Consider the following 140,049-nt stretch of genomic DNA (forward strand, 5'->3'; position numbering starts at 1 on the left):
GCCTGCAGGACTCTGAGTCAGGCCTGTTTAAAAAGCACCCATGGGTATGAAGAGCGGCGGAGACGTATCAGCGAGATGTTCAATTTACATAACGCACGAGGCAAGAGGCGCCACAGGAGCAGGAGGGAGGAATCAGTTGGAGCTCATCAGATGATCATTGACCCGCTCGACTGTGACTGGTGATTGTAACAGTCAGCTGATAGTGCCGAGCGCTTCACTGATGTGATGGTTCCCGATGCCTTCTGGGAAATTACCTCCTCTTTTGCATCCCTCCTGGAGGATAAGGGACACTTCAGCCGGGCGGGCGCGACAACAAGGTCCTCTGTTTGAAGCAGCGGGCCTCGCACTGAGTCGCACTCGGCGTGGTACGCACACGCTCTTGGCTCTTTTCTAAGTGGCCGCAGATGTGTCGGAGGTCCCGGTGAAAAGCACAGACCACTTCAAATCAGCGGAGATAGTTTCCATGAAGAAGAAAGAGGCACTCAAACACGAGAAGATTTATTCTGTGTCCAACCTGACTTTGTCTTCCTGTTTTTCTCTCCTGGCTCGCAGCAGAAGAAGACCTGTCGGGGGATAATTAGCCGCCTTGGGATGGAAAGACATGCTTTACTGCTTCCTCACAAATAATACAACCACTCTGTAAAGAAAAATGTGACCTGGCCATGGAGGTTGTGTTCCCCGTCAGACACACTGTGATGATAAACATCAGCAGGCCTGCTTTGGACGACTCTACATAAAGAGTGTGTTTGTTGTTCCCTCGTGTGTTCTTCTCTGAAATCCCTAAAGCAGTCTCTCTCTGGACCTCCAGCTGCAGCCTTCAGGACGTTACACAGAGATGTTTCAGTCCCACAGCATCACTGAAGCCTGTTACATCATAGTTGCCGGGCCTGACTGCATCTTAAGTGTTGCAGGATTAATGGATATCAGTGGGACAAGAAAGCCAAAGATTGTTTGATCTACAGCTGCACTTTTACAGGTAATGTGTTCTCATAAAGTGCAGAAAAGATAGTGTTTGCAGATTTTAGGCTGATTTAAAGCAGCAAGAGATCCTGAAGTTACTGATATATGTCAAAGAACCTTAAGGTCCTAAAACCACAGAATAATTGCTCTTTTTTCTCTGAAAGCAGTAACAACATCAGATCAACCTGTTAAAAGATGATGTCTCATGTGACCACTTGGACATAAAGCTGTGAAGAAGATATCCTGAAACAAAACCGGATGATGTAACGATTCACAAGTTATTGACACACAGTACTGTAGGGAGAAGCTGTGGTTAGCATTAGCATTTAATGTCACAAATGTGCCAGAATTACTTCACGATCAATATTAACAGATTAGTCTAAAATCAGTAGGGATGTGTACGATATACTCATAAGTATCGCGATATCACAATACAAGGTTTGCAGTTCAATCTATTGCGATAACTTGAGATACGATAAGCGAGACAATATATTGCGATTTTTAAAAAATCTAATTTCATGAAAATGTTCCCGGTACATAGAACACACCATCATCTGCATACATCCATCATCTATACCGCTTATCATGTTCAGGGTCGCGGGGGAGCTAGAGCCTATCCCAGCTGTCATTGGGTGAGAGGCGGGGTTACACCTGGACTGATTACCAGTCAGTCACAGGGCTGAGACAGACAACCTTTCACGCTCACACCTACGAGTTGTTTTAGAGTCGTCAGTGAACCTAACGAGCATGTCTGTGGGCTGTCGGAGGGAACCGTCGAGCATGCAAACCCCACACAGAGACGTAGAGGCCCACTATGTTTTAGGGAAGATATTTATTCAATACTCAAAACTGTATCAATATTTTCAAACACCCCTAATTTTGGACGTCATGCTGTTGAAAATGATCCCAAAAGCACTTAATGTGTAACAATCCGCAGCTGAAAATAGTCCCCATTAAATGCACTTGTACCCCTTTTTAAAAACTAAAATGCCCAAATATTTGAAGTAGCTACTTAACCTTTTTTTAAATGTGGAGCTTCGTGTTTGTGACAAGTTTTTAACCTTTTAATCCTCTTTTGGAACTGTTGGGTTTTGGTGGGAAGTTTTTTTAAACAAAGATTAAGTTGTTTCCTGTTTTCTTTTATTTGAAATAGTTGAAGTTGCAGCTGGATGTAAACTTTCTAGTTCTTGTCCCGCTCTGTTCAGAGTTTCAGTTAAAGGTAAAGGGAGGGCCCGCGGGGTCAGAGAGTTAAAGTTATGAATAGAAACGTTTTGTCTCGTGGACACACATCCTTCTTCTTCCTCCACAAAGAGATCCTGTGTCCTCTACCTCTGTCGCTCTCTCTCCTTCCCTCGCAGACAAACCCATTCAAGACTCGGTGATTAATTATTTACCCGGGCAATGAAATGCCAAAGCCTAGAAACACACCACCAGGAGAGAAAAGGTCACACACACACACACACACACACAAAGAAACACACAACAGTGATGGATGGCAATAACATCTTTATCGGCGCTTCAGGCAGACACAGTTTTCATCCCGGTGTCGAAACACCGGCGAGACCAAGGGCAAAGCGAAAAGTTGACTGATGAGCTGAAATCTCCAAGAGAAGCCCTCATTTAAAAACCACTCACATGTCAGAGGTGCCGAACCGTCCGATCGATGGCCGTCTCTGTCAAAGTGTGTGTGTGTGTGTGTGTGTGTGTGTGTGTTGTTCTGTCCGTGGAGCCGACTGTAACCTTTCCTTGACGAGCGCTTCGGACGCCGATGGGAAAATGTCACCAAACGCGCATGTTTTCAGAGAAGTTCTGTCGAAGGTTTGTGTGATAAAAGTTTAATCGCTCTCTTAATGTGTCGTCCACAGGTCAGACACACAGCAGGCCAGATGGGGTGCCAGTGCTGCAGGATGATAAAGAGGTGAGAACGTGTGTCCGAGTCTGCACTGCAGCCGTTTCCTCCTCCTGTTGTTTGAGAGTTTAAGATTCTGAGATGTATTTTCTTCTTGTTTTTGCTTTACTCATTGTGTTGTTTAGTCTGTAAATGATCTGCACATTTAAAAATCCTTTTAACGTTTCCTGCTTGTGATCGGCAGCAGCGTTAGATACAGTGGATTGTTTCAGTGTGTGAAACATCTCTGCTGTTTATATCTTTATTTCTGGTGAAGTATGAGATACTGAAAAGCAAAAGAAGGCAGGTTAAGTACGGATACTATCTCAAGACGTTTAGCAGCGAGACATTCTACCCAAATGCAACACGGAGATAGCGTTGGAAGCAGAGCCGCGTTGACGGCTGTCGCCTTTGTACATGAACGCACGATTTAACCGCTAAGCTAACCTGACGCCCCCAGACTGTCCTGTTAACAAGTTTGAACTTTTACCCTGCTTTTTATCAAACCAGTGACACATTTTGTAATTTGTTAAAAGCTCTAGCTTAAAGCAAACTTCCTCATCCTGGTCAGCCTCTGCTGCACTCTGTGTTTGAACTTAGCAAATGTTAGCATGCAAACATGCTAAACTTAGAAGGTAACCGTTATAGACTGAAAGACTGCTGTGTTTTTGTGACATTGTGTGACTTCCATGTAGACAAACGGGACAACACGAGAATGCTTTTTGAAATCTGCAAACTTTAGGAATACAGCTGAATCCATGTGACGCCTGCTGCTAACTTACCGTGTTGCTTCGCTAACGTCTTTTATAAACTAAATCTATCCAATGACATCTTTCCACCCTGGGACACGCTGAAACTATCTTCGGCTGCTAAGCATTTCCAACATTAACAAAAATAACTTTAAACACTCGACAGCAGGTACAGCTAGCTTAGCTAACGCCTCCGTTTTCAGATGCTTAATGTGCAGCGTTTTTGCTAATCGCAGATTGAAATCCAAAAAACGCCATTTGTCCTTTACCTTGTTTGCGTGGCATTAAATTGTTTGTAAGTGAAGGAAGGGTTTATTTATCAGAATGTTAGCGTTGTCATTGAGAGCATGTTAGCATGCTGATGTTAGCGATTTGCTCTGGTTGTCTCACACAGAACTCTGTTTGTTTTCCTCATCGGTTTCTTTAAGCCTCTGATCATCGTGTAAAACTCCTCAGTAACAACCTCTCACAGCAGATTTTATCTGCAGCTCCACGCTGCCACTTCTGATGCTTCCTTACCCACATAACGATTTCTTGTCTTGTTTCATGCAGATAGTGAGAGGTCCATTTATAACACGTCTGCACTCACAGCCTCACGTGGGCTCTTTGTACAAACCGGCGGTCAATATGCCGATAGCCATCACCCTTGGTTACTGTATTTCTTTGCCGGACGGCCTTTCATTAAAAGCCGACACGGCGTTGTTGTCGGGGCTCGACATCGCTGCTGTTTGAGGTGAGAGGAGACCGGACCGGGCGGGAAACCAGATTTTGATTGCAGATTAATGAAAGGGCACGCTGTGACTCGCATACCAGAGAGTCGTAATCCCCCCCGCCTCACCTTTTTCTTTTTTTTCTTTCCCATGTCAGACACACATGTGAATGCTTGTGACACGCACTCACACACACACATACCTCCCTAATTGTCTGGAGTGTCACATTTCTGGGCTTAGTGGTGTTTAGGGTTTGGCAGGGTGGGTGTGTAGGTTACTGGGTCAACGGAGCGGACTCAGTATCAGCACGGCGGACACTCGACTATTCGACTTTATTTGAAATTTCTTTTGATCTTTTTGCAAAGCTTTTTTTGTATTATTTTATTATATATTTAAAGAGACTCTGGCTTATGATCAAAAATCATTCTGAAGATCTGTTCATGAGCTTGTAGTGTCACAGAAGGGCGGGAATCAATTTCCCTTCTTTTCTTTTTTTAAATAAATATATATTAACAATAAACAGTGGTGCAGTATGCTTCAGACACACTGGAGGTAATGCAGAAGTCCCATTTAAATATCATACAACTGTTAGTTCCGACCAAGTAATCTGATTGGATAAGAGGCATTCCATGAGTGCTGATATAGAGTATAACAGCACTGGGCCTCAGCCGGGTGTTCTGACTGATCGTTAACATCACAGCAGAACGTGTGTGTCTACATTGATCAAGCTGGTGCCTCTGACTCACACAGCAGACTCTTGTTTCACTTGTTGATGATGAATTAAAACAAACAGATAAATGTACATGATGAAAAAACAGCTTGTTGAGCTAGTTGAATCGGTGGAGCGATTATTTATTTATTTTTTTACTATGATTTGCCGCTTGAGTAACTTAAAAGTGATATAAAGCACTCCAGGCTGTGACGTTATACTGAATATCAGCACGGCTGTGCTGATATTCAGTATAACGTCACTCCCTCTTGTGTGATATTGCTTACATTTAACCAAACAGAATCTTAAATATTTCCTTTTCAATTAATGGGAAATAAAATATTCCATTTTCTTTCACCACTTTTTTGTGGTGAAATCACTTCACTTCAGAGCACAATGTAGAACACACAGGCAGCTCTGCACCCTGCATTATAATTCAAACCAATATCAGCTGCTTAAACCTGTGTGGCTCGCAGAGAGTTGGTATGGTGGTCACACTCTGCAGAGGTGACTAATAGTCGGTCGCGAAGGAATCTTAATCACTACTGGACGTAAACAGCATCTTGTCTGGTGCAGCGTGGCAGCTTAAACACATGCAAAGTCTGTCCTTACAAAAAGAGAACACTCTTACATAAGCTGAATCCAAATGAGCGAGGGAATCCCGACAGAGGAGGTGAAGCAGGGAGTTACATGCAAAATAGTGTTTTGGTAATAAAATCAGAGCTCAACACTGCAGAGGCTGTGTGACAGGAGGTCTGAGGAGGTCTGACACTCATCTGGTTTTATTCAATGTGGCCACAATTTTAGACATTTCCCTCCTTTTGTGTGTTTAGTCTCCGTCGCTTCGCTGAAATAGTGAAAGATTGGAGCTACCACTCTGAGCCCGCTCCGGCAGAATCGCTTCCTGATAGAAAAGGCGGCCTCCCGTCGCTGGAGGTTTCATTTTGTCCACCTTTATGAATCAGCGCCCTTCTTTTTTTTTTTGTCAAACACCTCCTCGTCTGTGTCTGGCTTTTCTGAAAGCTCAAATTTCACCTTGGCAGCGGGGACACAGCGGCGGCGCTGCCCGGGAGTGAGAGAAATGGAAAACATTCATTTTCTCAGCTTTCCACGGCGCAGGGAGACGGAGGGAGGGATGCAGGGCGAGAGAGAGGTGCTTAAAGTCAGAGGGTGAGCGTGTGTGTGTGTGTGTGTGTGTGTGTGTTAGACTGGGACTATAAATGTGTAGGCGGGTGCTGTTTGTGTATGTCTGCCTCGGAGAATAAATCAACACATGTGAAAGTTATCTGCTTAAGTCTGAGCGGTGTGAAGTGAAGCCAGAGGAAAACAGAAACAAGAGAGGAGGACAAGTTGAAGAAGGAGTGAGACGATGGATGGAGAAAGCTCGAGGGAAGACGCTCAAATCAAGGAGAAGTCAAGTGCAAAGGGATGGTAGATTAGCGACTACATTACAGCAGCGCTGAGAGGAAGACAAGAGGAGGAGGTGGTGGAGGAGGTTTGTGTGGAGGCTCCCGGAGAGGTGCGAGACAGAGGCAGCTCTGTCGGGGGTTACGAGTCTCGCAGGGTGGAGGAGAAAACAAATGAAAGGGAAGAAGAGCGAGTGATACAAACACGGCGCTCCCGCAGCAGGTGATGTCTGACAGCCTGTTACTCTGCCTGCAAAATAAAGGCCCCCCTGCCAACGCTCCTAATACACGTCAGGTGTGAGAGAGGGTTTGATCTGCTTTCAAAGTGGGGTATCAGACGCTCATTAGGGGGTATTTAAGGTGTGGAGCTTTAAATGAGCGCTGATTAGTCTGAGGCCTTTATCGACCTCCACCGGCCTAAGCAGGAAGTGGAATCTGCGACCTGTAATTTACACAATAAGAGACGACATCTAATGAAGAGTTACGCCACATCGATGCTTAATAACGCATCAGTGGTTCTTCATCTGAGAATTAGAGCTGGTGTGATTCAGGGGGAATCGTCTGCTGTCACTCATCTTAATGAGCTGAGCTGTGTGGCGTAACTAGGGCTCATTATTTACAGTTTTTACATCAACAACATGTGAATAAATTTGTGTTTATTATCAGTTATTGTTTTTTCTGCTGAGACTCGGGCTCACAATCAGCTGCGCGTTTGTTTCTCTCCTCTGTGGTTATGAATGAATATATCTCTGAGCGCTGTGTCACCTGCGTGTCTCTTCACAGCGGGAAACTGCTGAGAACATAAAGTTCATTTTCATGCTTATTCGCTGTTTATCTGAAGCTTAGCTGGTACATTTGTACCACTGTGCGTCACATATTGAGCTAAAGGCGGGAGACAGTTAGCCTAGCTTAGCGCAAAGGCTGTAAACAGGGGCAACAGCTAGCTTAGCTCAATCCGCAGTTCATAAATACATTATTAACTTAAGACAGACCCAGGCTAGCTGTTTCTCCCTGTTAACTGTCTTTCAGCTAAGCTAGGCTAACTGCTCCTGGCAACAGTTCTTCACCTAACATATTCTAATTGGTATCTTACTTCTTCTTAACGGTGGTATTTATAAAGGTCATAGTTCAGTATGTTCTCCTGAAACTTCAGCCTTCATTCTGTGTCTGCAGTAGTTAAAAATTTATGTCATAACATTTAGTTTTTACAATGCGTGACAGCCATCAATAATTAGCTTCCTTTGCTTTGACAGCAATCCAAACCAGTTTAAGAGTTAGCCGCCATGCTAGCTGCTCTGTGATTCTGTTTATAGCGAAGCTGAGAGTCAAATGCTAACATCAACTAGCATGCTTCTTTCAGCCGGTGGCTATGTTTAGCATGTTAGCATGCTATAGTTTGCTGATTAGCACTAATCAGACACTCAGACATATCAGGCAGAAGAAATGTCTTTGGTTAGCAGTTTCTCTCTTTGGGATTTTGAATATGTTTCAAATTTCATGGCAATCCAACTGTTTTTGAGATGTCAGTCAAGGACCCAACTAACACCAGTCGTAGAGCTACATCGCTAATGTCTCACATTTAACTATCAATAACAATGCAGCGTATAATGACTTTAAAGACTAATCAAGTCTGTCTCCTTCACAGCTACATCTACGACCCCTCGGTGGCGGTGGATGGGAGGAAGTCTGACTCCGCAGGCAGCTCGCTCTACCATCCTCACCGCCTCTCAGGCGGAGGCCCCGGCGGCGACCAGGCCAAACAGAAACACGGCATCCACAACCTGGGCTACAGCAAGTCCAGCGACAGCACGCTGAAGCTGGAGGCGGACAACAACCACGTCAACCACCGGCTGCACGCCGCTCCTTCATCTGCTAAGGACAGACAGGGGAGCGCTCCAGCTCCGGAGGTGTACATCATCCAACCAGATCCAAGATGGATGATGCAGGACAGAGGCCCGAGCCAGGTGCCCGTGTACCCCAACATGCAGGAGTACGAGAAGCAGAGGAACTACGGTGAGCAGGGACACCGTCAGACAAGGAACGGGTGGGACAGCTCCATCATGATTGACAGCGAAATCACGTCAGCGGACGACATCGATGAAGGCGTAGGAGGGACGCCGGAATACCCGTGTGACACGGGGGACGAGGGCAGCGTCCTCTCAGTGGACATCCACACCAGCACCACCAGCCTGTCCTCGGCGGACACCAGGGACGAGCGCAGGCGGCCAAAGACTCTGGACTTTTCCACAGTGGAGAGCGGGATCTCTGTGATGAAGAGCGAGGACGAGGAGGATGCGGTGGACAGCATTACGGACTCGATGGTGGCCGAGGCTCTGGCTGCGTTGGAGGCCGCGACTGCCGGGGAGGAGTGCGAGTGACAGACAGCGTTCAAAACCACCATGAAACTTTCCCACGCCTCTGAATAAAACCTTTTGTGTTTTAAATCAAAGGACGCGGAACTAATGAAGGAAAACTGTTTACAAAACCAAATGTCAGATCACACTGACAGACGATAACGTGTGCCTTGTGAAGGAGGCAACTTTCCCAAAGCTGCAACGTTTCAAAGAAGCAGCAAATGACGAGACTGTGTAGACTGTGAATATCACCCGCAGCCATATTAGCTCTTCTGAATCATGATATCTAACACTCCACAGTCCCAAACGGCCTACATGTGCTCACTCACTGCTTTGCCATGTGCACACTGCCCGTGTACAGGTGTGAATCAAAACCAACATGTTGCTTTAATCACCCCCTTTGCCTCATTTTGGAGCTAAGCTATGCTAATTGCTAGCATAGAGTCGCTATTTCCTTGCCATAGCTTGCCCAAGGGATTTGCGCTTGTTTCAATAAGATGAAAGGTCAAAGCATATTTTTTAATGCTTTTTGTCGTCTCTTGTTATTTATATTTTCTTCATTCACATGTTTTATTGTGAAAGGAAAGTGGACATTGCTAAAGTCTCGAGCAGGAGCAAGGATGAGGAAGCGGTCCGTAGTTGTAGCTTATTGTGTCATCACTTTAATCAGAATTGTTTTCACCCTCACACACATGTAATTTAATGCACATCACTGTGAGACGATTTGTTCTGCTGCTGCGGCGTATCAGAAGATCTAAGCACCCTTGAACTCTTGAGCAGATTACCAAAGGATAACATAGAAAATAGACACGTCTACATTTCAGCTTTGTTTCTTAGTTTCTGCAGTTTTTCAACCTTAGCTGAACTTTGAGCTCCAGCAAAGGTCAAATCAGTGGTGAATAAACCACACGGGCCATCCAATCATCCTACTAGCTCGTGTTTCTCTGTGTTTTATAGGTCAGGCTTTGAGTTTCTGATGTTGCCTGTGACATTAGTTCAATCTGCAGCTTGCTCACGTGCCTAATAATGAACTAATTGAGGCTGAACGATGCAGAGGGAAATACAGATGTGGCTTTTTGAATGAGTGTTTCAATGCTAAATAAGCTGTTTTTTGCTCAATGAAGTTGCCCTCCTTTTCACTCATTGTTTGCCTGCCAAATCATTTCTACTCGATATATATATTTGTATTGTAAAATAAAGGAATGTTCTTTCAAACATGAAAACTCTGAGGTACTTTGTGTGTAATTATTTCATCCGACGTGTCTCGCAAAGAGGTGTATACTGTAAAATACTGACTTAGCTAGTTAGCTATTGTTAGCTAGGGAGAAAAATACTGACTGTTAGCTAGTTAGCTATTGTTAGGGTGAAAAATACTGACAGTTAGCTATTGTTAGCTAGGGAGAAAAATACTGACTGTTAGCTTGTCAGCTAGGGAGAAAAATACTGACTGTTAGCTAGTTAGCTATTGTTAGCTAGGGAGAAAAATACTGACTGTTAGCTAGTTCACTATTGTTAGGGAGAAAAATACTGACTGTAAGCTAGTTAGCTATTGTTAGTTAGGGAGAAAAATACTCATAGCTAGTTTGCTATTGTTAGGGAGAAAAATACTGACTGTTAGCCAGTTAGCTATTGTTAGCTAGGGAGAAAAATACTGACTGTTAGCTAGTTAGCTATTGTTAGCTAGGGAGAAAAATACTGACTGTTAGCTTGTTAGCTATTGTTAGTTAGGGAGAAAAATACTGACTGTTAGCCAGTTAGCTATTGTTAGGGAGAAAAATACTCATAGCTAGTTCGCTATTGTTAGCTAGGGACAAAAATACTGTTAGCTAGTTCACTGTTGTTAGGGAGAAAAATACTGACTGTTAGCTAGTTAGCTATTGTTCGGGAGAAAAATACTGACTGTTAGCTAGTTAGCTATTGTTCGGGAGAAAAATACTGACTGTTAGCTAGTTAGCTACTGTTACTTAGGGAGAAAAGTACTCATAGCTAGTTCGCTATTGTTAGGGAGAAAAATACTGACTGTTAGCTAGTTCGCTATTGTAAGCTAGGGAGAAAAATACTGACTGTTAGCTAGTTAGCTATTGTTAGGGAGAAAAATACTCATCGCAAGTTCGCTATTGTTAGGGAGAAAAATACTGACTGTTAGCTAGTTCGCTATTGTTAGCTAGGGAGAAAAATACTGACTGTTAACTAGTTCACTATTGTTAGCTAGGGAGAAAAATACTCATCGCTAGTTCGCTATTGTTAGCTAGGGAGAAAAATACTCATCGCTAGTTCACTATTGTTAGGGAGAAAAATACTGACTGTTAGCTAGTTAGCTAGTTCAGGAGAAAAATACTGACTGTTTGACCTTGTTAGAGATCCTGCAGGATGTCAGTTGCTTGTTTACGAGCGCTTCCTTCCTCCCTCTTTATAAAGCAGTGCCATCACTGTGGGACTTTGCTGTTTAAACCTCGCCATCGCAGCAGTGAGAGCCTCGGTGGGCCGTGTAGCAGGGCCCCGGAGCCTCAGCTAATGAACACCTCAGGGCTTTTTACTTGAGCCAGGAAGAGACACACACACACACACACACACACACACACACACAGCACAGAGCACCTTGGAAACGTCCACAACAGCCATGGTTGAAAAAAAATCCTGATGTTCTGAGTGACTTGTACTTCTCATGGCAGAAGAGGCTGTTCAGAGTGTCAATCCTCGAGTGTCTCTGAGCACAGGAGGTGGAGCAGACGATACCAGAATAGTACTTTCTTTGGACATTAAACTATTCATCACGCCCGCCCCCTTCTATCTTTGTATCCATCTTCTTCCCCTTTACTCTTCCTGGTAATTTCTCACCATGGTGCTCTCAATTACAGTGTGCTATTTTTAGGCCTCAAACTTGGTTCTTCTTTTTTGGTTGTACTTTGTTTTTCCAGACTTGGCAGGGTCGAGAGTTTTTCCACAAGAGTTAAAGGTTTCATTTACTAATTTATTCAATGAGAATATGTGTTGTTTTTACCTACGAAACAAGAGTAGTAGCTCTGCTTTTTAAGTTGTGTGAACAGGCGCTAATTTAGGAAGCTGTATGTAGGAAGAATATCTGTCTTACTGAGCAAAAACATGCTGTAAAATCATCATGCTTAAATGTAAAATCACAATGAAAGTATTCCGTTCTAAGCAAGATCACTTGAAATAGATATCGGGTTGGTTTACTTTCTTTGTTTAGCTCAAAAGTTAAGCTAGCTTTTAGCTTTGCTATGTCTCAACTCAGGGGCTGCATCCTACGTAGCCTGCGTCATTCGTATCCTGTGTAGACCGTTAAAGCCAAACTGAAATCTCTGGTCTTTCGATGATTGCAGACCCTGTCTCCTAGCAACAAGTAGCTAGCTGGCTGAGTAGCAAACATAACGTCTATTACTTTAAAGATAATTGGCTAATTAACTAGCTTGATCGCTAGCTATTCAATTGAGTTGGGGGAAAAAACAACCTCTTAAGAGTCCACCATCTTGTTTGAGGACGCACCCGATGGATCCTGTCCGGGAAAAGGAGGACACATCTGAAGGAGCCTTCAAAATGGGACATCCTTCGACAGCGTCGCTGTGACACTCGATATACGTCCCCTGGATCGGGACACTGTGTTCATTCAAGGTACAAATACTTACAACTCTTTTGAGGTTTGTAATTTGAACAAAACAATTTCAGAATAAAATACACAGATTTAGGAAAGTCATTGTCTTACTGAGATTTTTATTTTCATTAAAATGTAAATCTCAAAATGCCTGCCCTGGTAGATCAAGCACTTTGATGTTAGTTTGTAATGCTTAAAATACATTTGCACAATTAGCAGAGTCACTATTAAGTCATTAAAGTCACTCACTTGTACCGCACAGCTGCTAGATTCAACACGATGATACCTCACAAAATTATAGACAACTTTCTGTCACATAGTGGGTCAGACGACCAGCCTGAAGGCAGACTCAGGCCAAAATGATGTGGTTGAGTGGTTTGAGTGAATGGTTTGTGTCTCTGAAGGGCTCTGTTGTGTTTATATTTGTATTCCCCCCATGATGGATGAGATAACTTCTGGATGAAGCGTGTGGCTGTTTAGTCAGCAGGTGAAATCACAAGCTGGAGAACAAACAGGCTTCTTTATCTGCACTGACTTCTAAAAAAACTGATGTAAGCCAGTTTACAGAATTAGCCGTCTGCTCTAAGAAGTTCTGAATGGAGGTGTGAAGAAATAAGTCACACCTGCAACAGAACATTTCCATATATCTGATGACAATAGGATCTTGTGAGTCGTCGCTGCCGCATCAAACCAGTGACTCATCTTTTCATCAGAGCGCCATTTCACGCTGAAAGAACCGAGCTCGGCTCGTGCGTCACCAGATTCCTTTGATCCTTTCACTCATTCCGAGGATTCACAGTTAGATCGTTTATTGATGGAAAGACAGCTGGGATTTATTTTGGGACAAATGCAGGGCATGAATTTGTAATGTAAGTGTTGAGATAAGCACTTAATCTGTTGTGTCATTTAAGTTTCAAACTTAAAACTTAATGAACTTCTCAAAGATCATGTTTGTGCGCAGTTGCATTGTTTGGCTTTATAATGTGTTTTAACTCTTAATTAAGTTTCAAAAGGACCAAAAATATAAATTCCAGATAAAACTATAATAAAAAAACTTTTGTCACTAAGCTGCACTCTGGATATTTGATCAAAAAGCTTTCAGTGAGCAGGCCCTCATCAGGGCAAATGTTTGTCAAAGAACGGTCTCAGGGCTTATAATGACATCAAATAGAGCACACCTGTTCCCTATAATACAAGTACACATGGGAATTGTAGTTCTCAAACACTTACCCATAGACATAAGTTTATGAATACAGCAATACAGAAAGCAGTCAGTGTATCAAAATAGTAGAAATACAAATAAGACGTTGATGTCTTTGGAGCCTTTAATATATTTAAACCCTGGAGACAATTGTGGTGAACTACATTTCCCAGAGATACTTGCAGGAACTTGCACAGGTGCTCTGTATTTGGTGTCAGTAACATTCCTCTTTGTCAAACATTTTTCCTGATGACCAACCTTTGCTTTGCTTATATGTACCCGGTCCATCATGCAGTTCTGCTGCCTTAAATATGAAGTTGTGCACCAAATGTGTATTCATCCACTGCTGAAAGTAGTCCCTCAACAGATGTGCTATTTACTGCTTTTTAAGAAACGTTTATTTAAAGGGGTCGTATCTTTAGAATGCATATTGTCATAGTTTGCATGGGCTTCACATTTTTGGGTGTTTATTGTTCACAGTGAAAAAGTGAAAACTGCATAATTCTGTTTTTCCAGAATCGCGTTTAAAAAGGTCGCCTCTGAAACGGGCCGTTCAGAACAGCTGCAGGTTTCTACATAGAACTGTGCTGTCGCTGAAACCGACCAATCGTCATTCACCGTCATTCACCTCAGGCTGCCTTCTTGCACTCGCTTGTTGTCAAGATTTCAACTCACCACCCCGGTACCTCCTGGCGATTCTGGCTCGTACACGTAAGGCCGAATAACCGATCCCAGAGCAGCCATGTGTTCTACAACTTTGGGTTGACAGTGCAGTGCGGCCACTCCCCTACCTAAGGTCGCACACGTGAGGGAGGGGCAACACGGTCACTCCGAATACTGTCAGCCAATCGTGGCTAAGGTCCGACCTTGTTCGGCTTGTTCGTTTCAGGAGGAAGGAGAGGCTCGGAAAAATAATTTTACATTTCTGGACTTCAAGAAGAACCGTTGCAAATTAAATTGGCCTTCTTGTTTGCAGGATATGTAAACATGTATATTTTGACCTTTGACCTTCGCCATAAAAACATGTATTACCACTCTTATCCTTCCATTATTTTATTTATTTGAAAGCTGGAAAATATATATTTTTTAAAAAGGTAGAGCTTAAAAAAAAAATGGTTCCCTTTGACGCTAACCCCCCTTTAAGCCTAAAATAGAGTTCTCCTTTGACCACCTTGTCTTCCATTATCTACCTCCCTGCTACTCTTTACTGTCGCTGTCATCCCGGTGACTCGCTTTAATCAATTCACCTCAGCACGCCTTGAGATAACAGCACAAAAGCAGTTTAGCAACAAGCTAATTTGTGCTACGACCTGCTGTGTGCTGAATGTAGATGGAGTGTGTGCCGGCGAATGAAGAGCCCTTGTGTGTCAGATTCCTCTGTGTTGTTTTTATTAGGTCCATTAGGCAGCCGGGTGTACAGTCCCCGAGGTGTGTGCGCTCGGTTAACGTGTTTGTTTTTCTCAGGGCTTTGTTGCCGTTAATGATGTCACCGTTAATTGAGGCACACAAATTCACTTCCTCGTCTCAGAGGAAAGAAGAGGGCTGCATTTAAAGAGGGAAATATCCACCTAGCATCATTTTATTCTACATATTCTGGTCACTTTTATACAAAATCAAATCTGAAGCAAGAAAGTGCCACAGAGACTAAACACAACTGGGATGTTTTTTCCTCCTGTTTTCTGGATCTGTTAATACTACACAGGCTGGATTTCAGGGTCAGCAGCAATGCTAACCTTTTAAATGTTTGTTGATGTTACCTCCAACAGTCCAGAAACTTGTTAATTATCTACGTTTAGTGGTTTCTTTCACCTTCTTTCAGCCCAAAATTACTGAAAGTTACCGAATCAAACAAAAGTTACTGTTAAAGTCCACTTTATACTGCTAGTGATGAAGAAGCTAACATTCAAACGTTTGCTAGCTTAAAAAAGGCATTGCAGTGGACTTCACTGGCAGTTCTGAAAAGTAAAGGCAACATGGAAGTGCTTTAAACTTTCTAATAGCCAGCAGTCAACCTCCAATGTTTGCAAAAAAGGTTAGATTCTATAGAAGTCTATGAGAAAATAATTCTACTTCTCACTTGATTTTTAGCCACGGTTGCCATTTTGCGAATGGGTTTATGCTCTCAATCTCTCATTTCAGCGTGATGTTAATACTGTTAACGTCAGTGCCCTTCTGAGCACAGTAAAATACTTTGTTCCACATTATTTTGTACTGCAAGTCAATTTTCTAGCTAGTAGGCTACTAGCTTGGCTGATAATGGCAGCCTGAAAATTGCTTCGCCAAGCATTCGTTTGTACTAAAAGATATTCTAAGGACAAAGCCCATCCATTTTTTTGTGAGTACATTTTGTTCAAAGCATGTTTTTAGCTAGCCAAGATAAGTATCATACTTAATATCAAAGCTACCTTGATTTATGGAAGGCCTTGCTAGTGCTAGCTTAGCTGACAACAGCCTTGAAATTGCCTTGTCCAGCATTCATTTGTACTGAAAGACATTCTCAGGAAATCAAGGCTCATCAATATTTCTGAGTACATTTTGTTTTAAGCATATTTTTGCTACCACAATTAGCATCCCAATTAATATCCCAATTACCGCTAATTACGTTAGCTAATAGATTAGCGTTTGCTAACCCTTTGCTCTTCTCCAGCTCCGCCCTCTCGAACAAACGTGTTCACTTCTGGCTCCAAAAAAGGAAAATGGCGACGGACAAAACGAAGTGAAACTAAAGAGGTTTAGTCCAGTTTACACGTTTAACATACGCTGGTCGTCATATCAAAACAAGAGAGGCTGTTGTGGCAAAAATATGATTTTAAACTGAGGGAGGGAGGGTGCATTTTATTGTCTATGAGTTGATCTTTTAATTTAAAGAAGAATAAATGTTTCTACTTTCAGAAATAAGTTCGCGCTGCTCCAGCTGTGATAAAGATAATGTGTAAGCCATTTTCCAGTAACCGCTTCCTCCTCGCTGTCTGTGTTTGAGTTAAAGAAAGGTGGGCAGTGAGCCATTGCAGAAGGTCACTGGACCTGAATTTTGTTCAACTGCGGTTAAACATTGACTAAACCCCCTCCTACCGGTCCCAAATGTTTCCCTAAAAAAAAATTCACCACCACCACCTCCGCCCCCTGAGCCCGAGCGCCGTCCTCTTGGCCGATAGCCAGAGACACAGATAAGATGTAGGGCACTTAGCCTGGCAGCATGGGAGCAGTGTCGCCTGGAGGCCTGAATAATTCAGTTCCTGAGATAAATTTACAGCTTATGAAGTCCTGCAAAAGAGACAGAACAGAGCTTTATATTTGCTACACCAAATATTATGTGCATTCTTAATTAGCTAGTGGAATTTAAAGTCGTGTATTTTCAGGAAACTGACGACACCCTGCGCATGTTTTTGTCCCAGTAAGAGCTAAAGCAAATATACGTGCGGCTGGAGTCAATATTTGTGCGGCGAACTCGTGTCCTGCACATCTATCGGACAGGTTTAACACCCTGAAGTTATCCCGTGTGTGTGTGTGTGTGTGTGTGTGTGTGTGTGTGTGTGTGTGTGTGTGTGTGTGAAGCCGACAGCCATGGGTGGGGTGCTGTCGGGGTTTCTTTCCACTGCATGTAAACGTTCCCCCGTCAACACTTTGAAAGTCAATCCTCCCTCCGGCGCTGTCAGGTGACCCCGGCGGCAGCCACGTGTCACTCAGAGGCCTTGTTTAATCACGTCCTTGTTGTTGTTCACAGTAGTTAGGCATCAGGTTTGTAATTCAGGGCCCTATCCTTTTTTACAAACCGTGTCCATGAAGCCGATAAGACTCAGAAGGTCAACAGGAGACAAAAAGTCAAGAGTTGTTAATCCTCGGTGTTGCCTCTCTCCATCTCCGCCTCATCTCCATTATCTGGAAAATAATACGATAGAGAGCCCGGGGTCGTCGGGACTGCCTCCTTCAGATGAATAAGACAAATCATCTTTTCATTACGGGGAGGCGGCGCAGAGATGAGAGGAGGAAATGAGAAAAAACAGAGAATGAAGACGGATGAGGGAGGAGAGGGTGAGCCTGCAGGTCACTGTAACGCACTCACTGTGTACACTGTACTATTAAAGAGCAGCTCCACTCGTGTTTTAAGACATATAAAATGCTTTGCTTGAAATAATCTGCATAGTACCCGCCGATCATGCACATTTCCAACCGCCCGCTCCGTCGCAAAAACAAAACACGACTCTGCAATCGTTTAGGGGCAACTTGTTGAAACTTAGCTAGCTTGAAATGTAGTCATTAGCAGCAGTAAAGTAGTTTGCAAAAATGACGAGGACGAGGAGGAAGTGGTTGCCATAGGTTGCACATAATGATATGCATAGCGTCGCCCCGTCCATTAACAGGATTGGCTCCTTAGGTTTGTGACGTCTCAAACCTGCCGATCTGAAAACGTGTTGTTCAGCCTGTCCTTGGTACACTGCAGTTTAAAAGCAGACAGGCCCAGCCGTGGAGATGACTGCTGATGTTGTCCCTGATGTGTCTTGTAGCACATGAAGAACACCACATGGAGATGTTTACAAGGTTAAACACTTTTTAAATAACAATCTGGTTTGATACGTGTTAGTCATCTTTATTTCTTTCATTACACAACAATAAAAACACAGCAAACTGTCCCAGATTATTACTTACAAAACAATGTTTTTAAAAAACAAACGAGGCACAACGAGATGACATTCACAAGTTGACACAAAACATGTCAAAAACGATACATTTTGACCCCGAAGATCAAAGGAAATAATATATATTTGGCTTATTCTCAGAAGGGTCCGTCTCACGTGAGAGAGATTAAAAACGTTCAGAATAACAGCAGCAGAGGCAGAGACATGCTGACTTTTAGTTCACCGTAAAAGCTCTCAAACCACTGGAGCCTACATTTCCCATAATGCACAGTGTGTATTATTTCACATAATTCCCAAACCTTTAAAGGCCTTTGGAATCTTAAACTCCATAACTCACTTGATGTTGCGCTTTAAGTTTATCGTATGGCTTAAGAGTGGTGGAGACCAAAACGGAGGTAAAAGACTCCGTTTGACTCCCGGATGCGTAAATAGGTCACTTTGAAAGCTGGAAAATATGCAAATGTTATGTTTACAGGCACAGAAGGGCAACAAAAGAGTAATGAATGAGATTATCAGATTTAGTAATGCCTCTAAGACACATGGGAAATGAAAGAAGAAGGACCTAGCAGAGCTGGAGAAGAAGAAACACTGAGTGAGCAGCTTGTCTTTGAATATCGGAGCTAATTTGTTTTTGTCCCAGAATGCTTCACTCTCCTCCTCACAAGAGGTCACATTTGAAGACACGCTGAGCCGTTCGATCGTCCTGAAGACGAGGCACGTTTCGACTTACAGGACACTCTTTCCGACCACTTCCTGGTTTACTTCCTGGTTCTGCCATCAGGTTGTTCCTGCTTCCTGTTTGGGAACGACAACCTAATATTTAATCTCAGACTGGCTCGACTGGTTTCCTGGATGTCGCTTGATAATTATCTGGCAGATGAAACCACATACGAAATCATATGTACACACAACATGGTTCAGCAGCGTCAGCCCTGCTTTCACGCCACGAGCAAGGCACTATAGTACATGTATAACAGGAGGAAAGGGAGTGTTGTCCTCCTTGTGTTGTAAATAACTGGCCGGTGTGACTCCGCGCGTCTCTCCTGCCTCTGTCGCCCTCATCAGCAGCAGCACTGTGGGCTCCCGTGGAGCTGGAATACGGAGACTCTTCTTGTCCTCCGTTGCTGATGTTTAAAAGTTCTTGTTTGGGTTTTTAATGAATGTCCACGTGCTGTTGTCTTTGTCCTCTTTTAGGAAACCTGCAGAATGAGGAATATAAATGTTGAAAACAAACGATAAAGAAGGGGAGAACACACGTGGAAGTGATGAAAATGTGACAGCGTACCTTGATGTCTATCGTTTCTCTTTGTCCTGGTCGTCAGTCTGCTCCGGCTGGGGAGGAAATAATCTTGATTCAATCCAGGATATAATCATTATTCGCTCTTCCATGCTACAGGGTTTGTTTGCTCAGGTGGAAGGCGTTGTTATACCTCATACGGTTAATGTGAGGGAGCTAAAAGACAACGTGTGAGCTGACTGTGAAATTACACAAACACGGATGTTTAATGTTTTCTAAAGCTGGAAAAAGATCCCTTGTATGCGTTTCCTCGTATGAATCATGACTGAAATGTTTCTCCGCCCTAAACAAACTCGGTTGTGACGTCGGTTCGGTCGAATCCAAACAGACTCTGATCTCTCAAATTACCGAGCCGGATTTTCAGATCTGGTTCGGACTTTTAGCAAACAGGAAGAGTGAACAAACTGACTGAATAAGGACTCAGCGCTAAATGCATCAAAGCCAGAACACATGCATTGATTACTGTGCATGAACACTTATTTATATCCAGGTTTCCGGCAGGAAGACACCGATGAAGACGTTACACACCTGCTGGGACTCAGACGTGGTCCGGCTCTTTGGCTCCGCCTCCGTAGGAGACGCGGGAACGCTGCCGTTGGAGTCCGATATTAGCAGAGTCCGCCGATCTCGTGTCGGTTTTTCAATCTTTGTCACCCTGAACCTGAGAGGGAACAGAACAGATAAATAAAGAGAGGAAACGTGTGAAGTGTTTCTGCAGCTCAAATGAGGCAGATTCAGGTCATTACAACAAAATGAAAAACACACAAAGTTCAAAGGTTATAACTTTTTAAAAAGGGACCCGGTGGGAATATTTTTCTAGGTCAGAATGAAACAGAACAAGTCTGGACATGTTTGTTGCTGATAGTTTGTAAACAGTGTCTTAAAAAAACAGAGAAATGGTCCTTTAATGAATGCAGTCGTGACTCAGTGGGTACCTCTCACCCAAACTTTACACCTCTCTCTTCCACCCCTGCACACACACACACACACACTCACACTCACATAATCCAGCAGCTTTAATTAAATGAGCAAATGAATATTGGTATCCAGGTCATGCTGACCCCGTGCGTACGGCTTGTAAATGGAAAACCGCCTCTCTGCATCCAAATGGGCTCGCAGCGGGACGTTAAGGGTGAGGAGGGCGATCGCTGCGTGACGGAGACGAGGCTGCGCACGATCCGGAGAGATGTTGCTTTAAAGATCGGGGGAAGCGTTAGCCTTCCTAAATATATTTGTAAATTAAAGTTTTCAATGCTAGAAGTGGGTCTGTGCTGGAGTCCGAGTGGTTTAACATGTGCTCGAGGGATTCACAGGAGGAATAAAATCCTTTTCTTCACATTAAAAGCGTTTAAATGGCCAAATAAGAGGAGGCTTTTATTTTGAAGAGGTTTTATAGTAAAGCAAAGTTCATTGAGAGAAAAATTATAATACACAAAATTTAAATTCCAACATTTCTGATCAACAAAAGACAAACAAACGACCAAAAAAATTACTGTGAAAGAGCCGAGAAATCCCACACCCTGCGAAAGTCTCATCAAGTACAAATCATACTGTTTTGGACTTTTTGGTTCTTTCACGGAGGTTTTGATGTGACAAACTAGAATGTTTAAACTTTCTGGTAATTGTTTTGCACAAAAAGCTAAACTTTTTTTGTTCTTTTAGGAAGAAGAAACGTCTCTAAAGTTAGAACTTCGTGAAGGAATCAGGCGGCTTCATCCAGTTTTTAAAGGACTCACTGTTTCAGTTTTCTTCTGTTTGAAATGAATCAGTTTACATATCAAATGTAACAGATAATTAGGTAAATAAACTGAAGAAAAAGACTTAAACACGCATTGATTTCAAACTCCATAACTCTTATTTTTGATGATATCCTGCTGCGTACATGTATCGTACATTTTAAGGTTGGTGGAGACCAAAACCGAGCCAACAGAAAAGTTTGTATTCAACCTTTCACGACTCCACGTGAGGCTGGGTGTGAAACTGGGTCACTTAATAAACTGAAAATGTGGAAATGAATCCATCTCAATACGTTTGCTAATGTTTTACAGTTAAGGAGGAAATAGGCCGAATTATGAGGAAATCATGAAGTGACTTATTGTCTCTTTGTGACTGCTCGGGCAATAAAACCTGATAGATATGCAAATGTTGCACTTTTAAATTATTTGCTTGCCGTTTTCTGCCCTCGCAGGGACAAACGTTTACTATGAAGAGTCGATTAACAGCACAATCCTGATGAAACACTGTGTCCCTTTACACGGCTGGGTGTGGGCTGCACGGTTTGGACAAATAAACGCTTCAGGAGAAGGTCGCACGTGCAGGAAAGCGGTACTTTTGTTGTCTTTTGAAATAATCTTGAAATAAAACATGTTTTTTATCTTTACTGAAATGAAACATGTCACACTTACACTGTGACATTCACGCCGTCAGCTGTCAAGTTTGCCCAACAAAAATTAGGAGAAGCCACAGAACTTTATGGATCTCTTAATTCATGGTGGGAATCGCAGGGTAACTCGTGATATGATAGGTGGTCCGCAACAACAAGAATATCACGATTAACTTCTTCGGCCAATTAATTTCCATTCACATCACCCTCATTCATGTCATGAGCTCCACCGAAGGAGTCATGAAGTGTAAAATCGCAGGGAAATCTGCCAGCCAGGACGACGATATATTCCCTTAACGATGTCTTTTTCCACCCCTACTCTTAATTCCAAGAGAGGACGACGAGAGCGACAAAAGCAGAAAACGGTAAAACTTTCTGTAACGCCCGGCCCGCACTAAAAGGTTTCTAAAATCTTACCAGGTGTTGAAAATGTGAGAGAGCCCCCACACAACGATATGTAATCATAGATTAGGCTGAGTGATTTATTTGAAGTACTATTATTTGGTGTCAATAAACATTTTACTATCTTTGCTATGCAAGAGTTTTATCTGCAGGTTCAGTGCACTGACTCAAATAAAATCTGAGCTACTAATAGAAGATTTACAGTAATTTAAAAAAAGCGATAAAAGGACAGGTAAAGGTAAAACAGGCAGGTTGGAAGTCGGCGTCCAGCGTTGGTGGAAAGCTGTTAGGTATCACACGGCCTGTGTGTGTGAGAAAGTCGCCCGTTTGTGTAATTTTTAACAGAAATCGTTCAAAACACGAGATAACCACTGAAGCATCTTTTTTCCCAGGGTTCACCCTGACTGTTCACCTGTGTGATTTCCCGGTCGCTGGCTTGGTGTCAAAGTTCACGGAAGGCTTCGCCTGTGTAATTAAATGTGTCCGTTTCGGATATTTAAAGTTAATGTTTACCTCTGTGCCTTGATTCAAAGACATTTTATCTTCCTGTTTCTCGCCTCACACACACACACACACACACACACACACGCTCACACACACCTGCCCACCTGCCCACAGCCAGGACCGTGACCTCCCCATGGTGGCTGCGCCGCTGCTCCGCCTTGCGCGCAGACGGCCGCCTCATCAGCGGCCATTTCTTCTGGCTGCAGCGCGTGCAGATGTTCTTCTGGCCGGCCGGGCCGCCGATGGTGTGCAGGTGGTTGCAGGTGTGCTTGGCGGCGCCCGGCGGCGCACCGGGCGATACGGGAGTCATCGGAGGGGTCGGGGTGCCGGGGGAGGTCGGGGTGAGCGGAGGACTGAAGATGAAGAAAACAAAGTAAGAAGAAAGAAAGATGGACGACTGTACACCCTCGTGTTTCTGTCATTACACGGTTATTAATATATTATAACTTGCTTATTACACAGTTATAATAAATAAAACAGATTTTTTTCTACATTTTTTACAGTATTTTTCTTTGAAGTGTGTTTACGGTGACTCATTCCTTTTTGAGAGGAAGTGTGTGTGAATGTTTTATGACCCTGGAGAGCAGCTCTTTGCAGTGTTTACACACGAAGGTGGAGTAAACAGTGCTTCAGCCCCCTGACATCAACATTTAATATACAGTGAGTGTGTGTGTGTGTGTGTGTGTGTGTGTGTGTGTGTGTGTGTGTGTGTGTGTGTCAAGGGACAAACAGCATTAATGAGTTCGAGCACGTCTCTTTGATGTGTGTCAGCAGAAGGCATGTATGCAGTAAGTGTCCATAAGTATGTGGACACCTCATGCCACACTGTGTGCAGTGAGGTGCTGCATGAACATCCCGCCCTCTCCTGGGGAGGCTGTTTATGACACTGTGGAGGGCATGAGGCTGACTGCAGACAGACTCCAGCAAGAATACTTTATAACAAGAAAGTGACGAAATGGTCCCCAACACAAGCTCCCTAATAACCTGCAACCCTGCACCTAGCCTTCCATTTCAAACCAGTGTTCACACGTCCCAATATAGCACCGAGACAATCCAGTGGTATCGATTCTGAACAGTACCCAGCCCTGAAAACTTCCCCTTACTGAAACTAAAAGCCAATTTTGACCTCAAAGCTCCAGGAAGTATGAAACCACGGGAATCAGACTCAAGCAGACGAGGAACTAACGGTCCCTCTCGTGCGTTCCTGTTTGCAGTTTAACTGAAGAACTACAGATGAGGGAAATTAAACCTGTGACAGTATTAACAAGGCGATCTCCATACACAAGGAAACAACAACTAAATCTAGTTGGTGACATATATATAATGTTACAGTGTTTCAGATCTGTAGGTCAAAGTATGTCGGAGTAATCCCCCGGCTCCTCAGCTCCGTCTGCAGGATGCCGTGAACACCAGGTTTCACACAGTTTTTTCTACAGCAGGCTGAGGAGAGCTGGCCAATCAGAAGGGGCGGGGTTTCTTAAAGTGACAGAGCTGACTGGGTCGTTTCAGGCAGAGGCTGTATGAGGGCCTGCACAGAGCACCAGTGTGAGAAAACAAAGAGTTTTTTAACTGTAAATTATGCTAAGCTACTCCACAGGTTTCAGACTGCCTCAGCGCTGTAATGAAGCTCCGTCCTCATGCCGCCTTTGCCGTTCTACATCCGGCGTTGCGGAAGGTATAAACAAACAGCGTGTGCTTTAAACACACACCTGCGGCGCAACAGTTTACACAGACGCTGTTTCGCTTCTGTTACTACCTCCGATGCCCGCTCAGAGACAGAACGACTTTGCTCAACCGTTCCGCCTCCGTGCGTTCTACATAGAAGACGAAACGCCTTGAACTGCCGGTGTAAAAGGGGCTACAGAGTGAAACATGAAGCTTGAGATTACCATTATACCCCCCCTTTAACATTAAAATGTTTTGGTTTGTGTTTGACCAATCAGTGACGTTTGGTTCTACAATCTCCACAAAATCATTGTGAATTTATAACCCAGGAGCTGGGCCTTGGAAATTTGGGGCCACTGGTTCCTGGTTCCTTCAGGCAGTACTCAGGGTCCAGATGTTCTCTAAAAGTTCTTGCAGTGGAAATGTCATTTTTCGTGCTTTTCAAATAAAGACGGACACAAAATGATGCAAAATTATTCATAATCCAGTTTGTTTTTTTTAACGAAATTCAACAGAATGTGCTTTATGCTGATGTACAGCGTGAGGACGCCTGACGAGCAGAGGCATCTGGACCCACAGGAGGGAAACGGGCATGGCAAAGGGGAGATGAAGTGATGTGAACAGAGCGTCTTGTGGAAAGAGGAGGGACGGGAGGAGAGGAGGAGTACTGACGTGGAGAGCAGCACTGAGGCGAGCTAAGTACCAAATCTGGAGGGGGAGATAGCGAGGCCTGGCCACACTACAGTCACTCTCCATCCCGCTCTCCTTTTTTTTCGCCTCCCTCTCTTTCTTTCCTGTCTCTCTGTCTGTCTCCCCCCTTTAAGTGTCCCATAAATTACCCCCGCTGATACCCCTCTTCCCCCCGTTCCACCTTCTCTAAGTGATCCACTGGCAGACTGCCCGACCTGGCTGGAACGACAGAGAGAGAGAGGGAGGGAGAGAGGGAGTACTACAGAGAGCCCATTCAACTAAACGTACAAAAAAAGAAGTGAAGAAAAAGTGGAGAGAAATATGTGAAAAAAGAGGTTTGGAAATAACTTGATAAAGCAAAACACATGAAAGTGACGCTGGGGAAATGTGCGCATGTTTCTGCTGATTCTTCAGGACGCCCAGTGTGACTGAGCAGAAAACCTCAAACCCTAATCCTTGGTGCACTCCTGCCGTTTATCCACAAAAGGGAACATTTCTCCCCCATTTATCTCCCCTCCTTTTCCTCCCTGAACAACACATAGCGAGGACAAGAGAGATGACAGCAGGAGAGAGAGGAGAAAACATACGCGGCTAACTCGATTTGCTCGCACTCGTCTTCTGTCACAAACATCTCCTCCTCCAATCCGTCTGTCTGTCCGACTCGCTCGGCTCTTACGTCACAGCAAAGCCCAGTGAAGACGGCTAATCTTAGCTTGAACCACCAGCGACAGTTCTTATGAAGCGAGGTCGATTCAAAATAAGAGTGACCCACTGAAATGTATGTTGAGGCCTTCAGGTTTTATGCTAGCAAAAGATCATAACTGGGGCAACAGGAAAACTTAACCGCTTAAACTTGATGGTAAAGTTTGGGTCAAACACCGGGGAAGGGGAAGACAAAAGTAGCCTCTCATTTCTAACTATAAACATTGTGGTTAGATATAGTCGTCTGAAATGACAACAGAGCTGTAGCTAGCTAGCTTATTAAGCTAGTTTTAGCTCCTGTAGTTGGGTGAAACTTTTTATGTAGCATTTTAAAATGGAACAAAAAAACATAACAGGGTGTTTCTTTTAAAGACAAAAACTATCTTCAGGGCACATTGAGACTAAAGCTAGCAGGTCCCAGCGAACAAATTAAGCAGGTGTTAGCTCACAGAGTTAGCTGAAAGGTTGTCCCCAACTGACTTATTTTGTACATTTGTCAGTAATATACAGGACAACATGCTACAAGAGACCACAATCCATAACTTGATCATAAACATATGAACTTTCTTTAGGGCACATTGCTTAAAGAGTGTGGCTAAAGCTGACAGGTTAGGCGAGCTAATTAAGCTAGTGTTAGCACTTGGAGCTGGTTGAAAGGTTGTCCCTAGCTGCCTTTTTTTACATTAAAAGTCAAAACAAAAAGTGTAGGAATACTGTACTAGTGTCAATCAATTACAAACATATCAACTTTCTTCAGAGCACATTGCTTAAAGAGTGAGGCTTAAGCTAACGGGTCCCAGCAAGCAAAATAAGCTAGTGTTAGCTCCTGGAGCTGGTTGACCGTTTAACTTTTTATGTAGCATTTAAAAAAACAAAAAACAGGGTCTTAATTATAATATATAGACTTTCTTTAGGGAACATTGCTTAAAGAGTGAGGCTAGAGCTAATCCAAGCTAGTCCCAGCGAGCTAATTAAGCACGTGTTAGCTCACAGAGTCAGCTGAAAGGTTCTGACTTCTTTTGTACATTGTACATTTGTCAGCAATATACAGGACAACATGCTACAAGAGACCACAATCCATAACTTAATCATAAACTTATCAACTTTCTTCAGGGCACATTGCTTAAAGAGTGAGGCTAAAGCTAACGAGTCCCAGCAAGCGAATTAAGCTAGTGTTAGCACTTGGAGCTGGTTGAAAGGTTGTCCCTAGCTGCCTTTTTTTACATTAAAAGTCAAAACAAAAAGTGTAGGAATACTGTACTAGTGTCAATCAATTACAAACATATCAACTTTCTTCAGAGCACATTGCTTAAAGAGTGAGGCTAAAGCTAACGAGTCCCAGCAAGCGAATTAAGCTAGTGTTAGCTCCTGGAGCTGGTTGAAAGGTTGTCCCTAGCTGCCTTTTATTTCAAAACAATACAAAAAGTGTACTTCTAGTCAGCAATATACAGGAACATGAGGTTTAAGTCTCTTTCTATGTATATAATCCTGTGTGGCTACTTAACTAACATTATTCTATTATAATTTCATGTGTGTTTCAGTGTTTAATTCAGTCCACACGTTGTTTTAATAGCTGGCAAACAATAAATAGGGACATATAAACAATATAGTAATTATTAATAACAATATCATTTCAATGAATTTCAGAGTAAAGTTTAGAAATTCTCAAAAGTTCGGGAGAGACATCAGAAACTTTTATACTGAGAGTTAGAAGCTGCATGTTTGGGATTTTGGGGTTTTTTATTTTCTTTAATGCGAGCAGCCACATTATACATTAGAATAAAGACACTGTTTCTTCCCACACTCCCCTTTAAGTCAAGTCCTAGTTACTCTTTATTCTGGCTAAGAAGCCAATCTAAAAACATGCTAATAACTGTGCTCAATATGTCTGAATAATCCCACCACGCAGTCATATAGGGCACAGTGGCTTTTCCAACAGTCCCCGGCTGCTCGCCCTCGATCAGATCTGCCAATCTGGAGAAGTATCAGAAGAGAAATGTGGCCTGATTGTCCTCACTGTTTATTTCCTGCTTTGGCTACTCTCATTTCAATCTGTAGTGACACCAACGAGCTTTAATGGAGGCTTATGGCGCCATCTGGTGGTCGGGAGGAGTACACTCACCAGTCAGAGTCGATGCTGTTTTCATGAATCATGGCTTTCAGGGCGTCTGAGTTTGCTGAAAGGGAAGAGAGAGAGAAAGTTAGAGACTTTTACAGATAAAGGAGCGGAGAGAGGGAGAGAGATAAACGAAGTGTTGGGAATTAGCGACGGGGACGCTTCAGTGACTTCAAAAGCAGAGCGCTTATTGGAAGATAGCTGCGACGGATTAACTCCTTACACATGCAACCACGGCACACAACAACCTCGCAGGGAGACGCTGAAGCAAAATAAATGTCGTTAGCTCCAGAATATGACTCCGAAAACTTAAAGGTCATCAATTCTGCACGGGTAGATGAAGTCAGACATCAACACTGAGACGTAGATTTGCATAATTTGCTCCCAGAGACACATTTCCCCGAGGCTTGGCCGTGATGCATTCACTGACTTCCACATGAGCAAGCGGATAAAGGACTTAGTGCATATTTTAGGGGGAAAAAGGGGAGACACGGATATGACTCATGTAGCATATTTTTGTTTAACCATAAGGAACAAGGATGTCTGACTCAACCTTTGACCTCCTTGTCTTCCCGTATCCCCCTTGTATCATCATCAGGCACCGCAGGCGGGTTAAGAAGAACCTCCCTGATGACTGTTGCTTATTTGGTAGTTTGGGAGTATAATGAACTCGTGTTCGCTTAGTCATTTGTAAAAGTCTACTCTGAGAAATTTGGCACGGGCTGAATAAATGTAAGACTCTCAGTTTTCTGAGCCGTACCTGAACTCATCTTTTTCATTTTTGGTTGGTTTACACGACAGATATGTGTATGTCTAGCTTTTCTCACTGGTCTGAAGTCAGAAGCTTTCACTGTTAGAAAAGTTGACGTCAGTTTAGCATCTTTTCAACCACATCAACATGAGATCAGCTGAGACTTAAAGCTCCTGTGAGTTTTTAGCTGGTTATGAAACAGACTGAAATTAACGCTGAAGCCTCAAAATGAGCTACAACAGCAAAAAAGACGCCTAACACTGCTGGGTGGGCGTCAGACGAGGCGGTTAACGTCGAGCTGCCAAATCAGCCTTTCATCAAGATTCACAGCGAGTGACATGTTTGCGTGTTCAAAGAAAGCAGGATGATATGTTTTGTTAAAGAACACTTCTACATGTACGGGACAAAATCAACAAAGAAATAAGAGGTACCACTTTGTCCACAGGGGGCGCCAACATCGACACAAAGTTCCTCACAGCAGCTTTAAAGTTCTAAACTATTTTTTTTGTCTTCTTGCTTACTTTGTCCAAAAAAACAACTTAGAAAACTTAAAGATTTAATTACATAATATGTATTTTCTGCTGCTACGAGTCTCACGATTAAAACAACAACAAAAGACGTAGTTTGATGACGTGAAGAAGCCGCGTGGAATCATGGGAGTTGTGGTCTTCATTGTGAAACAACCAGCACTGCCGGTGAAAATCTATGCCCACTTACTTCAGCAGGAATCATGTTCAAAGAGCAGGTGATGTATTAAAGTGTTCACATTGTTATGCGTTACGTCGCTTTATTCTTACCAAAAAATAAGCTGCAAGTAAAGTTAGCGAACTGAAACAGCTCTGAGGAACAAGTCAGCAAAATGTATAAATGTGTGCGTCTAGTTGTTTTAGGACATTTAAGTGTGGAAATGTTATTTGTTAAAGCTCCTGTGAGGAACTTTTAGTCTGTGTTGATTCTGGCGCCCCCTGTGGACAAAGCCGTACCTTGTATCTCTTTGCTGATTTTGTCCTGTTCGTGCTTTAGTGGTGTTTTTTAACAAAAAATCTCATCCTGCTTTCTTCAACAGTCACATGTCTCACTCACTTGTAGATATATTATACTTGTAGTATAATGTTTGGCCAGGAAAATGTAAACAAAGGCAGCGTGCAGTTAATCTCTTCGTCTGACACCTACCCCCCCCACCGACAGGTTCAGACATTAAAAATAACTATATAGAAATAATCAATCTTGTCTCTGATGGTCTGGTTTGTTTTTGTAGCTCATATAGAGACATCAGAATTAATTTCAGTCTGTTTCATCACCAGTGAAAAACTCCTCACAGGAGCTTTAAACACCTCTTTTAAAAGAACATCGATTTGTTATAGGCAAACAAATGTAGATCACATGACACCGCAAACATGTCGCCACGCAGCTACAATAAAACTCCACTCCAGGAAAATATGAACAGTTGTTTTGGTGTCGTAATGTGCTACTACAGTCTTTAAAAAACAAAATACAATATGGTCTGAAGACCTTTTACACACCTTTATAACTTCAGACACAGGCAGATCCTCCACCTGATGTTTAATCTCTTTCAAAGCAGCAGGAGAGATGTTTGTTTTAGAACACGTCTGACTGTGTGTTACCGTGAAACGATCTGCAGAGGGCAGTGTTTGCTCATTCATAATACACACTGCTGCCACTCGTAGCTGGCACGCAGCTGTTTACATGTATTTATACACAAACTCATCACTTCCTGTGTTCCACTTCATTGTTTCTATAAAAACAGGAAGCATCTTTTTCTGCCAGTAAATAGAGGTTTTATATAGTTTGCTGCTGACACAGACCGTTGTGTTTCTGTACGGAGGTCTTATTTAGAGTAAGGAGTCCTGCTGCACGCCATGTCAGCAGACCGACCCTGTGAGGATGACTCACAGCTGAGGGACTCCAACTCTGCAAATACTGCTGCTCCCGAGTGTAGAATGAGTCATCGCAGAGTTCACCTCTTCAGGGAGACATGAAGGCAGCGCGGTGCTGCGTTCAAGTGTCACATGTTAAGACATCCGGAGATAAGGAGGGTCTACGGATCAATAGTTAGTTCAACAGGTTTCATTTGTCAAGATAAGTCCTCCACAAAGTAAAGTTAGAGAGTAAGAAGGCAAAAAAAAGTCAACTGACGCCACACAACTGTTTTTGTCGGGAAACAATCCATCCATCCATAATCTGTACTGCAGGCGGGCTGGAGTCTATCCCAGCTGTGATTGGGCGAGAGGCGGGGTCACACCCGGGACTGATCATCAGTCAGTCACAGTGCTGACACACAACGTTTCACGCTCGCACCCACACCTACTTTAGTTACCGATGAACCTAACATCTTTGGACGAAGTGGAGGAGGAGGAAGTGCAAAAATGCCGCTCGATTATTCCTCAAACACTCTTCGAACTATTCCAAATTCTATTGTTGCACAACATGTCCACAAGAGGGCACCACAACACAACGAGAGACAGACTTACTTGCAAAGATATTTAAACATAAACAAGTCTTTTCACACCTCCCAAAATAAACACAAATAATTAGGTTACAGCAGAACGGATGCTCAGCGCTCCGACCGAGCTGTGATATTTATTTAAACATAAGCATGCCTTTTAATAGATCAACATGCCAACACCTGTCTGTTGTTGTAGTAACTCGTCTGAGCTTAAGTTCATTATGTTTAAAGTGAAGTTGTGTGCATTCAAAGACGCTCCGTAACCAAGAGAGGAAGCCGGAGTAGGTGGGGGGAAGCCACGCATGCACAGAGACGACATACTCCACACAGAAAGGCGCCCTGTGTCTGAACCGGGATTCAGACCAGGAACCTTCTGGCTGTGCGCCGCCAGCGCTAACCACTCACATTTGTGTCATGACTAAGGCTAGAAAACTTTTATTTATTTAAATGTTGTTTTGCAAAGTTAAATCAAAGTTAAATCAAACCAAACTAAGAGGTCATTTATTTACAACATGGTGAGTGACTCTGTCAAAGTCTTCACCTGTTCTTCATCTGGATGTTTCCTCCTGATCGCTGAGAGTGCGACAGGAGACGAGTGAAAAGAGAGAGGGGGGGGACGACACCAAGCAAACAGCAGAGTTTGTCCCAGCAGCAGCAGCGAGGACTCTCAGCTTCTTCTCTGTGTTCGGTCGTAACTAAAGTGGCTGACGGCCACAAGCTGAGCTTGAGTCAGGGTTTTCTGTCCTTGTGCCTCTTAAAATAAATGAGACGCAGAGCCCAGTTTTTCCTAAACAGCTGACGTGGAGAACAGCAAACATTACAGAAGTATAACTTCATCTCTGACGACCTCTTTCCTCGTCTCAGGATAATGTCTGTGCTACACTCTCCCTCCTCTCTCCCTCTTCTTCACCGACAATTTACAGAACACAAGTTAAACTATTAACTTCCTTAATTAACCCCGGATCATCCTGAACCACAGACCTGCCGTGTTTCACTCAAAGGAATCAGATCAAAGAAAAACTTTGAATGATTTCTGTCGCGTTCTGTATCACGGCCGACGTCACAGACGGCGAGGAAACACTCGACACTTTGTCCTGGAGGTGAACTTCCTCCGAATCCTCGTTCCTGCACTCACACACACCTCCGCTGCGACACATAAACCAACACACACTTCCTTCCTGAACAGCCTGCACACTAACACTGTACCTGTCAACACCATAAAGGAGTGCCAGATGGAGAGCTGCCGAACACATGTTGAAATATATTTACAGTTTCATGATAAAAAACAGCTTCTTAGAAACAACAAACACAAACAGGAAGTAGTCATCAGTTATGTTCAGGTCTGTATTTGAGGGTTAGTACGTCTGAGACTCACCTTCGTTCTTCATGATGTAGTGGACGATCTGTCCCACCGTGTCGTTGTTGTCGCTGAAGGTGTCGTTCAGGTCTGAAACACAAACAGGAAACACTTCTGTTACTGCTTTACAAAGTCCTCACGTGTTCTGAGCGGTACGCTTCTGCAGAAAATAATACATGTTACGACAAAGACAAAAATACTTCAACTCTAAACAGAAGAGTGCCAGCAAACACCAACAGGGAAACAGGGAAAGCAAACTACGGATAGCCTTAAGGGCCAAAAATGCTAAACATGCAATCAATAAATCTAATTTAACTTCTAAAGGTGACAACTCCATGACAGTTTGACTGTTTACCTGCGGCAGGAAGTTTAATATGATAAGAGTTACATTTGTTCAGCCCATCACCTGAGAATATATTGATGTTAATACATTCTGATATGAGGTTAGAGAAAGTCCCGGATATTGGCTTTCAGAATAGATAAAGATTCAATTTTTTTTGGGTTGGAGTCTTAAAGGATAACTTTGGGATTTTTCAGCCTAGACCCTATTTTATGTGTGTGTGTGTGTGTAAGTGACTCGTGGAGACAACAATTATTGAAATCGATCCAGTATTCAGGGAGCACCGGCCGGCAGCCGCGACATGAGATACAATGTAACTGTTTGTCTGTAACCAAGTCTCGCTCACGGAGAAGTCTCGCGCTGAAATCCCGCGTGAGGCCGTAGTTGTTGCAGGAAGGAGAGAGGAGTGAGAGAAGACGAAGACGAAGAGGGAGAAGTGCCGTTTGTTGTGTTGGAGTACAGAAAGCGTCGCTCAGTGCTTTCTAAAAGACTGTCATGGCTGAAGATCCTCTCGCCCTCTTCGTCTTCTCTCACTCCTCTCTCCTTCTTCCTACAACAACTATGGCCTCGCGCGAGACTTCTCCGTGGTCGAGACTTGGTTACAGAGAGCGTAAGGTAAAGTAGCATGGCTGCCACAGTGTTGTCAGACACTTATTGTAACGATCTGAGCAGCAGAAACAAGCGCCTTTAGTGGCTGTATATCGGCGTATGCGCGGTGCCCCGTTTAGTTACATTGTATCTCATGTCGTGGCTGCCGGCCGGTGCTCCTCCCTGAATACTGGACTGATTGTCGTCTCCACTAGTCACTTACACACAAACACATATAGGGTCCAGGTTGAAAGATCCTGAAGTTATCCTTTAAAGAAAAACAATTAGCTAAAAGATGCTAAAACCGACGTGAGGGGCGACGGAGAACTGTGATGTTTGCTGATAACTGCAGCAGCTTTAAAGGCTCGTTCACATCTGCCAGCGGTCAACATATAAAGCTTTATATACTTCTTCTTAACAGGTGATTAATATGCGCACAGATCCACGTTAATGAGCTTTAAAACTGAGAAAACACAAGAGCTGGATATGACCCCTCACACACTGCACACGCCCTTATGAGGCACTTCCTACAGCTTCCTGTTGATCGCTTTCTCAATTCCCTCCATTATTTTGGATGAATACAACATCCTTTCAGCTTTCTAGGACGTCGTGATGTGGACGACGTAAAAGGCAGCTGCTCCCCACTTATATAAGTCCAGAAGAAAAGAGGAAACCTGATCATTGCGTAACAAGAGAGGCACGGATGGACCGAACGAGCGAGCGCGCGAGAACACACAAGCAATGTTTTATTTTCTGTCTGCTCTTTTGTTTCCACATGTGAGAGAGAAAGGGTTGGGCCTTCACGGAGACAGGCAGGGGGAAAAACCCCAACGCGCTCAGGAGGACGCAGGGAGCTCAAACTGTGTTTATTCAACTGCTCTTAACAAATGAGTTAATAACGGAGGGGCTTTGGTGAACGTGGGAAACAGCAGAGACACTTCCCACGCCTGATGCCAGATATTTCTCGTCCACACGCGACAATGACTCTGGAGGAGGGAAACAACCAAACGCTCATAGCCATCAGGCATGACCTGCAGTTATCATGAGCAGCCAGGGGAAATGAAAGTGGAGTTACACGTTACATAACGCACCGCTGGTTGAGTCAGAACATGAGTGTGAATGAGAAACGTCCTCCTCGTTTCTACTGGTCGACACTCCTTGAAAAGACGGAGACGATGGAGGAGTACAGCCAAGATAAGGCCGTGAAGACTCATTCGATTCATCAGATTTTTACTCCTTCGGGACGCGGCGACACCAAGCTCATCAGGCTCAGGAATGTGGTGCGAGTGTGTGAGCACTGGAGGGCAGGTGGGAGCAGTGAGGGAGGTTACCGCGTGATGGTCGACCTTGAAGTGGAGAACGGTGTGCACACTGTTTAGAAACAACTCCAGACAAAGTGTCGTCTTCTGCATGTCCAGAACCACAGTGTGACTAACAGCAGAGAGTTCGGCCTGATAGTGAACGTTTGTTAATGTTTAACGTCGCTGGAATTTCTTTAAATCATGTGCTGCTGAGGCGGAGAGGGAGGCGAGGTGGAGCGGCTCTAATCCTTCACATTCTCATTTAACGACGTTCCACCTCAGGGTGGGTGCAGGCTCGTCTCAGGACAGCAACATGTGATCGGGGATATTGTTTGTGATCAACATGTTTTATTTTAAAGCTCCTGTGAGCAGTTTGTCGCTGGTTATGAAGGTAGTTTAGATGACTCTAAATCAGTTGGTCCCAAGCCCCGGGCCGCGGTGCAGGCCTCGGGTCGTGCGACATGAAGGCAGCTACGGTCGGCCTCATCACGTTTAAAGAACGTTACCCAATCAGTGCTGACATACACTTCTACTGCACGCACGTCACAGGAAGCTCATGTCCTTCAAAATAAATGCGAAGTCTCCTGCTGTTGTTGGAAAACTACGAGTGCCACTGGCAGCCTGGAACTGGATTGTAGTTGCAATCATTATTCTTACCCGGCCTCTTCTCCAACACAAAACAAGTTCTGACAGTGAAGCTTCTGAAGGATGCGTTCGCTGCCCAGAGCGTTAAATCGGGCAAGTTGGGCGAGCTTATCTAAAGAAGAAAGCATCATAAAATAAAATGATAAATACATTATACATTATACTTTGGAATTAAACATTCCAAACATACACGGATTTGTGGCGTGGGCTGTGCGCAGTGTGCAAACACACAGGGCCTTGCTGCACTTCAGAAGTTGCCCAATTCAGCTGGAAAACCGCTGACCTGGCAACCCTGGACGTGACATGAAACTTTGTTTGATCATAAAGCCCGATGCTCGTCCACAGCTCATCAGTGAAATATGTGAACTACACAGCAGACCGACATGTGACCACGCGTGGAGGCGGAGTTTATACTGCGCGCGGAGATACGGACAGCTCGCGACGTTACTGAGACAGGTACAGAGCACAGACTGTATAAAAAGATGGCCGACATGACAGCTCCCTACAAGTGAAGCCAAACCCTCTCTATCGCCCCCTGCTGACTGGCTGCAGTGTAGGTCATAAGCCCCGCCTCCTCCATGTTAACAGATGGGACATGAGTCAAACATGGTTTCTGTCATTATAGTTCTTATCCTGCTGATTTACATCCAAGTGTTCATTTTTCTTTATGAAGGTTGTTCACGGAGACACGGGCGACATGTCGTTGCCTTTACACGCACAAGGTGTAACAAAGCACGAAACAACGACGGCGACGCTTAACGTAGCGTTACTGTTTTTAATCTCACGTGATTACAGCGATAATAAACTCCAGTGTACGTACTGCATGTTCCCTTTGTTTAGTTATGGCAGGAAGTGATGACAGAAGTGGGTTTAAACCAGTGTTGCTCAACTGGCCTCGAGCCTCAGGATCCATCACCACCTCCTTAATGACGAATCACGGCCCGCATTTCTCAACCACTCACATTTACTTCATAGAAAATGGAAACCTGAGGCGGCTACCTGACCAGCAGGTAACAGCGTGAGGAAAATATTCCCTTTATGATTCATGTGATTAGCAGCCTTTTGTCCACAGGAATAAACTAAAGGAGTGCGACATAAAGGCAGCTACGGTTTAAACGTTACCCAATCAGTGCTGACATACACTTCTACTGCACGCACGTCACAGGAAGCTCATGTCCTTCAAAATAAAAGCACACATCCCACTGAAAACAGCTCCGCGACCCGCTTTTGAGAACTACAGCTTTAAACTCATCAAAGTCTCCTGCTGTCGTTGGGAAAACTACGAGTGCCACTGGCAGCCGACCTGGCCTCTTCTCCAACACAAAACAAGTCCTGACAGTGAAGCTCCTGAAGGATGCGTTTGGGCATGGGCATGTTGGGCGAGCTTATCTTTGAAAACTAAAGAAAAAAACATGAATACATATATTGATATATGTTTAGGATGAACGTGACGTCCTCCTCTCTGCTCTCTAATCTCTCCTCAGATTAACGTAAGCCTGGCTGAGTAATCGTGCCGGGTGTGTTCACGACACGACAGATGTAATAAACACATGAAGCTGGCTGTAACACAATGACACACTTTTTGAAGTCGCCTCCCTCGTCCTCACCTCCACCCAGCTCCGGGTCCTTCTCCTCCTCGTCCACGCACTCCTCCTCCTCTCCATCCTGCGACTCGGTGGTGCACCGGTAGCCCTTCCTCTTCAGCACGTGGCAGATGACGACCCCGAGCAGGCCCAGGAGGAAGAACACGGGCACCAGGACGAACGCGGTGTAGTCGGGGTGGTTGCTGCTGCCGCCGCCGCCTCCTCCACCTTTAATTGTAGTCGAACCTGTCGGAGGAGAAGGAGAGAATAAGACATGAAAGGCTTTTACTTTGAAGGTTGGACAGGAAACAAAACAGCAGATTGGCATTTTAACGCCCTTTGATGGAAACCTGATCTCCACAGCGAGCAGCTGAGGGGATTAAACACCCTCAGCTGCAGCATGACGGAGAGTTCATGTCCCTTCCTGCTGGAGGCTCCGCCCTCTGCACCTGAGGACTCGTTTGGCGTAATGAGCTCGAGCAGAGAGAGAAGGAGGCTCTACAAGGTGACTTGTTTTTCACAGCGGCTGATGGAAACTAAAAGAGCACAAACACCATCAATTTTACGAGTCGAGCTGCTTCTCCCACTCCCGTCTGCCAACCCGCCCACGCGCCGGACTTTGGACCCATCAGGGTGCCACAAGGCTCAGGGAGAGGGTGCTCCGAGCAGCTCCTGAGCCCGGCGCGCTGAATCTCTTCATTTGTTCCACACTGATTAATCAGCAGATTATATCCATGGTGGAGAGGTGTCACGTTGAGTCTACGGTCAGCAAAGGAAGGAAATTAAAACAATCAGTCAAGAAGATCCGGAGGAGACGTTCAGGGGGATCTCGGCACCAGAGTCGACCCCACATTTTCAGAGAGAAACGACATGGGCTCTGATAATGGATCAATATATCTATGCAAAGGTGCTCACATCGCTGCTTTGCTAAACAAACTACATCATTAAAGAATGCAGTATAAGTCCGACACAATGACCGCATATAAAGACGGACGTCTCCATCTGCTCTCATTGTGACAAACAACGTTATGTAGCTGATGACTCTCTTCTTCTTCTTCTTCTTCTTCTTCTTCTTCTTCTTCTTCTTCTTCTTCTTCTTCTTCTTGTTTTTGAAGTGCATTACCGCCACCTTCTGCTTCGGAGTCCGGCCGCAAGTGTGCTCGGGTACGGATCGAAATTATTCAAGTGTAACTGCACAATTTAGAAAAAAGTGGACAAGGGGCTGAGAGGGGGGGTGGGCGTGTCCTACAGCTCAGTGACGGCGCCTCCTCTGGCCAGAGAAAAATGGAGAGCGAGTCACAAGGCACATATATCACAGAGAGCTCTTTGAGGTGGAGGACTTCTCCCCTCCAGAGTCCCCTGAAGAGCGCTTCAGAGTGGTGGAGGACTGCAGTGGTCCCGAGCCCTATCAGTTCGAGCCGTTGGCTCCAGCCCCGCTAACGTCTGAAGCCGGAGCTTTCGGCGCTGTTCTGATTCTGAAGAGAGAATGGGCGCAGTCTCTGAGTAACATAACGCAGCAGTTTTTCTTGACAATACAGGACAGCACTGACACACTGACGCCGAGTACTGACACATTTAACCCCAGTTGTATTGCTCCGTTATTCAGTGATGCAGGGTTCACGATGAAGTGCCTCAAGCCCCGTTTACACTGCCACTTCAGGCGGGATTATTACACCTCTGTTATGTACACCACCTGTCATACCGCACAGCTCATCCGACCAACATCAAGGTTCAAACAGAAATACACGCCTAGGTTTATGTACACAAACGGAGTGATGGGCTACAGGAACATTTGGTCATTTTAATCCATTTCCAGGTGTTTCCAGGAGGCGTGGGAACCCTGGTGACGTTAGCTGGAAGGCTAATGTGCAATGTGCTAGCATAAATAGAGTTAACTCCAGTAAATGCTGCGTCTCCATCTGGATTTCACAATGGGACTCAGAGACTCTTTCATAAAATACTGACGTGATTAATCAATTATGAAAAATACTTTTGGCCGTGTTGCCCGGAGACCGATCAGGCCAAAGGTCAAAGTGCAGACTGTGACCTGTCGTCGGTTACAGGCGAGAGCTCCCCTGGCTCCTGCAGTTTGAGACCACGTGAGACATTCCAGCACGACACACAAGAGGGCTTTTGTCTGCTTCCTGTTCGCACCAGAGTGTGTGTGTGTGTGTGCGAGAGAGACACACACACATATACAGAGTGAGATAACAGTGTCAATGAGTCTCAATCAAACCGAATCACATGCCACTTTGTAACCAGAGCCGTGTGTGTGTAGAGTATGTGTGTCTGCATACCTAACATGAGCCTCCTGATGCATACAGGCATCTGTGCCGGGCCTTTGTCTCAGCGCTGCGGCGCACCGGACTGAAAACACACTGATAGAGACCATTGTCTGCGCGCTGAGCATCCTGACCCGCTGCTGCTGCACATACAGAGACGACCACGCTGGCACCGGCCCATCAGGACTCTCGAGTCGTGATGGGCCTGTTAGACCATTGTATGAGAGGCGGTGAAAGAGAGGAGGATTTTGGAGATGAGTCATAAATCTCTTAGCAACCACAGCTGGTACAAAGATCCTCAGAGAGGCACAAACATGTGTGACACATGCACATCGCAGGTACAGATTCAAATCAAGCTGGATCATTCTTATTAAAGATTCAACGGCACTTTGAAGGAACTGAAAACTAAAATCTTATCCGAGTCTGCAAACAACCGTGACCGCCACCCAACGTTTAATAATCATCATGTTTACATATGTACATGATAAAACCACAGAGAGGCAGCGAATCTTCTGATGGCGTTAGTCGGACATTCGCATGTTTGCTTGACTGACAATCTAACTTTGGCAGTAAATTTGGTCAGAACTCGCACGCACATTCACTCATTAAGTATTGAAAATATATATATTTTTATATTATATGCGGCTGTTCAATCAGTGCTGTACACAGCTGAAGAAATCAATTCTTCAGTGGGTGCAATATTGAGCAAGAAAGCTACGGTCGTGCTTCACGGCGCAATTTCAATATAATACAACATGATCGTAAGCGCAGCAAACGTGATAAATAAATAAAATATTACATGCACATCCGCATGCAAACATCTGATCTGGGAGGAGGAGCCTGGGATGCATGGACCAGGCATTCACACCAAGGTCGCAGCAGCGAGCAGTCAGCGTCACTCGGAAAGATTGGCGTCAATTTGTTCGCAATTTCAGGCAAAAAACAACAACATTTCAGCCATTTGGAGATCATTTAGATTTCGGGGGGACTACTTGTTACAAGCACTGGCACTAGAGGTGGGACAGAATACTGATATCGTAATATATCGTCATCTCAACTGATGTTGAGCCAAATATCGGTATATACATTTTTTTAACAATGCAGCGCTCTCAACGGATCTCCCTGCCAATTTGAGTCACCGCATCATTGTTTATCTCAATTTGTGTCAAAATGTGTGAAGCTGACGCCCGACTGCAGTGTTTCCTGTTCATAATATGATTGTATTGCAATATATCAATTATCGTGATATTATCGTTATTGTGGGCCACGTATCGCGTATCGTCTTAACAGTCCTAAACAGCTGGTGCTTACAGACACAGGACTGATAGCGAATAGGGGTGGGACAAAATATCGATATGGCGATATATCGTCATCCTGACTTGTGCAAGACAGATATCGTTAGGCTGACGCCAAATATCGACAATTTAATTTACAGATATACGGCGCTCGAAACAGATTTTGGTTCTCCACGTCACGACGTCGTGACTCCTCGCGGTGATGCTTGTGACATGAATGAGGGCGAACGAAATGAACTGGCCAAGAAGTTTATCAGATATCGTGATATATCATGATATGACATCAAATATCGCAAAATCACTGTATCGTGATATTATCGTTACCGTGGGTCACGTATTGTATCGTATCGTGAGTTACCCTGCGATCCCCACCCCTAATAGCTAATACGCTCATTTCAATAGATATCGTGTCGTAGATATTGTATCGTAGATATTGTATCGTACATATCATATCGTACATATCGTATCGTATATATCGTATCGTAGATATCGTAGATATCGTATCGTAGATATTGTATCATGTGTCGACTGCACACAAGCAGCTTACGCATCGTTCAGCTGCATTTCTTCTGCCGCACGCTCGTCTCCGATAAGTACGGCTGAATTTGTAAGTCGGTAAAAATAAAATGTGTGCTCGTCCAGAACGTCCCCGACACTCGCGTGCTGTTTGCAGCTCGTGTGCGATTCAAAGGAAAGACGAACAATCAATCAAGTTGCCAAACTGAAGCCGCCAAGTATGTCAGATGATTTGCAGCTGCACTGAGCCGCTCCCCGGAGACAACCAGAACATCTGAAGGAAATTTTCACACCACATATCTAACCAGCGAGGAATTTGCTTGTTGTGTTAAATAAATCAACTCCTCGGGGGTCGTATTGAAAACAGTGTTGACAAATGAAAGTAAAAGATCCACTTAGAATGAAACACACTTTGGGAGGGGGACATGAAACTGATTCTGGGCATGCATGATCCGGTGATTCTCTGGAGATTTAAGGATGAGGAAACAAACACTATCTGGGTCAAACTGCCCTTAGAGGAGACACATCCCGTTTGCAGGATTGCAGCAGGTAAACACCGAACACGACCCTGAAAGACCCTTTCTGTCTGCAGCGTCAAATCCTTCAGCTGAAGCGTCCGCTGGCGCCGAGCCCGGGCTGAATAGGTCAGCGTTGCTATTGTAGTCGTTTAATTTCCTGCGGTTTTATGGGGATTTACTCGGCCAGTCGTGTCTGCTTGAAGGTTATCGACGCCTCGGCCTTAACGGACTCTATCACGGGATGATGTGAGATCGATGGCTGGAGAAAAACACACGAGGGAGAGTGATGTGTGATCGAAAACATCAAGAAGTCCTCGAGACTTCTTTTCCCTACTCTCGACCCTAACACGGAATTACAGGGAACTATTTAAGCATTATTAAAGGCAAAGTCCAACTAAAGACTGATAGCGTGTGTTACTCCTGCTTTCTCCAGCAACCATTTCCTCTTATCGGCCCTAAGAACGATGCCAAAGGGCAGCTCAGAAAAGAGGATGTTCCTGCCTGCTGATATCAGCAGAAAACCTCAGACGACGAAATCACTTCAAAGTTTTTCAAAACAGGAAATCAGAAACGGCTGAAAACTTTCACTCTTTTGTCATCGAGTGTCTGACCTGTCTTCTCCATTCATTCAGTAATCTGATCCTCGACTAGTAACTGCATTACTCTCCTAGACAGACTCGTCTGAGGAAGCAGAGAGAGGATGTGGGAACTGTCCGACGTCTCCTCGCTGACCGCCGTTTGGCGAGTCGATAACCTCTCCTTCCCTTTTCTGCGATGACGACTGTCTCCACATTGATCTTTAAGGACAACACCAAGAAAATCAATCTGTCTTTTCTTGTCATTGTGAAAGTCCAAAGACATCAATCTATGTGAGAGTCGCTTTTACATTTGTGATTGTCAAGAGGGCCGTCCACCGTCCAACACCTGGGCCCAAAGTGAAAACAACTGTCCCTACGCTCATCTTATTTGCCCTTCTATACTGAATATAGAGTATCATATCATTTTCATATGTTACAGTCCGTTTAATAAAGAAGAACTCCTGTCATGTATCACTGTGATGCATTATTAGGAACTTGTGCAATTTGGGTTGTGGTAACTGTTTGCTAATTTATTAACATGTTGTTTATTGTTATTTTGAAATACTGCTGCTATGGAGACGGCTAGGATAACATTGCATCATCACATGTCATATCATAATTGATCCTGTTGTATTGTATCGTATCATACTGACCATATTGTATCATATCGTGCCTTCGCCCTGTATCGTATCATATTGTGTTGTGTCGTATTGACCATATTAGGGATGGGGACGAATACTCAAGTACTCGTTGACGTCATTATTCGAGTAACGTTACACTACTCGCGCACCTGCGTGTCTTGTTTCCGACTAAAGTAGTTAAACTCAGCCGTGAGCAGGAAAAGTCGTGTCTGGAAGTACTCTGATAAAAAAGGCAATGATGACGTGCTGTGTGAGATATGTGGTGCTACACTTGTAGATCATAGAAATACTACTTCGATGCTTCACCACACGCACTTAAAGCACTTAAAGGAGAAGCCAGCAGAGACAGACAACAGGCAGCCTCGCATCACATCATAGCCCTGTTAGCACACGTCGCTGTGATGATACCAGAGCAGAGAAGCTTAGCCTGCTAATAACGAACATGGTGACTGCAGATATGCTCCCACTGAGTGCTGTGGAAGGAGAAGGCTTCATGAGCTGATGGCGTTTGTTGAGCCAAGAGTACACGCCACCATCATGCTGGACAGCAGCTACAGGAGTGGACAACATGTGAGTTACGTGTGAAGCAGCACAGAACAGAAGTCCACACAGTCCGCTACCGCTGTGACGTTTGACTGCGGACTGTTGGTACAGCGTTAATTGAAGTTGAAGCTGTTCAGGTCGTTCAATGCTTTTGAAATTGCACTTGCTTTCCATTGTTGGCAATTTATTTACATTAATGTAAACGTGTAATAGTAATGTTGTCTTACAGGCATATAGCCGACTGTTGCAGACGTGGTTTTTTTGTCAACGGTAAAAAATATATATATAATTTGCGAGCACTCGATTACTCGTTCATAAGGTCGTTAGATTACTTGAATATTAAGATTACTGGAAATGCCCAGCCCTACACCATATTGTTCCGTGCCTTGTTGTGTTGTATCGTATCATATTCTACTGTATCATAACGTATCGTATTGTATCATATCAAGTGGTGTTGTATTACATTGCGCTGTATCGCACTGAACATATGGTGTCATGCCTTGTCATGTTGCATCCTAACGTATCGCACCATACTTAGTGGTTCATATTGCACTTATCGCACCATATCGTATTGTATCGCATCAAACCATGTCATATTGTATTGCATCACATTGTGTCGTGTCATGTCTAAAGCTAAAATGTGAATTACCGTGGCGTCTGTGCAGTTGTGTGTATTGACTTTGTCAACGGAAGGATGAACGAAGCCATAAATGTTTTGTTTTCTCTTTTAATTTTCTGATCAATTATAAAAGTTCTTAACAAGAGTAGTGTTTTTCTTAAGTTATGTATAAGAAATTAAAATGTTCCTGACGTATTTGGTGACTGGTGTGGAGAAATTATCTAAATTAGGGATAGACTGATTATCGGCGCCGATATTCGGCATTTTGAAGCATATCGGCATCGATACGATTTTTTTTTTTTAATCCGACGGCCGATAAGAGATCAATTCAAAACTGGGTTATTTTGGCTCTGATGCATATGCTTAAAGGCATTTAAACAAAGTTAAGTGTTGGAGTTTGTATTATTCAAAATTTTGACTCCAATATTTTCACTTTTACTGCAAATGAATATCAGCTTCAAATATCGGTTATCGGCCTCCTTGACTACTAATAATCGGTATCGGTATCGGCCCTGAAAAAACCATATCGGTCTATCTCTAATCTAAATCATTCTCGACACTTTTCTACACTGCGTGAAAAACAGTTGTCAAATAAACCACATAGCTGTCACACAATATATGTCCTTAACTGTTGAACCAACACCACATAAAGATAAGAATCTGTGGCCTGCAGCTCAACGCTGACTGATAATGTGTTAAAAGGCTCTCTGCATGTGGCTCACTCATTTCCTCATATTCAGGAAATCGTGTGTAGACATAAAAGCTAATCTGAGACCAAGTTACTTAAACTAACCACATTTCAGCTCACTATACGTCGAGATGAAACCTTGCAATCACTGCTCGCTGCAACCTGCAGACATGCCAAGGTGTCAGACAGCAGGTTATGATATCTGCAGGGTTATATAGCAGGCGCACTTGTTGTGTTGCTCAACTGCATTCTGCGTGTTGCTTAAAGATCAGTGAGCAGAAAATTCTCATTTTGCAGCCAGTGAGGCGTCCCAAGAGCTGTGGTTTGTTCATTACAAATTGTGATTATTATTTATAAATGTTTCATGTTTCCATAAAATAAGGAAAAATTGCTCAACGAAGAAAAGCAGCAACGTAAAATCAGTAAATTAGAGGATGTTTGACATTTAAGCTTTAAAAAAATGACTCAATTTCTCTTCTAATTTTAAATCATGAATCAATTAATCATGACTGTTTCAGCTCTCGCCCCGCGAGTCAAGAATAGCTCCCTAATTACCGGGATACAGCAGAAAAGGGATCTTCCCACTGTGGCAACTTTAATAATGTAGCTCCACATGAGTAAGGGCACATCTCCAGAGGCTTCACCTGTTATGTAATCTCATCCATACCTGCGTGAGTTGGAGCAACAACTGTTCAGCTGTCATGCCAGGATGTATCTGGAAAATTGTTTAAAGTCGGACACATTTCTAACCAACTGTAAATGTCTGCTTTGAAGAATTCAATATGTTTGTGATCAAAAGACTCCCAAAACTCCCACTCTTTCATATGTCTTTAAACTACTCATCTTCAGTTAAGCATTCAGTCCTTGAGAGAAGACAGTGTGGAGAATTTTACAAAAAAAAGTTACACAAAAGTAAAAAAATAAATACATTTGCGACCAAACTATTTTTGTGACCCTCCACATTCAACTCGGGACCTCTCATGGTGTCCCGACCCCTATGTTGGGAACCACCAACTTGATACACATCCACATTACTTTAATGTATTCTCCCAAGTGGATGTGCTGCATGACGAGCTCTAATTAAATGAGCATGAGGACTCGGCCTTTTGCAAGCCACAGACTCCTAAAGACGCTGCATGGAAAATGGAAACAGGCCCAGCGTTCTGAAAGGGTATGAATGAAGAAAGTGAAGCAACGTTGGGTGAAAGTAAAAGAAGCACTGACTAAGTTTTTCTCAAAGCAGAGACACGCACAGTAACACTCTTCTCTCCTTGTACTTTCTAAATATGCGGACGCTCGAGAGACGTTCAGCCTGACAATAAGGGTGGGAATCTCAAGAAGCAGAACGATACAATATTATCGCGATACTTTGATCATGATTATTGATATTTTGAACATTTTGCCATATGGATAATTGCGATAACACATATTGAAACTTATTACTTTTTTTAATTGCAAACTATGTCCACAAAGGAATTGTGTCTGGGATAAAATTTCGGGCCTTTTTTTTCCCCACCAAAATAGGATCTTCATGCAGACAGACGTTACATCCTTTACGCCATAAATGTTGCACGTATCCAACAAACTGAACGTGAATGATCGTCTTTATAGTCCAACCCAACTTAATGCAATGGCGTGTACACTTTGCAAAAGTACTAGGGGTGGGAATCACCAGGCAACCTGCAATACGATATGCCGATAATTTAGTCCCAATATGATATTATCGCGATAATTTAGTCACAATACGATATCATTGCGATAATTTAGTCACATATTATCGCGATCAATTAGTCACAATACGATAACATTGCGATAAAATTTGTGGTTGTGCGATAACCTACTTTGCGAACTATCACCATATTAAACTGAAAATTTTGTCCTCAGTGGAAATTTTTCTTTTTTATCTGACAAAGAAAAGGACTTCCCCCTCCCGCTGACCTCACCAGAAAGAAATTGCCATCTAGTGACTGAAAAATGTATGTATGTATGCATGTTCAGGTAAACACAAGAACATATTTTGTCCGACATCAGTATTACTTCACCTAAGCAGGTAGTGTATTTCTGTATTTCTGCCACTGAAACACACATTGAAACCAGACTTGTGCCTCAAGTATGACAGTTACAACTTACAGTGTCATACTGTGTATTTTTGGCTGCTTCATACAGACCTTCAATTATACAGTATATATAGGCTACACATTATAAACCCTCACAGAAAAGTAAACTAGTGGCGAGTACATTTAGTCTGAGAGGCAACTAAGGTCAAGAGATGTGTTGAGGTGTTTGAGTTAAGTTTATCACGTTTAACACAGATGAATAAGTAATAAAAGAGCTTTATAAAGAGGGCTTCTAATCCTTTTATCGATGCTTCCTGTGTGTTTCTGCTTTCTACAATTGTGGCTGCGTATCTTATTTAGAGATTTTCCACAGTAAATCTGCCGTCTCGTGCTTCAACTTCATGCCAGCTTATCAAACGTTAGAACATTAACAGTAAATGTTGCATTAATACCGTGGTTCCACTATGATTGAATAAACTCCGGCTGTTTTAAATGAGGGCAAACTTTTCTAGGTAGTTGGTGAGATAAAAAGCAAATTATTCTAAATGTGCAGCGCTGCTGCACCTCTTCCTATCCACTCTACAGATATTCAAAAGAAAAATAAAAACTTACTCGTGACGACGGTTGAATCAGCCATTGACGGACGGGTCCGCTGCTGGCGGTTGGGTCCGGGGGTGATGTATCTGACAGGCGGCCGTTGAACTACTGTAAACGGTCAACATCAACCGTGGTCAAACTAAACTAAAAGGAGGGACTTCTTGCGAACATCAATGCATTTCCTAATTCTTAAAAACTGGATACGCCCTTATCTTAAAGTGGTACTCCCTCCGACAGAGAGCAGAACACAGGAGGCGGACCAAGATGGTACACTGACTGCTACATCCGCCTTCAGTGACGGTTCAGAAAAACGCCGGTTTCAGCCAGAAGTAAAGTCATATACTCAAATAACTTACCTAAAGTTGTTAGTTACTTGTTCATTCATTAATTAAATGTCTATTTTGTAAGACATCTCTTTTTGGGAGGTAAAAATAAGACTTAATTGATCTCCAAGAACAGAATTTCCAAGCTAACAGAATACTAAAGGTGCTTTTCGACAGCAGGAAGCAAGTTACTTTTACTGGTTCTCCGTACGTCATTAGCCTCATTTGCATAATCTTCCCGGGACTTTCGGCCGCTGTGGAAACGCAGACAACAATGGGCCACAGGAATTCAGTTCCTTGGAGAGAAAAGCACCTTTACATGACGTGTTTCCGAGTTAAACAGGACGTGCAGGCGGGACATATCATTAGAAGAATTTGATTTGATCGTTGAGAAGTGAGCGTAGACAGACGTTCTCCACAGTGCAGTAGCTAGCTAACCGACCGACCGTTCGTGGTGCTCTGCGGCTAAATGTTGCAGATTGATTGGTTGAAATTGGTTGGTCCTAGCTTACGTAGGCACACGTGTAGATGCACAATATTACCAGGGATGTGATCTAAAAGGATTTAAAGTACATTTTTAATTTCACCTCGACTTTAACTGAAAGACACTTAATGAGACATGCTAGCTTCATGCAACAGTTAGCTAATTGCTCCTCTAAAAAAGCCTGGTTATTCAAAAAGAGCATTGAAACATATTATTCCCGATACTGACAGCATTTTGTAGTCACTTTGACTTCTTTCACTGTGTTTTAAGAGAGAGCTCTTTCGAGCACTAATCAATTTTCTTGATATTCCTCTTGAAACTGGTTTTGCACAAACATGCTACCTGCTGTCGCTAACACTAACAGCTCTTACGTTTGCCTCTTTCTCTGCAGTCAAACAGTCTTGAGGTCGTGAAGAATTTGAACAGCTATAGGGAGAAACAGCAGGAGAATGTTTAATATTTTGGGCCTCCTTACAATAAATATTTTCTGTTGCTATATCTTTTCATTGCTGTACGTTGTAAATATCACATTTTGTAAGTGCATGTGCGGTGCAAACTCATAAAGAGCATTACATGTTTGTTGACACTGACAAGCTTGAAGGGGATGGTGAAAAAGCAGCACAAGTCTGCACGAAAACATGATGCTTATTCAGTGAAGTCGTCATGAAAAAGGCAAACCATGAGCAGTGGACAAAAACAAGTACAGCTGAGGGGAAACCCTGCAACTCCAAAGCAAGATGCTGCCTCTCAGGTTACAGCTGTACACAGGGGACTTGCCTTTTTATCATAACTGGAACCTACCAACTGCTTAGCTAACGACAGGGTGAGCTAGACTGATATAAAACTTTCAAAATGTGCAGGATAAAGTAAAAATATCAGATACAGAATTATCTTTTTCTTCCATACAATTAGAGTTTATTTTGTGTACTCACACATAACTATGATGCACATGCTTTAGGTGAAAGTTATTTCACATTGCCCTGTCAATCAAACCTTGGAGGAACTAACGATGCACACCTGTTTTCAATTATTGGCAGATAGTCAGAGCTTAAGAGACGAGAAGGTCACAGTTAGAGCAATATTCATACGATAGCACAGGACATATCTACTTATACACAAATTAAACAAGCTTTGGAACACCTGGAAATCATTCTTAAAGATAACCTCTAATTTAATTTTACATTTATCTAGTTTCAGTTGTGATTTCTCTCCTGATTATTTTAGATCTGTCGTGCCTGAGTCATTTCCCTTTTGTGCTGTCACTGTTAAGAAATGCTGCCCTCTAGTGTACACATTTGTGCAGCTTATATTTAAATCTCCTGATATACATTCCTCACACTACTTGCATTAGAACTAGTTTGTGCCATTTTAATATGCAATTATAATGATCCTGCACACTCATTTTCATGCACCAACAGTGTGCATAAAACCACATCTTTCTTAGCCAAAGTGGCAGGTTCTTCATCTTTTACTGAGGCATTCTTTATTTCGATTCCTGTTTAAAAACTGCTGAAATGTGATGACTATATTGGTCTTTTTGCACAAATAACGTTGTTGCAATGTTCATTAAGGGCTATTAACTACACCTGACCTCTATAAACACTATCTATTGCTCAGATCATTCAGATTAAACGACACCTATATGTGTTAACGTGACACACATTCAATATTGAATGTAGAATTAGTCAGATGTATGCCTGCACTGACAGCAAGTGCCTAATATGTCAAATAACGTACATTTAAACTGGTAAACAAGTCAATGCAGTAAACTGTTCTGGGAATCTGCAACAAGATGTGGACACAAGCACCTGCCGGTAGCTGGTGCCAAACGCTCACAACAGACTATTGGCCGGATGGCAGTGTGCAGCTCAACCAATGAGAAATCTGCGAATCCAAACTAATAACCAACCACTCAGATGAAAACACATTTAAAGCGGCCGGAGCGTAAATATGTCACTCTAGTGCAAACATAGTCAGAAAGGGCTTTCCAAATCAGCACAACAGGATTGGTTGTTTTGTTTTTTAATTTTGCTCCACAGAGTCATTCGGGGTCAGCATTTTGCAGCTCCACACAGCTGCACGAAAACCGAATGGGTCTTTCCAGCAAACAAGCTCAGGCAAGCCAAGTGCAATAACCAGCCAATGGCAGAGAGACCCAGTGACTGGAGAAGAAAGTGGAACATTGAAAAACTCTCCCCTGTTTAAAACAGGGTGCCAAAAGTGGTACTGCGACGCACCAGCTATCATGCCCTGTTTCTTTTCAAATTTACTTATTACTATATTACATTTGCACCTATATTTATTATACATTTAAACTATTCTTTATCAACTGTACATCAGTTTGCCAGCTACCGTACATATATAATAAATATACGTTCTATATTGTTTATTATGTTATAAGTATAACCACAAATGGATTTACAATTAGTCTCAAACGGTGATATTTGATTAAATACTGTGATATTTTGTAAAAGTCCTTAAAACCTCATTTTTGTTGCGTTGTCCTCGTCAATGTGTATTCTGACACAATTAACGGACTCCAAATAAAGATTACTGTGTTATTATCGTAGTGCTGTTCATTTACTCACTGGCATGCGCCCTACATCTGTACTGTTTACAGCCGATTCAACAACCACCCCGTCTGCAACGTGCCTTCAGAGAGGACAAGAAGATCGTGTGACGTCACCATGTGGGAGCACGTTGAAATGTGCATGCATGGGACTTGGCGCAGCCGTAAGTACGAGGCAAACGCGCAGCAGAAATAGCCCTGTGTTGTTCGGTTCGGTGGTAAATGGATGACTCGACAATACTTTTGTCCGATTTCTTGTCTTCTTCAAAATACTACAGCAAAATTTAGAGAAGAAATTAGAATACAAATGTTGAAAGCAAAACTTTGCTCGGAACTTTAATGATATTATTATAGAAATAAGTTGTAATAAAACAACTACTAATACTACAGCTGATTATTACTATCAGCAGCAGGAACAGCAACGTATTTATTTTCAATTTATATACATCTTTGAAACTGTTGCCATATTGCTAAAAAGAACTAACACAAAAAGAGCTTACACTTCAACAATTTAAGAAACAGCCAACTCTAAATGTTATTGCGACGCTATTACGTTTATTACAGTCAATCCAACTAGGCCACATCAAGTGTGGGCACGGGCTACGCCCTCTCATGTTCCAGTATGTTTGGAAAAGAACTCAAGACCAGACACACTGCAACGTGACTACCAAGCCCCGTGCAGTTAGCCCCGCCACTGTCAGCCAATCAGAACGAGAGGGGCTGTATTTGGGCGGGGACATTACTCCATTCTGTCCAATCACGGTCTATGTCCCAACATTACTTGACAGACCATGTACTTTCACGTGTATCCCTGCGTGTTAACTACTGTTGGGGGAGAACAGAATAGTACGGACAACAGATACAGACCGTCTAGCGAAGACAGTCGACGCTACCGGAATTTATGCTGGTTTTTTCAGATTTTTTCTCACAATATCGTGGAATATCAACGCTGTTGTTATCGCGAAGCATATTGAAGGTAAGAGTTTGGGGATTTGGGGGCTTTTGTCGTGTTGTCGAACTTACTTCGGGCTAACAGAACAGCGCTGCACGACCTCTATAAATCTCTTTTTATTGAACTGCCTCTTATTATAGCCATTATGTTTAACGTTTATATTACTCTAAGCATTTTGAGGTGTGAATTAAGGATTCATTCCTTTGTTTAAAGGTGAAAATTGTGCTCTGTTTTAACCCTTTAGGTATCGGTTTGTGCTAACGGGCATATCACAGTAATAACACATTTGCACAGGTTCTGTAAGAAGACAATAACGACGACAACTAGCTACACAAACATTTCTAGACACTTTTTCCCCCTGAACTTTCTACGTGATTTTATCAGTTTAAGTTAAAGAGCGAACCTGATTGTGGACGTTGCACACTGTAGAAGCAGGGCTGCAACATGCGGGTTAGGTTCATCGTGTACTATACGTGAGATATGCTTCAAATGATAAGAAACATGTTCAGATTTACAAATTGCTGTGGCTGACCATCAAATTTATCGTCGTCATCATCATAACGATTTGAATAATAATTCACATTGAAACACTATTTGCATTAGGTTGGTAAGCGCCATTTGATGAAGGCCCCAACCCACTGCCCATATATGTTTAATTATAAGATTTTTCATTCACTCTGACTTTGGTTGTTGTACTTACACCAGTTAAAACTGCTTCCTACAGATTTTTACAAAATGCATTGCTCAAGCCAATCAAATGATGTCCCGTGATTGACAACTGTTGCATCCACCTATGCCTGTGCATGTGCAGCTGCTTCCTTCTGAACATCACTTAGCCATGCTGCATCCCAGAATTCCTGTGGTCCTAGATGAGCTATACTTGTGTGTGTGTGTGAGCCTTTGTTGGTGCATTGACAGAAGACAATTTGAACACATTTATTTTCCACACCTAGCAGGTGGCAAGCAAGAAGTGACATGCTTGTCCCATGTGTTCTACAACATGTCAGAAGGAGATTAAAATAAGAAAGCCTTCATCTACTGCGCTATTTGGTGATAAATGCCAGAGAGGCTTGTGGGTAGGCAACATGGAGATGACTCTTCCAGTTTATGCGGAGGCAAATCAAACTTGTCAGTTTTGACACTGATAGTGCCAGAAGAGGTGAGATTACATGCGCTGGCAGAGGTGGTGCAAACCTCATGATCATATGTATTCGGGGCAAGGCAGGAGAAGTAAACATCAATATTTTTAATCCAAGTGAAACTAAAATGAGTGGTTGACCTGATGGATTGGACAGAAGAGCAGTGAAACAATGCTACTTATTGTCTGTGCCCTCATTTTCCACGAACAGAAACCTAGTGCTTCCTGATTCTTTCCACGTTTTGTTGCACTAAAATGGTGAAAATCAAAAGCAGGAGAGATTTGGGGAGAAAAGTTTGGTAGTAGAGGGAGAGTATGCGTCCTCCATTTTCTCATAATAAAACCATCATGGCTACTGAAGTTAACCCAGGCTGGAAATAACTCACCAAGGCTCTTAAACATGCCTGAGGTGGCAGGGGTCCAGTTCTTTTTGTTGATGATGATTGTCCTGCAATTAAAGCCAGGTTTGGCTACACATTCACAGCAGTCTCACCCTCATGTGGTGTTGACTTTGTCATCGAAACTCAATTAGTTTGTTTTCTTTGTCCATAATTTACATCTGTACACGTTGTTCAGCAAAGCTATGTGATCACTTCTGTAGATAATTGTCTTTAATGGAATATTTCATGATTAAGGGATTTTATTTTGCTAGCAGGCTAAACAGGCAACATTGTTTATTAAACCTTAATTATATTCAGTGGATGCTACTTAATATGTTTCATTATTCCCAAGGCTGGAGGGGCTTAGCATCCTCTTAAGTAGGGGATGTTAATTGCAGCAACAATTCTAATATAAAGTAAGTCTGGGTTGTGAATTGAGGCCGATCTGTTTTTGCGTCATACCACATTTCTTGGCGGTCTTTATAAAGTTTTCATAAAAACATTTTGTCCCCGTAAACTTGATACAGTAAATATTTAAACAGGGGAACGCAGCCAGGACCAAACAGAGGGATCAAACAAAAGCACGAACAGAAAGACGCTGTTGTATTTGACAGAAGGGAAAGAGTCATAAAAACAAACTACAAACTAATGCAGACCTATTTAACTTTTTTATGACATTATTATAATAACTGTATTCAACACCAGTTGGGATCATTTCTGCATTCTAAGATGAAGCTCGATTAATTTAGTTACTGTTAACTTTGCAATAACTCAGGCTTAAAAATGGTACTTAAAATTTTAAATTGTGTTGTAGGAAGACTTTGTATGTCATGGAAGTTCAGTATAGGCGGAAAAAATCAATAAAGGGAAATATATTTAGGCATGTGCGTACATGCTTGTTATCAATAAATTAATAACTTACTAGATGTTATGTAATTGTTAGTACTTGACTGAAATATGTACATGGTGTGAAGAACTTCCTCCCAACAAAACTCATGCATAGCGCGTGTGTCATTGTGTCCTAATTGTACATCGTGTACACTCCGCGCACGCTCCCATTGGCTCTGGTCCCGGATCAGCTCGCTCTCCTCCCCACTGCTTCTATTTTGAGAAGGACGAACCTTGAGGCTGATCTGAGAACAGCGTCTAAGCAGACTCTCTATGATTTAGAGCGCTGTCGCAGGCAGCCCCGCCTCTGCATGAGAGTGCGTGCTCTCATTGGTCTGGCGCGTCGACCAATCAGCGGCCAGCAAGGCTCGCAGAAAGCACAGCCGCGGACACGTGCAGTATGTACACAGGCGATTGAGGCGGTACCGAGCGAGCTGCTGTGCCTTTGCTGTCAAACACCGGACAATGACACGACCAGCAGTGGACGTTTATTCTACGGATGCTCGAAGCGATCGAGACGGATAAAAACGGTACTACTTTTCTTTTATTGAAGTGCTTTCTGAGAATGAACATGTCGTGCTGATGCGGGGTGTTGTGATGCAGGGGTGTGACAAGCGGGGAAGTGTACACATGGTCACGCACGGAGCCACGCCACATTTCCCCGCACCCTGTTCTCTGCAGTAAGGAAGTGTTTCATGTTATCTCGGGTTCTTTCCAGGTGACTGTGTTCCAAGAGAACAAGGAGTGTCATCTCTGTGATATTGTGTCTGTGGGTTATAGTGTGTGAAACTATGACTGTACATACTGTAGCTGTGCTTGAGCCTGTCTGCGCTATAACAGGACAGTGTAGCGGCCTGACGGAGATAAAAATAGGCATTGAATTGTCTTTGATTAAGAGTCAAGTCGGAGCTTATTTGAAAGGACAACTTGTTCGTTTTGGCACTTATATAGACGAAGCATACGTTTGTTTATATTATATAGCCAATTGTTTTCAAGATAAAGAAAACTGTTTAAAATATCACTAAAATGTGTCTGTAGATATTTATACACCATCGTAGAGGATCACTGAGAAATAAGCAACATGTAAGGAGATTAAACCAATGAAACATGCTCTTATTAATTGACTTTAATTTCAGCTTTAACTGCAACCTCCGTGTTCTTTCTGCATTCATCAACCAAATCTAGTTTTCTTTGGTGTCAAGCGACCAGAAACACTTTGTTTACCGTCCACTTTTAGAAAATTATCAGTTTCTCCACTGGTGTGCTTTTGTTTCCCACAGAGAGGCCTGATTGTTCCTTCTAAAAACAGCTTTGTGTTTTGAACTGTTGTTTTTAGCAATCTCATATTGATGTTGTAGATGTTACTGTTTCAGATCGCATTGACCTTGCATAATCTTTAACATTTTTTTGTCTCTTGCGCTCCAAACATTGACTGAAATACAAGAGTGAAAATAAGCAAATTCACACAAGCATAAAAAGTTTTAAAAAACGACGTAAACTTCTGCGTGCAAAAATAATATGCTGAGATTTATTGTAGCCTTGTAAGACTTCTATCACCACTTGGTGATGACTAACTGCTTAAGTTATGACTACTGGATCTCAAAATACACTGCATCGGCAAATGATTAATCTGTGCAATAACAGGGTTGTAAAAATACTAAATTCTACTATTGGTATTTAATTAATAGTTTACATGATAAGATTCGGTTTTTGTGCATTCTATAGGCAGAAGTTACTTCCTTTACTCGGACTGTACAGAAAGTAGTGCATTAGAAAGATTACATGTTATGCATATGATGGTTCTTTACAACATTAAATTATCACGACATTTAGATTTTTAAAAAAAGGCAATATATCGCCTTATTACATTATCGCGATACATCGTGGTATATTGAACAATAACCCCTGTATCGTGATACGTATCGCATCGCCAAATTCTTGCGAAGACACAGCCCTACCTGCTGGTGCGTAGATCATTGTTAATCTGTGGTTTAGGATTGGAATGAAACAGGAATAGAATATGACGTGTATCCTGATCTGGAGATTTTAAAAATGGCGGTCCTTTTCTTACTTTGTGCAACATGTGAGCATCTGAGAGCAAAAGCAGTCGGTCATAGAAGGCGACATGTAATCCTAGAGTCTGACTCATGCTTGCTAAATTAAAGCGCGCTCAAAAAGTACAACCCATGTCTGACCATCAGCAACCGTTCCCCATGTTGTTTCCCACGCTGACATGGACCCCACCTTGCATAATCTGAGCCGGGTCTCACTGAGTTCATTTCCTGTGAATAATTGGAGCGGGTGGGCGGCGGAGTGGCTCATTGGCCGGCGCGGTTACCTCACAGCCATGGGTCCAAACCTGCGCTGGCCTGCTCAGGCACGGCCGTGTGGACTTTACATGTCGGCCGCATGTTTGTGTGAGGCGTCCCTCCCACAGTCCGCAGACGTGTGTGAGGCGGACTGGAAAATGCATGTAGGTGTGAATCTGAAGGCGGTATGTTAGCTTGAATACTGAATTTAGGGGCCCGCTACAGTTAGCTTAGCAAGTGGGCGGCACATCCAGGTATTCTAGTAGCCTGAGCACGGATCCCCACCGCCACCTCCACCCACCGCCGTGTGTCTTCGCCATCACCCGTGGAAGTATGCATGGATGCCAGCCGGCCTCGACGCCCACTCTCGCCCTGCTTGCATATTTCCATATCATAATGACTCCGGCCCCCCCTGCTCGGCCCCGTCCGGCCAAAACACACACACACAGCTCGTCATGTGCGAGCGTGCATCATCCATCTGAGCAAACATAATGCTGATTAGCATTTCGTGGATGCCAAAGAGGCTGTTTGGATGCATTTATCGAGGCAGCGCCGGCATCAGGTGTTTGTTTCACTTGTTCTCCTGTAATTAGCTGTTATCCTCTTGTCAGAGCTAAAGAGCGGTCACGACCAGACGTACTGCGTCAGAAAAGGCCCACATATGTCTGAGCCTTTCAGCGCAGGGAACTTAATTAAAAATGTCCTGAAGACATGCCCCTGAATGCATCACCGCACACCCGAGGGCGGCAGGTAAAGGGGGTTGTGGGGCAGCCAGGTGTATAAACTTAAAGGATTGACGACTCTGGTTGCGTCTGCAGGGATTAAAGGATTACGGGGCGTCTCTCTTGTTGAGGGGAATAAATAGTAGCAGACTTTCACTTGCGTAGGTGGCGGCCCGATTTAAACTCAGAGATACTTTTCACAAGCAAACCTTAATTTATAACCAACCCTCCCGCCCGGGCGCTTCGTCCCTCCCGCTGCTCCGTTTGTTGTGACCGTCATCTGGGTAAAAGTGGACTAAGCCGTGACGATCAACAAATGTCCCATGTTAATTTGGCTCAAGCACAAGTTCACCTGGTCTATATTCGGATGCATACATACGCACTCGCTGCATGCAAATAGGAGATTATTGTTTGTTCTCTCAAGGTGCGTTTCCTGTTTGTAATCTGGGGAGAAGGTGAACAGCTGGCTCCTCAACGAGCAGAGGGACATTCAGGAGGGAGGGAAAACATTTCACGGCCGTGTGTGAAGCGGCCTTCAAGGCCGAAGCAATAAACTGATGATAAGCATTGTTGTGTTTTTGACACTGGCAAGCTTTTTGTAGTCCTGCAGCTGACATCATTTCTTCTCTCTCTCCCTCTCTCTCTGTCCATTCCTCCTCTCCTGTCTTCTCAGGTGGCACCCAGTGCAACACATCTCTGAAGAAGCGAGAGGACCAGGTTACAGAGCCAAGAGATTTTTCTGCTCTCACCCGGAGCTGTTTTTCTCACTCTGCCTCACCATCTCTCGTCCCATCTGTTGACGGCCTTCACGCCAAGGCTCTTTCATAAGCAGAGATTCATCTTCGAGTGACACTTCTCCCTCAAGATAATCGTCGTGTTTTTCACACAGCGAGCTCTTTAAAAACCCTAATATATGGGCCAACAGCCCCGTCTTCAACAGCTTTCTTTTGCACAACAAACGATGAATTTCTCTCCTTAGTTCATTCAAACAACAGCAAGCAACTATGATTCATCCAGGCATACATAGTAGTCCCACTTAAAGTAAAGTCGCTCCTGTTTCCCCATCGGCTGACACCTTAACAAGCTGTCCCAGCCTCATCCTAATCTAGTATGAGTTATGACAACTCTAAAACGCCCAGCAGCAGCACTCGGGGGCGAGTGGCGAGGGCCGACGAGAAAGACAACGTGCAGGACGGCGAGTCCGAGGGGTTAAACTCTCCGAAAGCCGGCAGCGGTCAGCCCGGTGCCAATGTCGCGGCTCAGGAGCAGGGAGGCGGAGCCGGACGCGGCTCCTCCCCCAGCGGAGGGTCGGGATCGGGAAGTTCATCTGGACACAGAAGGGGGCCAAACTCGGACGACATGGACGGACTCTCAAGCGGGAACGACTCCGGCGAGAGGGAGAGCGCGTCACGCGGGCGGCAGTCTACTCGCAGCTCCAACAGCTCGTCCAACGGGAAGGACTCCGGCATGATGCTGGAAACGACCGAGAGCAACAAGAGGTAAGAAGTCGGGACACATACAGACACTTTCTCTTTAGACCAAAAGCTTTAATCGTTGCCTCTCGCTCAGAATTAAACTGATTGGCATTCAAATGCAGTTTCCAACCTGTCGCATCTCTTTAAACGTGTCCTCACAGCTCCAACTCCCAGAGCCTCTCCCCCCCCAGCGGCTCCCTGGCCTACAGCCTCCTCTCCACCAGCTCCGAGCACGACCCCCCCTCCACCTCTGGCTGCAGCAGCGACCAGTCGGCGAGGGTGCAGACTCAGAAGGAGCTCATGAAGGCCATCAAGGAACTGAAGCTGCGCCTGCCCACCGAGCGCAAGGCCAAGGGTCACTCCAGCACCCTGAACGCTCTCAAGTACGCCCTGCAGTGCGTCAAGCAAGTCCGAGGTGAGCTTCTGTCTGTGTGTTGATCATTTCACTGCATGATGTCGTTATTTTTTACCTCCTTTTACCCTCTGACTGATTTAATTTGGATCATTTCCAGCCAACAAGGAGTACTACCATCAGTGGAGTGTGGAGGAGTGTCACGGCTGCAGCCTGGACTTGTCTGCGTTCACTATCGAGGAGCTGGACAACATCACCTCAGAGTACACGCTCAAAAACACAGTAAGTGTACAGTTAGCCGCATATCCCTGTCAGCTGCTTGTCTTTAAAAGTGACATGAATGTTATTGAGCAGCCGTAAAGGAAGATCTCTTCATCCCCTCAGGACACGTTCTCCATGGCCGTGTCGTTCCTGTCTGGCAAGGTCGTGTACGTCTCACCTCAGGGCTCGTCCGTGCTGCGCTGCAAGCCCGAGTTTCTCCAGGGGACCGTGTTTTCCGAGCTCCTCGCCCCGCAGGACGTCAGCACTTTCTACAGCGGCACGGCGCCCTGCCGCCTGCCGCCCTGGGCCTCCTGCATCGGGTCTGGTGAGCAGAGTGACATGAGAGAAAAAATTGAATGTCGTGAGAGGGTGGAGTTTCTGAGTCCCTCTCTTGTCTTTCCCTCCAGCCTCGTCTCCGGTCGACTGCACTCAGGAGAAGTCCATGTTCTGTCGGATCAGCGCCAACCGGACGCAGAGCGGCGAGATGCGCTACTACCCATTCCGCCTTACGCCCTACCAGCTCACCATCAGAGACTTTGATGCTGCCGAGCCGCAGCCGTGCTGCCTGCTCATCGCAGAGAGGGTCCACTCAGGATACGAAGGTACGTCTTTGTGCTGCGTCTGCGTTCATGCGAGCGGTCGAGGAGTGAGAACAGTTTATGTAGCTTCAAAATGTGACCTATATGAGTATCAAGATAAGACTCCTCCTCCTGTTACGGATGATATGATTTGATAAGACTGGATGCCTTTCAGTCGTTCAGTCCTCTAAACATGTTGCATCTGTTCCTCTCAGCTCCTCGCATCCCTCCAGACAAGAGGATCTTCACCACCAGTCACACTCCCAGCTGCCTCTTCCAGGAGGTCGACGAGAGGTCAGTAGACGCCCACAAAGGATGTTTGACTTATATCAGATTAGGGGACGCCAACAAAAAGAGCCTTAAACATCTGTTTGTTGTAGTTTCTTTCTAAACGTGTCAATGTTGTGTCTCCAGGGCGGTTCCATTGTTAGGATACCTGCCTCAGGACCTTGTGGGAACCCCCACCCTCCTCTACATCCACCCTGAAGACCGGCCCATGATGGTGGCCATACATGAGAAGAGTGAGTCTTTTCATCCATCATTGGAAAAGGGGAATTGTTCTCGTTTTATTCTCTTTTTGTTCACAATCGTCTCCTCTGTCGTCTCTCCTCAGTCTTTCAGTTTGCAGGGCAGCCGTTTGAATACTCCCCGCTGAGAATGTGCGCCCGCAACGGCGAGTACCTGACCATCGACACCAGCTGGTCTTCCTTTGTGAATCCCTGGAGCCGCAAGGTGGCGTTCATCGTCGGTCGCCACAAAGTCAGAACGTAAGTTCACGATGATGTTGCTGTCTTAGAAAGAGATCAGAGATTAGAGGGATGTAAAGATGGCGACCAACTCTGCACGCGTAAAGTGGTTGACTAAATCGTGCTCTCGTCCTCCAGGAGCCCTCTGAACGAAGACGTCTTCACGACGCCGCCGGGCTGCGAGAGCCGCGTCACCACGCCCGACGTGGTCCAGCTGAGCGAGCAGATCCACCGCGTGCTGGGGCAGCCAGTGCACAGCGGCGGCTCGCAGGGCTACAGCTCGCTCGGGTCCAGCGGATCTCGGGGCTCCCGCCGCTCGCACCAGCAGCACCTCAGTGCCGCCTCGTCCAGCGACAGCAACGGGCCCGCCATGGACGAGGCAGCCGCCGCCATCGCTTTGCACAAACCCGTAAGTTTAAGTCTTGCTACGTTGATATTGAGGAAATTCACTTTTCGCCATGTTTTTTAACGAGTGTTGTTTCTCCAGATGACGTTCCAGCAGATCTGCAAAGATGTTCACATGGTGAAGACGAACGGACAGCAGATGTTCATCGAGTCCCGTAATCGGCCGATGCCTAGAAAGAACCTCGTCGCAGGTAAACAAAAAGCAGAGATACGCCGTAAAGTAAGTCAGACGAACAACAAGCGCAGATTAAAGACAGTTTCCATCTCCTCTTCCTCGCTGTCTTCCTCATCCAGGCACGACAAGCATCCGAGCCATCCCCAGCGACCCAATCAGAGGTTTGATCGCCGACCTCACCAAACCGACCAAAGCTCTGGTCCCTGCGGCGCTCGTGCAGAAGGATCCCCCCGCCGGGTACTCCTACCAGCAGATCAACTGCCTGGACAGCATCATAAGGTGCGTGTTAAAGCCTTACAGAGCCCTTCTGATGCTGCGTTGTTTACGTTATTTATTACTCACCCAACTACGCTGTGAATCTGTGCAGGTACTTGGACAGCTGCAACATTCCTAACACGGTAAAAAGGAAGTGCGGCTCCTCCTCGCGCACTGCCTCGTCCACGTCGGACGACGACAAACAGCAGGAGGCGAGCGGCAACAACAAAGGTACATTTCCTCCTCACCTAAGCTGTCATTACATCGTTAATAATAATAATAAAGATGTTTCTGTGAAGAGCCACATTCTCCTTTTTTGTGCATTTACCAACAAAAATACTGAGAAAATTCTTGTTGTTGAATTTAGTTTCATTTTTGCAGCATCTCTGAGCATGCTTGTGTCTGTATGTGCTTGTCCAGCCGGGTTACACGATCATAACTGCCACTGAACTTGTCACACTCGTGTCTCTGCAGGTGGTTCAGTTAGCATCGTAGGTGAACCACCTCCTCTGCCCCCCCTGACCATGGCCACAAAGGCAGAGAGCGTAGCCTCAGTCACGTCGCAGTGTAGCTTCAGCAGCACCATCGTGCATGTGGGAGACAAGAAGCCTCCTGAGTCAGGTGGGAACCCTCAACACTCACACTCTCTGAACTCCTGTAGTGTGCTGCTCAGCAGGTTGTTTCTTTGAAATGACAAAGCATGTCTTTAATTGAATTAAAGGCCTTTTTAATATGATCAAAATGGAGTCTCTTGATAATCTCAAACTTTTGTTCTCTGGAGCTTTACTTTTTGTTTCACTTACACGCAGGTTTTATTTGATCATTCTTGCTTTTCTTTCATTTTTTGCAAAGAAACTGACCACACAGAGTGTTTTTTTTTTTATGTAAAATCCAAAGAATTATCTTGCAGAAACGTGTAGCCGCATGATTACACTACAGATCGCAGGTAATCTGATTTATGCTTCTGTTTCTCAACTTGGAAGTTTCTCCAGTTCATCCTCTCGGCTTGCTCTCTCTTCCCTTTGCTGTCTACATTTTGACTCCACACACACACGTGTCAGACACTCTCCTCTCTTCTTGTTTAAACTGTAGCCACATGTGGATAATGTTAAATGGGAACATACAGAGTAACAGCAGCAGAAGCACAGAACACTTTTAGCTGTAAACTAACACATCTTAAATGCTAACATTAGCATCTTTTTAGCAGCAAAGTCGATGAGTGTCAATTTAACTTTTCATTTCTCAGAAGCAGAATCAACACTTGCTTTATTTCTTCTTTCAATAATTACACTGCAGCTCTCTAACTGGCCGCTGTGCTTCTTCTTCTTCCTCAATCACAGACATCATCATGGAGGAGGCTCCCACACTCGCCCCTCCAACGACGACGCTACCACGCCCAGCTAACGCCGCTATCGCTCCTCCTCCTCCTCCACCCCCTCCTCCGCCCACTCTCCCTCAAGCCACACAGCCAGAGAGGGACAGCCGGAGGAGTGGAAGTGTAGGAGGGAGTGGGGGAAGCGGAGCAGGCGGGCGTATGGGTCTGACAAAGGAGGTGCTGTCCGCCCACACGCAGCAGGAGGAGCAGGCGTTCCTCGACCGCTTCAAAGACCTCAGCAAGCTGCGGGTTTTCGATCAGACGGCGTCTTCGGGGCTGCGATGCCACACGGCTGCTGCCAACCCACTGTCACGAGGTACTGACACGCTGATCACAAAACACACACACACACACACACACACACACTGAGTCAGCTCTGTTGACACTGATCGTTCTCTCTCTCCCAGGTGTTCGTTGTTCCCGAGATTACCCGGCCGCAGGAAGCAGCACGGGCCACAGGCGCGGCCGCGGCGGTAAGAGACTCAAGCACCAAGAGTCGTCCGATCATCACAGCTCTCTGGGTCGGAGCGGGACTCGACGAGACCCCAGGACCAGCACAGCCCCCCTCCCCATGAACATTCCTCTGGGACCCCCCACAAACTCGTCCTCCTGGCCGTCTGTGGGCTCGCAGGCCAGCATCCCCTCCGCCCCCTTCGCTCCCGGGATGCTTCCCATCTACCCGGTTTACCCTCCGCTCTCGCAGCCCTTCCCCGCGCCCGTTCCCGACCCATCACGCTTCCCCCCCGCACAGATGGTACCCCCCATGATGGCCCTCGTTCTCCCTAACTACATGTTCCCCCAGATGGGCGCCCCCATGCCTCAGATGGGCGCCCCCATGCCTCAGATGGGCGCTCCCATGCCTCAGATGGGCGCTCCCATGCCTCAGCCAGGCCCCACACCCGGACACTTCTACAACCCAAACTTCTCCTTCCCCGTCTCCGCCCCCACCTCTGTTTCCAACGGCGTCCCCATCCCAGTCCCCGTCCCCATCCCCATCCCGGGCACCTGCGCCCCCTCCCGCAGCAGCACCCCCCAGTCCTACAGCCAGACACCCGCCGACCGCGAGGGTGCAGAGTCCCCCCTCTTCCAGTCCCGCTGTTCCTCTCCGCTCAACCTGCTTCAGCTGGAGGAGTCGCCTATCAACCGGTTGGAGGTCGGCACGGCTCTGTCGGCATCGCAGCAGGCCACGCCGTCTGTGCAGGGCGGGGCGACTCAGCCGCTCCAGAGCTCAGCCAATCAGGGGAGCTCTGACGACACCTCCAAGGAGAATGAGAACGTACGTCTGCAAACACTCAGAGAAGAGGTTAAACTTAACTTTAAAAAAAAACATTTGAAACTCACGATTCTTCTTATTCCTCCATCAGGGTGAAGCTAATGAGTCCAACCAGGACGCCATGTCCACCTCCAGCGACCTGCTCGACATGCTGCTGCAGGAGGACTCCCGCTCGGGCACCGGCTCGGCTGCCTCTGGATCAGGATCCTCAGGGACGAGGTCCTCTGGGTCAGGCTCCGGCTCCAACGGCTGCAGCTCCTCCGGCACCAGCGGCACCAGTAAGAAGAAAAGCAAATAAAATACTTCTTTAAAAATCAGGGAGGTTTCATCCTTATATCTGACTCTCATCTTTTCCCCCGTCCTTGTCCTTCCAGGCAGCAGTCAGGGCAGCCACACCAGCAAGTACTTTGGCAGCATCGACTCCTCGGAGAACGATCACTCCCGCAAACAGCCAGCAGGGGGCAGCAGCAGCACGGGAGGAGACGGTGGAGAGGAGCAGTTCATCAAGTGCGTCCTGCAGGACCCCATCTGGCTGCTGCTGGCCAACACTGACGACAAGGTCATGATGACGTATCAGCTGCCTGTCAGGTACGACACTGGGCAAAAACCCTGAACTTTTTGTGGACGTTTTTTGCTTCCTGTTTATTATTTATTTATTATTATATCTTAGTGACCGTTTCCCCCTGTGCCTCGTCTTACAGGGACATGGAGACAGTCCTGCGTGAGGACCGTGAGGCCCTGAGGAGCATGCAGAAACACCAGCCTCGCTTCACAGAGGACCAGAAGAGGGAGCTGAGCCAGGTGCACCCCTGGATCCGCACAGGTCGCCTGCCCCGAGCCATCAACATCTCTGTGAGTATCAGATTCATTGATCGAGAAAGAATGAAACACTTACAAATGAAAGGAAATCGTCTGAATCTTCCGTGTGGTTTTTCTCAGGGCTGCGCAGGCTGCAAGTCTCCCCCCTCCGTGCCTCCCGCCGCCCCGTTCGACGTGGAGATCCACGAGATGGAGCTGTGCAGCGTGCTGAAAGCGCAGCATGAGGGCGCCGGCAAGGGGAAGAAGAACCTCTTAGAGACGGCCATGGATGAAGCCCACCTCGAGGACGAGGATGATGAGGATGAGGAGCAGGAGGTGGAAGAGAAAGGAACCAAAACACTAGACAGCAACCAGGACATGCCGGCTGAGGAGCAGAGAGAGGCGGCAGAAGTGGACGAGAAGGCGCGCATGACTCACTGAGCTGGTGGCCAAAGATCGATCAGGACCTTTCTACGCCGATAGGCAGAGAATATGCACCTTCAAGGACCTCCCTGTGCACGTGATTGCACAGGGTGTGAGGTGTTAGATATGCACCTTCCAGGACCTTTGAGTGCCCCAAAAACATCACGACACACAGTGTCAGATGTTAAAACGGGAATTTAAAGCTGCATATGAATCGAGGCAACTTCCATATATGGTCTGACAGGTCAGGCAGGACGCTTGACGACGTCACACCAGACATGTTGAAAGCCTTGGAAGCCACAGGACACGCACACACTCTTAGAGAGTGAGTCAGTCCCTTTGCGTCCCCTCAGCTGGTCTTGTAGTTCCCTATTTATTTAAGTTGTATAATAATCGGAAAGGACGAAGGGGAATGTGTTACAAATCAGCACCTTTATATAAAGATGGATGTCCTTCACCGCAGTGTCCTCCTCGGCGTCTGCACCCCTCCTGCTCACGACGAGAGAAGGGTTCCTCTCTTTTCCACGTGGACCCTTCTTCTCTCACGGACTCAAGTTTGTTTTTTTATGTAAAAAGTTTCTCGAGACTGAACACAAACTTTCACTCCACAGTCAGAATGTACAGTGAGAACCGGATTTATTTTGTAAACGTGTGTATATTTTTATACTTTGATCCACTGCAAATACAGAAAGACAAAGAGCGACTGTCAAATGTGAAAATCCAGAAATGAACAGCAGTAAAAAACACAAAAAACAATCACTTTACACGACAGAGATGATGTTTGTCTTGTGACACAGCAATCCAGTTGCTTTTCCAGAGCGACGGGCAGCGTTGCAATCGCCGAGAGAGACCGACCTGGACTTCTTAAAGGCGTCTCCTCGGCCGGGCATTAGTCTGAGCATTCGTGTGAGAAAGGAACAATGCCTCTCTGAGAACACACAGACACTATTTCCAAACTGCCAGCACCCGAAGGACCGAGCGTTTGTGTCGCCAGTGCTTGCTCGTGGTGGTCGCTGTATTCGGAAGGAGGAGGACGCGACTCTCTAGAGAGTCTGGAGAGTGTTTACTATCTTATTTTCCTCTCTGTCCCCTTCCTCTCTCTCTCTCTGTGGCACTGTTCTGGTCATGTGATATCCTATACTTTATGGCGTCAGTGGTGTTTGCAACAATTTCTTAATATTTTTGTGAAAATTCTTTGTACAAAAAAAGATAATAAAATGACTTGAAAAGCTTTCGTATGTGAAGTCTTGATTTTCTTCTTCTGCAGTTAGTTTTATGATTACATCTCTTTGCAGCCTATTTTAGTCGGCGGGCGTTTTGCAACAGTTGGCGTGGAAACACAGAAGCGTCCAGAATGAACTGGAAGAAGAGAGCGGATCAGGGCAGCTGCTCCCCTCACTGAACCACAGTCTCTCTCTATCCAGCTGTGGTTTCTGCCCAGAGAGGTCACCGCAGCTTAAAAAAGACAAAAGGCATGCCCTCCTTTAGACAAAGCTGGGAAGTCGACTTCACTGTACTTAATTATGTCAGCAATGATGTTGACTAGCTTGAAAGCTTGTTTAAAATCATATTATGACCATTAAAACCTCTACAGTCATGATTGGCCTCTCCCTGCCAAGAGCAAATACATTTAACAGTTAGCTTCAACATATTTTTATCCACGTTCAGTTTATAAGTCCGATCTCAGCTCTATTTTGAACCTGTATTTTTCATTCTTTCCTGCGTTTAAACTGAACTCCTCAACCAGCTACTTACTCTCCAGCACTGTAATTGTGTGGAAAGGAATTTAATCCTCATAATAACCTTCACTTGCAGAGTAAATTGTGCGTGTGTGCCCAGGTACGTTTCACAAGTGGAGCCCACAGCCACGCAGCTAGCAGTTCTGTGAGGCTAGCACGCTGACCTTTAGCAGGTCGTTAGCTTTAAACACAAAGCGCAGCTAAGGCAAGCCAAACTGGACAAATGTAATGCTTTGTTATTTTATTTAAACAGCTTAAAGGCGTTTAAAAAGCTGTGGACAAAATAACAAAGGCTCCTGTAATTAGCATATTTAGCAAACGCAGCAACGCCTCTAAATTAAACCAGCCGCGAGAAAGAGAACAAAACATGGAGACAAATTTACCATACATTAAAAGGAGCGTTCAGACAGAAATTTAAAATCTAACCACTAACAATGAGTTAGCTTACCTTAAACAGCAGCTAACTGCATTTTAGCTATTCGCTAACAGACGTGCAAACTATGCTAGGTAGTGCTTAGCTCTGTAATTGAGATGACTCGTCTCTTTGGCGTACATTTTTGAAGCTTATTCATAAAGCCTGAAGGTTAGTGAAATGTTTTGCTAATTATAAACATTTTCAACTAGCATGGTAGCTCGGAATCGCACTTCAGATTCATCCTCTGGGGACTATGAACGTCTACACACATGTATGTGCTTATCAATAAGGTTGAAATGTTTTATAGAACAAGTGAGAACTTTGACCAGCGAGTTGTGCTAACAGAAAATCCAGGTGACCCCTGGGAGCTGTTAGGATTCCCCCTCTGGGAACCATGAATATCTGCACTTAAGTTCAACACATCTATTGGTTGTAAGATATTTCTGTCAGGACCAAAGCTGTACATGCCTTGCCGCTAACGTTGCTAACAAAAGCCTGGCTTGTATTAGCAACAGTGGCGCTCTGTAAGTATTCACCTACAGAAACATACATTTTCCAAATATTACTCTACCTGTGAAACAACAACGCAGAGCTGGAGCACAACACACATACTGTACACTGAACTGTATGTTTCTGTTGGCCCTGGGTCTGTGTACAGTATAATTATTCACATTCATTAACCTTTTCCTTTCTTCATAACACACCTCCTCCTCCTCACCCTTCCTCGCCTCCTCTCTGCCCTCCCCTCTGACTCCGGTTCTCCCTCCTTCCCTCTTCTTCTCCTCTCCCGTCTTTCTCAGCCCCAGCAGCAGGATGGAGGACAGGGTGTGGACTGTGTGTCTTCTTGTCATATTGTCGCTGGGATGGACCGAGGCTCAGAATGAGACCAACTTCACCAGGTAAGCAGTGTGTTTGTGTGCGAGTGAACTATTTCAAATATAGCTTTCAATGTTCTTTTTGTGCATCTTTTTTCCTCCCAAAAAATCCTGCAAGTGCACATGTGGCACGCTGTTTTCAAGCCCACATCTGTCTATATAGACTACTGTGTGTGTGTGTGTGTTATTTCCTCTCCTGGTCGCAGTATTATGATTACAGAAAAGAGCAGGAGAATTAGAAGGCTGCTGAGTTTTCAGGAAGACGTGGTTAGCATCCCATAAACACAAAATCACAGCATGCTGTAATTGAGTGATTAAACTGGGCACATGTGCAGTAGCATGTCCGCACATGTGATGTTTTGTCAAAACTGGAAACAAATTCAGACTTTTACTCTCTTATATTCACATTTTTGCAAACAATACTCTTAAAGTTTTAAAGCAGATTATATGAAGTATGGCTGCCTTTTTTTTTTTTCTTTTTCTTACATACTTGAACTAGTTTGAAATGTATCTATATTATGGCCATTAAGAGAGACAGGACATGTTGGAAGAAAAGAGTGGGGGGTATGAATATAGTTAAAAACGTGACTTTGTAACAAATTTTTTTTTTTTTTTTGTCACATTTTTTTGTTAGTTTTTAAAAAAAAAAAAAATTTTAATGTTTTTTTTCATTGTTGTTGTTGTTTTAAATGTTTCTTATTTCACTGTTTTGTCCCGAAAACCAAAAAAATAAATTGGTAAAAAAAAACAAAAAAAAAAACGTAAAAATAAAAATGGTTACAAATGTATTTTTTTAAAAATGGTTTAAAAAAAAAAAGGTTAAAAAATAAAAATAAAAATAAAAAACAAAAAACAAATTTTTTCACTTTAGTAAATTTTTTCACTTTAGTAAATCTAAAAAGCAGCATTTTTTGAACTGTCTGCATTGCTGGAGCTGCTTCCACATAGACGCACACACACGGTGTAAATTGAACATGAGACACAAACAAATGCCTGTGGGCTGTTCAGCCCCACAGGGTCAGAAGGGAGGGACTCCACCACCGCCACTTGGATTTTCTTTTTTTTGGACCAAATGTGGCCTTTCAGCACCGCAGCAGACTCACATCACATGCCTGAAATACATATCAAAAAGTAATGTAGCTATAACGGTTGGATGATTACAAAAAACTGCCTTTACCACACAAAAGATGATTAAATGTTGCCTTTTTTAAAACAACAAAAACAGAGCCGTATTTTTGACATACGCCAGAGCAGCCCACACGTAAATTAACAAGCAGCTGAATTAAAAGTTGCAGCCGGCCTCTGCTTTGATCCGTGTTTATCTGAGTGTACAAGAGTGGGCGTGTGTCACCAAACGCCATGTGTGAGCAGGGTTGTTGTGCAGCTTTCCAAAGTGCCCGTCTGCTGAAGTAAAGTACGTGTTACATCTCCGTGCAGCTTTCTTGTGGTACAGTAAGAGCGTGGAGAAATCATACAGCACGCACACACTGTATGTCGACGGTGTTTCTGGCTTTAAGCTTAATGAAAAAACAGAAGCTCGGAGCGTTCAGCGGGAACCTCCCCGGGCTCGGAGAACAGAGACAGACTGTGCCGCTGTGGTTTCCAGCGTGTATGTAGAAGTGTGTGTGCAGTGGCTCGGCCTCAATACTCTCAGTATAGCTGCAGAGACGAAACGTGTTCCCCCAGTGAAGCAAGCTGAATGTTAATCTGCAGCTGATGTTGGTCGTGGTTGTGTGATGTTTCCTCCTTCAGGCCCGTCTTCCTGTGTGGAGGCCACCTGGTCACAGACTCGGACATCGTGGCCAGCGAAGGATTCCCCAGTGCCTACAAACCCAACAGTAAATGCACCTGGTATATCACTGTGAGTATAGAGGGAAATTGTTCTTAAATAAATGATGCAACAAGAATACATTTGCAAAGTAAGTGAACAGTCCCCGCACAGGTGATCATTTAGCTTAACTGGATCTATTTACCTCCTCTCAGGAGGCACCTGATAGGGCGGACAAATAACACCTCTCTCATCCATATTAGCACATGAAGTTCACTGACCTCACGTAATGATAAGTTGTATAATTATAGATCTGGTCGACTTCAACCAATCAGCCACAATAAGTGACAACACCTGTGAGGGTTTCGAGGAGGCAGGGCCGTGTCCAGAATCTTTCCCTTCACAGAAACACACAACGCAAACTGGACCATCGTTCCCCAGCTTTCTCTATAACAGAATTCTATTAAACATCGATGCAAATTAATGGATATATCTAAACACTACAGTTGAGCAAATATTAGCGGTGCGCTTGTGGACATAAGCAGAATGTGGTGCAAACTTTCCAGTCAGATTGTTGTCCACCAATGTGTCCGGTTCCGCTTGAGGTTTGTGCCTTGAAGTGTGTTCGCTCACAGATAGAGTAAAGAAATAATCTTGAAGATTTTCATTTAAACAAATGTCTGTTAAGTCAACATCTCCAAATAAGGTAACACAATTGTGATTGAGCCGATGGCCCGCTGATGAAAGCTGAACGTAACCTATGGCTGAACAAACAAAGAAAAGATGGATGACTACAGATACAACTTCAACAAGAAGTGAAAATCCAAACAAGAAGAAACAAACTCGACGCTCAGATGAAGCAAAAGGAAAGCGACCGTCAGCCAGGAAAATCAAGAGTTACAACCGGAGCCAACCGTGGACGTCACACATGCAGCACTGTCTGGATGTCTGGGAAGTGTGCTCCTGTTATTACAGTTTATCGCCACAGGTGGCGCCAAAGAGAACGAAACTGAGATCTTTGAGATTATTACTTTAAGTTTGGTAAAAGGTTTTACAAAAATTACAGTCTAACTATAAAACTTATGTTTTTAGGTGCTACCAAAAACAAATCGATTTCTACAGCTGCTTTTCCATATCCTACAATAATAAATACTTATGCATTGTGACGATGTTAAATTGTGATTATTAATTCGTGTCTGCTGTGCAGCTTTGCTCTGTTCTCCATGCATCAACAAACCTCACAAGAGTTATTTAGGAGCCAAGTGTCACACCTGCCCGACTAGTTTCTGTTCTACTTTTACTGGGACATTTATAATGTGTAGTTGGGATTCTGCACAAGAAAACATTTATGAAGTTACACAGCAATCATAACAAATGTTAAAGACCGGCTCCAGTCATGTTTTATCTGCAAAATATGTTTTTTTACCTTAAACATCCTCCCAAAACGTCTCCTCCTTCTCCCTCATTAAAAATCCCCCAATCTGCATAGGCCCCGCCCACTATGCACATTCCAACTGCCCCCTCCGTCGCGAAAACACGTCTCTGCCGTCGTTTAACGGCAACTTGCTGAAACTCAGCTAGCTTGAAATGTAACGTTAGCGTTAGTAGTCAGTAGTGAGTTTACAAACATTAAGATGACAGTTACAGCTGGCTCGTGCATCGCGGAAGTGGTTGCCATAGGTTACACATAATGATATGCATTAACGGGATTGGCTCCTTAGGTTTGTGACATCTCAAACCTGCCAATCTGAAAACGCGTTGTCCAGCCTGTCCTTGGTACACTGCAGTTTAAAAGCAGACAGGCCCAGCCTTGAGATGATGCCCATGTTGTCCCTGATGTGTCTCGTAGCACATGAAGAACACCACATGATGTTCACAAGGTTAAACACTGGATGGTCACTGGAGGGAGGCTTTAAAATGAGCTAATATTTGCCACCTTTTGTTGCTGGAAGCAGCAGACCAAGTGAGGCTGTAACAGTAAGGTTTTATTGTCCTGCTGATGAGCTGAACTTGGAATGAATGCTTTTCAGGTGTTACATGGTGGTGCTATTAGTTGCACTTTTTCATTTTTGCCTTCAGTGATAAATGGCTTGACTGAAGCTAAAGGACTGTGGAGCTAAAGGGCAATTTCGTGGGATGGGACTGTGGGCAAAAATAAGATTGAAGCAGGACAGTTGGAACGTTAAACAGGACAATTTAACGGGTAGAAGCTGCAGCCTCACAGAAAGCTGCCACCAACTCTGCTGCAGCTACAAAAGACAAACGGCTACCCTCTCAGCCTGACCTGGAACGAACCATCTGCTCAGGTAAATACAGGGGTGAGCTGGACTGATTCAAAAGCTCTCAAAAGGGTAGAGAACAATAAAAAAATGACAGAAATATAACATGTCTTTGTCACTGCTGACAGTCATAATTTGGGGCACACTCACACTCTCATGACTGCACCAACTTTAACAGAATTTAATAAACTGCTGAACAAACCCCTCTCCTGCAACTTGACAGCACCCACTGCTTGGAGGACCTGATTACGCACGCCTGTTTTCACTTCACTAATTAAGCCAAACATCATCCCCAAAAATTAATCTTAACTTAAACAAGCTTACGTTTGGCTGGTTCTATAAAAAGAAAAGTCTGCGCAGCATCTCATATTTAAAGTTTAAACATCTGGTACCCCCTCCAGGTCCCAGAGGGTCATGTCGTCATGCTGTCTTTCCGCCTCTTTGACATGGAGCCCGACCCCACCTGCCGCTACGACTACCTGGACGTCTACAACGGTCACTCCCGCCTGGTGCAGAAGCTGGGTCGGTTCTGTGGGACGTTCCGGCCCGGCGCCCTCATCTCCACCTCCAACACCATGATGTTAGAGATGGTGTCGGACGAGGCCACTGGTGGACGAGGCTTCCTGGCTGCCTTCAGCGCAGGGAAGCCGCATGTGGAAGGTGTGTCGTCCCGCAGGCATGGACATTTGTCAGATTTATTAAAGTCGTCGTCGTATACATTTTCATGACCTGTCGACTTTTTCTTACTTCCACAGAGAACCAGTTCTGTGGAGGAAGGCTGACCAAGTCGCAGGGCTCTGTCAAGACGCCAAACTGGCCCAACACTAATTACCCAGCAGGCATCAGCTGCTCCTGGCACATCTCTGTCGAACCAAGCAATGTAAGCAGATTGATTTTTGTAGGCTTTTAGTTACTCGTCATGTTCCTAAAATTCTCCCTTTAAACCCAGAAAGCGACACCTCAAAATAAAGTAATTTTTTCAGTCTTTAAATCCTTGTTGTTGAACAAAACCAGGAAATTCAATGATTCATGATTTTTGTTCAGAGATATGTTTACATTATCGTTCTCCAGGTGGCGTGAACTGTTAGCACTGTAATGGTAACAGTAGCACGGGGAGTTCAAGTGAAATCACTGACTTACTGAGGTTACAGGACAATTACCCTTGACAATTTTTTCCAACCCCGCATTCGTACCTGTGAAAACATGGCAGCTAATGCTAGCTAAACCCCCACCTTTGTCTAAGGAAACAAACACTGAATGCGCCGGAGCTTCCAATGAGCTAGTATGAAATACAACAACAGAAGTATGAGGTAATGTCTCGTGGGAATAAGAGCTAACGTCAGAAAGCTAAGTTTAGTAGCTGGGCTAGTTAGCTTAGAGTAGAATACAAACTTATCAGTACGAAATAACCTAAAAAAATGTTATAAAGGTGGATAGGATATCTCTATCTTGCTAGGCTAGCTAGGTAGATAGCTTAGCTTGCTAGCTTTGAATTTTAAATGGAGAAACAAACTTATCAACACAGTAGCTTTTCAAAAACGCTGCAATCCTTTCAAGGAGCAGATTTATTAAATCTTCATTTTGCTGGGCTAGCCATGTACATAGCTTAGCTTGCTAGCTTCGACTTTTAGATCATGTTTTCAGAGTAGCAGATTAATTAAATTGTCATTTTGCTGGGCTAGCCATGTAGATAGCTTAGCTTGCTACCTTCGACTTTTAAACAATCTTTTAAAGGACCAGATTGATTAAATCGTCATTTTGCTAGGCTAGCTAGCTAGTAAGCAAACAGTTAAGGCTTGAAGGAAAGGGTTAAAAATATGCTTTTTATCTACATTTGTTAAGTAGTTCATAGTCAGAAGAGCCTCATGCTAACGTGGTGTGTTTGCTAGCAATGCCAGCTCTAACTAAAATATCACACATAGTTTATCCTCATTGGCAAATACTGTGTGTTCACAATATTAGCATTCTAGTTTTCACATTTCTGTCAGCTTATAGTGCAGCTAGGTGTGTTGAAAAAGGCTACTAATGAAGGAGGAGCATCAGAAAAAATGCTCTACCTTACATCCATGTAATGTACGTGTGTGATGGCAGCCTTGTGACGAAGTTCAAATGAAAGACTTCATTGAGTGCCTGAAGGTGTGTTCATGTGTGCCAAGAGATTGAGCGTAAGGAAAGAGGGAAGGAAGCGAGAGCGAGGGAGAGAGTAAATGCCCTTCTGTATTTCACAAACTGGCCCTCCTCCTCCACCAACACCAACACCACGACTTTCAGCATGTCTGCACCGGATTCATGAGGAATAAACCAGCTCACACCATTCATTCCCAAACATAAATTTCATAGTTGCTGTTTTCTCGTCCCCAGGTGATCGAGGTGAAGTTTGTGAAGCTGGACTTGGAGCCTGACACATACTGTCGCTACGACTATGTGGCGCTGTTTAACGGGGGAGAGAAGGATAACTCGCGGAGGATTGGGAAATTCTGTGGGGACAGGTCACCAGGGTGAGTTTAAAAGAGGCCAAACACTTGCTAAAAGTTGCTTTTCCCCTTTACTCCTACATTTTTTCTCTCCATTTTCATAGAACTATCATAACAAATGGGAATGAGCTCCTTGTCCAGTTTGTCTCAGACCTCAGCGTGACCTCAGATGGCTTCATGGCCCACTACTCCAGCGTCCCCCGCGGGTCTCGGACGCCCACCGCCGGAGGAGACTTCATCTACGGACCTCAGACCACCTCAATGCCTCAAAAAACAGCCGTGAAGCCAAAAAAACCCACCAAACCACCTCCCACACCAAGACCTAGACCTGGCCTCCTGCCCAAACCCACCACAAAACCAACCAAAAGACCACTGGTGAAGAAACCGCTGAAACCTCCGCCCAAAAGACCCATCGTCAAGCCCACGCCTAAACCCAAACCAACTAAACCAACACCTAAAGCACCTGTGAAAAAGCCCACACCTAAACCTGCAGCAAAACCTACGCCCAGGTTTAAGGTTATTAAGCCAACAATCAAACCCAGAGTCAAGACTAAACCAACACGCAAGCCTGCAGTGAAGACGAAGCCCACATTAAAGCCAGCAGTGAAACCAGTGAAGCCAACTGTTAAGAGTGGAGTTAAACCAACAGCCAAACCAAAGATTAAGCCTAAAGCGACACCTAAACCTGGAGTAACCAAGACGGTTACGAAGAAGCCTGTTGTTAGCAAGAAACGTGAGTGGATTTAATTGATTTGATCTGAGCTTTTATGTACGTATATATACACAAAAACAGTGCTTATCATGTGTTTGCGTTTGTCGTTGCTTCAGCCGTACCACTGAACCCACTGTGTACACAACCCTGCAAGAGGACAGGAACGCTCCAATCCAGCTTCTGCCCTAATGACTTTGGTGAGACACATCAGCTGCTCTCTGCTCTCTATGAAACTCCCAGTCTTTACTCTTTTGTTTTTCTTTGAGGCAGGTTTCCATCCAAATGTTGCACATTTTAACTGAATTTTGAATTCTGAATTTTCTGTTCATTGAGATAACTGTAGGAGGCGCTAGTTCATAGATAGGTGCCATTACACCTTTGCAGAAGAAGTAGGAGCAGGGAGAATTTTCTAATTTAAAGATGGAGGGGGAAAGTAGTAGAATTACTTTTGTCGTGATCTTGGTTGTCTTGGTTGACTTAAATATTTAGAGGGTTTGGGTTACCGTAATATCCGGAATATGAGAATATGTTTTGGGGGGTATCCCAGAGGGAGGAAAAATTTAGGTAATAAAAACGTGTATACAAGTTATTCCAACACTATTTCAATTTATTTTCATACAAATATAGCCTATCATCTGTTTTCACCATGTCGAGTGTATCAATCGTGCTAGCTACCGGTGCAAAGTTAAGCTACGGTAACGTTGATTGTTGAGAGGGTAGCGGCTGCACTGGCGAACATCGACTGGTTAAAATACAGTTACACAATAAAATACCTCTCTCTGCATTTTATACTGGTATATTGGTCACATTGGTATCTAGCTCACTTTTTAGTTGAAAAAAAAATATTAAAAGTGCTTCTCATACATCAAATATTACGGTAATTCTTTGAGACTGGGTTTGATCATAATTAGTGCATGATTTGTAACAGAAATACTTATCATGCAACTCCCTTTTCTTTCTTTGTATTCCTATATTCCTCTCATATATCTCTGTCTTTCAGTGATTACGGGTAAGGTTACATCTCTGACCCCCGGTCCCGGTGGCTCAGCGACAATTGAGGTGTTCCTAATCAAGGCCTACAAGGCAGGAAGTCTGAACATCACCAAATCAGGGCCAATCATGTCGGTCACACTGGCCTCCACCTGCAAGAGATGCCCCGGGCTACTCAAAGGTAAAGAGCTATATTTGAATATCTTGACCTTTAGATTTGAGATATGTTAAATACTCTAATCTCAAATGTATCAAATAGTAATATTTATCAAATTTCTTTAACTAGTTAAGGGGAATGAGATAGGGAGACCCCTTTACCCTTTGGGTATCACTGTGGTCATTAAACTCTTTTCACTCTAGAAAATACAAGAATAGGAAGAGCACAGAATCTCTTTGTATGCAGACGATGTGATTCTTTATTCAACCAAAAATCTCAACCATTAAAGGCAGAACTGTAGGAAATAAAACTTGGGATGCAATTGTGACTTTGTTTGGGTTATTTTGTAAATCTATTTAGTAATAACTAATACAGATAAAAGAGTAGAGTATCATTTTGGTATTGATATATGTCTCTTATCCAGGTAAGAACTACGTGTTGATGGGGAAAGTCGACGCCCAAGGCAACGGTCTTCTCACCCCGTCCAGCTTCACACTCCTTTACAAGCCCATCCACGCCAAAGCACTGGTCAACCTCTCCAAAAAAACGTGCTGACATCACAGCCCAGTCTACCAATCAGACGGACAGCACTGACGATCCCTCTGAAAACATGTAACAGTGAAAATATTATGACTAATATCCAAACCGTATTTTTTACGTAAGCAATACTGTTGTGAGAAATAACTTAACATACGTTACTAAGTATATTTTGTATTTTGTATGTAAATTATAACATTTCTGTGATAAAAGATGGATATCAAATAAACAAGATTTGATGCTTGAGGTCATTTTTTATTATCACATAATGACAGTTGACTTTACATTACTACGTCCCGCAGGACCGCTAAAGGGCTAAATGATTTACTTGTTATCGCTTTTATGAGTCAGGTTGATGTTATTCCAGGGCTGATCTATTCTTAAAGAGGGGGTATTATGCTGTTTCACATTTTAAGACGTATATATATTTTTTACAATGTTAGATGTCCAGACTTAATGTGGGTGAAGTTTCAAATCTGTAGATTAAAGTATGTCGGAGTAATGCCCAGGCTTGTCAGCTCAGTCTGCAGGCTGCTGTGAACGCCAGGTTTCACACAGTTTGTTCTACACGCTGCACTTTGTGATGTCACAAAGTTCTGTTAGCTACCATCGATCTGATGGTAGTCTATCTGTCGTTTTTAGTTGTCTGACAGTTTTCCTCAGAGCTTCAAACTCTATTTTCGGTATTTCCAATATCCAATATTAAAAAAAAAAAATTGATTAATATGGTGAAAGTTATACATTTCAAGTTCAAGAGTAACATTTAATATTATACTGTATTTTCTATGTAAATTATAATATTATTTGACAAAAGATGCATAACAATAAACTACATGATGCTGGTGCTTGTACTGTCAATAAATCTACCAACCACTGCATATGGGTCAGTGTACTTTTTGGTCATTGAATTTTCCTTTTAGAGACAGAAATCAAAAAACAAAAAGTTATTTGACTTTCATTTCAAAATTAAAAAATTTACAAAAATGAAAAACAAGCAGTTTTTCTGGTCAGAGATGGCAGTTATAAAATTAAAATACCACTTAATTTTCATTTCTCCTTTATAAAGCATAAAATAAAATTGCAAGAAAACTATGAGAAAAAAAAGGGAAGTTCTTTCTTCAGAACTTCTTTGGAAGGCAACGTTTTTCAGTCGACGTGAAAACACAATATGTGGTTAGCAACAGAGCTGTCTATCTGGTTATGTAGCCCAAGTATAGCTAGTTAAAATACAATAATTACGATTAAAGTGGCTTTCACTAAATAACAAGCAAGCTAACAAATTAACCAGCCAATTATAAATAAATGTAGCGGTAGCATATAACTGCTAGCCAAAATATTCACTGAGATAACAAGGACTGCAACACCTGAATATTAACTCTAAACTAACATTAACTAGTTAGTATAAGTTTTGAGCAAATTTTCACATGAAATATGAAGCTAAGTTTTTTTGCACTCATGTCCTTTGAGTGACGCCCTTATGCTTTTTTGAAAAGCAGCGTACTGCTGATGATCTATGCTTTGCTTTTAGATGTCGGATGATTGTGGGAACCAGACCTTTGCAGTAAAGCAAGAATGTCGTGTGGGTGCATGCTAAATGCCACGAACCACAAAACAAACAAAGAAGAACTTTTGGTTTCAGAAAATGAAAAATATTTTTTTTGTCAGTTTTATTTAATGTTTTTTAAAAGAAAAAGAAAATTAAGCGGTATTTCAATTTTGTATTTGCCATCTACGACCAGAAAAACAAAAAGACGCGTTTTTCATTTTTTTTATGTTATTGAAAAAGAAGTTTGTTTTTTTGTTTCTAAAAGGAAAATTCAATAACCAGAAAGTACACTGACCCATATGTTTGTCGGGGTTTTGTCATTTAATCATCGTCACGGACTCTGAAGCACGAGTACAAAGCAAACAGGATGCAGTATGCAATGGTGATCCAGTAGGCAAACAGGTACAGGGTCTTGTTGCAGTAGGCGTTAATGGGGGCTGCTGTCTTGTTGTAGTTTGGTTCGTAGATGGAGAAAATCCACACATTACCTACAGAAAAAGAAGCCCAAAAGAAGAATGCAAGTGCATTTATTAGCAAACTGCTTGGAAAAATCTATTAAATCTCCTAAGTTCTTTTCGACGACGGCGTAATAGGGCCATTTGAGCTGCATCTACATTCATTTGGGGATCGTGGATCAAGCCAACTCATGAATCTAAGTCTAACATTTACTTTTTCTTGCTCTGTTTTGGTCTCCACCAACTCCAGAAGGTAATCTCTGTTCCTTTTTTGTCAAATGCTACAATGTCCTCATCTGCTGCTCCCTTGAAGGCCAATTGCGTCACAGCATCGCATCGACGGCTGTCTCATTTTGAAGGCTTCTTAGGATGTGGCTGACAAATGCGTTCTCCTTTTCCAGGGCCACAAGGGATCCATTGGGTGCATCCTTCGTGGCCCAACGTATCCCTAGATTAATTGCGCCCAAATTCAAACACGATTGGACTCTTAAATGGCCGAAGAAAACACTTTTACATTTAAGTTTTTGCTTTCAACTCAATCGAATAGCTAGCCATGCAAATATTCAAAATACCTTGCAACTACAAGTCATGATAGCTTGCCAGCGAGCTACCTGTTGCTAGGCAACATGAGCATCGCATTGTGAGGCAAGAGTAAGGGCAGGAACAGTTGGTGACGCAAACAGGAAGTCCTCCGTAGACCAGACCGCCTCACTTCAGTTAAGCCTTAGTGGTCTACTCAGGCTACGAAGGACTCATGCTCTGTAGACTGCATCCCTCGAAGGATGCAGCCTCCGAATCGAGACACAGCTGTTGTCTGTTTGGTGCTAGCCAAGTATTGTACAGTAAGTTTATCTGAGTTGATTAGCCAGAAATGTATGGAAATTACACTGATTAGAGCCATAATAATGAAAAATTTAAGTTGCAAGTCATAAAACCAAAAGATTCTGCTGAAAACACTAAAATGCCCTGTAGAATTTGCTAGAAATTAATTGTAATTCTTTAAAGGTTTGTCTCTTTGTCACATTTTAACAGGTAGATTTTGTAGGAGCGAAACAATGTGCTAAAAGAAGCTAAAAACTATTTTATGATATTAAAATATTGATTTGAGGAGTTGTATGTGTGCCAGCGTTAGTCCTTTATCCTACCAGTGATGAACCAGCAGAAGAGGAACAGGACAATGAGGGAGATCCAGGCTTTGCTGGAAGCAAAGCGAGCAGTGTAGGGACAGAAGAGGAGCATGTGTTGCATCAGGGTGACGACTCCCATCACCAACAGATAGATGGGGATGTAATGCTGCGCCGGGCAGTCATACAGGTATATTGCTCCTGTCGGACACAACGATCATCATTGTACACATTTGGCAGTGATTACAACCCAACAATTCTGGTTGTCTGACACTTTGCACCTTACCTATAACTAGGTGAACAATTCCCAGGAGAGGAAACCTCACGGGGTAAAATACTGAGGGAAAGAAAAACTTTTACGTGTGCTGAGGTGAATTAGAAAGTTACAAAAGGGTGCATCACTTTCACACATTGAAATCTCTCACATGATATAAATGCCGGAGGTTCACGAAGTTCGGAACTCTCATCCATTTTCTGTTACAGGAAACATGACGGACAGAACAGAGGGTCAAAGAGAAGACAGGCACAAACATCTGCTACGCTAAAGTCCTTCTAATCAAAGTCTAGTTGTCCAACTGCAAAAACAGCATCTGCAAGAACAGCAACAGTAACATGAGTCTTATATAAAGACTGGCAAACTTAAATTCTGCACTTGTAAAAATGTCTCTACCTATCGCCGAATGAGGCAACACAATGGAGATTGAGGCCCACTGATGAAAGCCTTTGCATTTGCAGTGTTTAGTATTATTATGGACTGGGTGTCTGTGGCGACACGCACGGAAAAAAATCACAAGCGGTGCCCAGTTAGTGGCGCGTTTTCCATCTCCCAGCAGTGGTTGTAGTCCAAATAATATTGACCAATCACGTATCAGCAGGCTGCAGCATATGCAGGGAGAACAGTCCGTGAGGAGAACAAAGGCAGGCGGAACGTGATGCGCCTTAATGACATCCCGGCTCCCATCAGCAGCTATCTGACAAAGATTTCGCTTCTTATTAATCTCTTTAAACAGATATCTGGATGCAAGTTCAGCTAACAATCAGAAATTCCACTTGAGATAAATTCCACTGTGTCATGAAAGCCGATCAGCGTTTAGATTTCCTGACTTCCTGAAATGCATCAGGAACGATAAGTCTTCAAAAGTCTTTATCGATATAATTCTTCCGCCCACTTTTTTTGGCACGCTTCTTCTTCCACATTTTTCAACATATTCAAACCATTCAAACATAAAAACGTTAAAAACCTATGACTTTCTTTCATACCATTCAAAAGTTCCTGATTCCTAGTTTTCCAAGAAATTCAGCCCATCTGAAATGAATGGGTATAAGATTCAAACCTCCACATTTCACACTTTTTTCAACACTCCACAACTCATTCATACATTCACTTAGAAACTCCATTCAACTTTTAACACATTCACACATCTTTCAGCTTTCTTCTGGTTTAATCCACATTTATCATATCATTCATACTTTGTTCACAGTCACCTTTCAGAGTTCATAAAGTTTGCGTGAAATGTGTGAAGAATCGTCAGAATCAGAGTGTGATGTCATCGTCAGAGGGGAGAGGCTGCTGAAAAATAACTTCTAAACAAATTCAAACTGGGCCCACAATTTTCACTCCACATACATAATTTTGGCATCAAACCGTAGGTATTCTCGTGCTGCTTCTGTTAGATGGGTTATCAGAACTAAAGAATGTACGCTTTTGCCAGGAGATGCCCTATTGACACAGAAACTTGACCAACTGCCCCATCTGCACTAATGTCAAACATATTCACAGAGCCCCAAATGTGAGCACTTTAGTATTTCAATGCCCTGGCCACATTTTTGGCAGTAGAGACATAAAATTTACCTAACTACTTCATCAGAGTCTCGCGACGCTCTAATTAAATTTTTGTCCTGATAGCATTTATGGTTTTGGCACAATGACAGAAGTTTCAGATGGAGTTTTCACCTGAAATCTCAGAGAAATCAACTGCCAAAGCGAGGTGTCACGCAGCTGCAACTAATTAACCATCACCACGGCAACAGTTGAGTTTAGCTGGAGGTCAGTTGTTAGTACGAACACACGCGCACACACAGAACATACATTTGAACACTTTATCAAGCATCTTTCAAGGCCGGTCTTCTATTTTAAACTCTTCTTCATCTTCCTCATCTCCGGACTCATCTTCATCACCTCTAACCTAACCTTTATTACCTCCTCAGTCGTCATCCTTTTTACATATCTGCATCAAGTCGATTTAAGATATGGTGCCTTACAAGGAAATACATATTGGTCTTCCTTTATGACACTGAAATTCACCACATGTACAGTTTTCTTGTTATATTGTCTTTGTACGAGCTAAGGGCTGAATAGTCAGATTGAAGACAAGGAACAGCTCGAGTAAGAAAGAGGATTGATTTGGGTAATTTTCAAAACCAAAGCCAAGCAAATCAGACAGATAGAGAACACAAAGAAAGCAGATAACAAGAACTGAAGCTGTGTTAAGTTTGTGCTGCTCAGCAGAAAAAGTGTGCAGAGAAAACAGGCTGATTTATAAACTCTGAGTGAACCTCGATCCAACGAGGCGCAGGTGTGAAGAAGCTGTAATTACAAGCTGAGGAGAAAGACTGTTGAACAAGTGATATTTGTTATTTTACTACATCTTTCTCAGGTTTTTTCACCAGTTTTTCTGCTTTATGTTGTCTGACAACACTGTAATTTGTCTGATCTACAACTATATATGTGGTATTTGTTTTTAATGATTGGCGAGAGCCACTTTCATTTTGACACATTATCCTTTCACTTTCACTTGAACCTTCAGATAAGAAATAACAGAACTTTAAGTGCATGTAGTTCTGAAATAAACATAATAAACGCAACAAAAAAAATCATGTGTACTGAGTCTTCATTTAACGTCAATAACAGAAATAAGGATGTGCTTTCAATAATAAAAATGTACATAAAATGTATGTATAATAACATGGGTAATTTGACTAGTAACATAAACTAGTGTCTATTTGAGACAAATACAATTTTAACCCCATTATAAAGGCTAACAATGAATGATTAAAAACGTAAAATAGAATAAGAGCACCCTTAATATCTCCAGGAAATTAGCTTCAGTATCTAGATATGACACACAGATATAAACAAATATAAATTCAGTTACAGGTTACATTAATAACATATAGACTTGAACTATATGCTACTCACTTTGGTCAGTTACCCAGGATGCAAAGGGAGGAAAAAAGGTTCACAACAGTCCACGGACACGCTTGTGACGCAGCTTCTTTTAAAAATTAAAGTTAAAAAGTTGTTTTTGTTTTTTTCATAAACGAAAAAAGTGCGTTCCCCGCTACACTCCGGATGACGTCACACTCTCGCGGTAACTACGGCGAGTAGAAACGAGACTTTATGAGATCCCGGTCCACTTCACAGCTGGGCTTTCTTCAGCAGTCATTTATTTTATATGAGGCAGAAATTGAAGCGAATTTCATCAAAAAATATGTATCAAATACATGTACAATGAACTTTGAACCTTGGATTTGTAACCTAAACTGTGATGCTTATCGGACTGAAGGCTAACAGACTCCACTTATCCTCTAAGCTAGACATCCAATAAGGGTGAGCAGCTGTGTCGATGAAGAATCTCCAGCACACAAAGAGGGACATCTAGTGGTGGCGTGATGGTACTACAGAGTGCTGAGTGTCAACTGGCTTCAAAGTCTGCACAAACATGTTTTGTCCAATATCCAATATTTTTTATACAATAGACTACTATGGTGAAAGTTATGAATTTCAAGTTTAAGAGTTATCATTTAATTTTTAATACTGCATGTTTAACGTTTATCCTGGTTCCAATGTTTCCAAGCTACGAATTAACAAGAGAATCAAAACCACTGAATATTATCTGGTGAGAGCAGCCATAAAAAAGCTATTATAGTTTAATTAGAGACCACTTCCTGTTATTCCTCTCTGTCTTAGAAAGACCTTACTTACATGAGGCTAAACACGTCTTGTGATCAAACTTCTCCTGACACACACACACATGAAATCATTTCCTGTTCCCACACACATTGGGCCTCATTTACGAACAGGGCGTACGCACGAATCTGTGCTGGAACTGTGCGTACGCACGTTTGATGCACAAATCTGGGATTCATCAATTTGTTCTTACCTAAATTTCTTCGTACTCTGCGAACAAATTTAGAACTCCCTCAGACCATGCGTACGCACAAACGATGAAAGAAATGTCCTAGGAAATGTTAACACACACCCTTTTAACTAAATGCATACTATATTAAAACTTAAATTATTGAAAAAAAAAAAGGCTTTAACAGACAACAATAATTGAATTTACTAATGTATGGACCAAACGTAAATGCCGTGTCATCCTCATAATTTATTGTCATATAATTAAAATCTTCATTTATAGCTGTTGAGTTAGTTAATTAAGTTTACAATAGAGTAGACCATATGAAAATGTTCATATTGAAGTGTAACACTTTTGTTACAATTGTTTCTATTTCTGCTGATGTGAAATTTTTCTTTTTTCCTTTTGAGGCCATCTTTCACGTTCTTTCAGCTTCTCCGTAACACCGCTGTCTTCATGCGGCACCAAACAGATGTCCTTATATAGAGAAATAGAGGCGTGGCAGTATGCTGATTGCAGATCGCGGACACGCGCCTGTCGGTTTAGAATGGTTCTGATTTACTAACATAGGCACGGTGGTGAGAACAAAATTGGCCGGTACGCACGTGTCATAAATCCGACGGTGATTTTGCGCAAGTACTTATTTTTTGCGGAGAGTAAGAACATTTCTGCGCAGATATTAGTGAATGAGGCCCAATATCCTTTCTCTTTCTCTTTGGACCGAGTCTGCAGATAACAAATAACAGAACTTTAATTGTATCAGGAACAATCACAAACATTTTAACATTTATTGCACAAACAGAAACAGAGTAATGCTGTTGGCGCTGTTGCTCCGCTCTTTGTATTTTCTCTCCTCCCCTGTTTCCGATACCATCCAACGCTCTCTCACATTAAAGGCCAAAAAAAGGAGCCTTAATGTTGGAAGCACAGCTGCGTCTCAATTCAGGGGCTGCATCCTTTGAAGGACCCAGTCTACAGAGGATGAGTCAGGGCATTTTAGTGTTCTTCAGCTGATTGTTTCACTTTAATGACTCACAACTTGCACTAATATGGCTCTGATCAGCTTAATTTCTGGCCTTTTCTGGCCAAACAGCTCTGATAAACCCACTGTACTCGGCTAGCACCAAACAGACAAAAAGCTGTGTCTCATTTCAAACGGCTGCATCCTTCAAAGGACGCGTGCTAAAAAGGATGAGTCGCTTGTAGCCTCTGTGGTCCGTAATGGCCAAGTGAAATGAGACGGTCTGGTCTACGGAGGATTTCCTGTTTGGGTCACCTGCTGTTCTTGCCCCGACTCTTGCGTCACCAAACGCAGCTCTTGTTGCCTAGCAACAGGTAGCTAGCAGGCTAACTATTGTAACCTCTTAAAATCTAATAAAATAAAAATAAAAATCTGTCAATGTGCAATAATCTCTCACCACAGTGCAATAACCTAATTTAGTTTAATTGAACTATTACCCACTGTTTACTTGTACATTTTCTAAGAGTGTATATTTTATATATTTTGTTATCTAATTTTGTACTTTTTTATATATATATATATATATCGATAGATATATATATTTTGATCTTTATTTTTTACCCTCTGTGTGCTGATTCTTTCCTATTGTATTGTACTGTATAAGCTGCTGGAGACTGAATTTCCCAGAGGGAGTCATCCCAAAGGGATCAATAAAGTTGAGTCTAAGTCTAAGTCTAAGTCTAAGTCTTGTTTTAAAGATAATTTGTTTCGAGGCTCCTTTCGTTTTTTTAACATCTGTATCTGTTGAGGCCATTTCTGAACTTTGTATGTGTAGCACTCTAATGGCCCAGTAGGGGGCACACGGGTACTGCAGCATCCCTTTGAAGTAGGAACGTTCCTTCAGGTGCACATATCGTTTTTTTGACCGTCACGCCAAGTGAACGCTGTGTTTTTGTATTTGTGATTATCTTTGGGATTTATGGACATTGTGATTTTTTGCATCTTAATGACTGAAGACAAACAGTGACTAATTAATCTTCCACTAAAAGCATGAATGGATATTGGACTCAGCATCCACCCGCAGGCTCCAAATATGAGGTCGGAGCCGAGACGCCAAACACAAGCTGTGTTCTGCTGCTGCAATAAACATTTCAAACTATAACACTTCGAGTTGTCTAAAAGGCAAACTTGATTTCTCATTTTATCTTGTATTGTCTGTGTCAACTTTAAGCCCAATCCCTGACTTAAACTATTTCTAATTTCAAAGGCAGCGAGTGAAATTCCCCCACACAGCCTCCTCCGTGTGTTTCTGTCTCTAGACATCGACGACGTCGGGATCGACTCGGCCGCACAGGCAGACGCAGCAGATCGTGCAGCAGCATCCGATCAGGGAGAGGCCGAACAGGATGTAGACCAGCGTGGTGGTCCAGAAGGCGAACAGGTAGAGCGTCTTGTCACAGTACGGGTCTGTGTCTGTGGAGTTCTTGTCGTAGTTGGGCTGGTAGATGGAGTAGATCCACACGTTACCTGGAGAGACAGAAACAAAGGACGTGAATATATTTAGTCTCATTCATGTCTTTATTACAACATTTTTTGGGTCATTAAATGTGTTTAGTTTGGGCTGATTAAAAGGAGTTCAATTAATAATGAACTTCATGGGACGGGCCACCTAAGCTGTGATGTTTACAGGATGCTACAAGGTCACCGCTAGCTGCACTGAGAGGACTTAACATGTAGAATCTCTGGCAGACAGGGACATCTAGTGGTCGAGTCAAGCAACTACAGATGCCTGATGAAGGGTAGGTAGCGAAGCGTATTTTCAACACCCCTATATTAACAAAAAATTGCCGACTCAACTGTGTGCTCACTCTGAGAGCAGAAGTGTGTGCTATCTGTTGACCACATCTGTCTTTGACAGTTTAAACCGGACGAAACAGAAACTGTTTTTCTGTTGTCGTGGTGTAAATGTGAAAGAGTCAGGGGTCAAAGTCAAACTCACCAGCGATAAACCAGCAGAAGAGGAAGAAGGACGTGATGGAGTTCCAGGTGGCGCAGACTCGACTCAGCGGGTTCGTGGTGTCGTCAGTGGGCTCCTGAGCGCACGGCAGGCAGGAGAGCACCGCCAGCAACAGGCCGAAGACCCCCACCACGATCAGGTAGATGGGAATGTAGTGCTGCCGCGGACAGTTATCCAGGTGTACCACACCTGTTTGAGGACAGGAGATTAGTCAGGCCATATTTCACAATAAAATTATCAGGAACTGTCTGTGAATGTGCATCAATCACTCACCGATTGCAATCTGAGCGATGGGCAAGATGCACATTAACAGCTTTGAACATCCTGCAAGAAGAAAGGATAGAATTAGATCAAAGGACGAACACTTTCACTTTCCTTTGGAACAGATATAATGATCTCACCTAGTGCGGGTGCTGGGGGCTGAGGAGGCCGGCGGATGTGTTGAATAAGGACAGTGTTTGACATTGTCAGAAATAAGGTCTCTGACCGACAGAGGAAGAAAGGAAAGAAGTGATCAAAAGTCAAACATAAAAAAAGCAAACATGTCTTTTCTTGTCATACACTGTAAACTCTGGGTAAACCTGACTGTGGTATTTTTATGCATCTTCTGACATGTTTCACAAAATGTTTCATCATTTAACTGAGAAAATGAAACTAGTCGTTCGTAGCACACCAATCCAAATGAACTTCAAAGTATTAGAACATTATAAACTTTTCATTTCACTTCACATTCTACACTTCGCATGTTTTCAATCTATAGCTCAAAGTAAAATACGTTTTATAGCGTACTGACGACACAGCTTTAAGGACACGAGTTATTTTCATTATCAGTTGTTTAATTAATCAATTCATTTGTTTGGTCGAAGTTGAAGTTCACTCAAATGTATGAAACTTGAACAAAACTTCAATGATGGGCGAAACAATAGCTGGCAAACAAACCTGCAGAGATAAGGTAAAACCGCAGCCTCACCTTGATTTTATACGTCTTCTACAGAAAACGGCGCCCCGCTGTTGCCGACTGCTCTGTGACAAAGTGTTGTCTTCAAAAATAAAAAAAGTATCCTGTTACAGTAGAAGAAGTTCTGGTTTGAGCCCCGGACTCTTACCTTCAGCTCCTTCTCCTTGTGCTGCTGAGAATCTGAGCTGCTGACAGGTCGCCGCTGCTTCAGAGTTGCCAAACCGCCACCTCTTTGGTGTGCGCATGCTCAAAAGAGGCGTTCACGCCTATAACTGCTGGTTGTAAAGGTGACTGACGCCACAGTTGAAGTATCTCGGGGTCTTGTTCACGAGTGAGGATACAATGGATTGCGAGATTGACAGGCATATCGGCGTAATGAGGGCGTTGTACCGGACGTAAGGTTAAGGTTAATGGAGAGTAGTATCAATAAAAGAATTGATAAGTATCCGTATCGATACTGGTATCTATAAAATCATGATGAACTAAAATGTGACTAACGACCGAGAAAAACTGCTGAACAAGTGATATTTGTTATTTTACTACATCTTTCTCTGTTTTCACCAGTTTTTCTGCTTTATGTTGTCTGACAACACTGTCTTCTGTCTGATCTACAACTATATATGTGGTATTTACGTTTATTAAGGGTTTTGGGGTGTTTTAATACCAGCATGTTTAACCTTTATCCTGGTTCCAATGTTTCCAAGCTACAAGTTAACAAGATAATCATGAATCATTAATAATTTCCCCATTATTTGGTGAGAGCAGCCATAAAAAAGCTATTATAGTTTGATTAGAGACCACTTCCTGTCATTCCTCTCTGTCTTAGTAAGACCGTACTTACATGAGGTTAAACGCGTCTTGTGATCAAACTTCTCCTGACACACACACACACACATGAAATCATTTCCTGTTTCCACACACATTATCCTTTCTCTTTCTCTTTGGACCGAGTCTGCAGATAACAAATAACAGAACTTTAATTGTATCAGGAACAATCACAAACATTTTAACATTTATTGCACAAACGGAAACAGAGTAATGCTGTTGGCGCTGTTGCTCCGCTCTTTGTATTTTACACATAACTTAGATAAATTGAACTTATCTGACAGAGTTTGATTTTTAAACTAAATTTAAAGTTATTGTTAAGTGTTTAAAATGTAGCCTTCGCCTGCGGGTTTAGCTCAGCGGCTAAATTGGCGGACCATATACAGAGGCTACAGTCCTCGATGCAGCGGCCCCCGGTTTGACTTCCCATGCTGCATCTAATCTCCAATCTCTCTTCCCATGTTTACGATACCATCCACTGTTCTCTCTCTCTCATTAAAGGCAAAAAAAAAGTAGCCATAATGTTAGAAATCAGCTGCGTCTCAATTCGGGGGCTGCATCCTTTGAAGGACGCAGTCTACAGAGGATGAGTCAGGGCATTTTAGTGTTCTTCAGCTGATTGTTTCACTTTAATGACTCACAACTTGCACTCATATGGCTCTGATCAGCTGCTCTGATAAACCCACTGTACTCGGCTAGCACCAAACAGACAAAAAGCTGTGTCTCATTTCAAAAGGCTGCATCCTTCAAAGGACGCATGCTAAGAAGGAGGAGTCGTTGGTAGCCTCTGTAGACCACTAAGGCAAAAGTGAGATGAGACGGTCTGTCTACGGAGGATTTCCTGTTTGGGTCACCAGCTGTTCTTGCCCTTACCTTTGCATTATCAAATGCGGCCTCCTGTTGCCTAGCAACAGGTAGCTAGCAGGCTAACAAGCGTTAAGCTATTATTGTTAAGATCATTTGTGTCAAGCCCCCTTTCATTTTTTATTATTTGTATTGCTAGCTTTTCGATTAAGATGAAACCAAAAACGTACATTTCAAAGTGTATTCCTCGGCCGCTTGAGAGTCCGCCATCTCGTTTGAATTGGCACGCAATGAATTACAGGATACGTTGGGCCGCGGAGGATGCAGCCGATGGATCCTTCGTGGCCCGGGAAAAGGAGGACGCATCTGAAGGAGCCTTCGACGCGCCGCTGTGACGCAATCTGCCTTCAAATGCGTCATTCGCAGGATGCAGCCCCTGAACTGGGATGCAGCTACAGTGTGCATTATGGTGTGAAAGAAATCATCCTCATTGCAGTGCATTATGGGAAAGATGTGGAGCATGTTTGGTTAAATTAGAGTCTGACTGAAACATTTGTTATATTTAGATCTTTTTATTATCTGTATAATCATTTACAGTACTCTTATGTTGTATTGTTCCTTTATATACATATATATGTGTGTGTGTGTGTGTGTAGAGTTTTTGTTAATAAAAGGGCCTTTCTGACTCAAATAGACGTAATAAAGTAACTATAAGGCAAACTTGATTTCTCATTTTATCCTGTATTCTCTGTCTCAACTTGAAGCCCAATTCCTGGCTTAAAATATAAACTATATATTATTTCCAAGGCAGCGAGTGAAATCCCCCCGAACAGCCTCTATAGATCGTCGTCGGGATCGGCTCGGCCGCACAGGTAGAGGCAGCCGAACACGCAGCAGCCTCCGACCAGGAAGAGGCCGAACAGGATGTAGACCAGCGTGGTGGTCCAGAAGGCGAACAGGTAGAGCGTCTTGTCACAGTACGGGTCTGTGTCTGTGGAGTTCTTGTTGTAGTTGGGCTGGTAGATGGAGTAGATCCACACGTTACCTGGAGAGACAGAAACAAAGGACGTGAATATATTTAGTCTCATTCATGTCTTTATTACAACATTTTTTGGGTCATTAAATGTGTTCAGTTTGGGCTGATTAAAAGGAGTTCAATTAATAATGAACTTCATGGGACGGGCCACCTAAGCTGTGATGTTTACAGGATGCTACAAGGTCACCGCTAGCTGCACTGAGAGGACTTAATATGTAGAATCTCTGGCAGACAGGGACATCTAGTGGCCGAGTCAAGCAACTACAGATGCCTGATGAAGGCCTGGTACCAAAACGCTGCAAATAAAAACATTTCTGCGAGTTAGACAGTGTGCTGGATTACCTGCTCCTCTCCTACGCACCTGTTTTGAAAAGGATGTACGAAGCGTTTTTAAGAAGTTGCCGACTTAACTGTGTGCTCACTCTGAGAGCAGAAGTGTGTGCTATCTGTTGACCACATCTGTCTTTGACAGTTTAAACCGGACGAAACAGAAACTGTTTTTCTGTTGTCGTGGTGTAAATGTGAAAGAGTCAGGGGTCAAAGTCAAACTCACCAGCGATAAACCAGCAGAAGAGGAAGAAGGACGTGATGGAGTTCCAGGCGGTGCAGACTCGGCTCAGCGGGTTCGTGGTGCCGTCAGTGGGCTCCTGAGCGCACGGCAGGCAGGAGAGCACCGCCAGCACCAGGCCGAAGACCCCCACCACGATCAGGTAGATTGGGATGTAGTGCTGCCGCGGACAGTTATCCAGGTGTACCACACCTGTTTGAGGACAGGAGATTAGTCAGGCAATATTTCACAATAAAATTATCAGGAACTGTCTGTGAATGTGCATCAATCACTCACCGATTGCAATCTGAGCGATGGGCATGATGCACAAAAACACCTTTGAACATGCTGCAAGAAGAAAGGATAGAATTAGATGAAAGCACGGATACACAGAAAAAACAGGGATGTGTGACTCTGACTGTCAGTTAAGCTCACCTAGTGCGGGTGCTGGGGCCTGAGGAGGCCGGCGGATGTGTTGAATAAGTCGACTGTTTGACATTGTCAGCAATAAGGTCTCTGACCGACAGAGGAAGATGAGACAGAAGAGATGAAACGTCTGCACACTGAAATCTGAACGTGTTTATGTTTTGAAAGTACACGTCAACAACATTTAATTCATCATTAGCAATTGTTGAATGTATCACTTAGCTTGTTTTATAACTACAAATGTAGCTACTACTACTAAATAAATACAAGTGAAAAAGTGTGACGTGAAAATGGACATCATAAAATACCCCGAGCCTCACGTGGAGTCTTCAAATCGCTGACGTAGTATGACTAAGCACTTACGTGAAGGTCGGCTGAAACCAGTAAATATTTGTAATGTTTGCTAAATAATTAAAGGCAATTATAATAACTGACGCATGTTTTCAGCACGGCAAATAATAACTCATTTCACCCCTCAAAGTCTGTTTACAGGTCGTGGAAAGGTCAACTGGATAAGTGGAAAAGTTGCATCAATCCTTTTGTGGCTCCAGAAGAAACGGTGTCACATTGACTCAAGTGATGTCACTCGAGTCAGCGTCAGATGACTCCGAGAACGACGAGTTTGAGAAAGTAAAAAAAATGAAGGTTTGGCGCTAGAAAAAATTGAGTTTAGGCTAGCGCTACATTAGCTGCTATAAGCATAAACAACAGGAATCTCCAACTGTACTGTCGGCAGTGGGGTTGCATCGTGGGTAATGTAGGCACAAGGAAGAAGAGTGTGAAAATAAAAACGATGATATCGCTGGTTCTGCTGCTGCTTTGAGTTTTATATTTTAAATGTAAACTGGTGACACGATCTTTATGATTTCTAAACCTCCAAAGTCGGCATGCAAATAACGGCGTTTTAATTGACTACATTCCCCACAATGCAACGGGAACGCACCTATCATTTATACTATAGACGTCTCTTGAATTTCTTCTTTCAAACACAAGACTCTCAGTGTCTCCAAAACCACATACTATCATACTAATCATACTAACTGTGACGTAAAATTGAGTATGTCATGCGTTCCCATCTCATAGTATGCAATTTTGTGTATGGGAGAAATGCCCGGATGTATACTAGATCGGCCCGGATGTTTGAGTATGAGACGGGAGCTCAATGGTTGTACTCAACCGCCCCAAAATGCATTGCGGCTATTCAGCTTCTACTATGGCGGAGATGGACCGGAGATCAGATTGGACATACGTAAACGATTAAGTCACGTGAGACGGAGAAGACGGCTCTGAGTATGATGGCAACGGCATCCTAATAGTCAGGTTAGTAGGCAGTATGCAGTACATACTGTTTGAGTATGTAGTAGGCAGTACGTTAGTATGCGGTTTCGGACACAGCATCTGTTTGTAAATGATGACCTGTCTAAAAATTTTAGACGGCAAGCCAAGGCCGAGATGACCACAAAGACATCATGATGACATCATCAGGGTTTAATTTTTGTAGTTTGACAGCTCCCCTTCAGAGTCACATGAGATATACTAAAACCTCCTCCAGAATTGTTTTTATGATGAAAAAACAAAGATGTGTTTTTTGTTAAAATTGTTCCATGTTCTATTCCAATTCTATTTGTGGTAGGCACAAATTGAAGACGAAAGGAGCAGGAACAAAGCTAAAAAAGAAAATAGACACCACTTGTTGCTGCTCATTAGACTGATTTAGTGACGGGTCAGGTCAGTTCACTCATCCCAGCCTCTATTCAATTCAGCAAAAATACCAGCATAGGCTGAAAAAGTGACAACAAAGGACGTAATGATAGAATTCATGTTCACACACAACACGGAAGCTATTTTTACGTGTGTTTTTCAATTACAGCAAAGAGGTTTGGCTGCATTCCCACCAAAGCCAGTTTGACCAATATAACAGGAACATCATCGACAAGAAACAACCTGTGCACTGCGACTTAAAGACGTGATAAAAAATGTCATTTCTAAAGAAAAATATATATTAAATCTTAATAACATGAATTTAAAACGATAACTAGTAAAATTGCATTCTGTAAAAACATACACATTATGTTTTAAACCTACAACAGGTTAGTAAAAATCAACTGGGGCACTGCCGACAAGTTAAAGTTCACTGAAAGGTATGAAACTTGAACAAAACTTCAATGATACGCTTAATAATGGCTGGCATACAAACCAGCAGAGATAACGTTTAACCGCGCCTCGCCTTTTATTTTGTAAGTTTTCTACAGACTCAAAGCCCCGCCCCGCTGACGCACCGACGTAAAGTCAACATCAGCTCTGTGATAAAGTTTTACCGTCGAAGACAAAAACGTATCCACTTACAGTAGAAGTTACTTAGAGTTTAAAACGGCACAGTTTCTTGTTTGAGCCCCAGACTCTTACCTTCAGCTTACCTTCCTCGTGCTGCTGCTGAGAATCTGAGCTGCTGACAGCCAGCCGCTCCTTCAGGGATGCCAAACCTCCACCTCTCTCGAGAGCGCATGCTCAGAAGAGGCGTTCATGCTTTACTACTGATTGTAAAGGTAACAGACGCCACCGTGAAAAAGCAGCCGAGATTAGATTAGCCTATATTCAAATGTTGTTAGGGCTAATAATATTTATAGATGTAGGAATATGTCCATCACGTTAATGTTGCAGCTGGTAAAGGAAGGGCGTATTACTTACAAGAAACACGGTAGTTTTTACTTTTTAACAAGGAAATAAAAACAACTAATCCATATAATAACACATAAAATAAAGTTATTGATAATTATATCAAGTCCAGTACATAGTAACTTTTCACACTTACCCATTATAGCGCAAAATATCAATTTTTTCACTTCCTGTTCAGGACAAAACGCAAAATAACTTGGTCTTACGTGTACCTGAAGTCACATTTGTAATGAAATTGTTCATATTTAGAGCCATCCTACGAAACAGATGCTAAATTACCTGTAATGAGGACTCACAGGTAGATTTATGTTTGACTAAACGGTAGGGAAGTGATAACGCTTTCACACTCATTACATTTAAATGTTTTACGAGTGTCATTAGAGCCATTATTTATTGACATACAATATCTTATCTCTAAACAGTATTGAATGCACTGGGTCGTAAACACTTCTGTAGCATCATAAAGCTAATCGCGTTAGCCTATAAACCCGGGTCCTGGTAGTTTATAATCCTTTACTTTGAAAAGCAGCTCTCAGGTTTAAGGGAGTCAGGCTCGTGATAAACAAATACATTCTAATGAGGAAAGATACCTAGTGAATATGCCGTCGCGTCTTATCGGCAGCTTGTAGGCTATAGTTTGCACAAGGACAGAGGTGTGGATGGAGCTGAGGCCACATACGGTAGCTGTTTGAGGTTCAGCAATGTTGGACTGAAGTCTGTGAAAGTATCAATAAAATAAACACACTCTTTTCTCTTAGTACGTGTGAACTCAGATTAAGACAATGCAATATGTCCGTTTACATTGGGAATCAGCAACAACAACAAAAATCCCTCTCACAGGCCTATTTTTTGATTTTATATAAATGGCTAATTGATATGAGGCCAGGCATGCGTGGGTTCTCTCTGGCTACTCTGGCTTCCTCCCTCAATCCAAAGACGTGCTCCACAGGTTCATGATGGATGGATGGATATGAGGTCATCTGAAGTCTGCAAACTGAATAAAGAGACAGGTGGAGAAATGCAAACAAATCTCTTGGAGCTGAATTAAAAGTGAAAGTGATCCTGTATAAAGTCTTTAGAATGTGTTCTTTTCTATAAATTATAATAAACGTTTCCATCCATTTTCTTCCACTTATCAGGGCCGGGTCGCGGCAGCAGCAGGCCCCTCTCAGCAGTCACGTTTCCAGCTCCTCCTTCCGAGGCGAGCTCTGGCTCTGCCCTGGGTTCACCTCCCAGTTCGACTGGCCCGGAAAACCTCAAAAGACAGAAGAAGAGTAGCAGCTCTACTCCAAGCTACCTGCAGGTATCAGAGCTCTCCCAGCCCAGCCTCACTTCAGGGGAAACTCATTGTGGCCGCTTTCCACGACCTCGTTCTTTTTCATAAACACTTCAAAGAGTTAAAACTCCCACAGACATGAATCAATGGACTTTAATACTTTTGGACTTTTGATTTACACGTGTGGTAATTAGAATAAAAACAGACAGTTTAAATATGTAAGAAAATGTTTTCATAACAACAACTTAAATGTGAGTTTTCACATTTAAATTCAAGCATTTTAATAATTTAAATAATCAGAAATATTCAAGACAACAACAACAGCAAGATAATAAACTAATAAAATATGAAATATAACAACATTTGGCAGAAGTTTCTGTAAAGGCTGACGCCACAAAACACGCCCACCTTTACATCTGACCAGCAGATCACCACAGAGCATCTTTTAAACAATATAAACTTTCTTTACGTCGACATGAAACTGCCTGAGACAACGTTTGTCCACTGTTTGTTGTTGATAGCAGCACCTTTGTTGTTAAATGCTATGTGCACTTTATTTTCCAGCATCTTCTACCCGAGAGGACGGATTTTATAATGGCTTGATGCAGTTACCAGGGCAACCAGACGGTGCTGTCACAAGTCTGCGAGGCAGACGCTGGAGGACGTCTCGACGTAGACACACCCCCTGTATCCTGAGCGCGACTGGCCGCCCCGCAGGTCGATCACGTGGCTCCGACTCCTCTCGGACTCGGACGTCTTCAGCCGAGCTCCGCCGAGCACCGAGTCCCACAGCAGACCTCGCCTCCACAACTGCACACAACGAGACACACACACTGGGACTGAGTATGTGTGTGTTCGCACTCTGCGTGTGTGAGGAAGGGGTGGTATGAGTGTGTCAAACCTCAATAGAGATGTGTGTGTTTGGGCGTCGCCTGTAGAAGATGGCTCGCAGGTTGAACTCGGGGTTTCCTTCCGCCTTGAACACGCGCGTCCGTATGGAGTCATTCTCACAGCGCACGATGGCATAAACATCCGGAGCTGTGGATCACAGAACAACACAAAACGGCTTAACAGGAAGGTTAAGTTTGACCAGCAAGGTGTGTTCATTTTGTAAGGTAACAGCTTGGAATGCAGGATAATAACGGTGTTTGCGTGCTTGTCACCACATGCGTTTTGCCTGCATCTTATGGCCTCCTTTATGTGTTAAACTAGAGGGGAAGTGTTGTGCTAATCCACCTGTCTGTTTGGGCGAGTTGAGTCCTGACGCCCTGCGGAGATGGACTGTCGTCACCACAGAGGGCTGAGGTAGAAAACACAGGAAGACAGAGGGAGGCGGCAAATCCTCCGTAAGTTCCCTGCACATGAAAAACAGAAAAACAACGGAGGTTGGCCGAAGGTTGAAAAGGACTTTTTATTATCACAAAACATGCACACCTGAGCCCGACCGATATATCATTTAGACGATATTAAAAGGCCAGTTCGCCGATTTTAAACCTCAGTCCTATCATGCTATCATTGGGAGCTAACGCCATTATGGTAGGAAAAAAAGCAATTTGGCTCTGAGCCTTTGGAGGACGCTATCCACTTCTCCAACGGGACCTGGAGGGAGCTCGCTAAGCTACACTTCCTCAATCTAGGACGCCCGCCTCTGATGTCATGTCTCGTTCAGAATCGTCAGTTTGAAATGTAGACTGCAGAGCTGAAGATTTTTTAGACGATCCACCGGTATATTCTTTCGGATTCTGTCCCGCTCTGAGCCGTCGCCTGCAGAGAAACGGTCGTATTTCACTCCAGCGTCTCTTGCTGGGCCGTTCCTTTCAGAGGGAGGGGCGCAATGCATGCTGGGTGTTGTAGGAATGTAGAATGGGCGAAACCACAAGCTGTTTGTACAACTTTCACCACAGCTATGGCACCAATTTCAAATATCACTGCCTCCATCAATTACATCGATTACAGGAACACCAGCTTTGTAACTGACTGGCTTTTTCCAGGGGCGAGCTGCTCCTTTAACTGCAAATTTAGGCTGTTAATATCATCTTTTTTTTTCCAATATCCTTTTTTAAAGAACATTAAAAATGTTGAGGGTGATTTAGAAGTGGTAACCTTTATTTTGGAAAAGTTATATTAAGTTTAAGTTAAGTTTAATAAAGCAGCATTCTGAGTATATTTGGATGGTCGTAACAGTGCAAAATACACACATCACTGTATTGCCTGCCATATCGGTACTGATATCGGTATTGGTATAGGTCACCAAATCCCCATATCTGTCAGGCTGTCAAACAGTCACACACCTGAGCGTGATGTGGGAATGGGAAAAGAGGCGTAACAGGAAGCGTCCTGTGATTCCAGGCAGGAAGGTGGTGGGCAGCACGACGTAGCGCCCGGGAGCCAGAGTCCCCCTCAGCGTCACACTGCGGGAGTCCATGTAGACGGAGCTGGCCGCCTGCTCCACCACACACTGCACCCGGCTGCGGCGGTTCACCTCCACCTGAGCATCAACAAGTCAGGCAACAGGAAGTTTCATCTTTTTTTATTGATTTATTTTGTGTTAAGCTGAACGCTGCTCACCTTTAGCACCTCGAAACCGATAGGCAGGTTTTCTCCTCCTCCATCTTTCCTCCGTATCCTCCTGTCCTCCTGCTGCAGACAGATCAGCACCTCCTCCTCTTTGCCTCTCACCTCAAACATGAACTGGAAAGCCAGAAATCATGTTTTTTATTATGTTTTTAATGTTTTGTTTACTTAAAATGCCCTTTTTTGTATTTTCACCTGCGTTTTATTTTGAAAATCCCCTAAAAAGAACTCATGGGAGTTTCTTCTTTGGTGTTACCTGTGGATTGTGCAGGAAAGTGTCCCTGTGGTTGATGCATCCTCCACATCGACTCCTCTTATCCATCTGCTCCTCCCACCCTCCCTCCTCTCCTCCATCATCCTCCTCTTTTGCCTTTCTCACAGTCTTAACTCCTCTCTCTCTCTTCCCTCCCTGCTGCTGGCTCTCCCCGAGCCTGGCCTCCTTCCGGTTCCCTCGCTGCTTCATCCCTCCAGGTTTGCTGTTGCTTCTCGCCAAACTCAGCGGGTGGTTGCCGTGGAGGGCGGAGGGGGGAGGCGTTCCAGAGGAAGCAGGAGCAGGAGACCACTCCCCGTAGTGGCGCACTTCTCTCCAGTGAGAGCTCGGCCAGAGCAGAGTCCTCTCCGACAGCCGGCACACAACTACATCAGTGAAGTAGCGACAGAAATCCTCGAAATCCATCCTGAAGAACGAGAGGCGATAAATTAGCATTAGCACAATTAGCATTGGTTTGGTTTTGAAGTCTTTTTAGTTCCCCTGATTCTGGTGCTTAAAATAAAGGTTTTTTAAATGCATATTTTGATACAATCGGCAGGAAAATAAGCAACTACTTCACTGGAAAGACATAAAGATCCAAACATTTAATAAGGGAATAAAAAAGTACCAGAACTCCCCGACGTCTCGAACGATAAGACCCATCTTCTCCCTCTCGGCCCGACTCATCTGCTGCCACTGCTGCGACCTGCAGGGGGCGTTCAAGGGCAGAAATGTCAAAGGCAGCAGAAAGTAATAACACGCTCCATGGTTCAACATGCTGTAAGTGACATATGGAAAATAGAGCTTTTATAGATCCATTTTGGCCCCTTTCATCTCATAGGTTCATAATGTACATGGCAGATGTCAGCGTGTAAAACATTTCCAAAACTGTTGTAAAAAAGCTGCCATGGCACGTTAAATGTCACGCTGAGGCTGGTAAATGTCAGCGACGGTTCTTCTCCCACAGCTCCAGCAGACTTTAAATGCACTCAGCAGTCACACATGTGACAGAAAAAGCAGAAGTTCTCACCCCTGACTCCAGGCTCCCGTCCAGTCTGTGGTCCCCCACGGGTTCCTCATGCGCACCACGAAGAGTCGCGACATCCCACACGTATTCAGCAGCGTCTCCGTCAGCCGCAGCTTCCTCACTGCTGTGATCCCGTAGGCGTGTCCTCGCACCAAACCGCAGTCCAACACTGACTCCACCGTCTCCCCCTCTGCTGGCTGAGAAACACACCAAACTTAAAAGAATGTATCGCCACATTCACTGACTGGTCTGTTTCAAGAGGCCTTACTCGGATGGAGCAGGTGATGAGGGCTTTGCGGTCGTGGGCCTTGGCCAGCGTCTGGAAGAAAGTCTTCCTCTGGTCGCTGTGCAGGCTGAGGGCCTCGCGGTCCAGACTGAGGGGCTCCGAAACCCCACCGGTGAAGTCGATCAGAGCCTCTGCAGTGTTTCCTCCCTCCAGGGCCTCGTAGCAGCCGTTTAGCCTGGAGAGCATCCAGATAGAGTGACTGGAACAGTGAAACATGGCTTCTCCATTGGTGGCATCAAATGGAACCAGGACATTCTTACAAAGTCTAATATCATCACATATCAACCAGCATCCTCCACTCACTTGGCGTAGGCCTTCTCCAACAGGGCGCTCCAAAATTCCCGAGGCGTGGCCGAGCGGCAGAAGAGCAGCACTCCATCCCCACTCACTGGCAGACGGTCGTCCACAACGACGTCCATCCATCGGCCCAGTCGCCAGAACCGGAAGTGGAAGATTCCTGCGTACAGGTTGAGGTGCTTTGGATTCCACTCCTGATCCATGTGGTCGGGGATCACCTGAGAGGAGAAGAGCAGGGAGGTGAAACAACGAAGGAAGGAGAAAAAAAAGAGGTAACACAAGAAGGAAGTGGAAGAAGAATGAGGAACATAAATACAGCACCTTCTTCCACAGAGACGGCTCAGATGCCAAGCAGGAAATGGCAGCCACCATCCAGCAGTTACCCAGACTGCCCTGGTGCAAGTCACGAGTGCTGATGCCATCGACAAACAGACGGGGGTCCTTGCAGATCTCCTGGAGCGTGAGCACAAGAAAGAAAACATGGTTGTTTGTTGTCCTCGTCGTTAACACAAGTAGCAACATTAGCGTTTACATAAAGTCATGTTTGTGCCCACTGACTCCAATTTCATTTTAATTTGAGCTCCAATTTTTTCTCCTCCAACTTCTGAGGGAAATATGTGGTTCTTAAAGCTACAGTGCTACCGGTAGCTAATCGCTAGCTTTGTCTGTTTTTCAATGCTTTAAAGGTAAGTACAGTTGTACACGTTCCCCCTGCCTGCTGCTTCTTTAAACAATACTGATGAGAATGGTGTGAGTGAACCAAAACAGTTAGCTCGAGGACGCTAAAATGCTCTAAATGAAGTCATTTCTTCTACAAATAGAGTTTATATACTGCTATTTATGTGCTACTATTTACTATTGAGTTTATAACTCATTTGCAACAGCATTTATGTTTTGGGGGAAATTTAATACCGACCAAATTTTTTAAACGCAAAAATGTTACGTAGCAGCTTTAAAAAAACATTATTGTTGTGGGTCAGAAAACAGTTTAAAGATGCTAAAATGCTCTTTAGACACTCCTATCTTCTACAAAATGATTCTATGTACAACTTATTTGCAACATTTTTAGAAGAAATTTTATCATAACAAATTTTATGTAGCAGCTTTAAAACGCAGTAAAAATGTAGGTCCTAAAACCAAAACAGTTAGCTTAAAGATGCTAAAAAGCTAGATAGCCCAATCACCCATTGACACAAATTGAGTTTATGTACAACTTATTAGCAACAGCAAATATGTTTGGGGGAAATGTAAAGCAGACAAAATGACATAGCATAAAAATTTCATACAGCAGCTTTAAAAAACAGGAATGTTGTGAGTCCGAAAGCCAAAACAATGAGCTAAAACATGCTACAAAGCTCGTAAGACGGCCTTTTCTTCTACAAATTGAGTTTAACTAATTTACAACAGCAAGTATGTTTGGGGGAAATGTAAAGTAGACAAAGTCATCTTTTCAAACATAAAAATGTTTTAAAAACAGAGCTGTTCTGCATCTGAAAAACCAAAACAATGAGCTAAAACATACGGAAGAGGATTAGGGCCACTGAAAAAAAAAAAAATGAAGGTCCAATAAATTTTTTATTTTTTTTTATTCTGAGAAAAAAGTCAGAATTCCGACTTTTTTCTCAGAATTAAATTTTAAATTTTTTTTATTGGACCTTAAATTTTTTTTTTTTTCCAGTGGTCCTAATCCTCTTCCGTAAAAACAGGCTAAAAAGCTAATCAGAGCAAATATTGATTGTATAGTATGTCGCTTATAAAAAACAAAACAATTATCTGAAAGATGAAATAAAATGGACCAAACCTTTGCTAACATAAACATTTTATGTAGCAGCTTTAAAGTTGTGAGAACGGAAAATCAAAACAAAAAGCTGAAAGACGCTAAACTGCTCTGTAGACAGCCCTCTCTCCTTTAGGTTCTGTTTTCAGTAGTTTGGAACAGAAGTTTTGTTTTCAGGGACTAAATTACATTTTATTATGAAAATATTTAATAACCTCTAATGACAGTTAGCAGCTTCACAGTGCTTTACGAGGCCTGGGAGCTGATTCAGGGTGTCAGAGCTCTGCTGAGGAGACAGATCCTGTCTGTGTGGACCTGCTGATCTCCGTTTGGACAGGGTCAGGTAACACAAGAAGTGCTGCTGGACACACACACACACGCAGGAACATACACACTCGGTGCTCATAACCTCGTTAAAGGCAACTCTAGACAAGATATGAATCTTCCTTGTGATCATATCGAGTTCATAGGAAGAAAAAGGCCACCTGGACGGTGAAGGGGGCGGTTAATGGGGGTAATAGTGTGTGTGTGTCAGCAGAGTGAGGCGACAGATGTCACTCTATGATCCGACTCCCTGTTGATACACGCTTAAAATACCTGAGTGGAGCATTAGGAACACAATACCATTAACCCTTTCTCTCCGGCCCCGAATCAGCAAAGTAACCACCAGCAGGGTTTCACACAGACGCCCTGAAAAGAGCATTTCAGTCGTTTTATTTTGTTCACACAAGTCTTTTCTATGTTTTCATGCGTTTTGTTTTAATTGGTTAATCCATTCTTTTTAAATTTCCAGCAACTAATCCAAGTCCAGGTCAAATACAGTGAATCATTTACCAGGAACCAGGCCGTATTGTCTCTGTGGTTTTCTGTCATGTCGGGGGGCGCTGGTTTGGCCCGGTTGGTGGAGCGGGCGCCCCGTGTACAGAGGCAACAGTCCTCGACGCACTGATCGCAGGCTCGACTCCCGCTCTGCCCGCTCTCTTCTCCCCACGTTTCCTGTCTCTCTATAGCTGTCCCATCGACTAGGGGCCCAAAAAAGTTATCATGTTGGGGCGCTGCGTCCCATCCTCGGCCCTTTGCTGCATGTCACCCCCACTCTCTCTTCCCCTGTTTCCGGAACTATCCACTGTCCTCTCTCTTAATTAAAGACATCAAAGTTTAGCAATGTAGAGTGAAAAAAATCGAATTCCGCGGAATGTGACTGCTGTCTTTGAACTTTACGACCCAAAAATTTGATAAAACTGAGCAGGAGACAGGAAACAAAAGACATCAGCAAAATCTGTTTTTGGGGAAATGTATTGCCAATCACATTTTTTACATAAAATCATGTTGCATCTTTAAAAAACAATAAAGTTGTTAGCCCGAAAACCAAAACAATGAGCTGAAAGACACTAAACTGCTCAAGACTAAATGACGTTTATATACAACTAATTTAAAACAGCAAATGCGTCTCAACAAAGGCTTAAAAGGCCAAAAAAAAGGTCTTAAAATGTTTTTAGTTTAGCTTTTTAAAGAGTTCCTTAAAATGTGACTGACATCTTTTAACTTTTTATAATAAATAAATAAATAAGAAGGAGACAGGAAGCAAAAGACATTTGAAAACAACAGCTCTTGTGACATCAAATGTGTATTTTAATTCACTTTGTCGCCGTTATTCTTGACTGTTCAGAGACTCTTTTAGTTTCTCTCTTTCCCAACAACGCTCGATACGAGCCGATAAATAAACTGACCTCCATTAAAGGCCTGTTGTCCTGCTGTGGCCACAATAACCGTCTATACTTACACACAGCTGCGCCCATCCCAACACTGTGCTAAAAACACCTGGGCTATTTAGACGGGATATACAAATAGCCGAATAGTTTGTGGGTGGTTATACACACACACTTATAGAGCGTTCCATCGGCAGCACGCGCCGCTCGCTCCCCGAGGGCTCAGGTGTCGCTGCCTGACGCCTCGCCGATAATAGAAAGTGCTTTAATTAACATAATGTGATGGAAACGCTGAGCCGGGCGGCGAAGTTACACGAGGGTGGACTCAAAGATAGTTGTGGTGGTTTGAAGGCTTTCAGGCAGACTCACCCGGGGCCTCTTCCAGCTCAGACCCGGCGGCGGCTCCCTCCTGTAGAAGAGCGACTGGGCGGAGGCGGGGAACAGAGGGTCTTTGAAGAGCGCTCCTCGACGCAGGCAGGCGCGCCTCAGTTTGTGGAAGCTCTGACCCTGGAAACTGTGCACCCGCTCAGGCATGGCTGCTGGAGAGGAGAGGGGGAAGACGGCGAGGAGATGAATAGTTCATATGGAAACGTCCCCTCAGTGTGTGGATAGAGTTACACTGACAGCATGTTTATAATGACAAAACGCACCAACGTTAATGTTTGTTTACATGTTGTTAATAAAGTTTTATTCCTATTTTAGCCTTTGCATTAATTTGACAGGATATAACGGGGTTGCTCCGATACTGATACCAGTGTGTGTGCGCGTGCGTGTGTAAGGTAATGGTACCGTTTTAGTCATCAGTGATACGACCTGCTTGGGCCTCTGAGTCAGCAGTGTGTGTGTGTGTGTGCGCATCAACTGGTGTGTGTGTGAAGCAGTGTGACTTCTCTGTGTCAGCGGGAGTACGACAGAGAGAAGACTTCAGCGCGTGCGTGCGTGTGTGCGTGCGTGTGTGCGTGCGTGCGGGGTCATCTCGGGGCCTTGCTGTGCAGGTGCTTGCGTTTGCAGATGCCGTGCAGTTCAGTGTCGATTATCAGAGACGGTTTGATTTACTTGTATCGGATGTACGCAGAGAGACACAAACACGAGAATAACACACGTAAAGAACGCAACAAATTCATGATTTATCACCTTTTTCTGTTTGTTTGTTAGGATTCCTTGTTAGCTTTAGCATAGCAGCTATCAAATGTAGATGTTTATCATTAATGAATTTTATTTATTTATTCATTATTATTATTTCGTTAAAGGAAGAATAAGGATTAAGTTTGATACCATTTGTGTTATTAATATTTTTGAGTATTTAGGCTTTTATTTTGATAGAAATAGATATATAATAGATAGATAATAGATATATTAGAGATAGACCGATATGTTTTTTTCAGGGCCGATACCGATACCGATTATTAGTAGTCAAGGAGGCCGATAACCGATATTTGGAGCCGATATTCATTTGCAGTAAAAGTGAAAATATTGGCGTCAAAATTTTGAATAATACAAACTCCAACACTTCACTTTGTTTAAATGCCTTTAAGCATATGTTTATTAAACAAACAAACAAACAGCGCAGGGAGTTCCCAGGGTCAGCAGCATCTCTTATAAAGTTAACTGAAAATTTAAATAAATAAATAAATAACTTCCTGAAGTTTTATGAAGTAATTAAAACTAAGTTAAATAAAATTTGCAAAGAAATGAACTTTTTCTCCTCTCCGCCGTGTGTGTGAGCGCTCTGCATGCACAGCTCTTACTGCTGATTGGCTGTTACCTGTGCCATGGCTCTGCGTGTAACCAATCAGTGCTGTGGGTGGGTTCTAGTGACTGCAGACAGAGAGGCGCGGCTGCATCAGAGCCAAAATAACCCAGTTTTAAATTGATCTCTTATCGGCCGTCGGATTAAAAAAAAAATTTTTTAAAAAGGCCAATGCCGATATGTGTCAAAATGCTGAATATCGCTGCCGATAATCGGTCTATCCCTAAAATATATATATATATATATATATATATATATATATGCATTTAAGACAGGGCGGGTGATCCACTCTCCCCGTGCCACAGTGGCTGGTGTTATTTTAAGTTTTGTTTTGTTTTTTCTGTTAGTTGAGGCCAGGTCGTGGATTTGGATTTGTTGGTTGAATCTTAGCAAACATTCAGAGCTGCATGATGTCCAATCTCCTGGTTTACTCTCCACATTCACACTGGTTTAAACGTGTATATAACTGTACATGACTCTACTTTTAGGTCCTCTGTTGATGTGTGTTAAAACTCATGTTCTTCACTCTGTTGCTTCACTTTGAAGTGTCCGTCTTTGCTGCAGTATAATGAAGACTTAACTGAAGATGTAAACACAGCGCAGACACAAAGAACAGCTTCAGAGGCAGCCGCACAGTTTGTGTAAGAAGAGACGACTCTTTAACTGTCGAGGAGCTTTTATCAGCTTAAAGCTGACGTGTTAAATAATGCACGACTGAACTGTGAGTTAACAACGATTAGAGAGGATACTCTGCTGGAGAACAACAACTAGAGTTATATTACCATACTTCTTATTGCTGTACTACATCATTGATACCACACACTGTATATTATGTTACACTATATTATTACAGTTTACTTTTAGTTTACTATTCATTTACTGTTCCATATCATACATTATATACATATACAGTAATATAGCATACTGTACAATACCATACATCATTTGACACTCTGTTCATGCTGCTGCACTCGTTCTAAATTGTGTTATATTACATTATAGTTCATTAACCAACAGTTGGTTCTGATCAAGTAATCTGATTGGACAAGAGGCATTCCATTAGTGCTGATATACAGAATAACATCACTTGGACTTTTCACTGTGTGTATCACTCCGCCAGCAATGCCAGGTGTTCTGCGCTGGTGCCTCTGAGTCACACAGCAGACTCTTACTTCACTGGCTGGCTGAACATAAAAGCAGCTGATCTGCGGTCACCTGTAGACACACAGTGCAGGAGGATGTTTGGGTTGCCTGGCAACAACAGTCCAGTCTCAGTTAAGCTGCGGAGCTAGTTGTTGGTGGAGCAAAAAGTGATCTATTATTGATTAATACTGTTTACTAATATTTGCCGCTTGTGTAACTGTTGTATAAAAGCAACATCAAACTCGTGGTCGTGCAGTCTCACTGATCATCACTCACTCTCGTGTGATAATGCTTCACTTTTATATTGCACCATATGTAACACTAGATCTCATGTCATACTGCAGAAGTGTTGCTACCATTAACCGTCACTTTAACTTCTACTCCGATTTGTATAGCCCTTATTTTATCCTCTGTATTTGATCTATTGTTGTTTGTATTTACTTGTTATTTTCTCTTTGTGTTGCTGCAACACCTGAATTTCCCGTCTGGGGATCAATAAAGAATGATCGTATCTTAAATGAAAAATAAGTGGGTTTGTATCTTTACTTTCTTTAAGAATTAAAAGCAAAGTTTTACATCAGCCTGACAATAATTAAATTATTATTAAGTATTGACATTTAGATGTTTTATTATCTAGTGTTGGAATGTGTATTAAAAGAGCTGTCACCGAGCGAGTGACAGCTTGTTCCAGGGCTGAGATCTGAATGCTTCCCTTGAGACCGTATTTTTTATAATAGTAACCTTATTTTTATGGTCCAAGGAGCTAAAGTATCAGTCATTTTATTACAATAATCATTGAAATGTAACCAAAATAAACTGCTGTTAAATTCTTTACCTTAAAGTCAGACTAGACGTGTCTTCGCTTGTTTTCCTGAGTTGAAACGTCTCCTCGTGCGCAGGCAGCGATCCTCCTTTTGTCCTCCTCTTGTCATTTAAGGAATCCACATTCTTCAGGGACATTCATCTGTGCTCCTTTCTGACAAACAGGCAGCATTTGTCCGCTCCCTCCTCTTCTTTCTTCTTCTTTGTCCCACAGTCAGCTGTTAAAAACTGTCTCCTTCTCTCCTCTGAATCCGTCGGGGCTGCTTGATCGTCATCTTTGTTTCACTGGACCTGAAGGGAAAAAAAAGAGAATGAAAACTGATGCTGCAGCTCGATGCGAGCGCTACACGCTCCCAGACAACATCTCTTATGTTTCATCTGAGTGTGTGTGTGTGTAACAGCCTCTAGACTTGATGCACGAGTGTGTGAGTCCATGTGCATACAGGCGTGACCCATAGGATCAGGATGACACTGCAGTGTAACGTGACCTCCCTCCACACAGACAACAGGCAGACATTCCCCTCGCTAAGTGACATAACACACACTTATAGGTGGTAAACTACTACGGTTACCACAGCAACTCTTGAGTTGCAGACACTTCATCCTCTGACGCGTGTGTGTGCAAACTGTCCTGCTGCTGGAGAACATAAACAAGCGTGTTTTCCAGGAGTGTGTGTGCACGTGTGTATGTCACTCACTGCTGCTCGAGCTCTGCTGGATGGAGCACATTTCTCCTCGTGTCTCATTAATTTTCTTCCCCTCTTTCTTCATGTTAACATGGTCTTCGCTTCCCTTATCTCTGCGGTCTCTTCTCCTCTTCCCTCCTCCGCCGCACACTCCTGGAGTATCTGTTGCTGTCGAGTGTGTTGCCCCTGACACCCGAGAAACCGAGAGGCAAGCAAGCGGCGTCTATTTTAACCACCTCACAGCCAAATATCAACAGAATTATCTTATCTCATTCCTGTGGGATTAAAGCTGAACTATATAACTGTTGACAAACCAGATAGTGTCTGCTAAATTACTACAATGGCAATTATGATGATTATTATTGTGATAATAATAAAGTAAAAACACATCCAGGGACAAAGAGGGTTGTGGTTGACAAAGCAACATGTCTATTAAAGTATTAGCAGCTGTCTGCTTCTTTGCTTTTATTATACTCCTATTTTTAAAACCCATATTTGCTCACCAGCTTTTAAATACCTCCCCATTTATATTTATGGACTTTTGAAAATTGTTTTGTTTATAAATGAGGAATAAATGTTTTGTTTTTAGATATGTTTATATGCGTCATAAATGTACTAAACAAATATTATTACGTCATGATTTTTCTTTTTTAATATGGTTATATGCAATGTAAACATTATGTTACACAATAGTCTCTTTTAGCATACATATATAGCCATACATTAGCTTTCCGTGCAAGTACTACAAATTGTAATCGTGTCTCTGTTCAGTTTTAAGCGTGTAATATGGCTAAAAACAAACGGGAAAATGTTGAGCCGTAAAACTAAATTAGGTAGAAATGTGTTCAAACTGAATTTCAAACGATGTAAGTGTAAAATATTGAGTAAAACATTTTACACTGCTTTACTTTATGAAGTACTGGAGAGTTGTCCACTTCTTCTATCGACCTGCCCTGAAATCCATCAGTTCAGGCATCGACTCGTCATGTCTGTTTGGGTACTCTACGCATGCGCATTTCGAATTCGCCTCCAAAAATGCCGATGTGGCTGCTGTGCTTTTAAATTTTAAGTTTGTCTGTTGGTTTTAGAACGATGAAACTTTTAAGAATATTTTTCTTTTGCGTCTGCGGTTTTGTCACGGCACAGGACGACGAGAGACTTCCGAATAAATGCGAAGGTAGGACGAAGACGTGACAGTAGCTAGCTGTTATGATGCTATCTACGGTAACGCTATGGCTTACGACTACAGTATAGCATGTTTACATACATTTGAGTGTTCGAGTGTCTGCTTAAGCGCCGTGACATGTAAATACATTCAATGAGGTTTGATTTATGAGGCTTTTACCTGTGTTTCAGTGTGTAAGTTCCTGACGGTGGAGCTGCAGGATGCTCTGGCGAAAACTGGTCGGTCCAAGGAAGTCCTGGAGGTTGGAGAAGTGCTGGATACAGGCAAGAGAAGAAGAAAGATCAAGTACAACACCTCGTGAGTGAAGCCTGGAAACTATTACTTTTGTATGAATGCAATAAATATAACTTTAAGCTTCTTCAGGGTCAGAGATGATATTTGCAACTGGTTGGATAATCTGAATAGCAATCCTCATGACTAATAGACGATGTTTTTACTGCTGAAAAGTTTGCTACTGTGTGTGTAAAGCCAGGACTTAACTTCCGTTTACAGGGAAACTCGGCTGACTGAGGCTGTAGACAACATATGTGAACGCATCCTGCAGTACAGCGTCCATGCAGAGAGGCCTGGCAGCCTGCGATACGCCAAGGTGAAGATGATCTGTCTCCATTCTCATGAATACTTTTCATCATGTTTGAAGCTTTGCTGTTTACTCCATCATGGAGTATACCTGTATGCTTCACGTTAAAATACAAATCTACCATGCTATTTTTGTCCTATTATTTGTCATCTGCAAATATTTATCTATGTTTGTGTATTGCAGGGAGCCAGTCAGACCATGACGACCCTGAAGAACCTGGTCCACAAAGGAGTTAAAGTGGACTTGGGTCTACCTTTTGAGCTGTGGGACGAACCCTCTGTAGAGGTGTCAGACATGAAAAAACAGGTCCGATAACTAGCGTACATAATTTAGGGAACATTGCTGAAAAGTTAATTATATTCATTCAGTTATTGTTTAAATATTCTGTTTTGTTCAGTGTGAGACGATGCTGGAGGAGTATGAGGACGTTGTGGAGGACTGGTACTTCCATCATCAGGACAAGAGGCTGGAGAACTTCCTGTGTCAGAACCACGTCCTGGAGGAGTCGGAGCAAGGTTCACTTTTCATCCTACATTTTAGCTACAAATACTTTTATAAAAGAATACATGTGAGATTTTGTGTTCGGAACCACACAAACAGAGGATGACAACAATCCCTAACAATTATTTGTTTTGTTTCTCTCCCTCCCTCAGAATGTATGGAGGAGGTGTGGAAAGGAGACATGGGGAACAAAGGAGGAGCCAAGGAGGCAGACGGCGACAGCACAGAAGAAGAGGAGGGAGCAAAAGAGGAGGAGGGGAAGACGCATGACGGTGTGGAGCTTTGAGGAAAAGCAGAAGACAATCAGATAACGTCGACTTTAGCTTTTATAAATGGATCCAACAGACGGTTAACAGACACTATTTCTTGTGCCAAATCATGTTTACATCGGGAGGTCGAATAGATTTTAAATGAATCCTGTTACTTTTATATGAATGGTGAACTTTTAAACACTATTACAGTTTAAAGTTTCTCCTATAAATGTTCGAGACTTTCAAGTGTTATATTCTGTTACAATTTTCTTACATAATATGGTACATATCAGTGTTTTCTACCCTAAAATGCAGCCTTTAAATGCAATATGTACAGTTTTTCATTGTGAATAAAATGATTTTTTACAACACTTTGTATGTTTTTTTTAAGTCTTATTTTGAAAGTAACTAATCCCACATGATTAGTCTCAGGTGTGTTCCTGCTGACAGCCACACTCTCACCATGATGCCTCTTATACCTGTCTACCTCACAGTTTCTCTTATAGAAACAATCCTATGCTACACGTACCAAACCAAACCTCTCTTCCTGTCGTTCTCTGACTTGGCCGCGCTTGAAGCAAACTCTTTGTTTCAGTCAAACAAACCAAACTCTCGCTCTTCAGGTCCGAAGATAAAGAAGACCTTTGTGTTGAAGTGTCTCGAGGACAGCATCGAGGTGGTGATGAAAGCTAACCTGTTAGACCCGGGTTTGCCTGTGGAGCCTGCGCACTTGACGCTCGGACCTGTCGACGCTGCCACTCAACACTTCTGCAGAGCGACAGCGTCCGAGAGCGGGGATTACGTCATCAGAGCGCCTCTGACTGACTGTGGCGGCGAAGTGACGGTTTGTGAGCCTCTTAAACATCAAATTATAATCTCACTTTCACCGCAGAGCAAACACATTTAAAAGTGTTAAATAGATCATAGCTGCTTAATGCTGCCACCAAGTGGTTTTACTGTGATAGTGCTTTTTGTGTAGTTTACCCAGAGTGCTTTGCTGTACAACAACCTGCTGCTGTACTCTCCTCCGACATCAGGCGCGTTGCAAGTAGGAGCTGCAGTTCCTGTGCAGTGTGAATATGGAAGGTGCGTTACTCTGATCCCTGATTTTGATTCATTCATTTTCTATATAATAATTTAATATAATAACCACTTTATTTGGGTAATTCCTACTATAGATGACTCATTTTATTTCCGATTTCCTCCAGTTTCTGTAATAAAAATGCTCCTCGTCTGGTTAAATCCCTCCACCCTGCAGGAGGTACTCGGTGAGCAGCGGGGCCCTGAAACCAACCTGGAGTCCCCTGATCTCCAAGTCAGAGCGCCTCCATCTGGAGTTCCACCTCAGGCTCATGACAGGTAAGTTTTCTTCAGTCCAGTCGTAAAACAATCTACTTCTTACTTCTGAATGTAATTCCTGTTCAAAAGACTGGACAGGAATAAACAGTGGCTCAAAACAGGACTGTTTTTATAGTTGTAGCACAGCCCAAAAGAGTTTAAAGAGGTGGTATTATGCTGTTTCACATTTAAGGACATAAATATATAATGTTACAGTGTTGGATGTCCAGACTAAACGTGGGCGAAGTTTCAAAGCTGTAGGTAAAAGTATGTTGGAGAAATCCCCTACTAAAAAAGTCTCAGTTTCAGACAGACTTCTCCAGATGCTTCACTTTGTGATGTCACAAAGTGGAGGAACTCTATATTTGGGCCTCTGCCCGAGACACAGCAGAACTTCCTGCCCCTGGCACAGTTCAAGGACACGCCCACCCGGCAGCTCAGTCTGCTCAGTCAAGTTGTTTCAGAACATCTTGGAGAAAGTGTTTCTTTGGCTGTGAGAGAAAGACATCAGCGTTTCTTTCCCCAAAGGACAGCAGCAGACATTCATTTCAAATCGAAGAAGTGACGTTTACTCTTTGCCAACAACTCTAACACGGCCACAGGGTAGGAGGCGTGCCTCAAACACTGAGTTCTGCCTCTCTGCAGGTTTTAGAGAGCTGGCCAATCAGAAGAAAGAGAGCTTGTAGGGGCGGGATTTCTTAAAGAGACAGAGCTGACTGAGTCGTTTCAGACAGAGGCTGTATGAGGGCCTGCACAGAGCGCCAGTGTGAGAAAAACGAGGCGTTTCTTTTAACTGTAAATTATGCTAAGCTACTCCACAGGTATCACAGAGTGAAATATGAAGCCTGATATTAGCATAATACTCCCCTTTAATTTCTATGTTTTTGGTGCGTCTCGTTCCTCAGATGATTGGAGCGGTGAGAGAACGTCGCCTGTTTACTTCCTGGGTGAAACAGTCAACATAGAGGCCTCTGTCGATCATCATCTTCCTCTTCGTCTGTATGTAAACGGCTGTGTGGCCACACTGACCTCTAACGTGAACTCTGACCCCAGCTACCCCTTCATAGACCACCAGGGGTGAGTCTATGAAGTCTACAGCGGTTCCTCTAATCAATCCTACAAATTAAAGCAGCAGTATTTATCCATGTAATGTCTGTATCCTGTACTTATAAAATACACCCAGATTTCTGATGTAATAAACGAGGAGGATATAAGTTAAATCTGATAAGGATGTTTCTGTTCTGTGCAGATGTTTCACAGACTCACAGCTGCACGGCTCGGGCTCCCGTTTCCTGCCCAGACTCGAGGACAAACTCCTCCACATTCAGCTCCAGCCGTTCCTCTTCCACCAGGACCACAGACTCACTGTGAGACTTGAATTCACAAGGATTTAAGACGGATTTATGTCGACATCAAGAAAATGCCTTAGAATTTGTTATACTGTCGTCCTGTAGATTTATATAACATGCAACCTGGAGGCAGAGCCCATTTCAGTCAAGGACCCAGTGAAGAAGAATTGTTCTTTTATAAACGGGAGGTCAGCTTTATCCGTCTTCTTCCTGTCGTCCACCAAAATAAAAGCTCAGCTTATTCACAAAATATGACACATATGAAATAGTAACAAATCTTCTGTATCCGTCAGGTGGAGGTCAGTGGATGGTGATGACGGTGTCTGTGAGAGCTGCGGCAGCAGTTCCAAGTCTAACCACAGGAGGGCGCTGAGGAGCCGAACACAGCACAGACAGACTGGTATTGAAGTTAAAACCTGTAGTGATGATGTGTTTAGCACTGAGTAATGAATTATGAAGTGGTTGAATTAACTCAGATTCTTTGTCCTTGCAGAGCTGCAAAGAGTCACCGGTCTGGGTCCGGTGATATTTCTGACTACAATGAGAAAACATCTGTATCGACGTAATTGAGTTTAATAAAAGGGTGTTGGAGCACGTTGTTTTGTCTTTACGTTCAGAATACTTTAGAATGACTCGGCACAACTTCATCATTTACAATATACAACATCAAACTACATCCAAACTACATTTTTACTGAATTTTATAAACATATAAATTACTTTACATGGTTGAATCAGGATTATTTTCAATTTCAGGACTGCGGTAACAGGAATTAATTCAGACAAATTAAACCAAAATACAATCCTTCCATAAAAACTATTTCAAAATAAATATGACAATACGTTGCAAACACTTCAGGCCTGTGGAGAAGAATTTCTTAAATAGATTCTTTGGAAAGTAATTTGTTGATCACACTGGCTCTCTATGAAGTAGTGACTCTGAAGCACATCTGCCATTAAAAACGTTTAATACTGAGAAATAATACGTTAATTTGTCAGATTTACCAGACTTCTTTCAGTGGATTGATATGATCACAGTTAGTCCTCCGGGCTGTGTGATTAGAGCCGCATCCCTAGCAACGGTCTGTTCTTCTTAGCAACGGTCTTCTATGGAGAAATAGCAGACCTCCGTAATTAACCAATCAGAATCAAGTGTTTAACACAGCTGTGTAATAACTCAAGTTAGACACCACTGTAAGACCATAAACAATATTTCCTTTTATTGAATAAGAATTGTTTTTGAAGAATGGTTTATTGCAAAGTAAAGGAGATCTTTGATTGTTGTGTTATAACTTAATTCCTTAAAGGAGGATAGATAACAAACAGGTGGTTGCTGTTGGCTAAAAAAAGAGCCCTGGTCTGCATCTTTAGACCCTCAGGCTTCCAAAAGCCTGCTGGAATGTCTGGACCCTTTGCAATTCGTCATCTTACTGTTTCCCTCTGTAGATTGTTATATCATCATACGCAGAAGGTAAAACACTCTGGACATTTCACTCTGATCTTTTCTCTTGACCCCTGACCCTTAAATGCAGCAGCAGGTTGACTTGCGGTTTATTGGTGAGTTTTTGCTCTCCATCCAGATCCTGTCAACACTTCAGAGACAAAGTGAGGGAAAGTTGGAAAACACAAAAACATTGCGTTTGGATTCATGGCAACCAGGATAATTTCCCACTCTGCTCCTTTTGCCAACAATGCTCAGAGCCAAGGCCTTCAGTCAAGGTTGTTGAGTTTTTTAAAGAGATCTTTCTTACTGCATAAAAACAAATAACAGATCATCATAGTTACCAGCAGCCAGGGACATATCTGGTGTAGATTTTAGAGAAAGAACAGAGCAATTTCGCTATTTTACGTGCTAACTTTTAGGGTCCAGAGGTGATAATCTGGGAACATGATATCCTTGATATCTACACAAAGAAAGGGGGGACGGCGAGGGGACAGCAATACTTAAAATGGACGGGTCCTGGAATATACATTTTCAAGTTAATATAAATGTTCTTATAGCATCTAGAATCCTTTAGATTTAGATCAAATGGGAAACACTGTGGTTTGGGTTTTTTTCTTATGAAGTAGTAACCTACATAAATCAGCTTAACATTGACTGCCAGTTGGTAACAGGACAGCAATCTACAGCTTTAAAGTATGGTGTTTTGTTGACTCATCATACGCAGACTTTGCAGCTCTTTAACATCATCACCTGACTTCCTCTTTTACTCATAAACATTACAGCCTATTGAGGGCTTTGTCACTTGAACGTTACGCCAAGATATTTAAATTTAGTTACTTAATTATGCTAGTGAAACTTTTTTTGTGTATACAACAGCGTCATCTGCATACATTTACAATTTTACCCTGTGAGAGTGCTGGGAGATAACAATGACTGGGGCTAAATTGTAGGGGACCGAAAAGTGATCCCTGGGGTACACCCAATGTATTAAATCCACTTTTTCTTCTCCTTTGAGGTGAAATAACCTCAAATTCTGCACATGTGTATAAAACAGTGTCATCTGCATACATTTACAATTTTAACTTGTGAGAGTGCTGGAAGATACCAATGATTGAGGCGAAATTGTAGAGGACTGAACAGTGATCCCTGGGGTACACCCATTGTCTTCAATTCACCTTTTCTTCTCCCTTGAGATGAAATAACCTACAAGTCTGCACTTGTATACAACAGTGTAATCTGCAAACATTCATAATTTTACCCTGTGAGAGAGCTGTAAGACACCAGTGGTTGAGGCTAAATTGTAAGGGACCGAACGCGGAACCTTGGGGTACACCTAATGTTTTAAATCCTCCTTTCTCTCCTTCTTTGATGTGAAATTACCTAAAAATCAGAATCTTGCTAAAAGATTAAAATTCTTCCACATTGATTTACTGTTAGATTTTGAGATTGAGATAAAGATTAAATCAACATAACTGTATCTTGACAAGATTTAACAGCCTCTTCTCTTTGTCAGTTTTGGACTGTTTGTTGTTTTTTTGGACATTTCCAGGATGTTTTGCAGTAAATCTTTCTTTTACAACATTAATTACAGGGTATAGCTATTTTTCAGACCACCAGAGATCAGCACATCATCACATTTGACACCACAGGATGCATGTAAGATTTTTAACTTCAGAGCATTGTGTTCCTTCTACAGTTAAATGTAGCCTGTAGATGCAAGCGTAAATATGATATAATGCATTTTCTTATCTACATCTAATTTTAAATAAAAGTACAATGCCATATTGTAGCACTTTTCTTAACCAAAGCTCATCCATCAAACAGACACCCATGTATTGTGAAATCTGCTCTTCTTCGGTCACGTTTAAAGGCTTAATGTTGACTTTTATAATTACACCTTCCAGGTATTTGCTCTATTATTATTTGAGTCTCTTAGCACACCCTTAGCTGCAGGGTGCAAACATTGGCAGTGTGAAGCACCTGTCAGGGACCACCTAAAGTGTTTGATTAACCACTTAAAGACATTTCTTAGGAATGATTTCTGTTATCGGTAAGTATTTGCTTTATTTATTTTTTTACTCATTAAATAGAACCAGTCCTGTTCCAGCCTAATCTCCACTCACTGAATTCTCTTGTGTCTTTGTGTTCATGCTGCCAAAGTGCAATATTGACGCATAAACGTGCTATTTCACCCCTCAATTTACTTTATTGCGCTTGTACTGAATCCAAGGATAGCATTGCCTAACTGCACTGTAACTACCACACACACGCACACACAAGCACACCACCACACACTCACAAAAGCACACCTGGGGAAACATTCCTCGAGGGAAGTCATCAATCAGTTTTATGGCTTTCTCTGGGAAAGTTTCCTCCTCTCCAATCAAGCGTCTTCCCTCCCTCCCTCCTCCTCCTCCTCCTTCTCCTCGATCCTCTCTCTTATATTTCCATCTGTATCAGTTTTGGTGCACATCTGAGAACGATCCACTGCAGCCAATTTACTTCGGCCATTTTTCCTATTCCACCGAGGGATAATTGGAACAAACCGGGGAGGGAGATCTGGGCCTGGACGAGATACGAGATAAGACTGTTGCAACTGGCTTTGCTCTGCGGCCTCAATTTGTCCGCCAGCTGTAATAAACCTGAAGCTTGAGCATCTGCAGAGTGTAAAAAAAAACATCCCTAACAAGCCATGAAATGTTTAATTGAGTATTAAAATTCTAATGTACTTTTAAAGAGGGGAAAAACCTGCCTGAGAGTTAAAAAACGCCACTTGTCTTTTTGAGCAGATCAACCTGTCTCTGGAACTTTCCCCCCTCGAGTGTGTTGACATTGGTGCGTCTGATTTCCTGCGCAGCTTGTAACAACAAACACAGCACAATGCTCTATTGTCAGATAAATTATGATGCTCAGATTGACATCAAAGGCGCGTATTGTGTTTCCAGTGGTGGGAGAAATATTCAGAGGCTTTTCTTAAAGGCCTCTCGTCAATTAGCTTCTTATGAAGAGCGACAGGTTCCTGCAAGAGCTCGACATCACCCGCCAGAGTTTAAATACTTTTGGGTGTTTTTATGTTTATCTTTCTGGCTGGGATCTTCTGGCTGATTTGGAGTGGGCGGGGCTTTGTGGGAACAGGCTGATGTCATGTGCCTCTGTGCACCAATCAGAAATGAGCGACATTTGAATCCAATATTGATACAGTTGAAGCATTGTTGCCCACAAGTTTATAGCTCTTAATAAATAATCAATGCACATTTTAACGTTTATTATTGCTTACTAATGAAGTATTTGATCTTGTAATTGAATGTTTGTGACGTGACGCTTTCAGGGTCTTTAAATAAAAGCAGAAATAGAACTCAAATGAAACCTTATGAAATGTAAAATTAGATAAAGAATCTTTATGCATTTCAGTTTTATGCATCATATTATTAATGTATAAACATAAAAGCAGAAGTTTAATGTTATAGTTGGTTAAGGTGGGGTACTTTAATTTGTTTTATTTTTTAATTATAATGTTAAAATCCTCTGTTGCATTTGGATTTTCACAATAAAAGTAATTTTATTACTCATCAGAAATAAGACTGTCATAGAGATTCAGATAAGTCACGTTCAATGTTTACGTCACAAAGACGTAAAGGTCAAATTGGACAAAAAAAAAAATAGATTGGTATCAACCTTAGATCATTTATCATTTGTATAAGTTACATGTTAAATCAGACAAACTAAAACGTCCTTGTTTGAGTTTGATTGACACTTCCTGCCATGTGAGTTTGGCACTCAGTCAGGATGTGACTCCTCTCTAGCTGGGAGCACTTGGCTCCTTTCAGTGGCTATATGAAGAGACGCACCTCCCACCTGATCCCGTTAATGTGTCTCTCCTCCTCCTCTCTCTCCTCCTCGTGCAGTCCCGGTGTGTTGCCCCCTCTCGGTAGCCTCGTCTCCCGATCTGCTGCTCCGCAGACGCGCAGGATCTGATGTCCGGACACTTGGTGCGCTGCTCTTCATGATCAGGAGGACCAGCAGGAGCAGGAGTGAGGAGAAGGAGGATCACTGGGACGCACATGGTGAGCTGCTGTCGTATATTTCTCCCTCTTATTAAATGTTTGTTGGCCGTGACTGTGTGCAAGTTGATGTAAAGTTTTGTCACTAAAGTCGCGCGTGAAGAAGTGTGATCTTGTATTTTTGTCGCTTTCACAGAGGGCAACGAAAAGGCAGAAATACGTGATATAAAATAAGTAATTGATAAAGGAACGTTAAAATTGCACGTAAGGTGCATTAAGCACCACGTTGTGTCTTCTGGTCGTAAATATTGTCGCCTTTATTTTTTATGAATTAACTGCTCAAATATACATTAAAATTCAGACGTTAGGCTTGTAGCTATTAGCATGTTTTATTCTTATTTATAATTTTAAATGTCTGTAAAAATGAATATTTTATTCCTCACGTTTGGAGTGTTTTAAGCGCACATGCATATGAGATTTTACAGACCCAATAGATACCTTTGCTGTAGTCTTAAATATAAAATTAAATAAGTTTAGGATTAATATTTTTTTACCCTCAAACTTTTAATTTGAGCTAAACTTCCTTAAGTCTTAATTTTAACGCCAGTTTTTACACATGTTGCTGCTGCACGTTGCCGCTCGGAAAAATCTCACAATTATCATGATATATAATATATAAAAAAGCATACTGTATATGTTAGATGTCTGTTATAGTCCACTATACTGTTGCAAAAAATTAAAATATAAACATAACACGGCAATAACACGATACTTAATTAGTTAAATTGAAAAGAAACACACAAAACTTATCGCCAGTATTTAAAAATAAATAAATGAAGTCGTCTGATTAAACCGTGATAGCCTCACTGTAAATATTATTGTTCCTCTCTGGGAGATAAAGCTAATTGGCTGCAGCTAATTCCTGCCTAACAAGTGCAATTAGCCGCAGCTATCAGGCTCCGGGCTCTGCTGTTAGCTCTCGCCAAAGTAATCAGACTTTAATATGACAAACATTTGCGTTTAATGAACCGAGGCAAGAGATTCATTATTCCCAGCTCCATTAAATGCAACGCCCGTAACCTGCGCGTGACCGCGGGCTGTTTCCATTTAACCGTCCCCCTGTATTTAATTAGTTTGCCTAAAATCCCTTTGCAGCACTTTTACCCAAGAGAAAATATACCGTATTTACTTTAATAGACAAATCTGGCAGATTGCTTTCTTTCTTTAAAGACAGCTCAACAGTCTAGGCCTTTAGGGTGCTCAATTAAAATAATTAATTTTTATAATCACATTTTCAATTTTCATCATAAATCAGCCCACAAAAATGTGTCTCTTTTATATTTGTTATTGCACTCGTACATGGCGCAATATTTTTTTTTTAGCCCACTTTATTAACCCGCTTGTACGATTGTGTGGATTTGATTAACGCGCAATTAAAACCCGAGGCCTCGTTTTATTTCCCGTCATGCCCGAGGTTGTCTTTGGCGTTCCTTTAACATGAATCACTATGATTTCATTTCCATCTGTTTTTTAATATCGACACGTGAAGCCCGAGCTGCAGGAGAGCGCCCTGCCAACTTGTGTGAGGTTATAAGAGGGGGGGGATTGACAGGAAACTCGCTTTCAAATATAAAGTGAGTAACATGTGTTTTTTAATTTAACGAAGCAAAGACAAAGAGACACCCTCCATGTGCCCGAGGAGGTGCACTTGGCCCCTGGAGGCCTCGCGCTCGCATTGTATGAGTGTGTCGGAGGTGCAGACGTGATGGACAGAGGCCTTTCGCTAAAGATACAAGCAGCGATAATCCATTTTGTGCTGTCTGTTGCTTTCACCTCCTGTGCCGCCTCACTAAAATTAGATTATTACACCTAAAACAGAACTCCTGGAATCCGCTCCGTGTGGAATAACACACACATGGGCTTCAACTGTGCAGGCAGGAATGCAGTTTGAGAATACAGACCGCATACGTAGCCTCCCTCAGTGTTGTATTTCTGACCGGCTGAGGACAATTGCAAATTAACAAAGGTGTCAGTTCGGTAACATGCGCCAACAGGTGCCTTGGTTCAGCGTCAAACATGTGGGCTATAAGAGAGAGCTTGTATAATTGATCATATTTATTTAAGGGCTCCGTGTCTTCAGGCAGAGCTGCAACGTAGAACCCTGGGAAATCTTCCAAGCGGCTCTCCCTCGGTATAAAACAGCCTCTTTAAACTGCTGTCTTGTGTTTATTTCTACAAACAGCAGTTAAGTAATTTAAAACTCAACACAGAGAAGAAAAGCAGTTTGAATTTTAAATATTTGCGTTGCGTCTCGCTGGCCGGAGCGGCGGCCCATGACGAGGAATGTTAAAACGTGTGAGACAGGCCAAATCCAGCTCATCTGCTCAGCAGAACAGATCCAGCCCCGGACAGGCCCGCAGCTCGAGAGTGTGAACAGACAGAGAGAGTCAACAGGTAGCTAAAGACAGAGCAGAGGGTTCTACGCTGCATGTGTCCGGCTTAACCGCGACACATGAGTTTGATTAAACAGAATAAAGAGAAGAATCAGCTTTACGGGCAAATTAGGCGTAAGCATAAATGTCACGGTCGCTCTGAATGCAACTTACAGGAACATAAAAAACAAGTACAAAAAATGATAAACTAAAACTAAATACAAAACTTTTATGTACATACAAGGCAACAATGTCCAACAAAATTCAGTGTCTATGTAAACGTAACGTGTTTCTATATTGTGAATAAATGCCAAACCTTTAAAATCAGGATTTAAAGGTTCCCGTGTTGCTACTCTTTGGTGATCATATTTTACGGCTTTCCCTTCCCGCTTACAAACTCGGCGTGCAGCAGCCACTAAAAAAAGACGTAGTACAAAAAGACATCAAAAAACAAATGGGAGACCACAAGGAACATAAATGCAGTTATACTTACAAAGAATGTGTGTTGCCACTTCCTGTTACGGCACCGTAAACAGATTATGTGTCCTGTTTTATCAGCCCCACCATACTCTTAGAAATACGGTACTAGTCTTTATATGCTGACATGGCGTCATGAATATTTACGCAAACAGGTATTTTCTGTTTTATATTTGCAATAAATTCAGATCACGTTGTCAAAATATGATTTTATCATGAAATGCTTGTCACATTAAATCTACTTGAACTGTAAGACAATATCAACTCCCAAGGCGCGTTTTATTGGTAACGTATGCTGGAATTGTTGTTTCAGCTTGTACCAAAAACTCAGCTTTTTGGCCTCCTCAAGTTCCTCGAGACTCGTATCAGCCTGATGAAGAATAGCTGGAGATTTACATTAGGAAATAAATAGGGTCTGCAGAGCACGAACATGAGCGTCGGTCTCTGTTCGACTATGCTGTAAACATGCCCCCAGGTTGTCAGCAAGTATTTTTCCAGCCCCTTGCCAGCCAAGCATAGCTGCTTCTAAAGATCACCCGCCGGAGATGTTGATCTCATCTTACCACTATTTGGCTGTATAAGCTTTTTGAAAGAGATTGCTGCCAGGTTATTTCAAAATTTGGGGTTTATTGGGGAGAAAGAAGAGAGGGTGATGGCGTCTTTAGACACTTGTTGTTTGCAGCCTTTTTGCACTGACAAAAAAGTTGGTGTTAAGTGCACAATATGTGCATTTTCTTTGCACCAAACCGCGCTTTACAGACGCGCCGCTCGTCTTCAACAGGGTTCTCCGACGTCCCGGGTGTGTGGATTTATGGAAAGCAGCAGAGAAAAACCGTTGAAATCATATCCGGTGGGTTTCGGTGGCAGCGCCAGACGGACGATCTGGTTTCGGAAGAAGACAGAGTCTGGATTTGGCCTGGAGCGGCGCATCTAAAACCCCAGGGGCCTCTCTCACATGAGCATCCATTTAACAAAGTGCTTGTAATGGGCTGCTGTTTAATTAGTCATGTAATGTGACAAAGACAAGAGCAAGTGCGTGTCACAGGAATGTTAAACAAACGCCCCCTTGCTCTTCTTGCCTCGTGGGTTTCAGTTCTTCCACCTCTTCCCTGAATCCTCCAGTAACCTTTACCCCACCCATGATCCCTTTGACACTGCCTTCCCTTCTTATACAGCTACGACACTGACACCCCATGAAACCAGAGACCTAATTAATCACCCGATCAAAGTATAAGTCGTGCTTTTTATCAGAGAGTTCAGGTTCCCGTGGGGCATGTCTCGACACGTCAGGAATGACCAACCGAGGCATTCTGGACACCAGGAATGTGGCTCGGTGGCACCAGGGTCACAGTCAGGCCGCTCATCACTGCACTCTTTGCTTGTAGCGTTTCCTGTAGCAACACTTCCAAACAGGGTCGCCTGATACGCCTGATCTTTCCTTTTGTCTTTGACCAGGTCTGGTCGATCTACTTTCTAGGTTGTCTTTGCTTTTAGAGGGCAGGAGTAGGCCGGTTTGTCCGAGGCTGCAGAGGGAATGCCATGGCCGGCTCACAGGCCCCTCTGAGCTGTGTGGTCCCTGAGGGAAGCCTCATATTTCGGGGTTGGCTAATTGAGCGGGATGACGAGGTCGCAGAGGCGTTCAGCCCCGTCTTCTCCTACGGGTTTGGTTTATGCAGCCCTGCTGACTTTGCTGTCAGTGTCAAACGCTTGTTAGGACATCATCAATCTCGCAGCAGTTAAGAATATTCTCAGAACAGAATGAAGGGGGCAGGTGATAGATGTGCCGGGAGACTGAAAAGCCAGAGGGAAAGTAGTCTGGAAATGACAGTCCTGTGAGGAAGGAAACAAAACAAGTATAAGCGACAGGTGTTGAACTTTCTTAGGAAGAAACAAGTAAAAGAAGTGCTTGTTGGGGAAAGGGTTTCTGAGCTTCGTGTGAGGGGTAATAACAATAAATCACTGGTTCCAGAGAGAGTACATGCATTCTTCATTGTGTCCACATGCCAAAATTAACGCTCACGTACCAAATCTTGACAGAGGAATAAATTAAACTCATAACCGGTTGTAAGAGTAAGGAAGGGATTTGTTTGAGCAGCAGACGCACACAAGCCTGTATCTGTCTTTACTACGGAAGTACCCATGTAGGGGCTCAAGCCGAACACACATTTTGACCTATAAATCATCTCCTACCCTCCTTAAGACTAATCTCCAACTCCTCTCGTTCCCTCCCCTCTTTCTTTTTTCTCATACCCTCTTCCCTGCTCCACAACACTGCGCACCGCTCATGCTCAGGCACCTCGCTTGCCTGCAGCACTGACCGGTGGTAAAGTGATTTGAAAGGGAGGGCCATAAACGTGATGGATGTGGTCCAGTTCGAGGTTTAGCCACAGCTGTCGGGCATGTTTTTTGTCATTTCAGACAGACCCGCTGGGTGCGCGCCCTTCTTCACCCGCATTCATCCACTCTTTTCAAGGGTTGAGGGGAGTTTTAAGACAGATTTGTTCTTAAGGGCTGTCGAGGTCAAAGATTCAAACCAGTGGCCGACACTACTGTGAAGATCGGAGATTACATTTTTATGAGATGAGATCTTTACTGGCATCTCCTGAAAGCCAACGAGGTGCAGTTGAAGTGATGCAGTGAGTTGGTATCGTGTGTTTTCAATAAAGGCACAGGTGGTCTCTCTTAGATTTCTCTCTTTGGCTTCAAATGCAAGTCAAATAAATCAATCAGTTTGTGGGGGTTTTGTTTTATGATCTCGCTCCCATGGCTTTCTCTTAAAAATCCTCCTGTTTTTCTTCCACAGGCTGGATGACATGATGTTCCTACCCTTTTCCCCTCCCCCCTCCACCTCTCTCTTCCCTGTTTTCCTTCTACTCCTTCTTTTCCTTCCTCCATCCCTCGTCTCCTCTTCTCTTTCCCACACCCCTTTGAGCTGGACATCGCCTCATGACCCCTGCTACCACCTGGATGGACGCCCGCGCCACTGTCTGTCGGAGTTCATCAACGCCGCCTATGGTGTCCCAGTCAATGCTACCCACTCTCTACAAGGACCTGATTATGACAGCAACATCACCGCCTTGACAGACCTCCACAACCCCCACAACCTCACCTGCTGGATGGCTCACAGAGGTCCTGACACGGGAGAATGGGTTCTAACGCTACCTCTTGGACGTCGCTTTGAGATTACCTACATAAGTTTGCAGTTTTGCCAACAAGGGGAGCCATCAGACCCAATCTTCATCTCCATTCTCAAGTCAATGGACTTTGGGCGTTCCTGGAGGCCAATGCAGCATTACTCCAACGACTGCCTCGGGAACTTTGGGCTTCCCTCGCAGACGGTGGCACAGAATAGGCACCAAGAGACAGAGCCCCTCTGTTCGGATCCTCGCCCCCTGCAAAAGCAAAGAGGTGGCATGGTTCTGGCCTTCTCCACCCTGGACGGGCGCCCATCCTCACCTGATTTCGACCACAGCCACACCCTCCAGGACTGGGTGACGGCCACGGACATCCGTGTTGTCTTCCATCACGTATCCAAAGACGCAAAAGAGGGCAACACAAATAAAAAAGAGGAAGTTCGATGGCGTGATGGTGCAGAGGATGACAGAGGGACTGGGCTACTGAGGTGGAGAGCAGGGTACAAAGGGGTGGACAAGTTAAATACAGAAAATACACTGGCTTTTTTTGACAGGGAGACAAAAAACTCAGAGATAAGGGAGAGGAACAAAGGGGAGAAAGTAGACAAACACGGAAGGAAGGGTCATTCTAAAGGGTCAGGGCAAGACGAGGACGGACACAATGTGACCAGCAAGGAAAGAGGGGATAGTTTAAGCACGGACATCCTCGCCTCGTCAAAGAAGGGCGGGAAAGGCAGAGGGCGTGGTCGCAAAAAGGAGAACAATCATTTCCTTCCTTGTCCAAATGGAGGTTGTAATTGGTCAGTCGAGGGGCGGAGCAGGAGCAAAGAGGGGCGGGAACTGAGGAAAAGGAGGAACAATAATCTTAATTCCAAACAAAGCTCCAGGAATCTGCAGGTGGCTCCACCCCCGGCTTTGCTCTCGGCTGTCCGAGCTCCTCTGGCTCTGTCGGACCTGCAAGTCGGGGGCAGGTGTAAATGTAACGGACACGCTTCCAGGTGTCGCCGTGACGACGCAGGGCGGGCATTGTGCATGTGCGAACACCACACGGCGGGACCGGACTGCGACGTGTGTGAGGATTTCTACTGCGACAGACCGTGGCATCGCGCCACACCCACGCACCCAAACCCATGTGTTGGTAAGTTAAACCAGTGACATGAGTTTTTATGCTTTTATATGTTTCTGGTTGACACATAAACATAAATAACACAAGCCACACTGCAAGAAACCCACTAACACCCGCAAACTCCCAGCTTAGTGGGAAAGGTTACACTTGGCATTCAGACCCGGGTAATTATCGCCTCGGCTCTGATCAGGGAACCCAACGTGACCTCAGACGGTGACGCAGCACAAAAGAGAGCGAAAGGAGTATACTCTACTGGCAATGGGAAAAGAGACAATCAGCATCTATTAGCGGGTCTTCCCAGGTCTGAAAAACCCGCGTCAACGCACTAATTTCAGTGAGACAGGGGTATCAGACACTTTTTTGGGGGGCATTTTGTCTATATTGGATAGGACAGTGGATAGAGTCGGAAGCGTGGGAGGAGAGAGTGGGGGAGTGTTGGAGTCGAACGCCAGGGCCACTGCGCTGAGGACTAAGCCTCTTTACGTGGGGTGTGCGTTTTAACTGCTGAGCTAAACTGGCGCCCCCTTCTGGTCAATTTAAGTGGTACTCCAGATATTTAACATTGCACCACCAAAAAAGGGCAAAAAAGTCAGAGAAGAGGCAGTGAGATCTTGACCAAGTTTTAGGGATGACCAACGAAAAATGGAGCCAACATTTCCCATAATGCAACTTGAGAGCTTCTTTTGTTAGACCCTCCCAAAGTCGTCAACACCGGTTCGAATTCCACAACGACATTTTATAAAACAGGCTTTCTGTTGTAACATGTAGTCTGCAAGTCCTTCATCACGACACCGGGCCCCACCTTTGCACCATTCCCTCGTGGCTGAGGAGCTACAATGGACGCATTTATTTACATGTTGTTTACATCTCCTGCCAGAATAAACAGAGATCGGGTTTCCAAGTGTTTTAAGGCACCGACCATGAACCGCGCCCTTTCTTCCTTCCATCTGTCATCTATCTGCTGTCAGCTAAAAGAATGAAATGCACTTATAATAGTTTAAAAAATGCAAAACAGACATCTACTTTTAGAGTGCCGCCCTCGAACTTCTATCATATTCATTGTATTTTTTCTCTCCCTGGTCCAGCCTGTGAGTGCAACGGACATTCAAACAAGTGCCGCTTCAGCATGGAGGTGTTTCAGCAGTCGGGCCGGCGTAGCGGAGGCGTGTGCCAGAAGTGTCGCCACCACACGGCGGGACGTCACTGCCAGTACTGCCAGAACGGATACACCCGCGACCACAGCAAGCCGCTGAACCACCGCAAGGCCTGCCAACGTCAGTCGCTACATGTGTGTGTGTCTGGGTGTCTTTTTTAATCACTAACTGTGCATTCCTGGAAGATGAAAAACAAGCAGTAGTGTGAGAGGTGGTGTTTATGTCTGACTGTCTCTGTCGCAGTGTACAGAAGTGTTTATAGGGTGGTTACATTGTGAGAGTAGACAGCTATTCCTGTTAGCGACACAAAAACACACACAGCCACACCAGGCTGCCACCTGTACCCCCCATCGTTACCGCCGGGCGGCATGTGCCGTGACCCCTGACCTTTGACTGGTCACATGTCCTAAGTGACTGTGACAGTCTGGCATGCTCGTGTGGAGGCTCGACCTCAGGCCTAATATATCCAGAGTTTATGTGTTCCCTTTGAGCTTTACACACGTGCAGGGATTAAAAAGATAGACGTATTTTATCACTTTTTATGCGTGAAACCGAAGCCGATTCATATCCACCACACGGGCCGACGTCCCAGCTGAAATTTATGGTCGCTATATTTCACTGAGTTTGCCTTTGGAGGCTAGTTTTTCCATCTTCTCTGGTCAGGTTGTTTGGATTTATTGCGGGGATTTGTCTAAACATTTGTTGAGTGTGAACAGTGCTGCTACAGTCCGGCTTCCTCTTCCTATGTGTCTTCTCTCATTGGGTGTACCCTGTGATGGCAGTACAAAGATTTACAATGTATACGACTGCACTTTTTATGCAGCATCTAACAGACGGGGAAAGAACAGGATTCGTCTCCATCTTGATAAAGCTGACGGGCCTAAAAGCAACAAAGATAACGATGGAAATAAATCCAGGACTTTATTGCTCTGTTGCAGAAACATTTTGATAAACTGCAAATATATTGGTCTTGTCAGCGCACCAAAACATAACCACTGACATATGGCCTTTTGTTCAGAGCTCTGTGGAGGAATTTGTCTTTGTTTACCCAACAAGACAGCGACAAAATAGGTTTTATGGTGTGAGAAGAGGTCTCGTATCTTTGCTCAAGGACACTCCCGCCCTCAGGAAAGATGCTGTCAAGCGGGATTAAACCTGGGTTCCTTCATTGATGGATGGTCCTCTTAAGCCTGTCCGTTGTCCTGTCTGTCCTTTGTGCAGCAGTCAAACTAGTTTTTGCTTCCTTGTCGTCAAATCTGAACTTTTCTCCACAAAACCCTGACAACTTCGTATTCATAAAATTAGCATGTTTGCTTCCACGATTAAAACCTTAAATTGGTATCAGGAAAAAGCCAGACTTCCTCTTTAAAGCTGCATTGATTTAGAGTTTTATACTAGCAATGTATCAGGTGACTCAGAGAGAGAGATTATCACATGACACTGCAGCTCCCCTCAGCTTTAAGGGTTTCTTTTAGCTTCTTCAGCTCATGCTGTTTCATACTGGAACTTTACTGTTTTGGTCTCACTACTCTCGGTGTTGTCTCCAGCAGGTTGGTGTTATCAGCAAACAAACAAAAAAAAGTTTTGTACACTACCTGCCCATCAGACAACTAGCAAACAGGCAAAGTTAGCGATTAGCTTCTCAACATCGTGGAGCAGCTAGCAGCTGAGGAGCCAGTTGGTGGAGACCAAAGCAGAGATAAAAGAAGGTTGAATTTTGGACCTTCATGTGTTGGATTGACACTCCATGTCTGCTGATGCTAACATGTAACCGTATTAACTTCCTAAAGTTGTTGAATTTTCTGCTTGTTTGGCGGCCCCAAAGTTGCCAGAAGAACTACAAGACGGTAATATCACTTCTGTACTCGTCTGTTCTCCTTTTCAGCGTGTCAGTGCCATCCTTTGGGGGCGGTGGGTCGCTGGTGTAACCAGACGTCGGGTCAGTGTCTCTGTCGAGAAGGGGTGACCGGCCTCAGGTGTAACCGCTGCGCACCGGGATACAAACAGGGGAAGTCCCCTCTGCGGCCCTGCATACGTAAGTCACAAACAGCAGTTACAGGCATTTGAATAGAGACGATACTGAAACATTTAAAAGGACCAAAGTGTACGAATAATGTCAGTTGTTCATGACTGTTACCTGAACTTAACTGACCTTTAACCTTGGAGGATTGTGTAATAAGATTTATTAATCTTACAGTTTTTTTTTGCGTTCCATCCTGATGAAATCAATCAGGCTTTTAATACTTGGCTGTCGCTCATGACAAAGTGACCTCTGTAATTTCTCCTTCAACATGATTTTCTCGTTGCCTTAATGGATTAAACCTCCAATCAAGCTCTCTAAGCCTTTATTAAATAGTAGCTGAGTATAAAAGGGGCCGCCGCAGTCCAGACTAATTTGGACCAATCTTCCGGCGTGTCCCCTTTTCATCATCCCCGGAGACGGTTTCCATTGCAGCCTTAACATGAGCTGACCGCTACAGGGAAACCTCATCTCCAGCTGATCTGGGATCAGCGTCAGATCAAGTGGATTGTTGCTACTCGTATCTCTGCCCCTGGCCAGCACCGAACCTCAGCCACGAGCGCTAATCCACGTGCGCTCCCCCGGCTAATCGTACGAGTGCCGACAACTACACAGGCACTGACACTGTGTAAGCCCCAATCAGGTGACATAGGAAGCCAGCGGCGGCTAGCTTCACACCTGTTGTGCAGCTCACAACGCCCCCCATCACAGGGCCCAGACTCATAACTCTCCCAGTGAAAGGAGTGAGTGAAAGAAAACCTTGTTTGTTTTTACTGCCAGACCATCTCAGGCTATGTATAGCATCTCTTACCCCCCACCAACACAGCTCACATCCAGCCTCCTCCTCTCCTCTTTAGACAGACCAAAAGGCACCCATAGCCAAGCTAAACTTAAAGCTAGCTTCCGCTGAACCTTTTTATCCACACCTTAAACAGCTCAGCAAGTTCAGTCTGTGTTTGTGCTGTCCTCCCCTAGAACGGCAAAATGGAGAGACTAAATATTTGATCAAAATTGAGACTCTGCCAACAAACTTTAAGCAAATAAGGGAAAGCTAACTGGTTAAGCCACAGCTAGCCTTAGCTAAAGCGAAGTCTACTTACTTTTATTTGTTGGTTAAATTTAGTTAGTTATTCCACATAGTACAATGAAGCTGTAGCTCATCCATCATCCATGATGAAAAAAAACAACTCCTGCTTAGCTAACGTAACTTACATGAGCTAAAGCAGGAGAGCGTATATGAAGGGAAAGCTAGCTAATTTGTTAGCTAGCATAACTAAACTTTCCACATTTCAAAAGCTCTAACCTCAGCCTTATTATTATTTAAATTTTTATCCCCAGAAACTATGAAATATCAAACTAAAGGTTGTTTTCTGTAGCACATAATTTAAAATTGACAGCTGATTTAACACATTGTGTTGTTAGCTACTGCATTTTCTACTTGCGCTTTAAAGACTGCGCAGTAACTGAGTTAAGAGTATAAAGTCGGCTAGTACTATTCCACATCGTAAAATTTAGCCGAAGACAAATCTAACCATGATGGAGAAAAAGCTTTAAGCTGGAGCTAAAATGTTAGCTAAAGCAGAAGAGCTATAAGGGGGGAAAGCTAGCTAACCCTTGCTAGCTAGCTAACATAACTGAACTCTCTAAATTTCAGTTGCTGTCACAACAGCTTTTGCCAAAGGGAAATTCATGCTAATTTGGCTAACCAAATCACATATTTAAATACAAGACCATGACATTAATTCAATATAGCATAATTAATAATATCAGTGTAATAAACAGACAACTGGTTGGTTACTACATTACAAGTTTTAGGTTTTATAATAATAAATAATAAAATACAGCTGTAACTTAATCCACCCACAATATAGAAAACCCAAGCGCAACTACTACTAAGCTAGCGGAACAGGCTAGCTTAAGAGAGCTAGGCTATGAAGAGAAAGCTTATTCTTTAGCTAACGTAAACTTAACAGATTTCATAACCTGTAATCGCTGCCTTAATATTAGAATGACAGACTGCACTTTAGAAGATTTCAGTAACTGAGTTTTCAGTATTATGTAGACTGTAGTGAAATTTAGCTGAAGACAAATCTAACCATGATGGAGACAAAACTTTTAGCTTTGGCTAAAACATTAGCTAAAGCGGAAGAGCTATTTGAAGGATAAGCTAGCTAATTCTTTGACTAACATAACTGAACTCTCTAAAAGTCAGACAAAGGGAAATTCCTGTTATTTTGGCTACCTTCAAATCATATATTTAAATACATAAGACCATGACATTAATTCAATATAGAATAATTAGTATAACCGACAGCTAGTTAGATGCTACATTTACAAGTTTATGCAGCAACTGAGTTTTAGGTTTTATAATAATAAATGATAAAATAAAGCTGTAACTTAATCCACCTGTAATGTAGCTCAACTTCTACTAAGCTAACAGAACTAACATTAGCTAAATGTTACATAGGCTATGAAGAGAAAGCTTAACATAGCTAACATAGTTAGCTTACCAAATTTCATTAGCTGTAGCCTCATACGGGGCTGGTTTACTTCGTCTTTGATCGGGTATTTCTTCGTTTGAATCATAGATACATTTATACACAACCACACAGCACCTTCCCGTGTTTTAAAAGAGGGGGACAGTCAGCTGGGTGGGGGTGTTGGGTGTCACTGGCCCAGTTTTGTCAGAGTGGACGTGGACGAGAGAGCGGAGTGTGAACTGCACTGTCACACACACACTTTTACAAGAGGCCTGGATAATATATGTAGAGACCAGCAGGTTGTTCATTTTACTTTTACAAGTTCACAGACACGCACTCAGTCAAGCTAGGTTTATTAGACCCTGTTTAATGTCTGAGACTAAACCATACAAGCAGCGATGGTTCGACCTTATTAAATTACCAAAAGTAAAGTTTTGCGTGTTTGTGCGTTCGACTGAGGTCAGTGTGTTTCTGGCCCGTAAAAAAAAAAAGGGACCACACACACACATTTTTGACACTTGCTTATCTTCTGTGCGGACATGCCACCATGCAACGGGAGGCATCCAAGCATAGCGCACATAACACACACAAACACACGCTGTCTGCGACAACCTGACAGCTCACGAGTGTGTGCCGAAGCCTCTCTGTGTGTGTCACCTGTCTGAAAGTGTGTTTATGTTTGCAGGAATTCAAGAGGTCGCTCCGACCCCCGTGTACCAACCGCAGTACAGCATAGGTGAGTATATTTACGGGATTAAATTACACTTATGTCAACCTATCAATAAATATATCTAACACAGTTTAATGTGATATTTGTTGTCTAGTTTTAGCAATTATTTTACATATTTATGTTGAGTAGGGTTGGACAACATGAAAATATCTACCTTGAGTGATTTAAAATGATTATACAATCGTGATTATTCCTTTAACATCTGTTTTTTATTATTATTTTGGGTAATTTACACCAAAAATACTGTTTAAGTTCTTTCTAATGTAATCAAACTGTCCGTTTCACCCTGTTTATGTCACCTCATGTACGACACACATTCCTCTATCACGTCTATGGAGTCATGTATCAAAACAAAAGCAGCTAACCACTCCCTCCTAGTGGCGGCTTGAGGAATGTCCCACCTGCTGCATTCAGGGTCATCTGTTAGTCACAGGATACTGTGATGACAAATACAAGCAGCCATATTGTAATTAGGGGAAAAGACATGTGCTGATATGCTTGCTATGAAATGATACCCTCTCATTTGATGCGTTCTCCCTCCCTCCCCTCTCGCTCTCCCTCGTTCTGTTATAGCGGAGGAGTGTGTCTCATACTGCCAGCCCTCTCAGGTTAAAGTCAGGATGAACTTGGAGACGTATTGTCTCAAGGACTTCGGTAGGTGTCATATTTTGGGATTAATATTTTGAGAAAAAAAAACAGGATTTTTTTTAATGTACAGGAATATAAATTAATATAAATATATAATCTTTTTTAAAATGTAATTTAAAGACTTAATTTGAAAAAATGGAACATCAAATTTACAATTGGAAGTAAATTTTTTTTTACAAAAAACAAAATAATAAAATTATTTTTGCGTAATATCTTTCATCTCTTTTCCTCAGTGCTGAAGGTGCAGGTGAGGGGGATGGAGCGTTCAGGTCCCTGGTGGCAGTTCTCCATCTCAGTCCAAACCGTCTTCCGCACAGGGTCCACCTCCCGCGTTCGCAGGGGCCCCCAGTCCCTCTGGGTCCCCGACCGCGACCTCAGCTGCGGCTGCCCCGCCCTCCACGTGGGCCGGACCTTCCTCCTGATCGGCGCGGAGGAGGGGGAGCGGGGCTGGGGCCCTGAGGAGAGTCGCCTGGTGGCGGACCGCTCCACTCTGGCCCTCCAGTGGCGGGAACACTGGAGCCCCAAGCTGAGGGGCTTCCGGGGGCAGGACAAGAGGGGCCGCTGCCCGCCGAAATCTCACAACCAACACCATCACAGGGAGCAAACAAAGCCCCAGTCTGGGTACATCCCCCCACACCTGCTGACTGAGAAACACGCCAAGGCTCCTGAAGAGGAGGACACACAAAGCTCAGTGGTGCCTCACACACACACTCACACAGACAGCGAGGTTCAATCCCCCTCGTCAACCACGCCCGCTCTGGTGTGCTCCACTCTCGGTCCAGGATGAAAAACAAAATCCACAAAGAGACATAAAAACGTTTCATCCTTCACCTCTCCGGACAGTCGACAAAGAGAGACTAACATCAAGGGGAGGAAAGAGCTCCTTTTTACAGTTGTTCCTGAAGGCCTCGGGATAAACAGACTTTATTTCACAACACACAAACACAACTGTTGTGAAACGTTCAAACGCAGAAATGTGAAGAAACACGCGAGTCATTTAACTGTTGATATATGGGGTCAAAAGGTCAAAGCTCACAGTATTTGAAAACATACCAAAAAATGCCACCGAACACACCGGTGCTACGTGAAAGATTAGTTATTAAAGAGTTTTAATATTTTCTACTAAAGAAGCTTTTCAAAATAAAAGTCTGACTAAAATGCCACGCAGTATTTTTGTATCGTAAAGTTTGTTTATTTTTTAAGATTGTTTGAATTATATTTATTCTTGGATGTCACGCACACACCTACGGAGGAGGATTAGGACCACTGAAAAAAAAAAAAAATTAAGGTCCAATAAAAAAAAAATTTTTTAATGAGTTTTTTCTCAGAATTCTGACTTTTTTTCTCCGATTAAAAAAAAAAAAATGTATTGGACCTTAATTTTTTTTTTCCAGTGGCCCTAATCCTCTTCCATACACACCCACACACACAAACACACAAACACAAACAAGGGAGAAAGTAAAAAGAAAATTAATGTTGTAAAATACAGAATGTGCCGATTTGTTAAAATTATTACTCACAGTTGCTAAACAGAAACTGTAACCAAAACCTGTTTTTTCAATAAAAACAAGGAAGCTATGATTTTTTTTAACTTCAATATCTATATTTTTAATTTTTAAATTAACAAAATAAAATTACGTTTTAAATTTAATTAAATATATGTGTTTTTGGCCCTTTTGCCTTCTTGATAGGACTGTGGACAGAGTCGTAAATGTTTGAAGAGAGCGTGGGGTTGACATGCAGCAAAGGGCAGAGGGTCGGGGTTGAACATGGGGTGCGCGCTTTAACCGCTAAGCTAAACTGGAGCCCCTAAACTTGAATTTAAACTGGGAAAAAATGCACAGAGCGTTAATGTAGTTGACGGTTTAGCATCCCAAATTTGAGTTATGTAATGAGTGAAAACACTGAATCTTTCAGGGACAAGTTTTCTTTCATTTCTTTGCTGTTCTTCAGACTCAAATTATTCTCTAACAGACGTTCGCCCTCTTCACATTTATCTTCATTAGCTGGGAAAAAAGTCAAACAAGCTCAAGGTCACTCACACACACCTTGCGTTCACGCTGCACATTATTTGGGGAAACTGACACTATCTACAATCTGCTCCCTCATTGGACAGCTGGCTCAGAGACCAAACTAACCTCAGCCTCATTTTCTAACCGCACAGGAATCCTCGGATGGACCGTCCGGAGCCAGATATGGATCTAAAAAGCATCAGTCCGACATAACGTCATGACTTCTGTTTCCATTTGGGAGATGTGGCGTCATAGCTCAGGGGAAATGGTGCGGGAAGTGTTGGGGTGGTTTATGAGGACAGATGGCAGCGCTCCTATTTGTCGAGCGGCCATGTTGTTTTGGTATCAGCTCTGTCAGTGATTGGCTGTTGGGGTCTGTGATTGAAAATAAAGAGGAAAATAGACTTGCTGACTGACGAGCGCTCAGGACTGAACATCCTTCTGCACGCTTATAAAGACATTCAGACTCTTAAGACGCCTTAAACAAACCTTTGTGTTTCAGTCTGGAAACTATAGTAAAAGATTCAGTTAATTCGGGGTTGTGAATGTAAACTATTTCTTTTTTTATAGGTCCACAATCAGCTTTAAAAAGTATTGCAAGTAAAAAGAATCCTTCTAATATGCTGGTGTATACTGGGCGCTTAGCCTACTTGCTAACTCGCTAAGTTAGACCTGTAAACACATTTAAAGTTAATTGAATAATTATGTGAGCAGGACACAGACCGTAAAGAAGTTGAAGCATCTTTCAGCTCATTGTTTTGGTTTCCTCGCTTAAGGGTGGAGCTTTGATTGACCCGCTGTACGCTTCCTGTCTAGCCCAAAGCAACTGACAGACAAATGTAGCGACTAGCTAATAAACACAAGAGCATTTAGCCACAGGAGTTGGTGGAGACCAAAAAGGGGAGAAAAAAAAGTGTATAGAGTATATTGGACTTCTACTAGCTGGCTGGCTGGAAGCATCTTTCCCAATGAATAATGAGGTAGCTCCTTAGCGGCTAGCTGTTTGAATAAAACAGATTGCTAACAGCCTATAAAGGTAATAAATCAGTGTCGTGTTTCCAGCTCGACTCAGCTTCGCAAAAAAAAGGAGTTGAAGCAGGTTTAAGGTTTTATACTAGCAACAAAAAGCTTGTAATTCAACTTGTGGATGAGAAGTAGTAGTGTTTTCAGGAAAGTATGCTAAGGTTAGCATTAGCATTTTTTTAGGGTAAAAAAACATAATGTTAGCAAACCTGAAGTGGCAGTGGTCGAACACAAACAGACTCATGACTTGTTTTATTAGATATTTTTATACAAGAATATCAACTAAATTCATAAGGGAAGCGGTAACATAGCGGCTAAAATAGTTAGCATGTACAGCAGAGTGCGGGGCTACAGCCAACATCCTCTGCGCATCGAATTGGCACAGACGAGCCTGTGTGTAGTCTCGCGACATGCTAGTTTAGCCGCTACAACAACAACAACTAGCCAGTCACCACGGATTTCATGTCAACAAATAAGTATATGAACTTAGTACCTGGAACTATATCAACAAGTAGCCCTTTTAGGAAGGTATGCTAAGGTTAGCATTAGCATTTATTTTAGGTTAAGAAAACATAATGTTAGCAAACCTGAAATGGCCGTGACACAAACAGCTAAAGGTTCAACAAGTCGAACACAGACAGACTCATGACTCGTTTTATTAGATATTTTTACACAAGAATATCAACTAACTACATAAGAGAAGCGGTAGCATAGCAGCTAAAATAGTTAGCATGTACAGCAGAGTGCGGGGCTACAGCTAGCATCCTCACATATATGTTGTATTTCAGAGAGAATGAGGGGGTAGGGACAGACAATGTGTGTGTATCAGTACGTGCACAATCATGTCTTGGAGGCAAAGTATCCCGGAGCCCGTGTGTGTGTGTGTGTGTGTGTGTGTGTGTGTGTGAAGCACCTGCTGCGTAGCTGCAGGAAGCACCTGTCAGTGGTCGTCTCCTGGGTGCAGCCTCTGTCGACATGAGGGTTTGATCCTGAAACTCCCCTAACACACACACTTACACAGACTTACACAGACTCTAACGGACAACTTAAGCCCACAGCTCGTCTGCGGCGAGGAGGAGGGGGGCGTCATCTGCGGCTTTGTTCACTTAAAACCGACAACACACACACTTTTCTACTGTTTGAGGGGAACATGGGAATACTCTTCTTCTTCTCTGGTTTTGGAGGCAGCGGTGTGTGTTTGTGAGTGTGTGGTATTATGTTTACAACCTGCGGAGGGTACGCTTTACGAGAGGTGAGTCCAGCCAGAGCCAGAGTTCAACGAGACCCCTCCAACACACACGCTTATTTTTACCCGTTGATTTCCTGTCTCTCTCTCACACACACACTTCAAATTTCACTGTACTCCCAAATGTAAGCTTGTACATCTCTTCCTCACACACTCTGAGTTTTTGTTTCACACCCAAGACAAGTCCAAGTTCAGCAGGTTCCAGGACACACACACACACACACACACACAGAGCTTCTGTTAACCTGAGAGGCAGAGGGTCAATCCCTGTGATCCTCGGCCTGCATGCCTTCCATACAGACACGCCGCCGACACAGCAACCCGACTCCCAGCTAGATTAGGACTAATCAAGCATGGCACAGCTCCGGGCAGCAACACCACGACACACACACACACACACACACACACACACACACATATTTATTCTACTCTAGAAACATGTGCACACCAGCAGTACTCGCTGTGTTAAAGTTTTCACTGATGATTGCAGAAAGTAATGGAGTGAGAACCACTTCCTGTCCTGGTGCTCAGTGCGTCACATATTACTCTTAGTCTGTCTCTCTTCATCACACAAAAAAGGACAAACAGTTAAATAACGCGTGAAATTTCAAAGGAGATTTATCCCCAATATGTTAAAAAGAAGTACATATATTTGTGGTGTTTGCTTTTATAAAAGGTGCATTCAGTTGAGGATGCTAACTCATGCTAACTGGTTATGAGTAGGACAGTAGCTCAAGCTGCTTTCCCACTGGTCAAAAAAACCCGCTAACACTCAGCTTTTTTGTTAAGTGGGAAAGGTTACAATCTTCATTCAGATCCACATCGAATGACTCTGCAGTGGACCCGGGTAATTATCGCCAAACTTGCGCTGACACGCTGATCTCCGCCCCCTTCTGGTGCGATACAGTCAACCCAGCGAGAGACGCTGGAGTGAAATACTACCGTTTTCGCTGCAGGCGACGGCTCAGAGCGGGACAGAATCCAAAATATGTTGAGGATATACCGGTGGATTGTCTAAAAGATATTCAGGTCTACATTTCAAACCTGACGATTCTGAACGAGACATGACATCGAAGCTGGGCGTCCGAGATTGAGGACGTGTCGTTCAGCGAGCTCCCTGACGTAAAATGCGTCATCTGGCGGAGGTTTTTCCAGGGCCCATTGACGAAGCGCATAGCGTCCTCCAAAGGCTCAGAGCGTACATTTTAGCTCCCCATAACAGCACGATAAGACTGAGGCTGAAAATCGACGAACTGACCCTTTAAAAACATTTGTTTTTACGTGCCTTTGAATGAACCCCACAACTTCCACTTTATATGCTTTCACTGAGAGTAAGTGTTATGTAATTGTGGAGCACCATGTCCTCTTTTAATCATTTCTATTTATTTTTAAAGGCTCTTATTCTCTTTTAGTATAGTTTGATTTACTCAGCATGTTGTTTTTACCTCACCTTGTGTCTCTTTATTTGTGTAAAGCACATTAAGTTGCCTTTGTGTATATAAGTAAACGTGCCTCGCCTACGCAGAAGACGCAAACACAATATTTGCAGCGAGGAATTTCCTCCGAGATAACTTTCCGCTGTGATCTTTGAAGACAACACAGCTGGTGAGAACTCAGGTCAGATTATATGAAGTGCTGTCGCACGTCCCGCGTCTGACGTCTCCTGTTAAAGAAGTTCCCAGCAGCCCCAGGTGTCGACCCGTCGTCTGCTCCGCTCTTTGGCCCGGGCGTCTGGGCCGTCTCGGGCCTTCCTCCGCTTTGTAGTCTGAACCTCATTCTGTCTTTGTAGTCGTCAGGCTGGGGCTTTTATTTTGGCAGCCACCGCGTTAGAGGGGACAGGTGATTTATGGCGCAGGGGGCAGCAGGGCGCTCCGCCGGTTCTTTTTCAGTTTGGGACTTGTTCTGGATGTTGTTATGTCGTCCGCACACAGCTCTCAGTCTATTAGCACTGCAGAGCCGGAGTCAGGGTCCGGGATTAGCGATCAAAAGAGAGAGGTGGGGGGTGGTTTTTAGGGGGGGTAACACTAGCTCGAGCTGTACAGGTGGTGTGATTGAAAAGAGACTCCCATGTGTGGCGTGGACGGGTCGAACACGGGCCGTGTGTGTGTGTGAGGGGGTTTTATGGGGCGTACACTTGTGGTGAACTCCGTCTAGTTGGATTTGAACCGTGACCGATTGGATTTCAGGCTCGGGGAGGCGACCCCCGACCTTTTTCTTCTTACAACATCTGCACCCCTGATTTTTTCCTCTCTGTGCCACCCTGTCGATCTGTCTGTATATTGTAATTTTTTTTTTATACACTTGTATCCTCTAAATCACCGTTTTTTCTACTTTCTTGAGGACAGGTCTTAAAAAAAGGTCGGGAAAGGGACAATTTTTAATTAAATGTTCGTTATTTCTTTAGGACAGTGCACTAAAATATAAATACAGCTTCTCTGGGAGTCCTAGGTAGATCTGTTTAAGAAATAAGTCTGTTAAACAAGCGTGCTAATGTCTAAATGTAACTTTACTTGTGTTATAAATAATAATGTGCTTAATGTGTAGGAGATATGTATTCTGCAGGGCTTTGTCCACGTCCTGAACAAACCTTGAACCTCGTTTTCTCAAGCTGACAGGGACAAAGAAGTCCAA

At 43.4% G+C, this 140,049-nt stretch overlaps 11 protein-coding genes across 12 annotated transcripts in view; 6 read left to right on the forward strand and 5 right to left on the reverse strand.

Moving 5' to 3' along the window:
- LOC138601049 (uncharacterized) overlaps positions 1-9,970 on the forward strand; it is a 21,502-nt gene extending 11,532 nt beyond the window's left edge. Inside the window, exons 2-3 of the mRNA XM_069672624.1 lie at positions 2,826-2,878; positions 8,068-9,970. Of these exons, the coding sequence (XP_069528725.1) occupies positions 2,847-2,878; positions 8,068-8,800 (765 nt within the window). The 5' untranslated portion in view covers positions 2,826-2,846 and the 3' untranslated portion in view covers positions 8,801-9,970. The remainder of the gene's footprint in view (positions 1-2,825; positions 2,879-8,067) is intronic.
- A 9,245-nt stretch (positions 9,971-19,215) lies between these two features.
- rell1 (RELT like 1) lies at positions 19,216-47,466 on the reverse strand. The gene is made up of 8 exons (XM_069672637.1): positions 47,365-47,466; positions 37,040-37,261; positions 32,577-32,648; positions 27,990-28,044; positions 22,915-23,163; positions 20,050-20,182; positions 19,510-19,556; positions 19,216-19,423 (listed from the first exon to the last, which is right to left on the reverse strand). Exons 1-7 carry the CDS (start codon positions 47,387-47,389, stop codon positions 19,518-19,520), a joined length of 795 nt encoding a protein of 264 aa, XP_069528738.1. The 5' UTR covers positions 47,390-47,466; the 3' UTR covers positions 19,216-19,423; positions 19,510-19,517.
- Positions 47,467-51,604: 4,138 nt separating this feature from the next.
- per1b (period circadian clock 1b) lies at positions 51,605-66,391 on the forward strand. The gene is made up of 20 exons (XM_069672231.1): positions 51,605-51,701; positions 57,788-58,613; positions 58,751-59,004; positions 59,102-59,223; positions 59,326-59,527; positions 59,610-59,804; positions 59,996-60,074; positions 60,195-60,301; positions 60,394-60,547; positions 60,665-60,935; positions 61,014-61,122; positions 61,226-61,385; positions 61,474-61,592; positions 61,836-61,982; positions 62,702-63,052; positions 63,144-64,012; positions 64,101-64,287; positions 64,384-64,597; positions 64,711-64,861; positions 64,949-66,391. The coding sequence occupies exons 2-20, from the start codon at positions 58,225-58,227 to the stop codon at positions 65,246-65,248; spliced, it is 4,380 nt and encodes a 1,459-aa protein (XP_069528332.1). The 5' UTR covers positions 51,605-51,701; positions 57,788-58,224; the 3' UTR covers positions 65,249-66,391.
- Positions 66,392-68,197: 1,806 nt separating this feature from the next.
- Positions 68,198-78,056, forward strand: pcolceb (procollagen C-endopeptidase enhancer b). The gene is made up of 9 exons (XM_069672232.1): positions 68,198-68,283; positions 70,012-70,120; positions 72,708-72,966; positions 73,062-73,186; positions 74,668-74,804; positions 74,885-75,513; positions 75,609-75,689; positions 76,493-76,663; positions 77,064-78,056. Exons 1-9 carry the CDS (start codon positions 68,198-68,200, stop codon positions 77,192-77,194), a joined length of 1,728 nt encoding a protein of 575 aa, XP_069528333.1. The 3' UTR covers positions 77,195-78,056.
- A 160-nt stretch (positions 78,057-78,216) lies between these two features.
- Positions 78,217-83,919, reverse strand: LOC138600743 (transmembrane protein 272-like). Its single transcript, XM_069672235.1, has 5 exons — positions 83,501-83,919; positions 80,727-80,775; positions 80,588-80,638; positions 80,323-80,502; positions 78,217-79,210 (listed from the first exon to the last, which is right to left on the reverse strand). The coding sequence occupies exons 2-5, from the start codon at positions 80,770-80,772 to the stop codon at positions 79,044-79,046; spliced, it is 444 nt and encodes a 147-aa protein (XP_069528336.1). The 5' UTR covers positions 80,773-80,775; positions 83,501-83,919; the 3' UTR covers positions 78,217-79,043.
- Positions 83,920-86,152: 2,233 nt separating this feature from the next.
- On the reverse strand, positions 86,153-88,536 carry LOC138600742 (transmembrane protein 272-like). Its single transcript, XM_069672233.1, has 5 exons — positions 88,389-88,536; positions 87,820-87,900; positions 87,692-87,742; positions 87,401-87,607; positions 86,153-86,928 (listed from the first exon to the last, which is right to left on the reverse strand). The coding sequence occupies exons 2-5, from the start codon at positions 87,881-87,883 to the stop codon at positions 86,717-86,719; spliced, it is 534 nt and encodes a 177-aa protein (XP_069528334.1). The 5' UTR covers positions 87,884-87,900; positions 88,389-88,536; the 3' UTR covers positions 86,153-86,716.
- A 2,056-nt stretch (positions 88,537-90,592) lies between these two features.
- LOC138600943 (transmembrane protein 272-like) lies at positions 90,593-94,501 on the reverse strand. Of its 2 annotated transcripts, none has more exons than XM_069672502.1 (5): positions 94,421-94,501; positions 92,024-92,104; positions 91,886-91,936; positions 91,595-91,801; positions 90,593-91,050 (listed from the first exon to the last, which is right to left on the reverse strand). In XM_069672502.1, the coding sequence occupies exons 2-5, from the start codon at positions 92,085-92,087 to the stop codon at positions 90,842-90,844; spliced, it is 531 nt and encodes a 176-aa protein (XP_069528603.1). In that variant the 5' UTR covers positions 92,088-92,104; positions 94,421-94,501; the 3' UTR covers positions 90,593-90,841. The 2 variants fall into 2 exon arrangements, with proteins under 2 accessions (XP_069528603.1, XP_069528604.1); XM_069672503.1 differs by having other exon boundaries at positions 94,432-94,482.
- A 1,822-nt stretch (positions 94,502-96,323) lies between these two features.
- Positions 96,324-104,420, reverse strand: LOC138600903 (calpain-5). Its single transcript, XM_069672441.1, has 12 exons — positions 104,256-104,420; positions 100,722-100,853; positions 100,407-100,618; positions 100,086-100,278; positions 99,821-100,014; positions 99,419-99,496; positions 98,797-99,217; positions 98,535-98,657; positions 98,258-98,454; positions 97,203-97,321; positions 96,868-97,004; positions 96,324-96,776 (listed from the first exon to the last, which is right to left on the reverse strand). Exons 1-12 carry the CDS (start codon positions 104,418-104,420, stop codon positions 96,600-96,602), a joined length of 2,148 nt encoding a protein of 715 aa, XP_069528542.1. The 3' UTR covers positions 96,324-96,599.
- A 4,902-nt stretch (positions 104,421-109,322) lies between these two features.
- Positions 109,323-111,116, forward strand: cnpy4 (canopy FGF signaling regulator 4). The gene is made up of 6 exons (XM_069672629.1): positions 109,323-109,464; positions 109,644-109,770; positions 109,966-110,062; positions 110,237-110,359; positions 110,451-110,568; positions 110,707-111,116. The coding sequence occupies exons 1-6, from the start codon at positions 109,380-109,382 to the stop codon at positions 110,838-110,840; spliced, it is 684 nt and encodes a 227-aa protein (XP_069528730.1). The 5' UTR covers positions 109,323-109,379; the 3' UTR covers positions 110,841-111,116.
- Positions 111,117-111,271: 155 nt separating this feature from the next.
- On the forward strand, positions 111,272-114,062 carry LOC138600431 (zona pellucida sperm-binding protein 3-like). Its single transcript, XM_069671856.1, has 8 exons — positions 111,272-111,649; positions 111,785-111,891; positions 112,064-112,164; positions 113,049-113,220; positions 113,393-113,510; positions 113,598-113,680; positions 113,786-113,892; positions 113,986-114,062. The coding sequence occupies exons 1-8, from the start codon at positions 111,272-111,274 to the stop codon at positions 114,060-114,062; spliced, it is 1,143 nt and encodes a 380-aa protein (XP_069527957.1).
- Positions 114,063-118,931: 4,869 nt separating this feature from the next.
- ntn5 (netrin 5) lies at positions 118,932-133,988 on the forward strand. The gene is made up of 7 exons (XM_069672224.1): positions 118,932-118,999; positions 124,649-126,117; positions 127,191-127,379; positions 129,145-129,294; positions 132,445-132,495; positions 133,063-133,143; positions 133,371-133,988. The coding sequence occupies exons 2-7, from the start codon at positions 124,659-124,661 to the stop codon at positions 133,922-133,924; spliced, it is 2,484 nt and encodes an 827-aa protein (XP_069528325.1). The 5' UTR covers positions 118,932-118,999; positions 124,649-124,658; the 3' UTR covers positions 133,925-133,988.
- Positions 133,989-140,049: the final 6,061 nt, after the last annotated feature.

Source organism: Semicossyphus pulcher, unplaced genomic scaffold (genome assembly GCF_022749685.1).
Source record: "Semicossyphus pulcher isolate SPU_LCO1_2020_fin unplaced genomic scaffold, fSemPul1.0.p SCAF_21, whole genome shotgun sequence".
Lineage (NCBI taxonomy): Eukaryota > Metazoa > Chordata > Actinopteri > Labriformes > Labridae > Semicossyphus > Semicossyphus pulcher.

What these genes read in the sequence shown, in the direction of transcription:
- LOC138600943 (XM_069672502.1), bottom strand. Translation starts at nt 92,087, where the DNA reads ATGTCAAACAGTCGACTTATTCAACACATCCGCCGGCCTCCTCAGGCC. An exon ending in CATCGCTCAGATTGCAATCG is followed by an intron (nt 91,802 to 91,885) that starts GTGAGTGATTGA and finishes GTCCTCAAACAG; the next exon opens with GTGTGGTACACCTGGATAAC. An exon ending in CTTCTGCTGGTTTATCGCTG is followed by an intron (nt 91,051 to 91,594) that starts GTGAGTTTGACT and finishes CTGTCTCTCCAG; the next exon opens with GTAACGTGTGGATCTACTCC.
- pcolceb (XM_069672232.1), top strand. Translation starts at nt 68,198, where the DNA reads ATGGAGGACAGGGTGTGGACTGTGTGTCTTCTTGTCATATTGTCGCTG. An exon ending in AATGAGACCAACTTCACCAG is followed by an intron (nt 68,284 to 70,011) that starts GTAAGCAGTGTG and finishes TTCCTCCTTCAG; the next exon opens with GCCCGTCTTCCTGTGTGGAG. An exon ending in TGTGGGGACAGGTCACCAGG is followed by an intron (nt 74,805 to 74,884) that starts GTGAGTTTAAAA and finishes CCATTTTCATAG; the next exon opens with AACTATCATAACAAATGGGA.
- ntn5 (XM_069672224.1), top strand. Translation starts at nt 124,659, where the DNA reads ATGATGTTCCTACCCTTTTCCCCTCCCCCCTCCACCTCTCTCTTCCCT. An exon ending in GCACCCAAACCCATGTGTTG is followed by an intron (nt 126,118 to 127,190) that starts GTAAGTTAAACC and finishes TCCCTGGTCCAG; the next exon opens with CCTGTGAGTGCAACGGACAT. An exon ending in CCAACCGCAGTACAGCATAG is followed by an intron (nt 132,496 to 133,062) that starts GTGAGTATATTT and finishes GTTCTGTTATAG; the next exon opens with CGGAGGAGTGTGTCTCATAC.
- cnpy4 (XM_069672629.1), top strand. Translation starts at nt 109,380, where the DNA reads ATGAAACTTTTAAGAATATTTTTCTTTTGCGTCTGCGGTTTTGTCACG. An exon ending in AAGATCAAGTACAACACCTC is followed by an intron (nt 109,771 to 109,965) that starts GTGAGTGAAGCC and finishes TTCCGTTTACAG; the next exon opens with GGAAACTCGGCTGACTGAGG. An exon ending in TGTCAGACATGAAAAAACAG is followed by an intron (nt 110,360 to 110,450) that starts GTCCGATAACTA and finishes TGTTTTGTTCAG; the next exon opens with TGTGAGACGATGCTGGAGGA.
- LOC138600431 (XM_069671856.1), top strand. Translation starts at nt 111,272, where the DNA reads ATGCCTCTTATACCTGTCTACCTCACAGTTTCTCTTATAGAAACAATC. An exon ending in ACTGTGGCGGCGAAGTGACG is followed by an intron (nt 111,650 to 111,784) that starts GTTTGTGAGCCT and finishes CTTTTTGTGTAG; the next exon opens with TTTACCCAGAGTGCTTTGCT. An exon ending in TGTTCTTTTATAAACGGGAG is followed by an intron (nt 113,681 to 113,785) that starts GTCAGCTTTATC and finishes TGTATCCGTCAG; the next exon opens with GTGGAGGTCAGTGGATGGTG.
- LOC138600742 (XM_069672233.1), bottom strand. Translation starts at nt 87,883, where the DNA reads ATGTCAAACACTGTCCTTATTCAACACATCCGCCGGCCTCCTCAGCCC. An exon ending in GCCCCCAGCACCCGCACTAG is followed by an intron (nt 87,743 to 87,819) that starts GTGAGATCATTA and finishes TTCTTCTTGCAG; the next exon opens with GATGTTCAAAGCTGTTAATG. An exon ending in CATCGCTCAGATTGCAATCG is followed by an intron (nt 87,608 to 87,691) that starts GTGAGTGATTGA and finishes GTCCTCAAACAG; the next exon opens with GTGTGGTACACCTGGATAAC.
- LOC138600903 (XM_069672441.1), bottom strand. Translation starts at nt 104,420, where the DNA reads ATGCCTGAGCGGGTGCACAGTTTCCAGGGTCAGAGCTTCCACAAACTG. An exon ending in ACGGGAGCCTGGAGTCAGGG is followed by an intron (nt 99,497 to 99,820) that starts GTGAGAACTTCT and finishes CGCCCCCTGCAG; the next exon opens with GTCGCAGCAGTGGCAGCAGA. An exon ending in CATTCCCACATCACGCTCAG is followed by an intron (nt 97,322 to 98,257) that starts GTGTGTGACTGT and finishes TTTCATGTGCAG; the next exon opens with GGAACTTACGGAGGATTTGC.
- LOC138600743 (XM_069672235.1), bottom strand. Translation starts at nt 80,772, where the DNA reads ATGGATGAGAGTTCCGAACTTCGTGAACCTCCGGCATTTATATCAT. An exon ending in ACCTCCGGCATTTATATCAT is followed by an intron (nt 80,639 to 80,726) that starts GTGAGAGATTTC and finishes TCTTTCCCTCAG; the next exon opens with TATTTTACCCCGTGAGGTTT. An exon ending in CTTCTGCTGGTTCATCACTG is followed by an intron (nt 79,211 to 80,322) that starts GTAGGATAAAGG and finishes CTTTTTCTGTAG; the next exon opens with GTAATGTGTGGATTTTCTCC.
- per1b (XM_069672231.1), top strand. Translation starts at nt 58,225, where the DNA reads ATGAGTTATGACAACTCTAAAACGCCCAGCAGCAGCACTCGGGGGCGA. An exon ending in GTGCGTCAAGCAAGTCCGAG is followed by an intron (nt 59,005 to 59,101) that starts GTGAGCTTCTGT and finishes GATCATTTCCAG; the next exon opens with CCAACAAGGAGTACTACCAT. An exon ending in GGCCTCCTGCATCGGGTCTG is followed by an intron (nt 59,528 to 59,609) that starts GTGAGCAGAGTG and finishes CTTTCCCTCCAG; the next exon opens with CCTCGTCTCCGGTCGACTGC.
- rell1 (XM_069672637.1), bottom strand. Translation starts at nt 47,389, where the DNA reads ATGGCTGATTCAACCGTCGTCACGA. An exon ending in CTACATCATGAAGAACGAAG is followed by an intron (nt 28,045 to 32,576) that starts GTGAGTCTCAGA and finishes CTTCCCTTTCAG; the next exon opens with CAAACTCAGACGCCCTGAAA. An exon ending in AACAGCATCGACTCTGACTG is followed by an intron (nt 23,164 to 27,989) that starts GTGAGTGTACTC and finishes CTTCATCTTCAG; the next exon opens with TCCTCCGCTCACCCCGACCT.